Consider the following 144,179-nt stretch of genomic DNA (forward strand, 5'->3'; position numbering starts at 1 on the left):
GTGCAACGCCTCGACCACTCTTGTTTGTAATCTTCGTACTCTTGACAAATGACCTGTCCAGCCGCGTTATACCACGCGAATCCTCTGCCTTGATTGTTTTCTCCAATTCCGTTCTGCCCGCCCGAGGCAGTCGGTAGCTGCTGGTATACCCTTCCACATATAGTCGAGCTGCAGGGATCCTCGGACAAAAGTGAGTCCGAAGGTGTATATGTACGCGGGTTATATCCGCGTATTTCTCGCCGGCATGCAACGTTCGCTTGCGAGCGTACCGGAGGGTGAAATAAGTACAACACACCCCCTGACATCTGAGTCCAAAATTTAATGCGTCAAACTTCGTTGACAAACAATGGAAAGTTTTAAATTACGCTAAAGTAAAGAGTGCGCAAAATGAGGCTAATGATAATAATAATCAAATTATAAAGAGAAAAACAATTCTAGTAGCTACCAGAGCATTCTGATGTATGTAGTTTACAAGGAAATTGGGATACCATAAATTGTGACAAAGAAGCTAGAAGATTCATTTATTTCGTCTAGAAAAAAAAAAACAAAAGTTTTTATTCAAGTGCTTTTACAAATTCGTAGAATAATAATGACTTTTTATTTTTATACAGGTACTTAATTAATAGAAAAACAAAAATCAATTGTAATAAGAGTGAAACTTTATTCGTGTAAAATCTGCATATTACGTCGATCGCTGGAGCTTATACGAAGTACAGTTGCGTGGCAACGAAAGCTATGTACAGCCGGATTAATCGAAAAGTTTTATAAAATGATTGCTCGGCGCAGTCGTCGAGTCAGCGATGCGCCAGGGTATAATCCATCCATGGGTGGGGAACCGTTCGCATTACACCACGTCATTCGGTTTCCTGAGTGGCCTCATTGCGTCATTCGCAATAATTTTTTATTCAATGCAGCTCTAAGTTTGCAACCGTACCCTCGTGTACATAGGATGTATCTACAATTATTTCCTACGCGAACGAAAGGGTTTTATCGTCCAACTTGGCTGTATACTCTAGAGCCACGAATTACCAGCAGAAAATTGCGAGTCCAGCGATCAGTTCACATTTACTTCGAAAGAACTTTTCCCTTTCCTGACATCGCATGGATAGTAAAGTTGGTTCATTCCATATAAATTATGACTTGTAGAAATACACATCTCTGCAAATTGAGCAAAGTTTAAAATTCCCTGAAATACGTCAATACTCCACGTACTCCTGAGGATGATGGATGTAATTCTACGGCATACAATTTATGATGAACTTCGGCCAATTGTTCAGTCATTACGAATTGCATTTTTCATTGCCGTTCCGATTGTGAATTCTAATTCTGAGAAAAGATCAACAGTTTGTTGATAGTATTTTAATTGCAAAATCTTATGGCAAAAGCAGATTCAGATTCTTGGTCACTGCTTATGACAATGAGTATAATTTTGAGTTTTTCCAAAACGTTACAAATTTTAAATATTAGGTCAGAATTTTGTACCGACTCATTGTAGAAATTTAAAAAGTTACGCTATAAACTTTACACAAATTTCATAACAATATACAAAAGACATATAGCACGAAATTAGAGATGTAGTAAAAACGAGGTTAACAAATTTCATTACTTCAATATTTCTTCCTGTAAAATATCATATCACTCGGTATGTGTAAACCATTTTCTTCATTTTTCCAATCAATAAATTGTATTGATATGAAAATTTTGGAGCTGCTTGTGAATATCGGGAGAAGAGCTTGAAAAAAAATTATTTCAAAGTTTGTAATGGTACCAGCTGATTCAGTTGTCCCGTTGTCTTCAGAAGTAAATTTGAAATGCATCGGTGCCTTGGATTCTGAGTACCTCGACTAATTCCCAATTTCGAGGATGAGTCCACAAGATGCTTCCCGACGATGATATAAATTCCCCAATTAACGTGTTTTGATTTTGAAGTGGAGTGTAAACTGAAGTTGATCCAACTAAATCGTTTCAAATTCAAAGTTCCGAGGCTCCTCTCCCCATCAGTTGGCAGTTTGATGAGCTTTGAGCTATGAACGTTGCGCTCCTGCAGGAGTGGTTTCATTTGTACGGGGTAAAGGGGGGACTGAAAGGATCAACTCTCACGAGGAATGTATGAGGAGAACTTTCTCGAGTGAAAGGAAAATTCTGCAGGAACTCAAAAAGCTGTCAAATGTTTTGTTATCATTCAAAGAAACATGTAAACTGTTATTCGCTGTTCACTATTAAACGTGCACTACGTTTCGTTGCTTCCGGAGTGTGATTTCACATTTAATCACTAATCAAACTTGATCCAGAATCGTTTGATTTACGAACGATAATCGTTATTCAAGGAATCATTGGTCGATGAAGCAGATCGGCGATTCTGGAATATAATGCGAGAGAGAAATAATAGGTAAAGGATCAGATTTTACTTGCGGTACGTCCACCTTCGCAATCGAATCAAGTTTTTCGGCATAAGAATGAATCTTACAAAGGTAAACAAGCCTTCGTTGTCATTGCGATGCATTGCGTCAACAGGACACTCCATCCTAAATCCTCCGCTGAGTTTATGGCTAGGTAAAGTTATAAGCGAAACTCCCAGCTGTGTAATAAAATTCATCGAGTCACGTGGCGCTATAAATATTTATCGGACTCAATACGATCTTCGGGACCCGGCTGCCGGTGATACGTGGATTTTTATTGATGCGGGAGATCAGCCAGACCGACGAGGAAAAAACCTTGGAATTCATGCCAAAGTCAAGTCTAGATCGGACGATCTCACAGTATCCGCAAGAATATTTCAAACCAAGAGTATTTCTTTTAGGGGCTGATTCTGAAAACTTAAGACTTTACTTCTGTTCAATAACTGGAAAGTTATTAGTTCTCTTCGTCTATGGAGTTATTGAGTCACCAAGATTAAGAATATATCTTCTTAATGCTATCGATATAAAAACAAATTGACGTGGAGAATGTCGGTGAGGTAATGTAAACATAAAGTGTTATGATTGGGTGACGATGTTCGTTAGAATGCTCGTGACGAGCCGTCAGTCTCTTGAAGATATCTGAACAGTCGAGACGGTTCTTCCTCGCGCACTAAAAGTAGAATAAAATCAAGTTAATGTCAATTCACTGTCTTTATATGCATAGTATTGATCTTTCTATACTCAACAACGTTGATTACGGATGTGTCTAGTTTTCTTCTGCATTGATTTGACGCACTTAATGCTCGTAATCACGAGAGAACATTAACTCTAGTTCTGTAACGAGGTATTGCCAATCATAATTCACGCAAAGACATTTTTCATCGACGATTGAACTTATATCTCTATCATCTAAAATTGCCTTCAGTAAAAATGATTACCAACAGTGATACTGTTTCAAATGAACTTCTGTAGGTATTGTTACTTTCTTGATTAGCCAAGTGGCGCGTTGATTACTGGGACTACTGTCAGTGCGAATAAGCGTTAAAGACTCGGCAGCCGAGTGTCGGGAAATGAATTCTGTAGAACGAGCAAACACTTGGTGCAGTAGATAAAGCCCCGGTCAAGTCAGCCGCGCAGTGCGGCACACCGAGTCTGCTGCAGTGGGTAAGTTCGAAAAGCTTCTTTGACGGTGGTGAACTCGTTAGTTACCAGCGGAAGTGTAAAGTAATGAGTTCTTTAAGTCAGGAATTGATAAAGTTCGTGACAAGATATAAACCGTTCTCCAAATACTCTGACCTCTCACACAATGTGTCAATTTGAAATGAAAACTTTTGCAAGGAGTAATTGTTCCCGCCTTCCAACTTAATCATCAGGATTTCGCGTGAAAATCTATCGGAATGCTTGTATGTGAAGGTATGAATGGTGTAAAGCACAATTAAGAGGCTGAAGCACCTCCAACGCAGAGCTGCGCTAATACTGGAATAATTATAAATCTGCCGGATCCTCTTTCTCTCTGGGTATTCAACTTGAGCTAATGATCGTTCGATCATGGCCATGGAAATTGGAGTTCATTTCAAGCAGCGTGCGATTATCTCACAAAGGGTTGTATTCAGCGGCTAAACCGTGGGATCAACTAATCGTTCATAAAATATTACAAATTATTCCTCGATGTTACCGTCGCGTGATCACAACGGTAACTCAAATCATTATCGACCTTGCGAAAACTGACAATACATTACCTGGGAGCAAGATCCCCAGTCTTAAAAAATCTATCATTACTCGCGTCTCAAAAATCTCACCCGCACTATCGTCTATTCGTCTGCTAATTGCATCAATGCTCCTCTTTTTCTGAGAGGACGTATTGATTTAAAACCTGATAATTCAAATCATAGTCAATACGTGACTGATTGTGAGAAGGCTCATTCTGAAACTGGCCGATAGCTGTAGTTTTGGCTGATTTTTTATTGCGATCGTTAATAGCAATGGCGTAGCAATGGCCGGCAATACTGGCTGGTTAACCGTAGGACATATTGGCACAGTGCTGATCAACAACACTGTTCCAGATCAAGACCCAAAGCGTAGGACCTGCCTGATTATGCCCGCTGATAACCAACAATGATCCATTACTGGGACTGAAGGCTGGACTGCAGTTGGTAACATTGGCAGTTCTACTGGTCCTGTACTGAGCCTGTGATAAAACTTTTGAACATAAAAATTTTGAGGTACGTACAAATGAAACGGGACGAATTTTAAAAAATTCATATTTTGAAAAAAAAAAAATAAATAAAAGAATTGGTAAAAATTATTGACCTTTCATCATATTTGGTTATACAAAAAAAGTATTGGTTTTGGTAAAAAATCACTTTTTCTAATTTCAACAAATCTTTCCTAACTTCTAAGTTAGAAGAAAAACCGACTCAATTTACATTTGCAGTTTGTAATTAGAAAAAAACATTCTAATTACATTTGAGATTCATAATTAAGGAAAAACTCGATTATAAGTCTGTACTAATGAGGATCATGTTAACATCCATTCAGTATTCACATATGACGTAGAATATGAGGTTTACGTACAATATAAGGTATTCTTATTAACACATGTTTAACTGCAGGTATATTCTTATTAATTGTAAGTATATTTTCGTAGTTCATATACGGGTATACGCAAAACTGAACAATACACTGCAGCCTAAGAACAAAGGCCCAAATGACGGTCTTCAAACCAAGTAGTACGTGGTTATGAACGTTCTTTTCTTTTTTTATCTCTAGTGTTTTAAAAAGCTCTATTAGCCGAATCAGGTAAGTTTTTGACAGTCTGTCTTCCCCCATGCAGACTATTTTCTGTAACAATTTGACTATCCGCATCACGACTATCGCTGGTAGATGAGCTGGTTGAGTATCCTTTCTAACTGCATCGTCTTCACAGTGATTGAGAATTTCTAAGGCTAGTTTGTATTATGCTGTTTGTATTTCATCGATTTCTGTTAAATAGCGTAGACCTCATACATCGACATCGCAAAAAAAAAAACACTTTCACTTTTACAAACGACAAAGATGATTTTTCGTTTCCTAGTTATTAGATTCAATGTTTCTGAGAATATTCAGGGTAGATTTAATTGCGATTTGAGCTAGGTTGCTCTTTTTCTTTACATCTACCGTAAAAAAAAACCGAGCTTGTTAATTTAACGCCAAAGTAGTCAATCTCTATGATCACTTCGATCACTTCATTTTTACACTTGAACAAATTGTTTGCTCGTGACATGCCTATATTAAAGATCATGATATTATATTCCTGATTCTTTGTGATGAGATGAGAATATTGTCACAATATCTCCAGTAGAAATTTTCATCAGGCTCAGATAAGGCCATGATCAGGTTTACCTCACAGCCTGATGAGGTACACACATCAGGTTACCTCATCAAGGCCTCACCAGAAATGTAACGTACCATTCTGGAATGCTCTGATGAGGCTGTATTCACGCACGATGGTCAGACGACCTTGATCGGGCGTTGATCAGAACTTGATCAGCGCCTCGTCCGGCGTTTATTAAGTTAGGTTGAGGCACCACCTGATCAGGTTCCGGAACGGATTGTTCAGATTTACTGATTTTTTAAATAACGTTACGAATTATTTAGCTTCTAATAGATGCAAAGCGAAGCTTACCAAAATGTATGTTTGGTGAAATAGAAGTAGAACTTGAATCTGCGAGCAAATCAGTGGGGGTCGGGGTAAAACCTTATTCGCGAGTATTTGGACTACTCATACGTAAATATATTAATCTTAAGAATATTTTGGTAAGAGCTTTTTTCTTCTTCTGTAAGGCCATTTGCAATAGCTAGGGATTGCGATTCAATCTCCGTAGCTTTCCCGTAAAAAGTTTTCTTCCACCTCGGAACGAGCAAGCTTGATCAATATATAAGTCTGTTTTGATCAGCTTTTTTTCTACTCATTTGGTAAGACGTTATAATACAGTCATTGATGTTGATACTTACTAGGCGGCAGCTCTCCAGTACTGTTTGCATGAGATCTTTTTTCGCATCGTCGTTATCTCTTACTTAATGTAAAATCAGGTTTGCCGTACGGGAGTTATTGCTTTGATTGACATCGCTCGATGAATGATGAAGTGAGATCATAGTTGGTGGATTATGTTTTTATCACACGTGGGAATGAACTGTGTACACTTATTACAGATACGTTTGCTACAGAGTTAGCCGTACTTCACCACAAAACTGTTTTAATTTCAAAACCCGTTTCAAACGGTGACATGTCGTCCTTCTATCAAGTAACTTTTACCTTGAAGGTCCATCTTCCATCGATAGCTTAGGTAATTCCATCATGTCGAACGCATATTATCAATGAGCTAACAGTGTGTGCAAGTTTGACGTGGAGCTCCATGGTACTGATACACATAATTCTCGGAAAAAAATAGTCGCAACAACCAAGATATAAAATGTATGAACTACAATTGTAACCCTTGCATATCTGAAGGGGCTCTTACTTGTCATTGGCTGACCACAGCTTGCCTCTCTTATCCCCACACAGTTTTTATTCCATACGTTCTAAGATCCATTGGCCAGTCGCGGACGAACCTCAACGGCAAAAGAAGCATTGCCTTTTGGTCGACCAAGTTTTAATAAGTGACATAACAAAGCAAAAAAGTTATGTCGAACAGCCGTACGGTGGAGATGATAGAGGGCAGCGATAAGTTCAACGAACAGTTCGTCACTGCAATTCGCACCTTACGTCGCATTGCGATTTACATGGGAATTTGGCCAGAAAAAAAACATGAGAAATTGTGCAATTTATTGTGGTACTATAATTCGACAAATTTGGTATTTATGAACTTCGGTTTAATGTGTAACGCCATCAGAGTAAGAGACGACATGAATAAAGTTATTTCTACCATAAGCGTAGCAAGTGGGGTAATGTATATAATGGTGAAGTGGTTTACATTTTCTTCGCACAAGGTACTTATCAGGAAACTGGTATATATGATGAACGAAGATTGGACCAGCTTGGAAAACAACACTTTGATTCCTGAAAGCGTACCAGATTCGAAACGATTAATGTTAAAATACTACCGAGTGTTAAATATATACGTCTACACCGTCTTGACTGTAATGGTTTGTGGAAATGCAAATTTCGTCATCACTTTTGTTGTAGCCACAAATCATCGCGACAATAATACAGATCTGGATAACCTCTTGCCGGTGATTCACAGCTGGTATCCTGGTGTCGATTACGATCGAGCTTACATCATTGGGGTGATTATGAAATGAATAACTTGACTGAAACTCAAATAAGATTGGATCGGATTTGTATTTCGAATAAACATGTCGCTTTGAATGCATGCTGAAGCTGTGATAGTAAGAATAAAGACCAAGAGTTGGATTATTCGAATCATTTGCGATTGTGCAGCTAGAGGCACTAAGTGATGGAAGCAGCGCACAATAGTTGTTTGTTAAATCATTCGTCTTAGAGCGATTTATTTACGAATTATAATTTTGACAAAATTCACTGAATTTTTTTAAATTCTCACAAGACTTAATAATCCACACTCAATCTGAGATCATTTGGGACACAATTGAAGGTGCAAACGAAATATATAGTGTATAGTTGAGCGGCAAGAAGCCCAGTATCTCGAAGGATGGAAAAAATTTCAATTCCAAAAGTTTCACAGCTGAAATTGGTATTGAGCGTGTCCGTTTTATCACGTGCACAGAAGTACGTTGACTGGAAATCGTATCATGGTGTTGATATCCACGATTTTTTCAGAACAATCGGTTTATACGATGCCTTATTATTTGAACCACGAACGATTACTAATGAATGCCGGTTTCAGACTAAATCTATAAATAGGTATAGAAACGGGACTGAGAAAATTTGAATCTGGTACCGTGTTCCGTTTGCTAAGCGGCGTGGTCAAAGAAATGAAATTCAGGTCACGGAAAACAGTTTTTAAGCTTTGCAATCACATCGAATCGAATTTGTGATTGATCAAGCTTGATCAAAGACTTATTATGTCATTCATATCGAGTTCCAATAATGAAAATATACGTCGTGAGGCTCAATTGTAGCGTTCAATGCTGTCTAGGTTTTGATGGTCCGTCAAAACCTGGTTATTAGAAAGCGATATCAGACCTTGGGTACATGCAACTATACTGAAGTCACTGTGAAAAATTAGTTACCGATCAATCATTCATATTGCTTGCACCGTAATTTATTACGCAAATGAAGAAAACTTGAGAAACAATATCCCGGTATAAGAAATGGACAACAGAAATACATGGAGCAAAAAAAACTAGGCTCATTTCTCTTTGAGTAACGAAATAAAATTTCTAATTTTCGTGTAAAATTTACGATCAAGATCCGTTAGATAAATAATATTTCAGTGAAAATTCATTCATGTTATAATATTATATGATTCAAGTTTTTGGCCGCTGCTCAAATAATGAGTATGATAGCAGTAATTGTCGGAAACACTGTAGTCGACGGTTTCTTCGTTATTACAGTTCTGAACACTACCGCTCAAATCGAGATTCTGGGGTACGCATAGATGTGCAAACATGTGGTAGGCGTTTACGTATTAGCAGGTTTTATACTCTACTAATAATATAATCTTACACCTTCAGAATCTTTATTGAACAAATGAAATATAATTCGCTGGATCCCGAATGCAACAAAACGAATATCCAAGAGGTGGTAAAGCGTCATCAGGTGTTATTGAGGTAGGTTCTTAATTTTATCGTTTTGAGAAGAATATTTTGAGGCATTCCATACTATCGGCTCTTTGTAAAATGAACTAATTTTCAATTATAGCGTGGCAAACAACATACAAGAATGTTTTGGTGCGATAGCCTTCCAGCGCGTGTCTATTTCTTTAGTCGGTATCTGTTTCAGTGCACACGTATTTCTTAGGGTATGTAAAACAACTGCTTTTTTGGGGGCTGAGCAAAAAAAAAAAAAAACCTTATTTATAAGTACACACGACCTTTTGCTCTTAATCAAACTGTTATTGAATATTTTTTTGACCATAATTTCATGTCTTAAGTCTAGGTACAATTACAAAAGTTTACCACTAGAAATACAATACAAAGGTTTGAAAGTTGAAACAAAGAAAAAAGTTGGTGTTGGGCTTGATGGCAATTTTTCAAATTGAAACTGGACATCCCACAATCTGTGGAGCATGATTCCTCTTCTTTATGTTTGTGGTTGCGAATAATCACTCTATTCCGATGTTCGGAATTCGTTATACTCGAGCAATATTGTTGGGAATCTTGACAACCATTTTTCCTAAACTGTTTGTTATTTCGTTTCATCTGAATCCAACCGATGAAAAATTTCTCACGCATCTCTACAAAATCGCAGTTTGTGAGTGATGCGTGAGTCTACACAGTAATGGATGTAGATTTTGAAACTATAGTATTATCTGTTACAGGAATTACAAAACGTTGGAGAAGGTAACGCGGCTGCACTGAAGTACGGGTTCACTTTTCTCGCGGCGCTCGGAAATGTCTTCGCCTACTGTTCGGTTAGCGATACTTTGGCCACTGAAGTAAGTATAACAAAGTCTGCAGAATCAAAGCCTTAGGAACCGAATTTCTTAATCCTTATTTATGTTCATAATTTATTATTTGGAATAGATTTGCCACCTTTGGCAAAATCGATTATCTAATTACACGCTATTACATAAAGACAAGCTTACTGACCGGAAATTTAGTGACAGCGTAGTTGAGTTGAAATGGTTTGGCAGTGATTTCTGCTATCCACTATCCTTTCAAACTTAAGTCCTGTGTACTTTTACACGCTCGATTCCAACAATATCACAGCTATGTATGGGAAATCGAACTCACGGAATTTGTACAAAAATTACATCAATTGCAAGTACTCCGTGCTTTTAACCAACGTGAGCTTTTTTGTTCAAGAGTCTTGCTATCGGAACGCATGTCTACAATTCGGAATGGTATAATGCTACGTCTTCTGCCAAACTTTCATTATCAATATTAATGATTAAAGCATCGCGACCGATGATAATTACTGCAGCCAAAATCTTTCCCCTCACGATGGAAAATTTCACAGTGGTGAGTATTTTACTTTTAAAGTTCTGCGCGCGTTCGAATCATTATGTGCTACGTATAGACGACAATATGTTCGAATCTGTTTTCTCGGTAGCTCGTTATCTTAGATAATATAATTATTACGGACACCTACCTACATGCTTACAGATCATCAAATCGATCGCATCATATATTTCCGCACTACGAGCATTCAGCGTGTCTCACGTCTAAAGATATTCGAGCAAACCGATACAGACATACCTACGTGACACGAGGTAAGCGATGAAAACACACATTTGTTGGGTGAGTTCTAAGATACAGTTATAAATGAAAAATGCAGTGCGCAGTCCATGTGAACCTGATACATATTGTTGAAATCCTTCGTGGATATTTAGTGACTTGCAAAACGATTTCTCTCTACGAAAATAATTTATCGCTTCATTGTTCATTTCATTGATGAAATAATGAAAATATTCAAATTCTTCTTTGCACTCGAACCTGTGTAGAAAACACCTTCATCGTATTCCAAGCTTTTGTATTATGACAGGTAATTTCTTTAATTTCCAAAGTAGAATCAGTAAATAACACCACACAGTTCTCGCTCTCACATATTCATCGGCGTTTATTCTCATTAAACATGTATTTCATATTTCGGCAGAAATAATCAAGAACATTTAGCGCAAGCTCCGTTGGTGATAGAAGAAAATCGTGTCATTCACTGCGATATGCACGTCTTCGACAATGTTTCAAATTGACTGACCAAGCGATGAAAATACGTGGATACGACTTCGGCTAATGAGTATAAATGTTTGTTGTTAATAGTCAGGATTCACAATCCGCCATGTTATGCACACTGAATTTGCATTTGTGTATTTATGTGAGGATTAATAAACCTTCGTTCGCATCCAAGATCCTAACTTCGTTGAAAGTCTAATTTTTTGCTCAACTCACTTTGTTTTTCCCAGCTGATCATTCTCTTTCTCAATTCGATTCGTATGCATCACTGATGGTATATAATGTTATGTAAGTGATATGCAGTTAAGTAGTAGATTCTGTCTCGTAGGTTAAAGTTATAATGGAATCCACAGTTTTTTTTTTTAATTCGGAGGTCCACGTACGGTTTGCTGGAAAACAAACACGCAGCCTGTTTTTAAAAAAACTAGGTATTGGACGGAGAAAATATAAAATTTTGAAATTATTGCGACAAAATAAGAGGATTCAATTATTCACGTACCGTTAACATGCACCAGTTATTTTTGCCATAGTAAAGTGAAGAGACACAGGGTTTCACGTTCGCAGAATTTTCGTTCCACATTCATTTCGAGCTGATCTAAAGATCAAATTTCGTTCAAGTCTTGTTAAGGGTCACCTAAGTGTAATCCTCCAGAACCGTCTTAAAGCCAACATTATTTTAGAGTAAGTACTTGGGGAGAAAAGTAATCTATCTATACCAATATTGCAAAGGGTAAGATTTGTTTCTATGTTTGTATGTAAGAGGTAATCTCTGAACCTATTAAACCGATTTAAACAATTCTTTCAAGGGTTCAAAACAATACGTTTTTGAATTTTATCATAACGTTTACACTTTCCCCAGCTGTGGCCGCAGACTCGGAGAAGTGTGGGAATTGTGAAAAAATTCAGAAATGTATTGTTTTTAACCCTTGATACAGCCGTACAAGTTTTATGAGGTAACGCGGAGTTTTACGCCTGAAAGAAAATGATAAACCCTCTCGAGGCGATAAAAAGTTGAATTTTTCAAGTTCCGTGCCGCAGCTGACGTCTCCAAAAAGTATGAAAAATTTGGTACGCACTGGTATAACTTTGACGAGGAAACGTAATAATCGAAGAATGAAAAAACAAAAAATCGACTAATAACAAATGATTCCTTGGCTCTGATGTGTGTTTTCGATGTTTGACTCTTTTCCTTGACTTTCAAGTTTCCCTGAATTTTTCGGTCAAGTTGGAAAATAGGTCGAGCAGCGAGCAGGGGTCTCAGTCGTGTTAACACTGGTGTATGGTATATTACTCTTACTTGAATGGTTCTTGTAAAAAAAACTAGAAGCAAAAATCGTAGAGGTGGCTGAATAGGAGAAACAGAAGCCAATTTTCTTGAAAGTCGTGAATGAACCTTCTTCACTTTGATTTGAAGCCGTTCGTGCACACAAATATGCGATGCGACTACTTTTCCATCTGCACATGATTCGTAGTATTAGGTATGCACAGAGTTGCAAGTTTGGTATGACGAAAAGAAATGGCCCTTATGGACAGTAGTTTGTTAACAATAATTACTGTCAACTAATAATTTCGCAGCACATGTGCAAAAATCCGCTAAATATCAGTCACGCAGCGTCAAAGTAAGATAGCACTGACCTGAAATACGAATGACAAATGATGAGATTATCATCGATATCAGCAATTCCGTTCAGTACACCACAAGCTACGGAATCCATAATAAAAGTTCGTGTTAAAATATTCACTACAAAATGAAACTAACTTTTTTGTAAAACGCATGAAGAACGCTTTATTTCTCGAAATGTATAACGAACAACCCGTATATACTGGAAGACGTTTCATACAGTGACGTGGTCAAACCTCTATCACGTCGTTCTATTAAACTTTGCGGGTAAATTTTGTATTCAATAGCTCAGATGATTTCAGAATTGGAAATGTACGTTCCCAATTAGTTGAACAGAGTGTGCAATTCTTGGGTCCATATAACTTTACCCTACCGATACCTGCAATTTTCAGATAACTGGTCGCATGATTCAAGATATAAAATTTATGAAACGCAACCCTAACCCTTGCTTCACTCGTCCCCACCCAATTTTTATTCCACACGCTCTGAGTTCCCTCGGTCAGTCGCTGAAGAACCTCAGCCAGAAAAAGATCATAGCCTTTCAGTCCGTCGGATTTTTAAATAGGGAAATAAGCGAAATAAGAAATGTCGAACAGCAGTAGCGTGGTAATAATGCGGGACAATAATAAGTTCAGCGATCAGTTCGTCACTGCGATTCGTGCTTTACGTTGCCTTATGATTTACGTGGGAATTTGGCCAGAAAAAAAATATGAGAAATTGTACAATTTATTGTGGTACTTCCATACGACAAGTTTATTATTCCTAATCTGCGGTTTAGTGTGTGGCCTCATCAAAATTAGAGATGATATGGACAAAGTTATTTCCAATTTAAGCGTTACAACTGGAATGATATATGTAATTGGAAAGTGGTTTGCATTTTCTTGGCACAAAGAACTGATAAAGAAACTGACGAATTCGATGGATGAAGATTGGATCAGCTTGACGAATAAGAGTTTGATTCATGGGAGCGTACCAGATTCGAAACAAATAATGCTAAAACGCTACGAAGTCTTGAATATTTACGTTTACACCATCTTCTTTGTGATATTAATTGCTGATATGAATTTCGTCGTCGATTATGTTGCTGCCACAAATGATTACGGCAATCATACAGATTTGGATAACCTCTTGCCAGTATCTTACAGCTGGTATCCTCTCGATTATAACCAAGGTTATATCATTCAGGTAATTGCGAAATGAATATTGTAAATAATCAACTGAGATGAGATTAAATTGAATACGTATGATCATAAAAATCTGGGTCTTGGAAAAACATCTCAAACTTTTGCATTCACTGCGGTCACTGCAAGAAGTCAGTTAACCATTTACTCAATCGACAACCAAATTATGATTTGATAAACCACATCTTGATATAAGGAACAGACCTCCAAACTACATCGAGTAAGAGAAAATGAAGACGCTAACTGTTAATTTTCATACTGTATTCAAGAGAAAATCCATTCGCATGATTATGTTATTTTTAATCGAACTTTGGATGATTTAAGTTCTTGGCTGTTGCACAAGTAAGCAGTCTGCTATCCGGATTGGTAGCAAACACTGTGGTCGACGGTTTTTTCTTCATTGCGGTCTTACATACCACAGGTCAACTTGAAATTCTCGGGTAGGCACAGATGCGCAACAATGTAGTAGGCGTTTACGGATTAGAAAATACTTTACTCTATTAATAATTCACTATGTTTCAGAAATTTCATTCACAAAACGGAATATAATTTATTGGACTCCGAATGCGTTAAGAAAAATGTCAGAGAAATGGCGAAGCGTCACCAGCTGTTATTGAGGTGGGTTTTTGCTTTTGTCAATTGATAAACAAAATTCATCAGCAAGGCACGTTGGAAAAACTCTTCTTTAATTCCAGCGTGGCAGCTGACATACAAGAATGTTACGGTATGATTACGTTTCTGCACGTGACCGTCTCTGTAATCTGTCTGTGTTTTTCTCAGTACACATTTCTTCTGGTAAGTAAGGAACTTTTATCCCACGGATACTTTGTAGTAACCAAAGTAAGGAGGCGATCCTGGGCCAAAATTCTGATTCTGATATTATTCGGAAATATCATAGGGTCTACAAAAATCTCAATATTTCCCAAATTTGAAACCCATAAGCTTAACCGTTTACGAAAAACACGCGGATTCAGTTCTCAATTTATTTTTATCTTCGATTTTTGAAAAAAGTATGACTGAAAGTATATATTTTTCCTGAATAAAAAATCTTCATTGTCCCCTCTTTAAAATTCGATAATAGGTTCTTATAGATTCAAGTGGGAACAGATATATTACTGTTTAAAAGTCATAGTAGTTTAATGTGCGAATTTTCAAAAACCTGATGTATTATGCATCAAGCAAAAATGGCTGAACGTATGGAACAACACGTCAAAAGTTTTATATGTCGAGTCAAGAAAACACCCGTAGAAATTATGAGATCTGCCCTAGTGGCTCCGATTTTGGGGATACCATAATATCTTCGTGCATCTTCCGATACATTAAAACAGCAGTCAAGTTGACAGTTTGAGACCACATCGTCGGCTTACAATTGGCGGAATAGGGTTTATGCATTAACTTGCGCTGCAATAAGTAGTCTCGGATTTGTACTTGGTCTGAAATCAACATTGGAATAGAAAAAAGTTTGGCTTAGGCTTGTTCGCAGTTTGACCAATTCAAAATTGACGTTTCAGTACAGATAGTTTCTCTTCTTCACATTTGTCGTTGTGCATGAATGGCAACAAGTTTGTGAATTTACATTTTTGCAATACAACTCAAGCTCCCTGTAAATGGTAGCCCATCGAAAGCCAATCGATCGACAATTCCTTACACATCGTTGTAAAATTTTTATTTGCAGACTAGGTTTCCAATTTATGCGAATGTTTATGTATTTTTAGAAAGGAAGTGTTAAATGTAACATCAAAAATATTTTATGAAAGACGACACTGTTTTAGCAATGATTTTAACGTCATTTGGTGTTGATGAAATCACAATTTACACTGATAGTGCTGAATTTTATACTAATTGTAAACGATGTGGACTCTGATCGATGTTGCAAATATTTTAAGAATGTACAGCAACGCATGTACATTTCAAAACTGTAATTCTGTCTGTTGAAGGAATTACAAAAAACGGAAGGAGGTCGAATGCTTGCGCTGAAGTACGGAATCACCAGTATTGCAGGGCTGGAGAATATTTTCATCTATTGTTTTGTTGGCGATACTTTGACTAGTGAAGTGAGTATAATAAACTTTGAGGAATCAAAGACTTGATCGAAATCATCGTTCATTTAATACTGCGCCAAAAAGAAAAGTTTTCCAACCGAAGATTCAGTAAAAACATGGCTGCGTTAAAAAATTTTGATACTTATGTTTAATGAGTAGAACTATATCCTACGGAAATATCATCACTTTCACATGTTCGATTCCGACAAAAACTATGCAAAAGTATACAAGCCTACGGAATTGGTACAAAATTACGTACCTCCTAAGTCATTCCGCGTTTTTAATTGGTGTATGCTTATCATTTTCTAGGGTCTTGCTATCGGAATGAGTATCTACAAATCAGAATGGTACAACGCTGGATCATCTACAAATCTCTCGCTGTCAATAATGACGGCTAAAGCATGGAAACCGATAGTTCTCAGCGCCGCCAAAATCTTTCCCCTTACAATGCAAAGTTTTACAGTGGTGAGTATGAATATGATTCTCAAATTTTCCGCGATCGAGTTCGTATCAATGTGTGATATGTGCGGAGAGACCAAAGTGATCGATTTTGTTTTTTCCTTACCAATAAATGATGTGGTGAAATTTATCGTTACCTACAGATAATTAAAGCAATCGTATCATATCTTTCTGCACTACGAGCATTGGGCGTAGCTGACGTCTAAGGATATTCGAGGCAACTCGTGAATAGATGACCAAAGTAACGCGATGAGAACATACATTTGTTAGGTAAGTCGTGAAATGCGATACTGAAAATATGCAGTGCACTGTGATTGTGAATCGCAAAAATGTTGTGTAACGCAGGTGCGGCTTAAGAGCACTTTTACATTCTAGTACTTAATAATGCACTTTTGTAACTTGTGATGACAAAAAATTGTAAACCGTACTTTTGTTGTATCAAGTATAATGTATTATACTTTTACACATGAATAAATGTATGATGGCTTCCAAGGTTCGCGCAAGGTTTTTTTTCTGTGAAGATAAATTAACTTTTGATACTCAATTTCATGGGTGAAATCAGACACACATCCAAATTTTTTACAGAAAGATGGTTGACTCTACAGAAATCAGTTCTACGGGACAAATATTCCACAGAATATGTTCTACAAACTCGTTGCTACAGTAATATTTTCATACAGAATATATTTCTCTCTTCCAACTCATTACCCGTTCGATACAACATACACTCAACATCTTTGAAAAAACACAAACAATTTCAATTAAATTAGGTTGAACTGAATTAAATTTAATCAAAATATACGATGATTAAGTCTTTGGTTTTATGATTCGATGATTGCTCTGACTGTGTGTTGGATCCAACACAATTTGGAGAAAAACATTGTAAAGAAAATATTCTTTGGATAAATGTTCTGCAAAAAAATATTTGCATGGAAACGAGTCTGTCTCAGAACTGATTTCTATAAAATTGAACCGCATTCGTCGTCACCAATAGAGACAGTAATTCATATCACACATTTTTCCCGTTTAAAAATTTTATCATGTTGATTCTTATTTAACATTTATCATCCGCTCTAGCACAGATGATTGAAAATGTCTGATACGACACCCGTCGTCAATAGAACACATTCGTGAGCTGTCGTCGATCACAAGCCTTGAGATGCTTGTATTTAAAAATTTTTCGAATTATTAGTGTAAGCGCCCACATATAGTATCTAGAAATGCTTACTGTTAGTGTTAGTATTCAAGTATTAGAATTTATTGTACTATATAATTGTACACACTCAATTAGAGAATAAACATTTGCTCAAAGATGTATAAGCATTCGTCCAAATTCAAAGTTATTACTTCGTTGTAAGTCAATTTTTTTATTAGCTGATGTTTTGATTATTCAAATGCTGGATATGCAGGAAAAGTAGTAAATCGTGTCTTCCAATGGGTTGTTAAGGTCACGAGAAGCTATGTACAATGAACCTTAATTTTTTCCACAGGCACGTGATGTCACTGTCGATTTTGAATGACGGGATGAACAGTAATATCTGATATTAGTCCGTGTCTAAAAAAAATCGAGCTTAATTCTGGAGTTGCTTCAACAATTAAACCTATATTCTCATATATATTTATTTTAGGAGGAAATTGTCAGTAAAAAGAGTTGTACCAACAAGGAAGATCAGTTTGGTATCCCTCTCTGATTTCGTTGGAACTCATGTGTGTTATAGAATATTGAAAACTAAGAGACACGTATTTTTTTTATCTGCGGAAAAACGATTTAAAAGGGTGAAAACGAACCCTAAAGACGGGCACCCAACGAGGTGATTCCTTGAATGAATTTGGCAAAATTATTTATTTAACAGCGCACTATAACAGGATACCCGTCAAAGTTATCTGGTGTGTACTTTTACCAACTCGATCCCGACAATAATTAAGCATAAGTATACAAACTCATAGAATTGGTACAAAGATTACATTTCTCCTAAGTCATTACGCTCTTCCAATTGATGTGGGTTTATCTTCTTCAAGGATTTGGCTATCGGGACGGCTGTCTACAATTCTGAATGGTGCAACTTTATGTCATCTCTAAATCGCTCACTGTCGATAATAACGGCCAATGCATGGTAATTGTTCACAGTCAAAATCTTCGTCAGGAGTAAATAAGTAAGTTTATTGTTTTATTCAGACTGACAGTCCGTAGAAATGAGTGTCGAATTGACATGGATATAGAAAAATCTATTCTACACTGGAGGAGTTTTTTACTCTACGGCTGCACTTAATCTTGATTTATTGTTTTTCATTTTCTTGTAAGATATAAATTCGTCTGCTTTTGTATTCGCAACGTTACAAATATTCGAGCGATCTGTCTCAAGATCGGTAGGTTGGGAAATCTATCTATAAGTTGTAAAGTCAGACGTATGAACTCGTGTAGAAATTTAACAATGTTTAATCGCGGTTCAAGGTAGAAAAAGCACGATTATGAGGTCATCTTGAGTAAATGTTAATTTCACCTTAGAAAATTTTCTTTTCATATCCTAGACAGCACAAGACTTGAAGTTAGCAAAAAGATGCTCAAAGAATGCACGTCTAAAATAGTAATAGCGTTTTTGCGGAACACGGAACCCGTTTAACACTCAGTGTCCGACATTCGTTGACTTTCTTTGGTGTTAATCTCCCAATTCATTTTCTGTCATAGAGCTAGCCCCACTCACTCTCCCTCTTTGAAGCCGCGTTGCAGTCTTCAGCAGAAGCATAAACTCCGTTATCGTTTACTCGGAGAGGGCGCTCGCACTTCCGGGATGGAGTATATAATAGAGCGCTCATTTCAATTCAGGTCAGTTGTTAATCCGCTTTCAGCGGACTCGCTACGGATATACGTTCAGCTATCTATCGCTTGTTACAATATCTCGTAGAGAATTACATTAGCAATCTCTTATCGACACACTATCTTGTTCCATTCTCTCAAGACGGGCGGCTAAACGAGCCACAACTAATCATTAGAAACTAAAGAGTCTAAAATCACTGTAGGATGAAGAGTCTAAATCTACTAGAAGCTGACCAGTCTACACTTACTCAAAACAGAACATTGGGTTTCACCACGCATTGATAAACTATCACTAATCGAATACCATCGCTTTGTGTATCTTTCAGGCTAAACCGTCAACTTCGCAGACTCTCAATTGATTCTTTGCTTGCTATTTATAACACAGGCACACAAAAAAAAAAAAAGGTCAAGACCCAGAGGGTAGAACCCCCTACCCCCCCGTTTTTGGGTGCGCTGAAACCGAATATGACCATAAAAAAAAAATTCAACTAGCGGTTTTCCCGCTACCACCCCCTTATGGTGGTTGAAATGTATTTTCTCATACAAAATCGAGTGGGGTGTGTATTCCTATGTTTTCTGGGTCACTGAGAAGGAAGGAGGCTATCTCACATGATCTCTATTAAAGTGTAGACCCATAGCGCAACTTTGTCACCCCCATACGCCCCCTTATGGGGGTTGAAATATATTTTCTCATACAAAATCGAGTGGGGTGTGTATTCCTATGTTTTTTGGGTCACTGAGAACGAAGGAGGCTACTTCACATGATCTCGAATAATGGAGACAAGAAATGAAGACAACCCTCATTAGGGTTGATGCTGAGGGTAAACGAGGGGATCAGATTCATTTTCGGTGGTCTTCTTCGTTCTCAGTGACCCAGAAAACATAGGAATACACACCCCACTCGATTTTGTATGAGAAAATATATTTCAACCCCCATAAGGGGGCGTATGGGGGTGACAAAGTTGCGCTATGGGTCTACACTTTAATAGAGATCATGTGAGATAGCCTCCTTCCTTCTCAGTGACCCAGAAAACATAGGAATACACACCCCACTCGATTTTGTATGAGAAAATACATTTCAACCCCCATAAGGGGGCGTATGGGGGTGACAAAGTTGCGCTATGGGTCTACACTTTAATAGAGATCATGTGAAATAGCCTCCTTCGTTCTCAGTGACCCAAAAAACATAGGAATACACACCCCACTCGATTTTGTATGAGAAAATACATTTCAACCACCATAAGGGGGTGGTAGCGGGAAAACCGCTAGTTGAATTTTTTTTTTATGGTCATATTCGGTTTCAGCGCACCCAAAAACGGGGGGGTAGGGGGTTCTACCCTCTGGGTCTTGACCTTTTTTTTTTTTTGTGTGCCTGTGTAATTAGTTTCTCCTTGTACTACGGGCTACTCTTCCGAGTTTCTAGAAGCTTCGTAACTATTGATCTAATCAACAATGATCACCCACTTTGCCACCTCGCAGATAGACTATCCTTTTAAGAACTATTTGCTTTTTCTGGATTCTACGTTGTGCTCGATAAACCTTCTTCTTAACAGTTTCTGCATCGAGTCCTGACTTGAATCACCGAATCAGATATTCTTACGCATTTTAAACAATGCATTTGCCATTTTTTGACACCAAAAAATATCTTAACGTTCAAAAGACATGAACGTTCCAAAAAAATATTCTGATATTTGTGTGGATGTTATTTCCGGAAAAATTTTTGTTACATGAATTTTCGTTTAGTCGCTATTTCAGTATTTTCGTGTAACTTTTTGTACGCCGTGATGTTAGAATTAGATAATTCTCACGGAATTTTAAGTCTGAGAATAAATCCAGGTTTGCTTTTAATTTTTTTTCCTTTCTGTTTGACAGTTTTTGATGATTTTATCAGGTACGCCCTCTTACCTGGCGAGTTAGTAGGGGTAGCGAGGGTGTTTTCATTGACATTCCCTCCGAAGATGAATTGTCGTTTGATGGTTAGGTCAAATGCATTATTCACTGTACGGACATCACGGGCTTTATCAAAGTTAGCCACGATATGGATAAAGGCATTTCTAATTTGATCGTTACAAGTGGGCTAATACATATATGTCATTGAAAAGTGGTCTAAATTTTCTTGGCACAAATTAATATTAAGGAAAACGAATAATCCTAAAACACTACCAAGCCTTGAATATTTACGTTTAGACCATATTGTTTGTGTTAAATATTGCCAATGTGAATTTTTTTGTCAATTTTGTTGCAGTCACAAATCAACACAGCAATCATACAGATTTGGATAACCTCCTAGCAATGTCTTCCAGCTGGTATCCTCCTGATTATAACCAAGGTTACATCAATCAGGTATTTGTGAAATAAACATTGTAGATAATCAACTGAGATGAAGTCAAATCAATTACGTACGGTCATGAAAACCCAGGCTTCGGAAAAATAACTCCAAGTTTTTCCTTAACTATGTTCACTATGAGAGGTTTATTACCGTTTAATCAATCAGCGGACTTTCACCGTTAATTATTACGCAGAGAAGGACAGTTTGAGAAACAATATCGTGATATAAGAAACAGACTTCGAAAATATATCGAGTCAAAGAAAATGAAGACGTGAACTGTTAATCTTCATACTGTATTGAAGAGAAAATCCATTCGCATGATGATGTTATTGTTGATTGATCGTTTCTGGAATTTTGGATGATCTTAGTTCTTGGCTACCGTTCAAGTAAGCAATATAGTATCCGGATTTGTAGCAAATACTGTGGTTGACGGTTTTATCTTCATTATGGTTCTACACACCGCTAATCATCTCGAAATTGTGGGATAGGCACAGATCAGAGTATTAATAAATGCCTTGTAAAGAGCTGAAAAGTATTTTTATTGTAGGATTGAAGATTCAAATTTATCTCGCCTTGGAAGTTTTTCATTACCTTATATTTCTGATCTTTTGCTACTCTTAACTTTTTTATCATCAACCTTCCTCCGCAAAATCACGGATCACAGTTATAGATAATTGTATGAACTACAAGAATGCTCTTTAGACATTTTTTTTAAACATACAATTACGGACATTAATAAAACAATTATTACACCCTTAATTTCAAGATGGCGGCAGAATGACAACACCCCTCCCAGTCACGGAGACTGCACAAATTTTGCACGAACACGTGGTTTCATTGTCGATTCTGAATGGCATTGAACAGCAAAATCTCAAATTCATCCGTGATTGAAGAAAGTCGAGATTATTTTAAAGTTGCTTCAACGATTAAACGAATATTCTTAACATAGTTATTTTACGAGAAAAGTGTCAGTGAGAAAAGTTATTTAGAATTCGTCAATCTGATCTCGTTTGCACGAAGGATGAAATCATACCCTTGATTCGTATGTCTACATGTGGTTTCATGTAGTGACGTGGTCATTTTTTCATCAAATAATGTTTACTTTGCGAGTCCAGTTTTTTATTTAGTAGCTTATGTAGCCTCAAGCTTGAAACTCTTGAATGCACATTCCCGATTAGTTGAACAAAGAGTACAATTCAGGCATAAAACTTCACCCTTCTTTTAAACACAATTTCACCACAAAACCACCACCATTGCATCAATCCAGGTAAAAAATTTATGAAATGCAACCCTAACCCTTCCATCTTTGGAGGGGCTGCGACTCGCCGCTTGCTGACCACGACTGGACTCACTCATACCCATGTAACCTGTATTTCACACGCTCTGACTTACGTTGGCCAGTCGCAGACGAAACTCCGGGAGAGAAGGATCACTGCCTTTCGGTCAATCGGGTTTTCAAGAGTGATATTAGAGAAATTCGCAATGGTGGACGAGAATCAGGTGATAACATTACAGAGGAGTGATGAGTTCTGCGGTCAGTTTATCACTGCGTTTCGTACGTTACGTTACCTCATGATTTATATGGGAATTTGGCCAGAAAGGAAATATGAGAAATTGTACAATTTATTCTGGTATTTTCATTTGGCAAGTTTATCATTCCTAATCTACGGTTTAGTATGTGGCCTCGCCGACGTTAGTCACGACATGGATAAATCCATTTCTAACTTGGGTATGACAAGCGCAGTAATATGTGTTATTTGCAAGTGGTTGACGTTTTCTTGGAACAGAGTACTCATCAGAAAGCTGATGCATTTTATGAATGAAGATTGGATTAACTTGGAAAACAATACTTTGATTTATAAAAGCGTACGAAATCCAAGAAGATTAATGATGAAATACTACCGAGCCTTGAATATTTTCATCTGCACCATATTATTTATGGCTCTTATCGCTGTTATGAATTTGGTGGCCGATTCTGTTGTAGCCATGAATCACCATGGCAATGTTACAGATCAGAGTTACACTTTGCTTGTACCCTCTAGCTGGTATCGTCACAATCACAACCGAAGTTACACCAATCAGGTAATTAACAAACGAATACTTTCAGTAGAAATTGTAATAAAATCAAATCTGATACCTCCTCGAAAGAACCTTGTGACGATAAGGACCAGGATTTTGAATACGCAAAACATTTGATTTTGTTTCACTAGAAGCACCACGTAGTGAAAACTATGTCAGAATGATTATTTGTCAAATGATTCTTTCACGATCATTTATTTGGAAGGTGGTGTTTTTAAAAATTTGATGAATGATTCACCGAAGTTTCAAAATTCTCAAAAGATTAAATATTGACACGGAACCACTGAGATCTGCCATGGTAAATTTAACGATGCGATCAAGACAGAGTATAGTTCAAACATGTAAATAACTAATATTTGAACGTATCGAAAAACTTTGACTTGAACAAAAATTATCGTTAAGCATGCACACTTTGGCTCATGCAAAGAAGTATGTTCAATGAAAATGTTAGCATTGTGTTCGTGTACCCGATTAATCATTGAATTAATCCAAATATTATTGACAATGGGAAAGCAACCGGTTTATTAGAATTTTACTATAATTGGAAGTTAAGATAATTACCGGCGGCTGATAATTCCGAGCTGTAACTACAATCAGTGTAGAAACGATATATAGTAAAAAAATCTTATTCTGATACTATTTATTACGCACAAAGGAGCGCTTGACGAGCAATATCGCGGTATGGGAAACAAACCCTGAAATTTTTCGAGTAAAATAAGGACACCAAGCTGATTTGTCGACGAGTTAGAAGAAAATTCATATCATTCATGCGATACTTGCCATTAAAATTTGAACAATTATGTGACTGTTAATCGAACTTTCAATAATTCAAGATTCTGATTACCGCGCAAATGACGAGTATGGTATCAGGATTGCTCGGCAACACTTTGGTTGACGGTTTCTTCTTCATTACGGTCCTGCACACTACCGGTCAATTCGAGATCTTGAGGTACGTATAACTGCTCAAGTACGTGGTTGGCGTTTACAGATCGGCAAGTGTTTTAACTCACTAACATTTCGACATTTTCTCAGTGATTTCATTGGAAGAACGAAATATGATTCATTGGATCCCGAACATGACAAAACAAAAGTCAAGGAGATGATAAGGCGTCACCAGATGTTATTGAAGTAATTTGTTGACTCTATAGTTTCAAAAAAGAATATGATTTACGAGGTTCGATGAAAACAACTTTCTTTCAATTCCAGTGTGACAGCCGACATACAAGAGTGTTACGGTATGATTACCTTCCAGCAGCTGGCTATCTCTACACTCTATCTGTGTTTCTTCGAGTACGCATTTATTATGGTACGTATCAAACTTTTTGAATGTCAACGTGTCGCATTACCAAAACTATGAGGGCAGTGCCAACAATTATAAGCAACCGATGAAGTACCCTATAGTTCAATTCTGTTAGGATTTCTGATTAAGATCACGTGTACGAAGATCACGAGACTCAGTTGAGTCTCGAGCCAAGTTTCTTTCCCTCAAAAGAGAGTCGAGTTTGATCTACGGTATTGAAAATTTGTTTTCTTATAACTGTGGAAATGAAAATAAGGAAGTATACCGGTCTAGCTTCAATTATGTGCTAGTGCGGTACATGACATTATTTCGTAGATACCTAATTCAATCATATAAGTATCCTTGAAATTGTTTACTTCCAGGCTTAACCACTTTTGCACTTTCTACTGTAGAGAAAAAATTTAAAATTTACAGTGACTTTTGCATAAGGACTGATATAAATGTCCCACAAATATACGGAAAATTAGATAATACGCAATCCCATAACCATCCCATTCTGAAAATCTGAGCTATGACAAAAGACATCTTAATTTTCCGACGGTGTGGACAAAAGTTATTTCTTCTATGGAAGCCCCAAAAAGCTATTTTTCCGTGACGGAAATGTTTTTTGGCTGTTACTGGATATCCATAGAAAAATGAAGCACCGATTACAAAAAATTCGTACTTTTTCCAAACAAATATCACCATGCGTTAGACACTTTTTCTAACAGCAATAAAGGCGAAAAATGAATGAAATAGTTGTGAGGCGATTTGGGGATACTTGTATCATAGTACGCCTGATAAAACATCAGCATAGCGATCAAATGAAAATTTTGGCGCCTGCATAACTTACTCAAAATTGGCGGAATTTCCTACGTGCGCTCTAGACTGTCATCTCAGAATCCATACTTTCATTTTCAAGGATCTTGTTTTGGAGCAGATACGAAAACAGAAAAGAGTTTGTTCTGGGCTCAGTCGCAATTGATCAAATTTAAACTTCGCGTCTCCGTAAAGCTAGTTTCACTTCCGTTCTTTTATAATCATTATTTATTTCGAGGTTTGAAACGTATTATATGTGCTTCGGTGACGATGTAAGTTCCTTCAAGACTGTAATCCTTTGTGCGATAGGAACTACAAAAGGGCGGAGAAGGTCGAATGGTTGCGCTGAAGTACGCACTCACTAGTCTCACAGGATTGGAGAATATTTTCGTCTATTGTTTTCTTGGCGATAATTTGACTGATCAAGTAAGTATAATGAAGACTGGGGAATCAAAATCTTAAGTACAAAAAATGTTGATATTTCTTTTTTTCTCGTGTGACTGATGAATTTTCATATAATCATTATTTGAGGCGAAACCGTCTACCTGATAACGCGCGGAGAAGATAAATTTTTCGAACAATGATTCGGTGAAAACACGGCTTTGTAGAAACGGCTTGCAAGTAATTTTTTATAATTACCAGGATACCTTACAGAGATTATTATTATTATAATTAGATGTTCGATTCCAACTGGAATTATGTAAACAAGGTTTTTCTATGCTTCTCAACTAATGCAGGTTTTTTCAATCTAGGGTTTGGCTCTCCGTATGGCTGTCTACAATTCAGAATGGTATAACACTACGCCATCTGTAAATCTCTCACTATCAATAGTAATGACAAAAGCATTGCAGCCGATAGTTCTCAGTGCTGCCAAAATCTTTCCTCTTACGTTGCAAAACTTCACAGTCGTAAGTATTATTATGATTACAAAATTCTCCGCACGTTCATATCAACGTGTTTTCTGTATGGATGCCAAAGTCTTCTGTTGTACGTTGTCGGTACCAAATGATCTCATATAATATCATCAGTACGTATATATTCTTGCAGATAATTAAATCGTCCGTATCATATCTTTCTGTACTACGGGCACTCAGCGTGTCTGAGGTCTGAACAAATATGAATCATCGATTAAATAGACGAAATACGGTAGATAGAATTCGTTACCAAGATTCGTGTAAGGATGATGGATTTTACTCTACTTAATGAGTATTCGATCGCTCACGACGTGTTGAAACCGATTTTATTTCCATAAGGATAAATTATAGTTTTATGTTATATTCTATGAATTAAGAGAAGAAAATAGAGACACCACATTATATGACACAGTTTTTGCGCCGCTAAATTCTCTGATATTTATTCTTACTCAACATGTGTCGTACAGGGTGAGTCACTTGATGTGCCTAAAAGTTTAGTTAACGCGACGTTAGTCCCTTCAGCCAAACAGAGAAGCTTTGATATCTTAGCTTCGATTATGGTCCTACAAACTGTGTGCGTGATTTCGCGTCAACTAAGCTCCTTCCATTCCTGCCACATCCAGTGACTCACCCTGTATACTCTTGCACAGATGATTGAAACTGTCCTATACGATGCATCGGCGACTGAAAAAACTCGTCATCCGTTGTTTGTCATAAACCATGGCACGCACGTAGTCAACAATGCGTTGAGTTTAGTTGAGAATTAGAATTCACTATATTGTACACACTGAATTGACGAAAATCCATAAATGTGAAAATAAATTAACGTTCATTCGAATTCAATAACGTTACTTCTTTGTGAGTCAATATTTTTGCTCAACCTGCATTCCTCTTTACTGGGTTATGATCTAAACTTATGGTCTAATCTACAGTGAAAGTAGTTACTCGCGATTTCTAGGATTGTTGAGTTTACAAGTTGTAATGACATTTCGAGTGTCCTGAACAATTACTGGATATATGGTTTCTTACTAAATTTCCACGTCAATCGAGGTAGACGGTTGCGAAAAATCCTGCATCCATTAAAATATTGTTTTTTTCTTCAATATGGAGTTGAAACATGTTTTAGAATGGCGAAGTCTCCTATTCTTGGATGCAGAAGACTGCGGTTCTAACAGTCAATGATCTTAGAATACCACACCATTTTTTCGCTATCGAATTTCAGAGTGGTAATAGCTCATGTACTTCTTAGGATGGCTCTTATATTAAGGATTTGAACAAATTTTTCTACAAATAATTATCTGAAAAACATTTTGGTAGCGTAATTTTGTGTCGCAATTCACAATGGTGCATACAGCATCATTTTGTTTCTCGTTTGAATAACTGCTATTCCAGGATATTGAAAGGTTATTTATTTTTTCAGCATTAGATGAATGTTTAAAAATCCAAAAACATTGTGAATCCGAGGCATGTCGGCAGCGCAAGATGAAAAAAAGTTGAAGGTCTTTTATACGACATTTTATACGGAAAAACAAGCGTCTTCAGGCCGACCATGAGCCAGTCCTCGAACTTCCCGTTTTCACACTGCAGGTTCCAAGTTCACGGAACAACGAAATAATAATATTCAATCCGAATCTCGAACTACAAATTCAGACTCGTGATTGACGTTTTAAAATCCCTTGGATTCGTATTAGCATTGAAGAAAATTATCAACACTTGCTGGGTTCTACTGTCACCATGTACTGTCGGACACAGTTCGGTTTGAATTCAATTTTCTTGCAACATTTGAATATGTATCCAGGTTTGTATTATTTTCTGGGCAAATCATCAGCTAGAGAAGTTGTAAGTATGTACAAGTAAATCAACGCCATTCGTTCGTACAAAGTTGGGTGAACGTAGGATCGTAACACGTGACAGAATCGAACGTATTCAGTTTCACCCAGCAGAGGCAAGTTTTTCCACCCCACGATCAAACCCTCCGTCCGTAGAATCATTCCCTCCGTCAAAGCCCACTTTTTATTCAACGCTTCGCGTGGTTTCCAACTTTTCAATACTCATCGGCAATTATTTGAACCGAGTGTGCGATTCTGACGTTCAACTTCGCCGTGATACTTCCAATTCCGTGTGCGCCAGACACATCGCAGAATATCCAAAATTCATGAACTTCGCCCACAGCGCATGCATCTCTGCGGGGAACATCCTTTGCCATCGCCTGATCGCCGAGTGCTTTGTCTGTATTGACAGTATTTCTAATCCCCACTCTGACTGCTTTGGTCAGTCGTGAACAAAACTCCGCAGCAATTGCTTCAATTTCAGTCTTTTACCAACGAAATATTCAATTGTAACACAGTGTAGAACGCAATGTCGGAAGATGCTAAGGTCAGGATTATACAACGCAACCATATTTTGAGCAATCAATTCACCGGAGCGATTCGTAGTCTGCGTTACGTTATGATTTATTTAGGTATTTGGCTAGGAGAAAGATATCAGAATTGGTATCTTTTCGTGTGGTTTTTTCATTCGGCAAGTTTAATATATTTAACCGCCGGTTCAGTAGGCGGTCTCATCGTTCTTAGACATGACGTGAACAAAATCATTAACAACTTGGGTATGTCAAGTCCAACGATACTCATTGTCTGTAAATGGCTTACATTCGCTTGGCGTAAAAAACTGTGCAAGAGGCTTATGCATTACATGAACGCCGATTGGGTCAACTTGGAAAAAGATACTCTTATCAATAAAAGTGTGCCGGATTCCAAACGAATAATCGTAAACTACTACCGAACATCGAATTTTTTTGTCTGCACTTTCATAATCTTGGCTTCTGTTGCCACCGTGAATTTCCTTGGTCAATCTCTTTTTTCTCTCAACCAACGCGATAATAATCTGGATAAGGATAAAATCTTCCCGATGCCTTACAGTTGGTATCCTGTGAATTACAACGGATCAAGTTATATTATTCAGGTAAATATGGAATGTGAATTTCCATCAAACACTAGGGTGAAAGTAGATTTGACAGTAATACGAAATAACTTTGCGTGGTTCATTGAATTTTGAATAATTCAAGTTCCTAGTGTTCGCTCAAATAAGTAGTATGCTATCAACGTTTCTGGCGACAACCGCAATCGACGGCTTCCTCGTTGCTGCGATTCTACACCTCAGTAGTCAACTCAAGATTCTGAGGTACGAAGAGCATGTGTGAAGAATGAACATAGATAAAATCTGTCGATTTGAAAGAATTCGATCCCACAAATCGTCTCGTTCTCTTCCAGACATTTCATAGAAGGAATTACTTACGAACCGTGGCATCCTCAAAATTACAAGAAAAAAGTGAGAGAAATAGTGAAACGCCATCAAGTGCTGTTGAGGTAAGTCATATTGTATCGGCTACTGTTTTGAAAAAGTACTTTCTTCACTTACCTCTCAAACAATATCTCTTCAATTTTAGCGTAGCAGCCACGTTGCAAGAATGTTACAGCATCATTGCCCTGCAACATGTAATGGCGTGTGTGCTTGCGCTCTGCTTTCTTGAGTGTTCATTTCTCATGGTATGTACGCAGTAGATTTTTTCAATTCTGATAGCACTCTACAGAAGTGATATTTTTTGATGGTTTGAATCTTCATGGCATAATTTGATTGAAAATCATCAAATTGCAAATTAGATAGCAATTTTCATTTTTGATGCTGAATAATGGTGTCATTATTTCAAACTTTCGTTAGAAAAATTTTGGCTTATGGATCTTTTTAAACAACACGAATTTATGACGTTAGAATATTTCAACAAATATCGTAAATATCTATGCACCTGTAAATAACAACCATGGCTACTCAATGGAATAATTTCAAACAAGTGGGAAAATACTCTGTCGTGAAACATTGTTGACAATGAAAATTTTATGTTATGCGAAAAAGCTTCAAGAGTTTCACTAACGGTTATTCAACGTCTGAATGTGGTTTAGGAATTACAAGAAAACGAAGCTAGCAGAACGAGTCTCTTAACCTTCGGACTTTTCGCTATAGGATCGCTGGAGACTGCCTTTATCTACTGTTTTGCCGGCGATTCGTTAACTAATGAAGTAAGAAAGATTAATTAAATCATCATGATTTATTGCAGTTTTATGATTTGCAAAAAAATTCCACTCCCGTTAGGTGCACGAATATCGCGGGAAAATCAAAAAACTGAGAACGATTATAGAGCAAACTGAGGATTCATTGAAATCAGAGCCTCATCAAAATATGATACAATAGAATTTTGTTTACCCGAACGTCCGTCATCCGAACCCCTTCGTTATCTAATCTACGCTTTGTTTCATTAGAACGTTCTATTACCCGAACAAAGATCTAAAATTTTGGAGAATGAGCCGCTGAAAGAAAAAAAATGAATAATTATAAATCGTTGCATATCCATGAACATTTTTTCGTTGAAATCAACAACATTTTTATGAACTCTACACGCAAATGGAGTATAAACATAATTCGACGTGTGAAAGCAACACAGTATGTGTGTAACATGAACTCAAAAATATATTCACTACCCCACTACGGTCCTAATGGTCGTTGTCGTGTAACATCATTTTATCTATCATATTATTGTTTCGCCATCCAATTTCTGACTAACCTAAATTAGACCCAGCCTCAATTGAGAGGTTACACCACCAAGTAATCTAGTAAAACCCCATTTTGAAAATTTTTACCAATGGTGGAATTTTTTCTCCATCAGGTATGGTCTAAAAAATGAAATTCTTCAACAAAAGGTACTAGCTATAGCATAGCATAAAGAAAAAAATGTTAAGTTTCGAAAATCAATAAAAAATTTAGGCGGTATCCGAACGTATCTTCGAACTGATAATGTATTCGTCTCAAATTAATGCACCTCATCATTTTTAAGGGGATGGCTATCGGATTGGCTATCTACAGATGTGAATGGTACAGTTTCTCAAGATCGACTAATCTCTCATTATCGATAGTAATGATCAGAGCACAGAAGCCGATAGAGATTAGCGCAGCCCAGATTTTCCCCCTCACGTTAGAAAATTTTACAGTAGTGAGTACTTTGATTTAAAAATTAGTTCGGCCTTTATGTCTGTGTATACTCTGTATCAATGCCAATTAGATGTTCTGCCCTGTCTCCTAAACGGTAAATAACTCTATAACTGGTATTTGCATTCGTTTGCAGATAGTCAAAGCCGCTGCATCGTATCTCTCTACTTTACGAGCTTACAGCATGATGGAAGCCTGAAGAAAATTAAGTCAGTCAATCGGCGACGGGCAAAAAAAAACTTTTGTGGGGACATTCATCGAACAGTTTTCAAAACACATTAAGTAGAATATGAAATCCGAAAAATTATGTTCATCTGTCGAGACTCCTTCGCATAGTAATGATTTGAATCTCATGCTATTTGTGCGTGATGATATCTTTATGGAATCAAATCGGTTTTTTATTTGTCGACTTGAGCAAAAAATGCGTGATTAAGGTAAAGCCTACATTTTAACCGAAAATATACGAATATAAACGTAGTAGATAAAATTTTATCGATTTTGTAATTCCATTATTGTGTTACCTGAAATAGTTTCTGCAAATAATATACCTATTAAACGTCAATTCAATTATATAATTTGCATTTATTCGACAATAATTGGACCTTACGAATATTCCAATCGTTGCTTATAATATAAAACTGAAACATTCGGCGGAACAGTTATCCATAACCTTATTCGAATTGCAAGTATAAGGTACACAATCCAATTTACTTCACGAAAACACGTAGAATGTTGGTCAGCCACCGATAATTTCACTCCAGTCTTCCGAAGTATCTACCCATCTACTAATTCATCGCCGGATTATTCGCTTGATTGATTGCATCAAATTAGCAACGAAAAGGTCATTCGCCGAAATGTAGTGTTTTGACTAGAGTTATGCGTACTCCGCACACCCTCGGAACATATTTTCCAAAATTGACCCGACTCTTCATGAATACGTACTAGCTGCTGATCATGTGGTGTAAGTACCGTGACTTTTAGAGTGACGTACGGCGTTGTTGGAATGGGTGGAAGCATCTGCAGTCGTATAGTAGATCTAATCAGATCCTTCGAAGTAGTTTTATTGCACATACAACGTTAACAAGGAGCTCGATCACCCACCTCGGAATCACCACAAATTGAAAAAGCCAAATAGCTAGCTACTGAATAGGCACTGGATTTGTAGCAACCTTCGGGATCCTGTAGCAGGTAACGACAGTCAATGCGGCATTAAATGGGACTGAACTTCAACACAAGCTCCATGTACCATGATGGATGGTTTGCAAACGCTTTTCACAGTTGCAAATATCGCAAAATCACGCAGTAACTGGACATTGATTTAATCCCAAGGTGTTCATCAACATTTTACGAATACATTTTGATATATGAATGCATTCTATAGCTTTCGTCATTGCTGGTATCAGGTTTCGCATCCAACGTAACGTTTACTGGCAACATTAACTTGCACCCGCTAAAATATTCTTACCGTTTACAGATGCGCAGCAGTCTTTAGAGGCATCCTGAACCACTGGTGCCATTCACATCTCATCGAAACGGGATCCTGATACCCTGTGAACGCAGCTTAATCCACACACCGGGCCATCATGGCGGTTGTTGACACTCACGTGATGAATCCTGGCACGGATTTAGCTATCATAAACTCAGGGTGATTGGTTACGGCACTGACTAACTCGAAGAACACTACTTGAACTAATTCGAAACCAACCACTCGCCAAACAACTCGTTGAATATTTCGGACACACCGGGCACGAGCTTTTCGCCATGACAACGATACCGCGTACAGCTTGCGATCAGCTGCTTTTTCAGGCAATGGGTGGCTGGATGGTATGCGGTGCTTCCATCTCTGAAACAGTGGTTGAAATCTGCAGGACCGTCGAGGGTGCGCTATCCAGTATTATCCTGAGGATGGCGTCGGGGGTTGACGGAAGGTAAGGAACCCGCGAATCTCTTTATCCCAGTTGATGGTACGCCGTAGAAATCGATGCCTGCTATCGGCTGCTGAACGAAATATGCCGTCAGGGTTTGGAAAATTCTCGGTAGAGAGCATGGACGGATATTTTCATTTCTTACTTTTCGAGTGACAAGTAGGAAGATTCTAATCGCGGGACTTTTCGCTATTTATTACTACCAGACAAGATATTTGACAATCATCATTTGTCTGGCATTTTTCTCTATAAATGTGAACTCTACAGCAGATTAGACTAATATTAGATTCGAATAAAAAAATTATCTGTTCCTCGCGTGTGTAAATTGATATGTATTTTCGTACTTCTGTGGAAAAACTTTTGACCATGGTCTTCAATGGAGGAACAATGCGCATGGTTTACGAGATTTGAATAATACTCCAGGAAAAACTATCGAGATTGAAATAAAAATTCCACTTTATCAATTATGTCATTGCATTCGACACAACGTACGGCAATTTTTAGAATAATAATTTGTCATTTTGGAGTACATACGTCCACAATCTAATTTCATCGCTCCGAACTCATGTATAACTAATATCGTGGAAAGTGTTATATTCAATTAATAGAGATAGAATGGAAAATATTCAGTTTCATTATTTTTGTTGTCATGGAAATTTAGGGTTTCAGTAATTCGTTCATTTAAACTCGTATTCAGAAGAGTCTTTTTCACAGGCAGGCGATCATCATGCGATAACGTATGACTGCGCATGTATCGATTCATCCAATCCTTTTGTGAGAAAGTTTCCTCAGGTAAAAAACACATAGGGCGACGAAATCAACCCTGAATCCAGACAGGGGGAGGGTATCCGCTGGATATTGCGACTCCGCCATATGCACAGTCCATTTTTTATTCAACGGTCTATCAAGTTTGGAACTTTTCATCCTGCATTTGCAATTAGTTCTATCGAGTCCGCGCTTCCATTGTAAAAGTTTGTCGTGATACCTTCAAGTTGGGGGACAAGATATCCTGCAGGATTTAGAATGCATGAACTTTTTACACGGTAAAAGAAAACAAAATTTACTATCGACTACATCGATCTGCATGGACTATATCGATAGAATTTTTAATTCACTTTGAGCTCGGCAGGTTAGTCGAGACTGAAGTTTCACAGTGAGAAGATCATCCTTCCCAGTCGCCGAAAGTTTGCCTATCCCGAGCTTGCGAAATAGAGCTCGAGTCTTTTATTAATCGCTTCGTGACTCTCTAGAAAAGAATAATGCTGAAAAACACCAAAACCATAAAACTTATCGAGAATGATAAGATCCACGATGAGCCGAACTTTTCATTTTATACCTTGCGATTCTTTATAAAGTTTTTGGAGATGTGGCCACGAATTAACTCGAGTGGTTGGCTCGATAACATGGCATACTTAAAGTCGATTGATCTAATTTGTCGATTACTCTGTCCAGTGACTAGTCTTCACTTGCAGAGATCCGATATGGTCAAAATCGTTGATGACCTAGACTTAGTCATACCGATGACCTATGTCTTTCTAAAATTTGTTTCGTTGATTAACCGTAAAAATAAGACGGGGAAGCTTGCTTGTACCATGGAAAAGGATTCGAATGACGTAGAAAAAATTTCATCCATAAATCAAAGTTTGTCGGATAGCAAAGATGTAAGGGAATCGCACTTTCATATTGCAAAAGTTTTCTTTTATGCCTGTTTGGCCATTGAAGGAGCCTCTATCGGCAATTTTACCGGTAACGCGATTACAACTCAAGACTCTACTAGTAACGGAACAGGATGCAATCAACTCTTGTCTCTACCGAATATCTGGAATTCTCTGGATAAGAACTCGAGCTCTAATATTCAGGTAGTTATTTTCCGAATACTTAATCTCCAAAGATAAGAAATCGTTTTTGTCTTTAACGTAATTTATGTTATAATGAAATTCTTAACATATTTTCATGGTCTGGTATCGGACATTAATGCAATTTCACTATTTAAAAAATACACAGAATAATTGTTTCTTGCATAATTCAAGTTTTTAGCAGTGATAATGAGTCAATCGATAATTTCGACGATAGCAGTACTGTCGAACGGATCAATCGACAGGAACTTTATAATCGACGTTTTGCACTTGTGAGGTCGACTTGAAATTTTGAGGTACTAATTTCAGTGAGTTTGAAAGACGTTAATGAAAGTTGTCAATCGTAATTCCATATTTTTTACAATTGTCTTTTGCTCCTCAGACGTTTTATCGAACACAACTCTTACGATCCTCCGAGTTATGGAAGAAGAATGTCGAATATATTTTCGGAGGAAAATGAAGGAACAAAATTTAAAAGTGCCAGTGACTCGGGGTTCACTAGTGTTGTAAGATTGAAAGCACGAATTTTGATTAACAAGTGCAGGTAATCATTCTTTCTACGAATCGCAAACGTCGATAGAAACGTACAACTGTAATAAAATGGCAAGTAAATTATACTGCTATAAAATACAATTGGAACAATGAATTAAAAAAAGAAATATTGCGCAGTTTACTTCGAGAATAACAATCTAATAATCGCTACTTATATGATTGGATTCTCAGTCATGTAAGATCCCACCCGTATTTTTACATTTAAATTATGCGCGATTCGTCAGGGACCAGATACTTGGAGAAAATTAGTGTCCATTATTCACCTGTTATTTGTCATCGTTTATAGTCACGCAACCTCGTTTATCTAATCAAATTTAATCGCATCGGTATACTTATGACTCGACTCATGTTAGTGAGCGTCACAAGCCGGAATTTTCGCGACAGAGATGTGGTCTCATACTGAAAATGAAAGTACGAGCTGCAGTCCAAAATCTGGGACCAAAATACTCAAAGGAAAAGAAAATTTCCAATCGAATTTTCTAGCTCATTTTAGAGAGATAAAAAATCTCCGGCAGATACCCGAGATACCATGGACCAAAGAAACAAGTTTTAACACGGCAATGGGGGGCGTAAGGCATGGATTGAGTTTGATCGCATCTTGGCCACTGATGCTAGAAACTTGGAGAATAACGGTGATTTGGTTGTTTTACGCTGTGGGATTTTTGGTGTGCGTATGCGGTACTTTAGGCGGAGCGATTAATGCTCGGAAGGACTTCCAGCGTTTGGTCGCGGTGCTTGGTCAAGCCATCCCAGTCACGGTGATAGCCATCAAGTACGGGTTATTCAGGGCGCAAGTGAAGCCGCTGAACCAGATCCTGAAAAGCATGGAATCGGACTGGGAAAGTGAGAACTTGAATTCACGAAGGGACGATCCGGGGGCGCTACGACGTCGTCAGATAATGACGAATCATGCCCGAGTACCAAGGATTTTTTTCAACGTTTACACGACGGTCGTGATGGTTTGTTGGATATTGTTCACCATCGGACCAGTAACCAAGAGAATATCGTCACGTGATCAATCTCCACCGACTGCCAACAAACTTCCTCTCAATTCCTGGTACCTTTTTCCCTTCAGTCACAGCTCCATTTATCAGGTGTGTTTTTGAATCGAGAATGACTTAACGTTTCTTTATCATGGTTTATTTTAATGCCAGATTATGTACGTGTTCGAGGTATTCTTCGGGACTGCAATGGTCATCGCACACACTGGCATAGACAGTTTGCTAGTCACCGTAATTTTTCACCTTTGCGGACAGCTGGAGATACTGCGGTAAGTATGGAATTTAATAACATCATAGCTTCGGTGAGAATTCATCCGAGGAATTCTGCGATTCACTGTCACGAATCTCAGTTTATAGACTAGCAACGAGTTGATCAAATGCTTGCTATTCGATGGGAATTTTTTTGCGAAATAAACTTTGGGATTTTCAGTACAAAGTCGTCTTTATTTGATTATTCGTACAGACTAATGAGTTGCGCACAAATATCGAATTCTCTTGAAATATTATGACGCAATGAGATCTACTCGTATTTAATCTTCACCTTTTTGTTTATCCTATTACAAGGAGCTGCATTGAGGAGTTTCGGACTGAGGAACGAAGCATTAAAAGCATGTGGGCCGACGTGAAGTTCATAGTCGAACGACACGAGGCGATAACAAAGTGAGTTACATTCGATAAAGCAGGTCAGAGGTAACGATTTACTATTTTTTACCTGAAACATTCTCTAGTTCAGCTCGTAGTCTGGAGAAATCCTTTAATGGAATTTTATTGAGCCAGCTACTCGCAGGCACACTACATATTTGCTTGGCAGGATTCAGTGTTCTACAGGTACGCTAAAATTTGAAATCGCCTACTTAAAAAGTTCAATCCTAATTCTACCCTCACTACAATCTGAAAACCATAATTTGTAGGCAATGGAATCGAACAACACTTCGGTTCTCGTGAAGTTCGGCCTTTTGCTTACAATGGTTCTGCAGCAACTATTCATTTACAGTTTGGCTGGAGATTACTTAACGTCCCAGGTAAATAATTCTTCTGTGATGCCCAGGATCGAGCCAAAATTCAATTAATTCGAATGCAATTTCTGGCCCGAGTTGAAGAGTACTTTTTTAGAGATCATTTGTTTGATGTAGGGTATTCTGATACGAGTAGCTGCCTATAAAGCCACTTGGTACAAACTACCGCCATCGGTGAGTAGATCATTTTTATTGATCATGATCAGAGCAACGAAACCGATTACGCTTACTGCTGGAAAATTCTCTGTCATGTCATTACCCAATTTTACCTCGGTGAGTTTTTGTTCTAAATATTTGGTGGAACAAAGTCTAGAATGGAAGGACTATTAACGACATTTTACATTTCATACAATTTCTAGCTAATCAAATCAGCGGTATCGTATCTCTCGGTTCTGAGGGCGATGAATACGGACAAGACTAACTAAGTAGTTAGAACTGTTGAAGCAGGTTAAAATACTTGAATTGTAGTTGCATCGTGTGGATAATTTTGTGTTATAGATAAACATTAGGAAATTTACTAAAGGACTATAGTTTACTGTGTTTTTCTCACAAACAATGTTTCGCTCTCATTATTTTACTGATCACTTCATTCACCCTTATTCAATTTTCTGAATACAAACTGCAAAGTACCGCATTCAAATAACAGTGGTATAAATATTTGGTGGTAACCAACAACATTTAAACTTTTTCCCTAATCCATAACCAATGATCGATAGAACAACCACTGCTTATTGACGTTGTTTAGACAGATTTATATTCAAGTGTAGCTGCAAAGACAGTGCACGTTTTATAAATTTAGCACCATTCAATAAAACAAATAAAGAAAGGCAAAAATACTTCGAAAACCCAACGCATTTTAATAGTTTTATATCACGAATGAGTTTATGAAAAAAAGGTAGTCAGAATTTGCTACGATTAGATTTTTCTGCAACAATTGAATTCGTATTTCAATATCTACTTTTTTGCAAGCACATTATCGTCTAGAAAAGTTAAAGTCAAGTACAAGTAAGTCAGCTCTATCCATTGTTACCAGGTTAGTCGAACGTGAAAACCACACTTTGCAACCTGAATCGAACGTATACAAGACGGAGTCTCCCCTCCATAAAAATATTCCCTCCACCGCAGTCCGCTTTTTATTCAAAGCTTTGCGTATAGTTTCCAACTTTTCAATACCCATCGGCAATTATTTGATCCGAGTGTGCGATTCCATCGTCCAACTTCTCCTTGATACTTTGAATTCTGTGTCCGCCAGACATATCGTCCAATATTTAAGATTCATGAACTTCGCTCACAGCGCATGCATCTCTGCGTGGAATGTTCCTTGCCACTGCATGATTGCAGAGTGCTTTGTCTGTATCGACAGAATTTCTAATCCCGAGCCTGACTGCGTGGGTCAATCGTGAACGAATCTCCGCGGCGAGTAGATCAGTATCTTCTTCGGCCGATGAAATTTTCTATAGTGAAAAGTGCAAGACACAATGTCGGAAGAGTCTGAAGACATGATTACACAGGGCAACCATAATTTCAGCAATCAATTCACCAAAGCGATTTATGGACTGCGTTACGTTATGATTTATTTGGGAGTTTGGCCAGGACAAAAATATCAAAACTGGTACCGTTTCATCTGGTTTTTTCATTCGGCGAGTTTGATATTTCTAGCTACTGGTTCAGTAGGTGGTCTCGTCATGCTCAGACACGACGTGAATAAACTCATCAACAACTTAAGTATGTCAAGTCCAATGATACTCATTTTCTGTAAGTGGCTTACATTTTCTTCGCGTAAGAAACTGTGCGAAAAGCTTATGCGATCCATGGACGAAGATTGGGTCAAGTTGAGAAAAGGTACTTTGATTTATAAAAGTGTGCCGGAGTCTCAACGAATAATCACCAATCATTATCAAGCTTCGAATGCTTTCGTCTACACCTTTTTGATCGTAGCTACGATTGCAACCATTAATTTTGCGACTGATTCCCTTCTTTCTCTAAACCATCGCGGCAACAATACTGATCAGTATAACCTCTTGCCAATGCCATACAGCTGGTATCCTGTCGATTACAACCGATCAGTTTATATTATTCAGGTGATTATGAAATGTTAATATTCTGATCAAACTCTAATGCAAAAGTATATGTGACACGTAATGTTCGAAGCAGTAAAAACAGCCCTCAATCAATCACTGAACCTTGAATAATTCAAGTTCTTGGTCGTCGCTCAAATAATTAGTATGGTAGCAACATTTCTGGCAACAACTGCAATAGATGGCTTCTTCGTTACTGCGATTCTCCACGTGAGCAGTCAACTCAAGATTCTGAAGTACGCTATGCATGCATGAATAGAAAATAACATGTGGCAAATAAAAAGAGCTCGATGATAATTTTTTTTTTCGTTATTTTCCAGACATTTCGTTAAAGGAATCACTTATGAACCGTCACACCCTGAACATCACAAGACGCAGATTAGAGAAATGGTAAAACGTCATCAGGTGCTGTTGAAGTAAATTTCATTGCCTCGTTTCCTGATTATTACCAAAAAGCATTTCACTCGCTAATCTCGCAAATATAATTCTACTTCTAGCGTAGCTGCCACGCTGCAAGACTGTTACAGTCTCATTGCTCTGCAGCATGTAATGGCATGTATGTTTGCTCTTTGCTTCCTTGAGTATTCATTTCTCATGGTAGGTAGGCAGAAATATTTTCAACTCTGAAAGTACTTTATAGTGGCACCATAAGTATTTTGCAGTGCATGCAGAAACATAATTTGATAGGCATTCCGATGGTGAATCAGGCGAAACTTTTTGTTGTTTATGCTATTAAAATAACTGTGAAATCATTTGCAATTTTTATAAGAAAAATCATAACCCATGGTGCGTTTGAAGATCTTGAATCTTAAAGCCCACCAATGTATTCTTTTAATATCAAAATGATGTTTAGGAACTACAAGAAAACGGACCGAGCAAAACAGTTCTCTTAAAGTTTGGACTTTTCGTTATCGGATCACTGGAGACTGCCTTTATCTATTGTTTTGCCGGTGATTCGTTGACCAATCAAGTAAGCAAGAATAACTGTACGATAATGTATTTCCAGTTTTACAAATCACAGGAAAATCCTGTGCTCATTTACGAGTGTAGTTAAATGATTGAGTATTCACACTCAGGATATATCAAAATCAGTGCCTTGTCAAATATAATTTACGTTTTAATTTCTTTTCCACAATACCGCACTGTATAGGAAATAATACTTATCAACTTGACTTACTGAACCCCTTTTATTTTTGCAAAAAAACTAACATAAATCGGCAGACTAGCTACAAAAAGTTAACATTAATTCAACGCATGCTGCTCATTAATGGCTGTAGCATTCGCATTCAATCAATGCACGTTTTCTTATTCAAGGGTTTTGCTCTCGGATTGGCGATCTACAGTTGTAAATGGTACAATTTCGAAAGATCCATAAATCTCTCATTGTCAATAATAATTATGAGAGCACAGAAGCCGATTGAGATTAGCGCTGTCCAGTTTTTTCCACTGACGTTAGAAAATTTCACAGTCGTAAGTAATCTCATTACATTATCAATTTGTCATTTATATCTGTGCATTCTTCGGCCGACTATCAATCCGGTATTGTTTTTTGTTTCCTAGACGTTAAACCATTTTATAATCTTTATTTGCTCATGCTTATAGATAGTCAAGGTAGCTGCATCATATCTTTCTACTCTACGAGCTTACAGTATGGCGGATGCTTAGAGAAATCTCAGCCATTCAATGAATGCAGGACAAAAGAAAACTAATGGGAACACCGATTGAGCAAGCTGCAGAATAAATTAAGTAGAATATGGAATGCAGAAAACACGTGCATCTATTGAGACTTGTTGATATTGTAATTATTCAAATTTAATGCGCTGCGTGGGTGGCGATTTCTTCTTTTATGTACTTCAATTGTTATTTAGTTTGTCGATTTACGTAAAAATTTAGTCGAGGAAGCTTATTTTTCATTTCGATCAATGGTACGAGAACATGAACGCATGAACTAGAAAAAATGTTTCGCAATTTCGTTATTGTGACATCCGAAAAAGACTTTGCAGATGTTATTGTAACAAATACAGATATTAAACGCGAACTCTATATAGTATCAAAAATTGGTGAAACCTGCATTTTCTCATACCCTTGTTCATAGCAACAAATAAATAGGATTTTTTAATGTTTTTTGATCTTTATATGTGATCTGACTTATGAAATGATTTACATAACTAATGAATTCAATAAAATCTTTGTTTTTTGGATCGTGCCTATGAAATTTATATAATAGTGTTGCCCATTCAGCTTTGTATCATATACCTATAGGTATATCTATTTTCATCACACTTTTTTATCCAGTTTATTTAAACTCATTATTTGTATCGCGGTTTGAGAACGGATAGAGAACTTTCGTTACAATCTGAGAACTCGTTTGATTGATTTTGATAAGCAACGAAGCATTATGTCCGCTTGCAAAAAAAAATTTTTAAATATGTCTGCTAGTTGATTTCTTTGAAAAGGCAAACAGTTTATCTGAGAGCTTAAAAAATATGTTTCATTCTAAAGTGACCTTTGTTTATTCATACGCCATGCTTTCAAATTTCGTAGTTCGTTTCAAGTTTCAACAAAAAACAATACTTCTTACCTGATAACTTCGAATACCTAATGATGTAGTTATTGGAGATCAGAATTTAATTGAAAATGGTCAAAAACTAAGAAAAGGATCATTTTTGAGTTATTCCTACAATCTGATTCCTATCGTTGCAATTCTTTATGACTATTACCTGGGAAAGTCTCAAAACCGATGAATAAAAAAAGTATGGAAAATATTTTGCTCCACGAGCATTATCCTCAATTAAAATCTTAGTCGCGAAATGGCTGAAGTTTCAATAACTCGTTGTTCCCTTAGACCTGCATCTAGAACAATCCGTTTGGTCAGAAGACTGCATAAAGCAAAAACCAGACCGTACTATGAAATTATAACCATTTGCCTAGCTATAAGAAGGCTATTTTATGGACATTGCGACTCCACCATATACATGATAAATTTTTTATTATTCAATGCTCTATCAAGTTTCAAAGTTTTCATCGTACACCTGGCATTAGTTGTATCAACTGTGCACTTTCGTCGTTCGAGTTTGTCGTGATTCCTTCAAGTTGGGTGGACAGGACACATTGCGGAATTTAAAATGCATGAACTTTTTACTCGGCATTCATACAGTGTGTCTGCACGGGAATCGCCACTTACTGTCGATTGAAATCGATTTGCGTCGACTGCATTGATTGAATTTATGATTCACTTTGGCGTGAGCTGGGCGGGTTAGTCAAGACCGAAGCTTCGCAGTGAGAGGATTATTCTTTCCAATAACTAAAAGTTGCATATTTTTCCTGTCGCAGAAACAGAACCAAAGCTTATTATTCGTCACACAATGACTGTCGAAAACAGAAATATGCTCCAAACCATTGAAACTACAAAGCACACACGGTCAGTGGCGGTGAATAGACGAAAACTGAGACAAGAATAAAGTGAAAGGTAAGAGCAGATAAAATCAGTAGTGACGTAATTAGAAGAATGTAAAATATTTTTTGGGGTGAAAATAAGAAGGAAGAACGCAGAACTGCTGGTTCTTTAAATACGTTAAGTATCTATAAATTAAAAATACTACTTTTTATCAATTTACCCCAACAATTGTTTTTCATGCGAATTCTAAAAATTGAGAGCGACACACCAGAGCGATGCGATAAACTCGTACTACTATAAGGTGCTATTGAATTTGATGTCTAAGAGAATATTACACAGTTTAGTTAAATAATAATTAAGCTATCATTCAGCGTCACTGAATTTTTAGTCTCGTAGCGAACCGGCTGTATTTCTACAGTTAAATTATGCGCCAGCCGTTCGAGACCAGAAGCTCATATACATATAGCATCCATTATTCGCCTATACTTCGTCATTATTTTCGGTCACGCAAATTGTTTATCTGCTCAAATTTAAGCACAAAAGTATCCCCGTCGGTGCATTTATTGTTACTGTTAGTCACGAACTCGAAACTTCCGAGCAAGTAATTTTTCCCAATTGAAAATTTATATGGAAGTTACAGGCAAAAATCCAGGACGAAATATTCAAAGGATAAGAAAATTGCAATTCAACTTGCGCAGTCATTTTTGAGGAATGAAAAATCTTCGACAGATCCAATCGGACTGGGAAAGTGGGAATCTAAATTCATCGACGAATCATGCTTAAGTACCCGGGATTTTTTTCAACGTTTATTAACGGTCGTGATGATTTATTGGATATTGTTCACGATGACATCAGCAACCAGGGCGATATCATCACGTGATCAATCTCCTGGTACGCTTTTCCCTTCAGTCATAGCCCCATTTATCGGGTGAGTTTTTGAGTCGAGAATGTCTTAAAGTTTTTTTATCATGGTTTATTTCGATGCCAGATTAGGTACGTGTTCGAGGTAACCTTGGGAACTGCAATGGTCATCGCACACACCGGCATAGACAGTTTGCGAGTAACCGTAATTCTTCACCTCTGCGGACAGCTGGAGATACTGCGGTAAATATGGAATTTAATTCACATCGCAGCTTTAATGCGAATTCTCCCAACGAATTTTGCAATTCGCTTTCAAGAATCTCAATTTGCAGACCAGCAACGAGTTTATCAAATGCACGGGGATGACCCGTTCACTCACAATGGCACTGCAGTAACCGTTTACTTTTTCTGGCTGTGGTCTATCTTAGTCACAGCTGAATACTTTTGTCATAATACCCTGAATTGGAGGAAAAATGAATTACCCTTGATGTAATTTTCGGGTTAATTTCGAGAGTACTTTTTAGTAGAACGCCAAAAAACCACGTGTAAATCCATTTGGTAAAAGTTACAGTCACTGATAAGCAGGTAATTTCTTTTGGTTCTTTTTAGAACAACTAAATCGATTACACTAACTGGTGGAAAATTTTCTGTCATGTCGTTATTCTATTTTACCTAAGATGTGAGTTTTAAATTTGAATATTTGATGTAGCAAAATCTAGAATATGAATAACAATCGACGACATTTTACATTTGATAATATTATCAGCTGATGAAATCAAATGATAAAAATAAAGTCAACTTCTATTTCCATAATCCTTACACGTAACACATTCTCAAGTTAGTCATAGTATGCATATTACATAATTATTTCTCAGATAATGAATATACGCTACAAAGTATGTAATTTGAATAACCGTGGTACAAAAATTTTGTGGTAACCAACAACATTCAATCTCTGCCCCCACTCCAAAACCAGTAATCGAACTGGCAGCTAGTGCTTGTTGACATTTTTTGCCAAAATCAAAGCCAGGCGTAGCAGTGCGGGAGGGGGGGTAGCATCTGTTTACAAGATTGGCACCGCTTAGTCAGAATTCGACTTCGAACCGCGTCGGATGTCAAAATTCGCTTTGCACTTAGTATTTACTTTCGAGACGGTCGCTAATCGAACATAATAGCAAAGTTGTTGTGCTTGGTGGAAAACTGTTTATAAAGTGCTTAGTTTATAGAGTGAGAGACAATTGAGTTTCGAATTTTGGTACAGAATTCGATTTTCTAAAATGTTCGTCAAAGTCGGATACTGTGTGAATCTCGTTAACCGCTTTCTCGCCAATATACGCCAAAACGAAGAATGGGCGATTCAGTGCGCGATTCAATGCTCGCCTGTGTGAATACGCCTAAGCAACACAAGCACAGGCACTTTCACATGTTTGCAAAACGCGAAAACAGATTCAAGAAACAGTATAGAATAGAAACATGCTTCCGGATGCATTAGCGTCCGACAAAGCTGCAGCCATCTACGGATATACTCGATTCAATGTAATGTGGAGGGCAAGAAGCCTCCCATGATATAACGTTTGCTCCATAAGTGTATTCTCTCATAATTTATCACCACCGGTACATAAATGCGACTCGGTTTCTCGACTTTGGTCCACACGTGCGTACGTTTTTATTCTTCTTGCTCACCACAGTGAAAAGCTTGTATCAATTCAGTGAAGTGAATGTGGTGATGATGCATCGTTGGCGAATTCGATGGGATTTAGTGGAACGAGAGGAAGCATGAATCAACGGCTAGAGGTGAGTGTATACAATGTGTATTCATGTATTTTATTGCGTACTTCCATTATTATATTAATAATCAGATTATACAGTCGTATTCTAAACGTTAGTTTTGATGGATAGAGAAAGAGAAAAAAATGGTGAAAAAAAAAAAAGTTGCACCTCTACAAAAAGGTAACGCTACGATTAATAGGTAATTAATAGATATGCTATAAGTAAGAATGTACAAAATAGTACCTACGCATTTAACTATATGCAAACGCGTCTCAAAATAAGTCCTACCTTACCGTAGCATTTCTTTCGTAAAGAATTATAGTTCAATTTTTTTATTCAAAAATGTTTAATCTTCGCGTTACAATTATGGTCGCCGAGTTCACACTCAGTCGCATTATGTGTCTCAGGGATGAACGGTGTTCAGTATCCACAATGGTTTCCTACATCCGTAATGGACTTCGGCATGAACGCGATATAAGACTGGTCACACTCCAAAGTCTTTGCCCGCAAGCATGCGTTTGAATATCGCTTCGATGTGTGATCAGGCTCATGGATGATTAGGTCAATATTTACTACAGTTTTGGCACTTACTTGGATATATAAGATTTTCGATTGCACTATAAGTCGGTATGTAACTCTATACCTACGTAACGCGTTATCATCGGCGATAAGCCCTTGATTGGACCGCTGCAGATCAAAACACCGACGAGGGTAGCCCCCCAGGCACCAATCATTTTTCGCAATTAAAAAGTGAATTTTGTAGTTCCGGAAAATGATTTTCTTTCACTGTAATATTCGTATTTCAATGCAAGGTAATTATCTCGCAAGTGATAGAAATCAAAAGGTAAAAAAAAAATAAGAAAAATGAAAGTGGATTAATGCTACATTTTTCAAAAGTTGAGAAACGGTAACTTCGCATTTGTTCGGGAATTTCAAATTTGTCCGGGGTTTCGTTTTCATTCGTTCAATGTTCTGCGTTTGACAAAAGGGTAAACGACTATTTTCATGTTCTGCTTCATTCTGATGCTTTGACAGACCACTTTCACCGGGAAAGCGGTGCAAAACTGCGTGGGCAGCATGGCAAGGAACTATTGATTCAGAGTCGGTTGATAAAATATGCGTATGTCTTGATTGTCGATCCGGTTACTGTAGTTGCGATTCAAGTTCTGTTGCATTGTATAGAAAATTAAACAGCAGGACTGACGGAATACCTGATGGATATGAAACGATAGTACAATTAACTTAGAAGTATGAAACTTAACTGAATAGCTTAACGATATAGTGAACTAAACTTAATCATATGGATGACGATGGATATGGTGTGGTTTTGCCGCCCTCCACGAGCGTGTGAATAATTGTGCTGCGCTTATGACGATAATGCTAATTTTCGTTTCTTGTATTCTGTTTTTATATATATAGTACATTTGAGAAAATGGGGTTTTCCGATCTGGTCGAACACTAGATGTATGTCACAGGCAACTAGGATTAGACTAAACGAGCGTTGGAATGGCTGGTTACAGGGATAAATCTAGCGGGAATTTTGTGCTCTTATTTCGATTGAAAGGATAATGAAGTTTACTGGATCGATAAAAGCAAATCTGTCGGACAGCGCGATCGAACACTTGAACAACAGTTTTGAGTATATGTAATATATATCATACAACATGTATATACTAATGAATATAATACGGCAAAATTCCATGTCAACTTTGATTGTTTCGTAAATTTTCAAATAACCGTTAACATAAAGCTTGTATTGATGAAAAACAAAAGTATTTACATAATTTTTACTCAAACGCCATTCCAATTTCATACGACAAGAAAGTTATAAAACATTCCTCACCCGTTGTTGCAAGTATATAGTATCAAAACAAAAACAAAAGGGAGAAGAAACTAGTTCCTCGGCTATAAAACCTGGCCGGCGTCTTTACACTAAACCAAAATCCGTGTGAATCGGTAGATCGCAGTTGTTTGGCTTCTCCGCAGCCGCCATGTTCACCTCGACCAAGGTGTCGACGCTGTTGATTGAGCAACCCTTGAGAATTTTCTGGGCAGCTAAACTGGTGAACTGTACCTGCAGGTCGCTCAAGCTCGGATACGGATAAAGGTCACCGCGACTTGGTGATTTCTTTAAATTGGGTTCAGAACCTTGTGGTACGCGCTGTTTGGAAGACTCCAAATTTTCGATGTAAACGTTGTTGAACGAACCGCCGAAGCCGTCGAAGGACTTTGTGGGTGACGGAGGGTTCGAGGCCAAGTTGCTCTTGGAGCCTGGTCGCAGTAAATTTCTGTAGCTGAGTGCGTCCTTCGACAGAGAGAGACTCAATTTCCTAGAGTTGTTCATCGCGTCGTTCGTGTTCTTAGAAGTCGGTATTGTGGAGGGCGGGTTTTCGTTTGGGTGAACCAGTGAGATTTTTTCAATATGAGATGAACCGTCGATTAAATGAGCCTGGCTGTTGTTAAGATGATTCGTTAGTTTCAGTTTGTTTGGTGGATCCTCATCGACTTTCGGCTTGTTTTCCTTGTCGGATTCAGACACTAACCTGACCTCCTTACCGCCATAAAGGGAGGTTGGTCTCTCCAGTTTGACCGGCTTGAACTGCAAGTCCTCGGCGATCTTGGTTTTGTATAACTTTTCCTCTCCCATTTTCACGATTGTCGGCTTGTAGAACTTCTCGCCAACCATTTCCTTCTCCTGCTTATCCTTCGCTGAGGTTGACTCTTTGCCAGCGTTACTCTTTTTCAGTCCGTTCTCAAAAGTGATGACCGACCTCATTGGCGAGTTGTTTTGATGCACGTAAATCTTGGTGCCTGGTGCCCCAGATATCGTTGTCGTCGTAGTAGCATTCGAAGCCAACGTGACGCTGCTCTGGACCCGTTCCTGGGGTGGACTTGTTGGACTCAGATTTGTCGATACCTGAAGTGTAATCGAATTCTGCGCCTCTTGCAACGGTGTGAGAGCTCCCTGCTGAATGATCTTGAGAGGTGACGACTTTGCCGGGAGTGTCGAACTCTTCATTGGCGAAGATGAAAGCTTACCGCTTGATGTTGACTTTCCACTAGAGTGCGTCGAGTGACTCGACGAAGTCTTTTGGAGCACCTGAAACCATCACGCATGGCATGATCAATCGCTGAACGTGCAATCATCGCATCAACGTATGTCCTCGTCAGAGATTGCGCGTATTCCTTACCTTATGCTGTGGAGAACTATTTAACGACTTCGTGCCACTTCCAGTTGAGTCGTGGCTGGGTCGTCGGGAGCTGTGACGAGTGCTCGATCTACCAAGAGTACCAGTTTTCCCAGGGCTTCCATTTGAGGCTCTGACTGAACCGGAACTTCCGCCACTTCTGCTTGGCGATGAGTTCGCCGAATGTTTTCCCGTCTGCGTTTGGCCTCGGTTCTGGTAAATGTCCTGCGCCCCACTCGGTGGTAGGACCGACGCTCTCGACGTGCATCGACTCAGGCTGGAACACTTCGATCTTGGCAAAGTCGAACAAGGTGATCGATGACGCCTCGAACTTCTGGGTGTCGAGTTTGCGAGCAGGCTGGACGAGTCACCGCTAGCTTGGCGCCGATGGCGCCTTGGAAGCGTCGCTGATCTGGCAGAGCTGGAGTCATCCCAGACTTGAAAACTGGCCTGAGACTGGTCCAAACCTTCCAGCATCTGTGAATACAAATTAAATCTTTGCGTAAGGAAACAATACCGTATAAATCCACGACCAGTTAACTGCCCTGGATCTGATATTTACCGAAGGACTAGCTGCCCTAGTTTGGGTAGCGACGCTGTGCAGATGAACAACACGAGGGTTAAACCACTCCGTCGGTGGATACTGGGCACTGAAGGTTCCCATAAGCGGACTGCCCTTCCTGCGTGAGCTGCGTCGAAAGAGTCTCGACAGTAGTCCAATTTTCTCTGAAAATATGTTTGAGAAGCCTTAAAAAGAGAGCGGATCGTGTAGGAAAGTTAAGCGCGAAGGATACTGGGAAGGGTTTGCTATCAGCTAAGGTGACTAGAAGCTCCGCGTCCAACCAAGGTGTCGTAGAGGTTCAAAGATAACTATAAACAGGGCAACCTAATATAGAAAACTGCAAAGCCAGTTTGAAAAAAAAAAAAATTCCACAACCTCCACGATCTCACTACATCGTATACGTTCAAAAATTCCAGAGTTTCACCCCCCGTCACCAGATCAAACCCTTCCCGATGGGACTCACTCGTAGGACTGTGAGGGGTGCTGTCTGTACTGGCATATTCAGCACTCGAGGAGGTGTCGCTTCTGTCTGGTCTTCGCGGCAAGGATCGAGAACTGCCACTCCTGTGAAGGCGTCTGGCGGACCCCCAGAGACGCAGAGAATGCCTTCGCTCCAAGCGTCCAGGAACAGATCGACATCTGGCGAAGAGGACCTTGTCGTTAGGATTTCCTGAAAAAAAGAAGAGGTGTCAAGATCACTCGACACTACGGACACCGAATTTTTGATTCACGCATTCGGAGTGCAGCTATAAGAGGCTACGTTTTCACGTTAGTAAGTACCAATGCATTATCTGTAAATACCAATGCATTGACATGTATTTCAAAGTTAATTTACGCAAGCTTAAGTGAGTCTACGTAACTGCTTGACTTCGTGCAAATTTTCACCAAGTGTACACTTGGCTTCCATTATGATTAATACGTGAATAGTTATTCGGGAAGGTGGGTATCATCCGCGGATATCAGCCTCTGGTAACTAACGGTAGAAGATGTCGTGACCAATAGCTAATGTATATCGTTGTGCTAAACGCTTTCCAAGCACATACTGGCATCAAAGACTCGGGCTCAGGTATCGAGCGAGACACACGTGAGATCAAGAGAGCACGAAGCAATTGTGTCAGCGAACATGAGCTCGGCACTGCCGAGACAAACGTAGAAGCGGGAAAATCATGGAAATCTAAGGCCTTCCGTACGGAGTGTCGTGATGTCTAACCTCGCTTTGTTCAATTTGCCGCCTCTTAGTCAGTTCCGGCTTGTACCTACCACTACTAAATTCGTTGCAACCAAGGCACGACCCAGACGTCACGTTGTTTCTTTGTAGGAACAAAAACCATGGTGAACGTAACGAAGTTTAATTTTTGTGATTTAGGAATCATACAAGCAATGCAGTGTAAATACGGAATTGACATCATGCTGTGATAAAATTATATTTAAAAAACGGGACACAGATCTTAAACAAACGGTGCTGGTTTTTTTTTTTTCAATTAAGCGCACGCTCTTGTTAGCTGGAATCGAGCAAGTCACGGAGGACAGTTTTAGTTAATGCTTTTCTACTTTTTTTCATACGATTACATCAAAATTTACGACACTGGTTATGTTGCCAAAATGTTGCGACTAGGGCAATCATCCTTGAACTTCTGAGCTTTGTGAAAACAAAATTTATTAAAATTATTATTTCGTCGACAGACTGTATATTTTGATGACGTACTTGATAAGATATTTCGATAAAGTTTGAGATTTCGTTAATATTTTCCTCGCCAGAACAATATTCTAACTACACTGCGAAGCTGCTATACGTGGTATGCGTTCCGATTCCATCGAGTTTGAAAAGTTTCTCCAAAATTGTTGATCCGTTTTTACTCCGTACGAATTGATCGCGATTCTACTTTGCCTTTCAACTAAAGCAGCCGGTTCATAGTATACAATAACGCAAACGGGATCGTTCTGGTTTGTAAAAAACAGCAACAATTCGAAGAACTAATCTATGAATCTCCTGTAACTCCCAGTTTGAGCCGAGGAGAAAAAAACAACTTCTCATCATAATGGACAAATCTCGTCATTGTACATTGCTATTAAAAGCACGACCAATTCAGACCTTGACTGGACGGAGGTATAATCTCAGTCTTTTGCTTGTGTGGCAACAACCGCGTATTACGAACAAGTTCCACGCTCTGTGTACGTGCCCGTGAACAAGCGTATGTCCTATCCTATCCTATCCATGCATAAGAAGCTGTCCGCATTGCGGGACGAAGATAGGCGTTCGAACCGTGTGGCGCTACGGGCGTTTTCTCGAGTAAAGTGGATACTGTAGAATATGCATGAGTGCATAAGCCGGGGCAAGGTTTCAGCGTTACTTGGGTAAGAGATTTTTCGTCGTCCACAAATTGGTTATTTTCGCTTTCTTGTGTTTAATGTGTATTACAACGCCCAGAAGAGAGTAAATACAACAATAAATGGGAATGGAAATAAGAATCCGATTGGTGAAGGTACGCTAACAGGGAGTCGTCATGGACGTGCATACTCGTGGGAAAATACAAATATGGTTTTATTGTTTAAGATACATTTCAAATTTAGAAACAATTTGTTCTATTTGTTTCTACCAAGCTGGATTTTCATTTCCTTGAAATCACAGGTAGAATGCAACGGTTTTTAGCCAACTTATAACCGCCTACGTAACCCGGATGCCACTACAAGTGCTGACTAACATTTCTACGTACTTGGAGTAAAGTTATTCTGTGTTATTTCTGAAAAATTATCGCGACAACATTGCGGCTCTGCAATTTTAGGCGCAGCATTGCAAGGTTCAAATACTTGCCAAAAACACCACGTTATATTCCTTCGTGTCCGGGTATAGATATAAACTGTCTAAGGCCGTAATATCTTGTTTGTTCGGCTGATTGTGGCCAAACAACTGACTGCAGTCCCATTCGCAGGATATTTCGCAATTTTGCCGCATTTATCTTCTACCGTACGTGTCTTTTGTGCCCGACCATTTATAACGATTTTCGTATATTGACCTTACCGTACAGAACCTTCATATCATCGTCAGATCCTTGAACAACGGTCATTTCCTATGTGGCTATTGAATGATAAGTAATGCCGGGTTTGCAAATTCTCCTCACCGGCCGTGAGGAATTTTTCTTTTTAAAGAAGTAACGACATGCCGTTTCATATGGCAAGTAAAAATGCCACGAACCGGTTATGCCGTTTAAAATAGCCAATGTTTCAGCGCTTTGCCACAACGGAAGCCTGACTTGGGTTACATGTACCATGATCAACTAGCATTGTATTGTAGTAGAAATTCTCATTCATTTGTGTGGAACGAAAATTCGACAACAATCAGACTAAAGTAGGTAGATGTATATTTATACATTTATATAGCTTTATAACTGCACGCAAAAGGAGAACCTGGCAGAAGAGGCTAAATTGCGTAATTTTAGAAAGTCCGCATACCTCCACAGATTACGTCTGCCAAATTCGTCTGCACGGCCTGGTGGGTGACGTCACCGTCTCTCAAGGTCAGCATCTCGCCGTGAACCAGCGCCATAGCTTCGTCGTTGCTCATTAGCATCCCGCCTTGTCCTCTGGAACCGTGAACTTCCCTGGAGTTCCTTCTGGAACTCCCGGAGTCCCGCCTGAGCCGCCTGGTCTCGGGGGTGACGACAAAGTAGCCCTGAGAAGTGTGATAGATTTTCCTCTCCTGCATCAGCTTGGCCAGCGCGTCGTAGACGAGATCGCGTCCTGGCCGCTGCATCGCCGGGAACGCGTTTCTTAGGGCTGCCCTAAGGGTGTCCAGGGTAGCCGCCTGCCGCTGGGACGTCAGCTCGAGGATAGCCCAGCAGAGGGCTTCGGGAAGGGGCGTGAATTGGCCCTGCGACACGGGCGCGACTAGGCAGTCCTCGATATCACCTGGAACAAAAGGTGAGAAGAACGTTTCATTATTAATGCGGAACCTGGGGTTGAGATTTTTCCTCCGTCGGTTTCCACGGCACGTTTCACCGGTCTGCAGAAACTTGGCCTCATCCCTTCTGGAGCACGTTCCAGGGCTCCCGGGTTTCCCTGCCAACTCCTGATGACATTACAGAGCCGCACGAGGAGAGTCCGCAGACTCAGCTAGGAAGTCTGAACACGTTCGAAACTCCGAGCGAATCAATACGAAGCGGAAACTCTGCGGTGTGCAGGATGTACGAAACACGATGTAGGTATTCAGCCAACAAAGCTGTATCGGCTGCGGGTCGAATTCTGAATGTTTCTGATCAATGAAAAACAAGTTTGCTCCGGAAATCAGCTGGATAATTAGTTCAGTTGTCTTCCGACGTCTGTACTTTATACCCTTCGAGCCACTGCATACTGACTGATGCGTAGGTATATAGTTACTGGATTATTAATGGCTCGCACACAATGAGACACTTGCGTTTTGGCATTGACATTTGTTTTTCTCATGTCTCTTAGGATTATGTTGTATACATGTTGCATACGCATGTCAGATACGTAGGAGAGCAGAAGCTCGACTCTCGGTCTGACAAACCGCGCTGCAACAAGACGGTGTGTGGCTGGATATAAGCCGGGCAGCGAAATCGTTAGATAAAACAAGACTACAAGCGCGCAATTACCGGGCCACAAGAGTTCCTACCAGGGCTCGCCTTCTTCCTAGCTCCTTAACATACGTGGTGAGTTGAAACGCAGCTTCTGGGAACACCGCGTTGCAGCATGGACTTGTGCCTGCAGTCGACAGGCGCCAGTAGAACGCGGCTGTTGCAGCGTATGCGCGCTACGGGGACGTCTTAATTAATTATTACAGATCACGATTTATGGTGTGCGAATTGTTTCTGGGGTATAAGCCTGCCTGCGCATGCCACCGTTACGTTTTATACTTTCTAAGGACGCGACGTGCTAACAAGATCTCTGGGAACTTGTTACACCGCGTTGGCAACTCTGCTGAGCCTCGGCAATATCGCGAACCCATTAGATCTGACAAATGGTGCACCGCCGCAAGTGCAATAATTGGTTAGCTCCTGTCGTCGCGTCGCATGGCGAGGCGGCCATTTGCATTCCCGAAAGAACTCGAGCCCTCCGAATACCAGCGTGACTGTCAGCTCAGCAAATGTTCGCCGCGTGCCGGAAAACGCTCGAGTGACAGTCAGCAAGAATTTGCTACGTGCTAACGTTGAGATTATGCACATGGTGAGAGAGAGAGAGAGGAGAGAAGAGAAGAGAAGGACACCACGATCGTAGTTTTAAATTGTCCGCGAGAGTTCGTTCAAAGACCGATCGTTCCTATTGGCGAACATCAACTGCAGTGAAATTTTTCTCCGCGAACGAGGTTTCCGCGGTTCGTTCATTTCACCAACCGCCGCCCGACTCGCCTTCGGAATCGATAGTCGCTCTTTGGACGCATATCAAACGGTGAATTGGGGTGCGACTCACATCATGGCAACTGCGTGGCGCGTCACCACCACGAAAAATACGTCCTCCTAACGGAGACCATCAACCCCCCAAAGCTGAAATTGTTAAAATTCAGAACGTCGGCCACCCTTCGCAGTCTCGCCCTCAACTACGAACAGGTTTTAACTCCGATAATCCTGCGACCGTAGAATTTCCAAAGCTTTAGGCTTAAACGTGCCTCTCATTAATAGGTGCACTTAAGTCACGTCAGGATCACTTTATTCCGCGGAGAACACGAGCCACGAAATATTGATTTCGTCATCCATCACCACAAAATTTTTAAAAGTGCAATATATTTGATGAGATTTTTTTTGGGGGAGGGGGATGTTCGTGAGTTTCACCCTCTCGATCGAACTCTTCGCGTTCATTGTGTTCGCTGTGCTATAAAGGACCTGCTACATAGTGCATATATCAGTCTGATCCACCCTTTAATTCTGTTCCTTTCACCCCTCGGGGCCGGTCGCGTTAACAAAGCCCGTCCAACAATCAGGTGGTCGATTCGTGTCCAGGAACGAAGCGCAGGGATCGACCCCTGGTATTTGCTCGGCAGTATTACGACTAGACAAGTAATAAGTTCAGGGTGGAATCCAGAAATTGGATTCACTTGGGAGTATTTTTTATACCTATCGCATATCGTACAGCCAAGGGTCCTTGCACCCTTGCAACAAGAAAATTAATGCAAAAAATCTCATATCGGTGGAACATAAATATACCCTGTGCCCGCAAAATAGAAGGAATTGCGATTATAATAAAGCGGTGTGGCGTGTCCCTCTGCACGCATCGCTCGCTGACGTGTCTTGAATTCTTATGCACTTTGCTCCGAGTTAACTAGACGCTGGGAACTGTGGAGACTGGATCTTTCCAAGCACCAATATTGAAGAGAAGAAATTATGAAATAAAACAAATTATAATACGTCTATATAAATTCTTTGCTGGTACTCGAATTGCAATTAGTTTCTTCAAAGGTTTCGAACTCAGGATGGATGATGGGCAGGATGACGTCCGCAAAGTCGAGCCTTGTTGAGCCGGGATTTCGTAAGATTGGATATGGAATGTATGTAATTGATTTCCGACCTACTCCTGCTCAGGCATCCGAAGAGAAATATTGGAACGATATCCAAATTGACCCTGTCGAGACCCTCGGCTTTGTCATTTCTTCTCAGTAAATGGTATTCGGCAGCGACACCTTGCCGCCGTTCAAGGTCGTCGGAATAATCGTGGCGCCAGCGGTGAAAGAGGCGGATCAGTGGCGGTTAACCAGAGAAACGAATGGAAGGAAATACTGCAGGGAAGCGAACGAGCTAACGAACGAACAAACATAGGGAGAGACGGACGCAGTTCTTTCCCACGAGAATCGGTACGGTGCACGGTATGCATGCATGCATATACGTGCAGGCACAGGTAGGCATCGTGGCACCAAGGGAGTGGCTCGCCCACGCAGGCCGTTAGACAGCGTAAAAATAAGGAAAGTAAAACAGGTGCCTTGTGCCTTCGCCTCCGAGTGTATCGCGCATGTATAACTCCTCGAGAGATTTTCTCAACCGAACAAACAAATCGAACCGAACCACGCGTGGTATCGCTTGTCGGGTCGTAGAGCCTGGCGATATATTCGTGGTAAGTTATGACGTCAAAGGAGTGATAAGCCTGCCGAATAAAATCGACGAAGTAGTAAAGACGGGCGAAGAGGTGTGGACCGAGGGCATGAATTGCGGAAAAAATGGAGCGCAGGTTGGGCACATTTTCATGGCTAGAACGTTGCTCGAGTTGGTATGAATTACGACTTCCAGTGGTGCAACTCTCTTCGATTATACCCTCAACCACGTTATACATTGCTAGATCACGTCGGCCGTTCTTTTGTTCATCCCCATGTGCAGCTGTTTACCGTCTGAACTAACTTGATTTATCACCCTCAAGTTCAACCTTTGGGTGCCAGGCTCTTGGGATCATTTCGTAACCATCTCGCCGTCCATTCGTTGGTTGGTCAAATCAATTGTTACGCGTTGGCGTAATTGCTACCACGCTCTTACACTTCTATCCGTCCACCTCGTGTCTTGGTAAATTATCCTTGACACGGTGTCACAGATTTATTACATACAATATTTACTCAATTTTTGCGTGTACTAATCATCCCACGTATTACCTCTTCATCGTTTGCTTCTGTGTCCCCGGACATTCGTAAATTCATCATTTCCGGGTGCTAATCTAAATTAAGAATGGTAAAGACTCAGATTAACAATGTGCAGTGTTTCGAGTATTATTGATTTGGAGAATCAAAACTACAAATGCCCGACATTCGAAATGGTCCTTATTCACGTAAAAGTGATTCGAAACAATGGTTGACTTGAATTTAATGTATTAGGAAATTGCAGCATCTCGTGGTACTTGACCAGACATACAAAAAAACTACGGCAAAAGCTATAATAGACCCAATGGAATTTCGCTCGAAAGCCTTCCCACCATCAGAAATTGACTCGGTACCTATATAGTTACAGATGAGAAAAATGGTGCCCGGCTAATGCAGGAGTACGTCTGCAGGTCCGCTGCGGACGGCTCCAGACTCAGTCGTGACTGTAAATCACTTTTCCTTTCGTAGTTCCGACGCCGTATAACTGACAACAACCGGCCTTCGACATAGTTTTATGGATGCCACAACAGTACCGACCCACCTAATAGTACGTAATGCGGTGCCCGTTGCAGCGGGGTACGGCTGACGTGAAATCACGAAGAACTCGCGCTCGCCGAGAGCAACTGTCCGTCAGATTGTTCTGGTGCCTTATAACGTGCAGAGCTGGCGTTCCGACGTTGCAAAACAGTCTATATACAACTCGTGGATCTGGCGTGTCGATCCAAATTCGCGCTAAAATCGTTTTCTAATCCTGCGGTGACGCGCCGATCGTAATCGTCGTTGTACAGATCGGGTTGACCGTATCTATGGAGACACTTTACTGTCACGATTAAGGCCGACAGCCACCGATTGATAATGTCACTACTTTGTACTGCAAATTTAGCTACTTTTCAGGGGCTAATATCCCGGAAACTTTCCGTCTTAGGTCCTACAAACTCAATCTTCTGCGGCAGTGGAAACGTTCGAGTAGACACGTAAGGAATACCAAAGGCTCTATGGTGGGTGTCATTCATAGTAGCAAGGAACGTAACTTTTTGGATTGAAAGTTCCTGCAGGTAAACCATGCGGGGTTAGATTTATGCTTACAACTGAATAGATAAATATAAGCACAGCGAGTTACGCCAGCGTCGATTCCGGAACGACGACACATACACGCAGACTTCGGTGGGAGGAGACCGTGTAACGTTTCAATCTAGCCTAGATCTCCTACTTTCGTTGGACTGCTGCTTCCATCAAAGCAAAAAGCCTGCTCAATGCGGCAACGATAAAAGACAACCATGATCCTTAGATCGTAAGCCGCATGCACTAACGAACTAGTCTCAAATCGAAACTAGGAACAATATTGTTGCAGATTCCCACCGGATTCCCCGTTTTTCCTCTCTCGTACTTTCTCGCGTACTTTACTTATGTTATACGAAAACTTTTCAGAGATTTGTGTTCACACGGGCTCAAGCTCTCGGGCAATGAATTATTCAGGGAGAAGTTTATTCGTGTCGTGAAGACACCTTTTCCTCGCCATTCTTACGAATAATTATCCAACTCAACCATTACCAAGTCTACAACAAGTATTTCACTAGATTACAATTTGAATCCTACCATGAAAAAATTTCTTCGCCGAGAAAATTTTGGATCAGACGTGTTCTTATTTCCGAGATTCGATCCCACTCTACAAGCGTTGACTGCGGCGGTGGGCATCAAAATCCTTGGCACACCTGCGCCACATGCGATACGAACGATAAAATAACACGTTCAGCAAGTAGTCAGTCATTTTCCGAGATAGAAGCGCAAACCTGAAGTCGAGAGATGAATATTTTTCTTAAACGAGTATAAATTCCATACGATTAGCGACGCTAGCTTTGCACTCCGCAGCGTTTATCAGATAACTCATTACACGCTCTAATCATATATATTGCATGATAGTTATACCTAGCTCGTCTTACGAGATGAAGTTTTGAGTGTGCATATCCAGTTTTCCTCTTGCGGAGAATATGAAAGTGCGCAATCAAAATCATGTTGCAACTGTTCACGCGAACGAACGTGAGAAGTCAAAAGTTCAGATTAAAATACCCTTACAGAAGTCAACCGACCTGCGATGATTTTAACCAACTACGACGCGCGCTAGGCTGTTCTCCACATACTGCTTAACTTTTCTCTGCATATCCGAACCACGATGCATGCGCAGTCTGCGGACAAAATCGTGCAGACAAATATCTACTTCGTAGAAATGTACGCTGCAGTAGTTATGAGGCCCTGCTAATAGTAAAGAGGAAAGGAAAAATGCGCGTAAGAGTTGGCCGACTATGGCGCACATGTGATGACGGGAAAGTTGGGTCGAGAAACAGGACGACCGAGAGGTTGACATTTTTTCATCCTTTCGTTACGCGATCATCGATATGGAAACAATGGAAGGACAGAGTGCCACGGTATAACTGAGCGATGAATAACTGCACAGTGCAGAGTGAATCTTAGGATCAACTTCCTGCGACCGACGCGACGGCTGCACGGTGCGACCTTTCGATCTGCAGAGAGTCTGCTACAGTCGGTGTGGTTTTATGCAAATCCGAGACGTGCTCTCGGATGTAAAGCAGCGTCTGTCATCTTGGCGAACGCCAATGCTGCAGCACCCTTCCCTGCAGTTCCTGTTACATGACGATATTGGCGCAGCTGAGCGCGCGCCAATCAGTTCTGCACACCGGACGTTCGTCATTGTTATTCACTTTTTCTACCATTCTCGGAATCGAGAGAAAAATGAAGATGTAAGAATTTCCGGAGAAATTTATAACGTGCCGCGCGATTTTGTTCTCATTCGCTGGGATGATTTTTTGCTCGGAAAGACTGTTTCTCCATTGACTGACATTTCGTGACTGTGCAAGAACCCCGGGACGACGGAGCTTCGGATGACTGAACGGATTACGAAAATCGTACAATCATCGCGAGTTAAATGTTCATTCTCAATTCCAACATGACGTAAAAGACAACCGAGAGGAGGATCCAAACTCCCACGAGACTCTTGATCGCCAATCGGCCGACCTCGGATATGAGAGAAAGAGAGAGAGAGACGGGAATTTGTCACAGAATCTTCGCTTTGTTACTCTACGTGGGCGAATCAACCAGATCCCTCTCACCTTTCCCTTTGCTTCCACGTTTACATCTACCGCATGCTTATACGCGTTTTCCGTAGGCGGAACGAGCCGTTCGGGCAAAGGTTTCAACTGATAGAAAGGTTGTTTCTAATAATAGTTTACTGCCACTTGTCCGAGCAGGTGTCACCGTCGGTTAGAAACCGATTTATACGCCACGCGTCAGGATATTTGTTATGTGATAATAACAATAACGCTGCAGTCGCTTGAAAGTAAAGCTCGGTTGATTTTCCATAAATTGGTGTGAAAAATGATGGAATGATTGAGAAATAATTCTCGATATAAATCATCATTTAGCGAATATCGTAATTTTCACTTCGCGCACAGACTTATTCGGTTCGTTGCATGGATGTAATCGGAGTCTAAAAAAGAAAAAGACTGCGAGTAAATTATTTCGACGAATAGGAAATTAAATTATAACGTCCGAATTTGCTCTCCAAGTATCCTGCAGTCTAGCAGTTTCGTTACACTCCTAAATCCAGGGACGTTTGTTCGTTGAGTAGATCTGCTTACGCGGTTGACGCAGAATCGTATGGTTAAGCTTCGATACCGTTATACACGGTGCGTGCGTGCGTGTATAATTGGCAGGGGATCGTGTTTCTTACATAAGCTATTTGCATTTGATTTGGTATATCAGTAGTAGTAACAAAATGCCTTGAAGTTAGCACGGACAAGTAGGAATGGCCGTTATATAGTATTGATTGCGGACGGTATACCGGCACGCATAAATCCCATCGTGAGATTGCACTGTATTACATGGTATATACATTTCTGTATTACATATAATCTGTGTCGAGTAAACAGGCAGAGATAGATTATATTGTGCAGGGCAACAAGGTGTACTTAAGACCCGCGCGCGGTTAAACAGTAAATGGTGAAATCCATATATCGGTCCAGGACAGGTGATATAGGTGGCGGATAACCACACCTTATTCGTGAGCCGGTACATCTGATTTCAGTAAGACAATCGTAAAAATAATAAGCGACGAATGGTGTCTGCAGACCGTTTCGCGCGCCGTGCAACGCGGTCGTAATGTAGGAACTGGAAATTATTGCGCAATTTAATATCGAAACTGTGAAATCCCATCGCTAAATATCGCCGCAGAGGTACTTTGCATTCTTCGTTTGTTTAAGAGCATGCACCGATCTGTTATGTTGCAGATTTTCATGCACTCGCAGATTTCTAATTCTTCGTTACACGCGATCCACTCGACAAGTGACAGCAAATAGTCAACTGCTAACGGCGAGCAAATTCATTTGAATATCTCTATGGGTAGTCCGATGCTGTAGGGTTAGAGGCTTGGAAGGTAACTCGAAACTCATCTCGTGTACAGTGCACATGTACACACATTGTCCACGTTATATATCGACAAGCAAAATAGAGAGAATGATTTATTGCGGATGAATGAGTTGAAAGTAATGAGCACAGTTTTTGCTGCTCGTTGTCCTTTGTTTTTGTCGGTAACAGGTATCGAGAGCATGAAATCTTTGTCGTCACAGGTGAAACTTATTCGCATAGATGCTCCGCAGCTACTGCAGCACTCTGATCTCAAATTTTTACCAAAAATTGTTAATCTTTTCTCGGTCAAGTTGTCGGTTAGTTATTTTTCGCACAATAATTTTATAGCATCGTATATATTGAAATGCAGCGGTGAAGAGATGTTCGTTTTACTCGTAGGATAGCAAGTGCAGTCGGTGAGTGAAAGAAATAAGGAAAATGGAGAAATCGAGACGGAAATGAGGACATCGAGTCTTCAAGCTTTCCACTTGAATTTGCATCCTGAAAAAGGACGAGGGACGTACGGGAATTCGGTAACTGAAGAGAAGGAAAAAAACAGATTGAGGGTGATCGATCAGCAGGTGAAACGATGTTCGTATTATGCACAATTCCTAGAGTACGCTTTCGTAATTGGCGAGCTGTTGGGTTCAATGAACGAATCTCTGTGCAAACAGGTGATACACCGAGCATCGGATGAGCGCAGAATTCATTTGCGATAATTCCGTGAGATGTTACATCGCGAATCATGATCGATGTTCAGCGATATGAATGCATTAATTTTCCGCCTCCGCGTAATAAATTACACCAGTAGCGTTCGCTTCGTGGATGATACATACTTACGTCCGCGAGTCACTGTCGAATGCAAATTTGATGTAAATCACTGTCTAAGTCAATCCTGGAGTGTATGGTATAACCTTTGAGTAATCGTGACGAATGTTTACCGCCGAGCGTAGTCGTGTCGTGACCACCGGTTCAAATTACAATTCCAACTTTAATCCCGTTTCTAATCGCGAGATCGGATCCGGTTCGTCTTAAGAAAAATTTCCCGTATAAACCACCCAAAGAAACGCTCGCACCCAATCGGCACGGTTTCTAATGTAAAATATTTAGGGAGTACGGAATGATCTTGAAATTTTCGTTCCACAATTTTACACATTTTGTGAACACCACAATGGATTGATCGGAACGTTAGTTGATGCAAATTCAGGTTCAACAATCCTCAACAACTTTGTTATCATGAGTAATTCATCGCGACCATGTTATAATTACAAAAAGATTACCGATGATCCGTTTTTTAACGTATGTACATATTCATTTGTCACTATTAAAATCGTCATATACTGTGAGAATCATGAGTTGTTTTCAGACGTGTTACTCATAACGCGAAATATCTTTACACACCGAATGACGAGAGATGTTGAATAAAAGAGAACTGAAATGCTTCTTAGCTTTCCGACTTGAGTAGCGATGTATTTTCAAATCATATCTTTCGGCACGTAGGCTGCAGTACAATTAATAAAACAGTTGTCAATTCATTTCGTGCAACATTGTGCGATTAATCATAGTTTCTAAAATTCGTTCCACGACAACAGAATAGTAGTATACTAAGATAATAATCACGTCTCTGACGGTTTTAAATTCGAGCCTGTATTCGCGCGGAAATGATTACGATGAGATAGACGAGGTAGAAAAAAAAGAAATATGCAAAAAACGACAGTTTTTGTTGCGGATGAAGCGAGCCAGACTTACGTAAAATAACAGTTTTCGGTCGCAAAGGTCGTTTTTAACTGTCGTCGTCGAAGCGGCTAAATGCGAAGAAAAAACACACACATGCGGTATGCGGATAAAAAAATTTGCAAAACAAGAAACCCCTAATTGCACGCGATAGAGCGTTTGTTATGTCAAGGATAGGCGTGTGTTCTTATTATTATTATGATTATTGTTATATATTTTTTCGCTGCGAAAGGTGTGTTTTCCCCGAGAGTTCTCGCTCTCGGAGGTGCGATTATGCCAATCCCTGTATGCGTGGAATTATTTATGAGGCGGCATCGCGTGGGCTGAACAAGTAAAGAGAAGTGTAACATTACTCTGTCTCACAGTATCGAAGTAGTCGAGAGAGTTAGGAGGTATAAATGTATAAAGAGTTAGAAACAAGCGGACACCGGCTACCTACACAGTGTCCATTCACACCTGGGCCGCATTCGTAAAGTCCATTGATATTTTCCGTTAAAAATTTCCCGTCACCCCCGAGCGTAAGGCAACACGTATATTTCCTCTATCCGTGTATGCTGAAGTTGTCGCTAAGCGAGAGAGCTTGGAATTCTTATACATTTATTCCGAAACTGGTTTCAGCGATAAATCGAGGACCGGACACGTCACCTAGCAACGATACTTCTGCACCATCTCACGCTGCAGACGCGTATTGCTTGCGTAAAAGTCATTTTACAGTTACAAACTCCTCCAGAGGAACAGACGATGTGGTATAACATGCTCCTAGAGCCTTTCGAACGCGATCTAGCATAATGGCGAATTGTTAAGCCTTTTCGGTTAAACCTCTCCCGTGTTGCTTTACCGATCATAGAATCCACAGCATACGTTAGGTATATGCTGTAACGTTTGCCATTTAACTTTTACTATGACGAATCATTGCCAATGTTTGCCACTTTCGAGATTCTAATTTTGCAACTTGAATGGAGTGAACAAGTAAAAGTGACTCAGAGACCGCATTAGATGGTCGGCCGATACTCCTGAAAGAAATTGTATCGTTATGAAAGGTGGGCTTTGACAGTCCTCCGTGGACTGAAAATAATAGGTACTTATATTCTAATTATTCGTAATTATACAGTTGTATGTAGAGCCCAACATATTATAAGGAAGCAATTTCTTCTCAAAATATAAAGTCTCAATTGCGTATAACGTTATTCTATTTATTTTTGATAATGAAAGTAGGCACAAGCGTGCCGCTCTGTAAGGCGCAATTAGGTATACCGGTCGAAAAATGAAAGTCTCATGTATATTTGCGGAGAGGCGCATCGCGTTAGCAACGGTGCTTTAACATTAGCTACGTGTAATTGAATTCATACTAGAATTAGTAACAGACTGGCTCATTCTGCGCCTTGACGAGGATTTGATCTGCAGACTCTTGGCCTAATCATATTCGTGTGGAAACAGATAAGTCAGTGATAGCAAATAATGGAGCACAAGAAGCGTGGTTGTGAACGTGCAATTGTGTCAATTTGTAGTTTCAAGTCAAATTTTCGAATGTATCATTGCCAAAGTCGACTAGCAAAAGACGTTGTCAATTAATAATTGAGTGGAAAAATTAGAGGAGAAAGAAGTGGTGGAAGAGCCGAGCTACAAAGTCCAAACTCCATCGTCATTCCTACGTTTTGGCATGAAAAATCGAGACAAGTTGCATAGCTGACAATGAGTATCAACCACAGAGCAGCGATCTTGAAGGTTGAGTCCGAAACGAGATTGCGGTACGTGACCGTAGGCACGTTCATTTTCATTTCATTAAACCGCAGTCAGCGAGATAATTGGCCACCCGTACGTTTTGACCAATAAAACCGAAGAATTAACCCTGTGCCGAAAATAGAACCGTGGAACTGCGATACTCTTATATCCACGGTACTTGCTGACCGAAAAATGTTTATTAGTAAATTCAATCGCAAGGTATATATACGCAAGGCACCGATTTGACTCATTGGAGGATGAAATGAGTTTGTGAGCATATATAGCGTTATTATCTCACTCCGTATTACAAGACCTTGCATCGGTTGAACTTCAGCTCATATTTTCCAGCCAGTTTTTACGATAATCGTCATCCACCATGGCCGCTGGATGACAACAATACACCGTTTTCTCTGTCTCTCCAAAGAGCAATTTTTCCGATAACACTTTCTGAGCTGAACGTGTAATGACTTTGGCCGGATCGAAAAGCAATCCCGGTTACGGATAGTACAAGGCGTACATTTACATGTTATCTTGAAGCAAGTAATCATACGGCTATTCATCAATCACACTACGCGCCACCGCCTCCTTGTCATACTTTCCTGAGGTATTAGCCTACATACGATGCGCGATGTACGCTTGCAGAGCGGTGTAAAATGGTGCGTTTTAATTGTGGAAATCTAGAACTAAGCTGCTCGGGTCGTATATTAGCGGCGCTATAAATCGGATATCGAGCAAGAACTCGCTTGCCGGTATGCATACTTACAGCCGCAGATTTTTCACAAGAGATAAAACATTAAACTTTCTTGTCATGTCTTAGATGCGTACGCGCTTGTGTGTACATATTATAAATATATATATATATATATGTTATAGCGTTAATGACCTAGACGGTGTGAGCTTTCAATTAGGAAACCGCGGTAATTGGCCAACGTCAATTCTCTCACCTGCGACCGACGATAATCTCACCTATCACGCAATCCGTTCACATTGTGCAGTGCACTCCAAGAAAGTAATAAATTTTATCCGTGATTCAGCAAGTTGCCGACAGTGAAGCGAACCATTACTTATATACATACCACCGGGACGAGGGAACAAACCTGTTAATGGCGCTTGCAGCAGCAACAAGGATCGAAAAAGAATAAATAAACAAATAAATAAAATAAGTGTCAAACTGTACCCACAATTGAAATTTATTCGATTCAATTGTCCTCTACCGCTGATAACAGTTTGTTTTTTTTTTGTGTGTTTTCTCATTTTTTTCTTTTACGAAGAAAAGAAACTTCGATCCATTACAGGGATTATTTTGATTAAACCGAGGTAATATTTCATCGAAAAAAATTTATTTGTCCTTATTATAACAAATTGCCGTGAGATCATAACCCGCGATGCGGAAGCGTTTCAATTCAAGACTGTATGGTTATTCATCCATCTCATTTCTTATTGTTCATTGTAGATTGAATAGTATAACACGAATAGAAGTGTGAAAAATAAAAACAAAAATTGAAAATGTCTGGTAAGAAGGGGAAAAAGAGAGAGAGAAAAATAAAAAATAAATAACGCGGTACACGTCGAGTTCGGGCCATGTGAAATAATAATCCAACGTCGGAGATGAGGTAATAGTTTTCTTAATGCCCTGACATAACAATGAGATCACAGCCCACGCAAGAAATTAGCAAATACGCACGGAAACGGTCGAGAGAAGGTGTGCCCAACAGGCAAGGTACATACGCTAAATTATATTTATCACCTGCAAGGAGAAGGCAGGTAGGCCGGTTGGTTTGTACATTTGTTCACGTCGTCTTGCGACCGGTCCCAGTTGTCAAACGAGCCAACGACGCGTAGGTATGTGTTTTTTTTTTTTTTTTTTTCATTACTCTCCACCGAAGAGTGGTCCAGTATCTTCTATATACGCTCGGCTCTGATCTCAGAAGATTACGGGGCGCTGATATCCCCCTGAAATTTATGCAAGTGCGAAATTTAATCCTTGACGTAGGTAAGCTGCAGACAGACCGTGTACGAGTCTTTTGTTTCATGTTTATCGTTACAAATTCTGTTCTCGTATTTTTTTGTCAGTTGGGAAAAGCATCTTGAAGGAAATACTTTCAGACGAACTTGAACCCGGTAATTTTTTTCAAATGTTTTCGAGCGGGCAATTTCTCGAGGAATAAATCGGCGGTTACAACCGACATAAAAGTATTATAGGCCTCAGCTATAGATAGAAATCCTGAAAACAGGTGTGTGGACGTATTTTTTTCATTTCACGAGTCTGATTATGAAACTGATTTTATGGGTCACTGTCGGAATTACGATTGCGCCCGCTAAAGAGAAATTCTTGATAAGTTAGTGACCAAAATGACGGGCTTTAATCAAACAACATGAAAAAGATATGAAGTATCTATAGATTTTTTGATCGAGCGTGTTCCAGATCCTTGATCACGTCGTTGAATCATGGACGTAAAGGCCAGGCCTGAACCATCGAATTCGTAACCGGTGAAAATTACGTAAGAGCTGAGCCATCGGAATCACTGACCTCAATGCCGTGATCGGGAACAGGGTCCGCGCGTACTGAATAACAAGAAGAGTGAAGAACGAAACGAGGCAGTTTGTAACAATACGAGATAGAAGCATGTTCCGAGTTTGATTGATGAGAATATCGTGAGATACTGGCTCGAGGGGGCATCCACCTTAATTCACTTCGCTGCACTTCAGTTAACTTCAATTTGGACAGTGAAAGGCATGAAAAGCTCAACGACGAGCATATCGTCCTGCAGGTTCACGTATATCGAACCAAACCCTCTACCAACCCGTTGCTGAAACGGTGAGTCCAGTCGAGGTGAATAGGCTACACTTCCTTTTTATCCCCGACACGGCTACACCGCGAAAGAAATAAAAATACCTTAGTGTATTCTCAGCGTGCGACTCCCAGAGATAACAGATAATGTAATCTACACGGAGGCAGAGATTATGCATCCTCGAGATTCACGACAGAGATTCCGCGGTGATCTATGGACATCGGGAACGACGTAGCGAAGCTCCGGAGAGGAAAAGAAACAACAATACCATCGCCTAGGCGTCACGGGGAAGGACTGCGTTCACACCAAGTGCCGGTCTTCACCCACGTTGAGGAATTGCTTCGGCGATTTCCTGTGAGCATTGTGGCTCTGCATTCGGCTCGAAGCTTTGAGCAGTCGTATGGGTGCTGTTACGACCGACGAAATACATTCCAATTGAACAATTGTCGTCACATGAGAGTCGAGGGCACGAAGATGAATAGGAGTGATGGATCCATGACGTCAGACTTTCGCCGGATATTTTCGTGGGAGAGAATTAATACCGCGGAGTGACTCAGTTGAACTGGACCGCAGCTTCCGCCATCACTGTAATACGTTGAAGACGGACAGAAGGAAATTCCCTTTGATTTACGTAAGCAGTGGATGTGGAGATACGATCCGACTCTCTGAGGAATATTGTAATCCTCGGGGCGAAGAAAGATAACGTGCCCACATAATGTATACCTTATGTACAGCTACTCTCGAGTAGGTATCGCGTTTTTACCAACGGCAAATGTCATTAGCAAACCTAATTGGCTGGTTGGGTGCAGCACTGCTTCTCCGATGTTTTATATCGTTGAAAAGGAAAAACACGCAAACCGCGCGAAATTCACCCGCCTTCACTCACTTTCGGCCAAGTCACGCACTCTTGCACTGAGGAGAGGCTCCACAACCTTCCGGCGTTGAATTAAATCTTGGAAAGTTTTCCCACACAAACTCAATCTCTGCACATTTATACTGTATTCCAATTGATCCAGGGTACATCAGAGAGATCTTCTCACTTATGATCGCGATCATCAAGAATTGAATACTCTGTTCTCATTCCCAGAAACCTCTGATAATACTCGAAAGTTTTCCAGTTTTTTTCAACGAATATTCTTTGATTCTGTAGAGAGAAGTGGAATTGCATGGTATCGATAACGATGCAGTCGAAACTGGACTATGAATCGACGCTCATGTCACTCCAACGTTATCTGGTCCAATCTACATCCATCCTCAGTTCGCAGGAGGGACTGATCCAACTCTGCATGACTCTGCCTTCTATTCAGACCAGGCATGGTTAGTCATAATCCGTTGGATACAACCCAATGGTCGTCAAATCGATTTGGTGATTGGGACCCTGGTCTTTCAACCAGCTTAGAGCTGTTTCACATCAGAATTGGTGGCAGAGAGCGCAGGTAAACGTCATGTTAAAGTCGCACGTATGTATAATTATCTGGACAGATCTGCGATATCTCAACTGTTATCTTTGGATCCCGATACTTCCTAGTTGTCACATCGAATTAAATTTTCACTATTCGCCGATCCGAGATCTGCCGTCCCCGTCTTGTGAAAGGATAAAAAGTCCTCGACGTGCGGACCGTCGATTCGAGGCATGTTAATTACGGACCGTGGACAGATCAGCATTGTTTCTTCTGAAAAGGTTGTCCTCTGACTTCATCCCGTTCGTACAGGACTAGCGAATCAAAGGTCAGAGGTGTCACGCTGTCGGTTAATCGTGATTCGGCAAAACTACGATGATGCAAAGCGACTGCCATTATCTATTCGCGTGGAGGCAGGCTCAGCCATAAGAATGCTCGCCTATCTTATATGATCTAAGAAATCACGTCAAACTACTGTGAAGCCCACACGCGTGTCGCGCATGACTTGAAGAGTGCATAAGGCAGCAGCAAACCAAATTCCGAGGCTGATAGGAGTGTCTCGATTCGGTTTCATAAGTTTAATTCATGAGCTCACCAACGACCTCTGTCTTGCTATTATGATCACGAGCTTACCCAAGAAGACGTGTGCGTGTGCGTTTAAAACGTGAGTATTTCGCTCGGACTCAGGCTGCCACCGCCTACCGAGGTGCTCGACTATAACTGCAGCGCGGTTTAATGATCGGTCTTTAGAAAGGCGTGTATGGCCTACTGGTCTTAAATAATCATTGATTTAGTTAATAATTTCATTCGACTCGGTAGACCGCCTCGACTTGTTTAATCAATGGGTTTAGCACGATTCAGTAACACAATTAGCGCCGCTGCCTTAACGTGCGAAGGCATCAATGGAATTCAAACCCGGCTTTTATCCCGTTTACAAATGTACTCAATCTACAGTCGACTCTCTCAATAGGGCCGGTCATGGCGGTGTAGAAGAGGATGTTTTTAAGAATTATCATACCTTCACCAACGAGTTCGACGTGAATTTACAGCGCTTTGAACCGAGACTCTCGCAATAGGGTCACCAAAAGTCCAAAAAGCTATGCTATTTTCTTTCAACATTTCACTTTTGTTGCCGGCCCTATTGAGAGAGTATCTGGCACAATTGCGGCTACGCTGTGTTCAACTGGCGTCATGGGGGAAGCTGCTAAGCTCTTATGAGGGGTAGCGGCTGTACTCCAATATTTTTCCTCGATGAATTGAGAATCATTTCCAACAGGTACTTTAAATTAGTGAATCAAGATGCAGACCGTTGATCCCTGAAAATTGTGCCCGTTCATGGATCGAGTAAAATTCAAGGAACTATCCGTTGAACTGAGGTCGAGAAGAATACATATATCTACACTTTCTTCGACCTTTTTCTTTTTATCATCCCCACACAGACGAAGTTCTCTATTTTATACAAACAGCCGGAATACTCGAGTTTGACGTTGAAGTATTCACATCGTAACCAACTCCAGATACAATCGCCGAGGAACTAGGCGAAGAATGGTGGCTGTTCAAGCACCCTCCAGTAGCATAGGCACTCGAGTAAGATCCTCCCAACCCCGATCCCCGACTGTTTTTATCCGCGAAGGTCCTGTCCTCCTTATCCCGGTATATCGAGTGAATGCAAAAATTGCGAAAGGTATGTTTAGCTCGCGTTTTATCAATCCGCTTTGCTTATTTTAATACAGAAATTGCAGAATTGTCAAGCATCCGCAGAGTGTCGTGAGAGAGTGACCTTATGCTTGGCTACACCGCGTGGATTGCCTTAGGCCCCGCTCACAGTGTCCCACTCAGAGGCCTCACCGCACATTTGATAGAGGATCTCAGATCTGACCCAGGTAATTATTATTTGCTGGCTGAATGCACGCGTTCGCCTATGTAACGAGGGCAGGACACTTTCAAGCGCGAGATGGTGTGCTGAAGGAGAGTCCGTATTTCCACAACGTCGCTTCTAAGTCGTGAACAACGTCTGCGAGCCGGGCTCAAAGGTCAGTGTCAGAACTCGTGTTGAACAATGCAAAGTGGATTTACACTTGGTGCGGACAAATGCACGTTGGTATACCTATTTCCATACGACACTCACCTTTCCTGCCCAAGTCGTCGAGAGAACACGACCCCATGACTTGACTGGTATAAACATTAGTTGTGGGTCAACTGTCGATGTGGTAGTAAGAAATGTTTGGAAGCCTTGAACCTTCGCTCAAGCATTTTAAGTTTTTTGGCATTTGGGTTGACGGTGAAGCCTCTTGAATTGAGCGTTGATACTGTGAGTTTAAAACTGATGAGCGTTGATCTTTGCTGATATACTGACTGAAATCTAGATGGCAATGTATTTTATGGCGTCCGGTGATGTGCGCGGATTCTTTTGCTCCCAACATTAAAGTTCGTGTAATCTTTCCAGGCAATCATCTCGGTGGCCGAGCTTTAACGTTTCGTAGTGAAATCACGCTGGGTACCTACCTACCACGATGGAAAAAGAATAGATCGTTGCGAGATCGATCGAAACACGATATCCGTTCCGAAAGAGAATTACACTCATTGATCACATACACGGGTGTAGTACGAAGTCTGCATGTACGCAGGTACATTGTACATACGTGCCATATTAATATCTTGGGAATTCATCAATTTCCGAGTCAGCGAAGCGGATAGAAAGTATAAAACGGCATTTCTGGTCACACTCGAACTCCTCTCGCTGGCCAATAAGATACCAGGTGTACCTACGTGATACGTCAAATACAGGCAAAGAGATTATTCCGAAGCGTGTCTCCGTTTGGCACGCGCCAGTCCTAGCCGCGTCTCTCAATATAGACGTTGCATAATACAGACACCCTTGGAATGCCGCTACTGTCCTGTCGCGATTGATTCATTGCCTGCCTAGTAAAACAGATTAAATTCCTACCGGCTTTGGTCCTGCTACCGATGCGAAATGTGTGAAAGGTGCGTCCATTGGTCTGTGGATATACCGACGGATGGACATTTCGCAGACGCGTTGTCGCGAAATTAAAAGAGACGGATTTCAGCGAAAACATCGTTCTTTTCGTTAATCGGCATTAAAATTTCTTTAGTATTTTCTCAGCTATTGTAAGCAGATGGCAAACTCGAGCCTCCGCTGGAACGAAAAAGGAAGAGAGTGTTAGTGAAAAAAAAAAAAAAAAAAAAACGACGAGCAGGCCAACGGATAAACGCAGAATATACGCTCTATGCAATTGTGCGAATACCTTAGCCAACGGCGGTGATGCTACAAATCCGTTGTCGATATAAATGCAAATTATCTCAACCAACAAGACGGCAGCGGTTGGCCTCGCCTCTTCGGCGATTGAACCTTAAGCTCGTTTTAAACCTGCCTGCTTTTGTCACGCCGTTCTTGTTTCACTGCTGCAAATGTATTGCCAATGGTGTTTTGGAAAATATCTATAAAGCACTATTCACGTTTTTTCAAAGACTGTCAATGACACTGATTTGCAAAGTTTTTCATTTCCATGAAATATCTACGTTAGTTTTTTTGTAAAAATTATCACATCTCTGGCTCTGTTAGCGATAAAAATTTTCATCGTAAATGAAATGTATCCTACACGGATATATTTCTCTACACCAAGATAAAAGTAATGTTTACATAAATCGTTTCGAGTAGAAGAAGTTTTCAACTCTCGATTACTTATCCCAAGCTACGATTAGAAAAAGAAAAAGAAAACTGAATATTGCAAAAAAAATGACTTTTAGAATACCGGTAAATATAGATTTTTTTTTTCTGACACTGTCACAGCTGTATAAACTAAAGTATAAATTGCGCACGTGCAGGTACAGGACTTTACATTCTTCCAAATAGAGATTCCAAGAAATTAGCATACAGAGTCGGTATTTCTACAAGCCGTTGGCCGTTGGGTATTCACGTTTCGCGACTAAGGATTCGCACATAAAGCCCCAACTGACGCCCAGGAATTTCAGTCGCGTTTCTCTGAGCTCTCCGATAAGAAGTAGGTAGGTACCCGGTTAACATTGTGTCAGCATCTCCTGGGCCTTATCGGTGCCGAGGTGAGGTGATAATACGCAAGCTAAGCGGTGCGCTGGATGGCCACCAGCGATAACTTCACGAGCCAGATGCAGCTTCTCGTCCAGAAGAAGATGTATATGTGCGTGTTTATATATATACACACACCAACGCGTTAAGTATAAAACTGGAGGCGGCATTGCGTTGAGAAACGAATCCGATTGCCGATCGCCTTTATGCTCATCATTCAAAGCAGTGATTTCGATCCCTGCAATCAGCGTATAACCGCAAAGAGAAAAGAGGCGCAGATTCACACGGAGTTGTAACGCGACTGTGCCTACCTGCACGAATTGGCTATAAAATATGAACACTCGTAATGCCAGCAGGTCTTGCCACTGCAACAAAGTATACTTTAAGTGTTGTTGCGAGGTTGAGGGCGGGGCTTTGGTGTCATACAAATTTCAGGAGTCAAGTTACGGCTATTACGGCTTGTACTTCGACCCCGAGTGATTCAGTAAGCAGAACAATTTATCGTTGATTATGCCACTCTGTTCTTCGTTTCTTCTTCTCCCTGTTTCTCTCGAAGATTTTTATGTTTGTGAAAATATTGAGTAGGTTTCTCATGGGTACCGTAAAGCAAGACAAGTATTAATGAGAACGGACTTAAACATTAGATAATATCTTTTGTAGGCCTTGTTAATAAATAGAGTTGTTACATTATTCTTATCAGTGAGCTGAACGTATTCAACCTATCTTTGAATTGAAATTGATATTATCAAAAAAAAAATCTTGAAACTTTTGTTATGTTGTATTTATTGCACACGACTTATAGTATTTATGCCTACAGAAGCATATAATAATAAATTACCGAAGGGTTTTGTAGATCGATGTAGTAAAAAAAAAAAAAGACTAGAAAAATTCCAACAATCCTTCCAGAATAATATTGTCGCAAGTTTTCAGTTTCCTAGGAATACGAAAACAGTTAAAAAGAATCCCTGCAAGTACGTCGTTCCCACCGCGACGTGCTTCGCCTGCTGAATGCACGTGCATTCTCATAAACATCAGGTAGATTTGATCGACCAGAATGAAATGAACTTACCAAGGCAAGTTATAGCGTGATCAGCGGGCGGCCGTAGAACGTTGCGAGCCCAAGCAGCCCGGAGTACTTCGAGAGCGCAGGGAGGCCCTCCCACGACGAGCACCCCCGGGGATACGTGGCCCTTATACCGAAGCTGACGCGCTGCGTCGACCAGGGCTGCGTTCCACCAGCACTTGGAGTTCGCTTCCAAGAAGCTCTGCAATGCACAAAAAAGGAAAATAGTTTTACATCAAAACTAGCAGGACACTTTACATTCACGGAATCATTTCTTTTATTGATTACACTGGTTAACAGTGCTTTTGTTACCCTTGATGTTTAGGTGATCTTAGTAAGACCTGATGTCGTCGACCATAGGAGTAAGCGTAGTTTTTTGATATTAGCTCTAGTCATTTATTTTATCGACATTTTCATGTGCGAATTGAAAAAGCAATATTTATATGAAAACAGCTATTTTTTTTTATCAGAAATATTTTGCAAAGGTTGAGAAGAAAGAAAATGTTCTTTGTTCCCCTGATTTTTCTCCTGAATTTTGGTGTTTGAGAATGTAGAATTTAACAACAGAATCATGATTATATTTAGAAACCATTCACCCTTCTTACAATACTGCAATAACATGAAAATTAGAGACAATCTACTATAATGATGATTTTATTCGTAAGTTCTACGTTCTCAAACACTAAAATTCACGGAAAAAATAGGGCTATAAAAAATTCTGTTTTGTTGAGCTGTGTTATTCATCCGGAAATTCCATTGCACGTAAGTCACCATTCTGAGGACAATTCAGTCTGCCAAGCTGCTTGTATGAATATTACATTTACAAGCTTGAAAAATAACGTGTGTTCGCTGCTGGAGATGATTGCTGAAAATGATTTTGCTTACTTACTATGAATGAACGAAGTATTTTGCCAAACGGTGTTTCAAGATCTTGTATTTCGTACTAGTTTTGAATACCTGTGCATCGGAAACTATGTCAGACATTGCAATCAAGCACGTATTCAAGTTAAAACCACAATCTTGAAGAATGAGATCGACAACTGCTTGAATTTTAGATCCTTCGATCTCAGACTACAAAATTAAAAGAAATTCAATCAAACGTACATTAAATACGTTTGGAGCGATATTGCAAAGCTGGTCACAGCTCTCGAATCCCTTTCGAAAAAAATATTTAAGCCTTCGAATCGCGACGACTAGTGACGCACAGTATTTTTCGCCGAAATTCTACAGACAGATACTTTTGCATTAATTTGATTTATTACATTAATCGTCTTTTGTGAAAGAATAAAAGTTAAAATATCTTAAGAAATTATTCCATCATATATTTGTTAAAATATTCTATTCTCGTTTAGGAAAGTAATTCACATCTTGAAAAATATCGAGAGACAAAATACGCCATGAAAATCAAATTACGTGTTCTAAAGCGCCGATGCAGCAGGTTTTAGCCAAAATTGAGAGCCATGAATCACGTTTATATTATTCCAGGCACCGAAACAAATTCTCTAGTTTTTTTTTATTTTGTTCCTTTTTTTCTTCTCTTCTTCTTCGAAATGTCGAAGATATTTTCGCCACACGCCTCGAGGCGGTTACAAAAAGAGACTCAATGAGACGGCCAAGAAGTCTAGCCTGAGTTATCGAATGAAATATGTCGGCGCCAGTAAGTGTTTAGTGCCCGAGGGCGAGGGAGCTTACTTAGCTTCATGAGCCATTCGACTTTCCCTGCGAGATTTTCATCCCCTCGATGTGGGGTGAAGCTCGGCCAGACAATAGACCATAAACGAACGCCCTTCCGTGCAGCCCAGCCTCGATAAAAGTTGTCGATCCCTTGGGCGGGTGGTTCGCTCAAGTAGGCAGTGAATTAGCGAGAATTTCCTATTGATTGCCAGATTTATCGCTATTCTCCGCAACGCGAGCTACCAGTTTTTCACACTCTTCTTTCCATGTTCGCTGGGGAATTATCCAAATTTTTCTCGCACTTGTTAATTCGGAGTCCAGATGTGAGAGCAAATTGCCCAAGATAATTGGAAGGAAATTAGAAGAAATTAGTTTGCAATTCTTGCTGTCTGATTTCCACGGATCTATCACGGTCATTTGAAATTGGCGGAATTTATCGGGAATCGTACCGCCCTGCACGCGTCTGATTAACGACGATGTTGTCGCCTGATCATTCGTCGATGTGCACCATCGATAGGGGATTTGCTACGAGGTGGAATGATCGGGAGAATAGTTAATTGATTTATGGCGGTGTTGTTGCAGAGACAGAGTGCTCGGATTAATTTTCAACTTGTTGATTAAACCTTTGTTTAATTAGCGCGTACACGAGTAACGCGTGACTACGTCACGATCCTGATCAATACGCGACAGCAAGAATTTACCGCGGATTATATCTCACCGACTTTATACGATCCTGGTCAGACATTTCTTATTCCATGGCTCGCACTGAGCGTGGTGGTGGAGAATAAGAAAAAAAATAGGAAATAATAAACACGTGGCTGACTTTTAGCAGCACAGCTGATGAGGTAATCAATATTTTTGATATTTCCGTTAGCAAGCGAGGAATGTTTGCGGTTACTTTTTTTATTTGTATTGTATATTGTTTTAAGTCTTCAGACTCTTCGGTCGAGTTTTAAAAAACTGAAAACATTATATAACGAAGTTGAAACCGTTCCAAAGAAGAGCATTAAAAATATATTCACAGCTGGAATGAAAGATGGAAAAATGAAAAAACCCGGTACCATCAGTAAAGAATTGTTTGAACGGAATTTTTTCTTAAGAAAACAGTCAGCACTTAGAGAATCCTATAAGTCGAGGTCTAAAATGAGTGAATGGAAGTGAGAAGAAAATAATCGAGTGCCTCCTTTAACGTCGGATATGTGCTTTGGAAGAATGTCTGCATATTTTTAACGATTTTGGCTGCCTTTCAAAAATTTCTTTCGAAAAAGTCGTCTTACCAACAGTTCTGCTAGCTCGAATAGACCCTGTGCCTGAATGTGCCTGAACTTCCCTTCTTCTCGCATTCGTTCAAGGCATTTTCAATTCAACGGGCACTTACGTCGCACCGCGGTGGCTCCAGTCAGGCTGTAATTTCGCGTCGGCTGCTATGGACGGGACATTTTTCACCCTAACTCCGAGTGCAAAGTGGGGTTTCCACCTTGCGTGCTTATCGATAAAATGTCTTCGCCGTGGAGCTATTCATACGGCATAAGAGCTACCAAAGCAAATAACTTCTCCAGTGAAAAGCAAATCCTTCGCCGTTTCGGTGGCCTAGAATTAACGAAATCCGTCGAGCTACAGCAGGGAGATGCATTCTAGATCATGCATTCCGAGTCACCTACTCGGATCAGTGACCCGAACCGAAGTAGGAATCTCCGGCTCTGTTCACAGGCACAACACTAAACTCATCGGCATTCTGGTCACGTCGCGTTCGTCTGTTCTAAAATTAAAGCGAGAAAAATATGTACCGATTTCCAAGCAATGAATACTGCAGTGGAGGCATTTTGGTAATACGAAAATATCGGAAGTCGATCTTGCGAGTCGGAATACTCTCTCGGTGGACGATTGAATACGGATTAGCGATTAAACAGCCTTCGAAACTGTGTTAAACTAGACGTTTGGTACGCGGTTAACACTCGTTCTAAGTGTATCGTCTCAGTTGCGGACGGACACGATCACGAGTACAACAAACAGCTTGTAGTAGAATTTCTTTCTGGGCAAATGATCACCGATAATTACTTCAATCTAATTTATTATTGTAAATTGAACGCTTTTGTCCGTTGTTAGTACGTGTAGAAGTTGAATGCAGACGGGCGATTCAAAGGACTAGAGGATAATTATTCCGATCAGCACTTGCTGGTTGAAAAAAAATAAACACCGCGATTTCCAATCGAGATAATATCGCTGCGGTTGTATCCTTTAGTCGCTCGTCTTCTTTGGAAATAATGCGCAGCATTCAGATGGTGAACATCTAAACTCCACGAAGAGACGAAGCTGAAAGCTTTCGGGTTTATTCTTAATAAGAAATACCTACTCACGCGTGCCGTGAATCTATTTCAGTGTATTTTTTATCCACCTCTTTTTTCCTCTACTTTTCGTTTTTCTCACTCGGCGACAGGCGACAGACGCCACGATAGAATAACATGAATATAAAACCGCTTTCATCTGCGTTTTTGCATCCGCGAAGGCTACCCGCACGTTCGGATAACAAGAACGAACCTTTGTTCCGTCACGTGCCAGACGTGAACAGCTTAGCCTGGAAGATCCTCAACGGTAAACACATTGGATTATGGTTGCATTTCAAAATTTATTGCCAACATTTTTCGCAGACTGCAGAAGTACAGCCATTCGTTCATGTCCGAAGAATACCATGCACAAAAGTGTGAAAACCAAACTCTAATTCAACGAACATCATCTCACACGTGAAAAGTAATGCTGTGTCGTTGAAGTAATTGTAAAATTTCAAACTGCCTCACAGATGTATATATACAAGTGAAGTGAAAAGAGACAAAGTGGTCCTTGTGGAACGGCCGTGATATACAACCCAGCATCAATTTCTTTCCGCCTAATTTCACCAAGCATTGATGCTAATCATCTATCACGAAAACTTCCGTATCTCTATCGACCATCCAAACAATTGGACATCAATTAAGGACCACCACGTGAGTGAATTTAGGAAGAATGAACCGCTGTAGTCCCGTGCTTCATGCTCACTGGAGCGTCGTCACTGCACACCATGGAAAGGCTATTAAAGGCTATTTAACTGGAATACCTGCTCGAGCACTCCACGTCACTTTGCCTTCTCCCAATCAGGCCGAGCATCCCCCTTAACATTTTCAGTTTTTCTCGAGCCTGCTTATGACATAGGGGAGTGGGAACTCCGACCCAAGTTGAACCGCAGGAGGCGATTTCACTTTCCGTTGCGCCTCGCTCAATTTGGCTTGTAACGTTACGAGTGCGCTGTCGAGTCTGCAATTGTACTGCAGCACTGCGTCACGAATGTGTCTTGATGAACCCCGGCTTGCACAGCGATATGAAATATCCTGACTTTCGATCTATCGTCCCGAGGAGATGAGTCTAATTACGAGTAGTTTATACGCATTGTACTGTGGCTTTGCGAGGTCCTGCAGCTCTCGCAACTCCGGTTAGATCTTCTCCTAGGTGCGAAGCAAGTAAATCCTAGAGCTTTATATACGCGGGTTACTTTCCCGAGTGCTTATGGCTAATTTATACAATTAGACGTCCAGTTTAATCGACGCTCGAGGACGTTCTGTGAGTGTTGTTTCATTCGATGAAACATCGGCTGGAGACACGACAATCGGATATTGGCGCCACGGCTGAAGGAAGTTTCCTCTTAAGGAAGACCATGGCCAACGAGTAGGAGACGCGTATGGGAGTAATAATGACCTCTCTAACGGATCCTCTAGAACCGTGAGTAAAACTCGGAGGGACTTTCGGGTCAGGGATGCAGCAACTCTTTCGACTGTCCGCAAAATTGGAAATTCACGAAGTCAAACTCTGTGACATTAGAGTAACTAGTTATGGAAGAGAAGAACTATTTCGCAGATTTTAAATCAGTTTATACAGGTCGCAGTTGTGAAAAAATTTGCATCGCTTTGTCATGAAAATTTCAAGCTTGAGGGTGAGTCAAATACATTTTTGTGAACAGGATGAAGCAAGAACTTCAGAAACATTTCAGTAGTTTTCACTGTTTTTTTTTAGAATTTAAACATTAGCGATAAAAAATGTACGTGAAATAGTCAAATTTCTGTATCTTCTTTTTGCAATTAATCGTGACACCAATCTCAGGCGTTAAAATTTATGGGGGACTGAAATTCAGGTTTCATTTAGAGTGAAATGAAAAAAGAAACTTCTACTATCCCTGCAGTTTGAAGTATCCATTGTCTTCCGCACCTACAACCTAGACTTGGGTTATACTGGTTTAAACAACCTGATATATTTTGTTTTCCACTCTATCCGTGTCAAGAAAATGAGAAAGTTTAAGGAACGGGTTTATCAGGTGTGTCTGAAAAAATGGGAGCATTCATGTCGTGAGACAGTGAAATTAGCCAGAGATTGGACTTTCCTGGCCTCTTCATTGGGTGATCCTCAAAACTCGTTGCGATGGCACTTTTGGAAAGTGAATTCGAGCTTACGCATAAAGATCTGAAATCGCGCAGTGAATCTGGATCGTCGTTATCACATTGGTGAATATTTTCAAAGGTCCGCTTTCCCATGGGATTTGTGTCGTAGGAGTACAAAACGACCCCCGAGTCTAAAAGTAATTATCGAATGTGACACAACAAAATGGCGTGCAGGGAAGTGAGTAAGCCACGCTTAATCTGGCGCTAGCAAGTGAGGATAGTTGTTTCGAAAAAATTTGCATACAAGATCTCGTTCGAGATATTATTATAAGACAGTCAGCGTCCACGTTAACGGTGTGTAATATACGCTTTCACGTAGAAATTGTAACCTAGCCACTTGATTTACTGACGAAGCGGCGAACGGTCATTTCCTTGCCGCGAAGTGATTGATATCGCACAGATATCTGTGACGTCGTAGAGTTCTGTTGCAATTTCCGCAGCTGACGGTTTTCTTTCATTTTCAGTTTTCTCATCCACGCACTATTTATTTTTTTAAAGAATCTATCAGGCGTACAGTCCGGTTGAAAAATTGATAAAACATGAAATTGATTGATTCGAACTGGATTGAAAGACATGATCATAAATTTGAATAGACAAATTAATAAATAAACAATCCCTTCATGAATGAAGCGCCAGTATAGAGATCCATACACGTATGGGGAAATTATTATGAGCTATATTGTTTTTGCATGCAACGTTTTTCGGTCCTGAGCGAAAAGTTCGTCTTAGATGATTTGTGGCACAGAATTTCCCATTTTATGATTAGCATAACTATTTTCATGGCATAACTGCACTATACTTATATATTCTTGTACAATATTTTTCTCTCGTTGCATGGAAAATTATTAACGAACCGTGTGTTTTATGCGCTACTATCGTGATAAAATAAAATAATTGTTTGAAAATTAATGGTAATCATGTTTTTGACTTAAGGCTCGTGGATTACAAATTTTCTTTATCTTACGGAGATAGTGTCGTAATAATATTTACTTTACTCGTTTCAATCCCTATTTTCGAACGCCTTCTTTGCATATTTTTTCTTTTTTATCGTGGCAACACTAAGTGATTTACGCCCCCATTCAAAATTCATTTCGCATTACGTGCTCTATGTCATATTATTCAAACTTTGGATTACCCGGCAATTTTTTAATTTTGATCCGACAATCCAGTTTGTGAAATTACTCCGAGCACCTTGTAAAATATTCAAAGACCTCGAAGGAAAAAATGAAACTGAGAAAAGAAATTCGGAACTGCTACTGTCAACGGTTACCTAAAAATCCACCCCTTAATAAACATTCGCCAGATATGTTTCCGCCCTTATTATACCGAACGTATGGAAGGCTTCGCCCACCGTTCGCCTAGCGTATTGTGAGCATAAATCATGATAACATAATTTATATGCTAATGCGCAAATGGTACCATCGGCACCATCGGTACGTACGGTCGACCCTCTGATGGGGGAGGCGGTTGTAACGCGGCGTTCTATGAGATCGTAAAAGGCAACTTTTCACAGTCTCGTGGAACGCGCAAGCGTGGTTAAGCGTAAGTTATAGGAAATCTTGAAGGGTTATTTTTTCCCTCAAATAAAGGATAAAAAGCAAAGAGGCACACCGTGTATCTGTTAAGCGGATTATGGTCGTAAAACAAGAAGGAAATTTAAGTACGTACACTTGGGAGCTTGGCTCCTCGACTGCACCTGCGTTGAACGGTAGTGATTATATACCCGTCAATTTTCTACGGACGAGTATCGTACACGTCTTGTGTATTCTTTGCCACGAGGATAGAATTTTTGGTGGATTTAATCGGGCGACGCTGATTAATGAAACTTATCACGACCGTAGCTCTTCACACTCTACGTTTTAATCTCCAGTTTCATCTCTGTTTATTAGAACTTCAAAGACCGGCTTTGAGGTACTCGCTGGTTAATATACTAACACCATAGATGGTTAACAGACAATAAAACTAAACTAGCGCCAAGTGAAAGCGCTCTACGCTAGGGACTTAGCAGCGCCTGAGTAGCGGATAAATGGTTCGCGACGCCCAGCGTATCTCGCTATATTCATATATTTTTCCCCGGCTTCTTCGTTGACTCGGATTCACGATTACACCGGAATAAAGAAACAGCTCGATAATCCACTTCAACACTGACGGAGAGTGAGAGAATAATTCAAGATAATCGCTAACTGCGGCAAGCGTTTGCAACCTCCGACGTTGCCCAATCGATTCAGAGAACAATGGACCGTAGATTAATGAAGATTATTAGGCTGATCATGGCGCCGATTTCTACTCGTAAGATTATTCTCTTCTCGGATAAAAATTTTATCCGAATTAGGTAATGAAAAAAGACTGCATTGTGAGTAATTTTTCAATCGTGTTACAGAAGAATTTTCTCTTCATTCTTTTTCCGGATAAAAGTCAAAATGAACATGAAAAATCAAACACACGTTTATTTATGTTTACTGCGTTATTATTTTCTCCTGAGTCCTGCAAGTAATTTGGTGTTTTAAATGAAATTAGAAAATGAAGTTTTATTTTAGTTAGCATGGTGTGTCGTTTTGCATATCCTACGTAAAGAAAACTTGAGCAAGCTGCTTGGGTTGGTGGTGAACAAATCCACAGATCCGGCGGTTGAACCTTCCCACTGATACTTTTCTCACCTCAGCAGAGTTGATTTACGATCTTTTTTAATTCGTGGTAATCAGCAAAAAACTGCAGCAAACGTCCCGACAATGATAAATAATTGCATGTACATTTTTTATACGCCTACGCAAACTCGACCACAGATATCGATCTTACAATAATAGCGCTGCGTGAAAGTGGAACGTCGATAAAATTACTGCGTGGCTGGACTCGGAAAGTTTTTCAAAATCACGGATGATAAAGAATTCAGAACTTGGTATATGAATCGTAATAACGTCGAGCGAGAAACTACATATTCGTTGAAGAGAATTTCTTACTCTTTTTATCATTGCAAAATCAGTTCCGGCTATGCCGAAAGAATCGTGCAAAAATATGGAAATTTAATCAAATGCGCAGCTCCAGTAAGGGCGAGATCTGTATCCCTGTTCAAATCGAGAATATCTCGTCTTGTATCCCCGGAGAAAACGGTAGGGGATGTGCTTTATTCGAGGGTGTGAAATGCAAAGCACGCAAGGATTTTTGCCTTCGTATAAGTAAAATAAGTAAATCATTTACCGCGAGACGTGCCGCAACGCATGGATATAAAAATATTTTCGAATCAAAAGAGATTCGTTACATCGCTGCGATGCGTGTAATATCTTCTCTCAACTCGACTGCATTACACGTCAGACTTATATCACGCGTCGTTTAAATTAGTTTCATTTGTATAGTTTTCAAACGATCCCATTTACCGCGTTACATGCTGTACGCGAATCGCCGTAGCGATTAGTTCCCATGATAACGTTCAATATATAAGGGACAGAAGTAAGTACGCTTTGTCTTTGGAATGGAAGCGATGACACAGTCATTTCCGGTCAATTAACCCTTCGCTAATTAACGTAACGCCGCCGCCGTTACCATTTGTCGTTTCAGCACCCAGCGCGAAAAATTATTAACTGCCCGAATTTCTCTGAATAACACGCCGAGTGCAGTTTTGGCATTGCATATATGTATACCTACTCAACGATAATAATGCGCAATGGAGAATTATCGACAATTCTGATGAATTATTTATTTCTAGACTGGATAAAGCCGAGATGAAATATTTCAGCTACTGGACCGAAACTCGATCCGTGACGCTGCGAGAAAAGTTTTTCCCGGTGAGATCTAACGTCTGGATATGTAGTAATTTGATTTGGCAGACGGTCCCTTGTAGACAGGAAGAGGCTGATGGGCGGAAGGACAGATCGCGGATTGGGAAAAGCCGGGTTATTCTGGAAGATGCGTAGGCGATAGCGTCCTTCTCGTTAGCGCGATATCGATTCGCCGGATATCTGATTGCAGTTCAGCGAAGCAAACCGCACACCCCATGCAATGCGCCATGGGAAAAGCCCCTCTTTCTTCCTTCCTCATACTCTCATGCGTCGAACTGCAGGCTCACTCCCCTTGAACAAACTTTGCTCTCTTGCCTCGAGGCCCGAAGGGGGAATCAACCGTCTGATAACGTTTTATTACATTTGCACAACGTAGCAAGCCGCCCCATCTATTCCGTATTTCGCATCGCCGACCTGGCGAAAGACGGGAATATCATCCCGCGTGACCACCGGAATTCGAGTAGTAGCTGGATCGAAGCTTTTTCGAGGATCCTGAAAGGCAGTGCCGAGCTACAGATCTTCCGTCAAAAGAATCGGAACTTTCTAACTATACACCTTCGATGCCGAGTGATCAACCTGTCGCGAAATTACTCTGGCTCAATTTGAAATGCAAATTTTCCCGCAGACTGGTAATCTCGATCAAGATTAGAGTCAGCCGCAGACGCACTCGCGTGTATCGCCTGTATCGCCTATAACCGAGAAAAAAAAAAAAAAAAATTCTTACCCAGACAAGACTATATGTAGAAACGCGATCTGTGTGTGCGCAGAAAGCTGCGGAGGCAGGTAATTGCTGTCTTTATTGGAGGAAAACATTATCAAGAGATCCTTTCTTACGGCAGAAATAGGTACGCGATACCACAAAGCCACGTAACAAATAACCAAGGAACATAAGCCTAGGTTACGTAACTGAGGGCAGGTGACGGGAATTGGTTTGTGGAATTGAATACAGACGAACCGCTTCAAGGTCGACAAGAGAAGTCGGTTCAGGAATAGGCAATGTAATGATATTGATTGCTCGTCGCTTTTTGTTACTTAATACAGCCAACTTTCATACGAAACAAGTATACGGTTTTAGCCGATGATTTATCTCAGAAATATGTTCACTAGGTCACCAGGTCGAAGACGATAAGGCTTTGTTAAATATTCAGATGCTTAGCCTCGACTTCAAGAGGGGTTGTACTCTCTTCAATCCCGCTCTCGCCTCGAGAGAACTTAAAGATTTTTAACATTGTGCTTCTCTTGCATAGGGGTCAGAATCCAAAGACTGCTCCTCGAGTAAAAGGCACTTGTGAAATTTATCAGTAAAGTCTACAAGCTGAAAATTCAACATGACGCACAAGGATGAGTAGTTTCAGGCGCTCTAAGCAAGGTTAAATCGAAGGGGAATTCATCGCTTCCTAGAGTCACTGTTTCCTGCTCGCATAACCTACGTGGAAATACCACGTCGACGTTATCGAAAGACGTTATCCTCTGTCTATCTCTCGTGTACTTGACCGTCTCACTGCACTCACTGCAATTACCTATAATTTACTACAGATTTGAACCCGTAACTGCGAGTTGGACTTGGACTGACCTGGAACAGATTGTACCCCTTGTCGTACATCCACATTTCGTCGGCCGGATGGTCATTGTGCCTGTCTCTGTGACTCTCGTGATGTGCCGCATTGAGAACTGGAGGTGGTGGTCCCCTGGACAACTGGATTGCAAGACTCCTCTGGAGGAGCAGGAGACACCGCGCCGGTCCTGGACCACCATGAGTCGAACCATCCCCCAGCATCGAGGCCATCCTAGCGCCTCGAGCTAGCGGGTCCAAGGATTAGGTGGCGGCATAATGGGTCCTGGAACAAAAGTCAAATCGGAAATTATAATCGGGAATAGTTGTCGGGACACCGACAAGCCTCTCTAGCAAATCGATTTTCCATCACGAGCCACTCCGACGAGGAGAAAGCTTTCTCGGAAAACTCTGGTAAATCTCTTTATCTTTGGGGAGTGAAGTGAAGTGAAGTCGGTTCCTGCGAGCCATCAGGCGGTGACAGGTTCCACGTTATATTCCATCAAGGCCGTCGCAGCCCCGCCTTGTTCATCATCTAATCGAGTTATCCGCCTGCAGACGGCGGAGTTTCCCTTCCTTGAAGTAAGCGCAAGGATAACCCCGCTAATGGATTCTTTGTCGGGATTATAACCCGCGCGTCACCTCGAGAGCCGCGTTATTTCGATTCGGGACAATCGAGGCATTTCACGAAGACCATTCCGCAATCGACAAACCTTGTGCCTGATCTGTACGACCGGAAGTGTCGCTCTGTCAGCGTGCGGAAAAACGCTTTCCTGTCGACTGACTCACTCGACGACTGGCCGGTGGCGACGGTCAGTGTCCGTGACACTGTGCCGATCGAATTACTCTCCGCAACCTTTTCAAGGCTGCACGCGAATAGCTTAAACATGGCACCTGGACCACGTCGGGTAGTTCGGTTCATGCAACGATAACCAAGCAGCATTTGCGCGAAGCCGATGTACAATTACCGGCATATCCATCATGCAGTCCCGATGGAATACAAGTTCCTTCTCCCTGCTGGGAATGAGGCAATTTCAATGCATTGCGTGCAACTGTTTCATTCCCCGTGACGCGAAACCGAAACCCAGAAATTCGTTTTCACCTCGAAGTGCGACTGGTATCTGGCTCAGTTTCGACTTCAACGAGAAGTTGTACCGACGGTGTAATGATAACATGGACAATGCTGAGTGAGTGCGTGAAGACTTACGCGGGATCGATTATCTCGACGAAACTATGCGGAATGATCGAATTCACTCGCACGATGAGAAGGACGAGCTTCTCCTCGGTCGTCAACCGTCAGGATTATCGCCGGGCACCGCTACGCGTGCCAAATTATGCGAGAACGATCAAAAGAGGGAACAACGCCGCGCCGAAGAACAAGTGGCGAGATAAGAGCTGCATGCACAGGTGAAAAAGTAGGACACCGAACACCCGGAGCGGTGATAAACAGCTCGGCGTGTGTATATCTTGGGAAAGGTGGAGTTCGGTCCACGTTCACACCACGGAGCGAGAACACGGGTCGTATTTTTTCCTCTCCTCGTTAGCTGCTAGTCGTATATAGTGGTTCAGAGATAGAGATAGAGCAGGTTATGCACCTCAGTTTACACCGATTCACGTGTATCTTTAGCAGCACCAGCTACGGCAGAGGAATTACCCGCTTTGGAGACTGACAGATTCGAGTTTGAACCGTATACACAGAAAACCAAACGGAATGACGTGAGTATAATCTCTGATCGTCGATGATGTAATCAGACCGTACAGTTTGGAATTAAATATTCGTTTTTTATACTTACACTGATTCGCGGCCATGGCGTCAGGCAGGCGCTGCCTAATGAGAAGAAAGATGCGTACTTGCCTGACAGCCACGTCAATTAAGTTGTCGAGGCTAGAGATAGCTGGAAGCCGCTAAATGGGATGTGTGAGTTCGCTCGCCGGCCAAAGGTACACACAAGTTCGTACCAGCGAGGGGCATACCGGCCGTAATAAGGTCCCAGGAAAGCAGGAGGAAGGCGAATAGGAAGAAGAAAAGGAAGAAGAAGAAGATTTCCAAATCACTACAACCTCGGTGTGGCTCTTATATTTGGTACGTGTCAATATGACCAGAGTAAATAATAACTCAACTCATAAGCGTCCCTTATAATACATTCTGGTTATTTGTTATCTAGTTTTTCAATACCTTATGTACACAACTGCCATGAGAAAACGGTCTTGACCATGAGACCCTTGTGACGAAACGCAGATCACGGAAAATCGTATCGCTTATTGAACTCGTTTCAACTGCGAATTCATGCAGCGGGTGGGTCAATAAACGGCTGCACAGGTGGTACAATGGATTCAGTGACGTTTTTTTGCCTCTTCCGATACACCCCCCCCCCCCCCCCCCCCCAGACCCCTCAGCTAGCACCCATTTATTAGTGATCGCTAGATGATACCAGACAAAAGCAAGGAGTATAGTTTACGCGTTGCTCGTGGTGTGACGGAAAATTGCGGCGTTGACAATGAATATCTCAATCAAATTGAAACAGAGGAACGTGACGAGTGGACAGTCGTTACTTCTCCGTAGATGGAAGCATGGTGGGTATGCCGGGAGTCGATTGACGATTGTCCTGTCAAATTGGTAGCTGAATATAGGTACATCGGGTTGACGGAAAAAGGAAAAGAAAGAAGAACCGAGTGATTTATAAGCCCCGTGTCTACACGTGGGCACACCATTGTTATTAGCGTAATCTACCATCCTTTACGGCAATCTCGAAAATGACTGGTAGGATTGACCGCGAGCCTTCTAACCCGGTGGGCGTCTTCTAATGCTGAAGGAGTGATTTTTACACGGAGGAAATTCGCTCTGGAGATAAATCAAGCACCTTGCCTCGTAAAACGAACCACAGTGGACTTTTCGAACCAACAGTAAAGCAAACCACAGTTACCTGCGACGTCTCAGATAGGAGATGATAAGCTCTGCGGTGTGTACATTGAGAAATTTCATTTTCCTGGGAAAATCAAAAAGCGACAGAGCAGAGGGTAACGAATGACACATCGTTAGAAGTGACGCTGAGCTTTCAACTAGGAACCATGAGACACAAAGAACGAGTATGCTTGATGTACATGCGGGATGATTTATCGAAAAGTGCGATCTGGGAAGCTGTAATAAGTGACTTGGTCATAGCGGACGCAAGCCAACAGCCTTGTAATGAAAGTCAGAGAGATGCCTGGGTGGTCTCGTACCCTGCACTCCGAGCATCGTTTGTTACCTATGCTTATTTCGCCAGCAGCAAACCATACCTATGTGTACATGTAACGCATCTTAGGGGAAAAATAACGTTGATAATAGTTACAGTCTGGCTGAAGCGACAGCGTGAAACGACGTGGGTTGTCGTTGGAAAGTTAAGTAATGCCTATAGGAGTCCAACGACGAAGATGAACAGGGTAGCATCAACGTTTCAACGCGAGGTAGGCACTGCTGTCAATCGTAAATTCCCTGTTACCTTAGACGATTTTAATCGCTGATGAGAAACGGTTTATAATTAAATGATTTTTAACGGAGACTGTACGCGATTCCTTTCGTTCGTTCCGTCTTGAGATAATATTTTATTGTATGAAGTCAAATTAACTCTATCGTCTCTTTTTTTTTAAACCTTTTTTGACAGAATGTACTTTGGAACATTCTTATAGATTGTATGCAAAACGTGCATAATTTTATAATCGCATAGCTGTGTATTCAACGCACGAATTCAACGGTTAGTGCGATAAACTGCAGTCAATAAAACGTTATACGGGAATAAATATATCCACGGTAAACGTTTTCCATTGCAAGTGATAACTCAACACTTAAATGTATAAATAATAGCCGCAATTTCAAGCCAAGTGCAGCAGCGCTGTGAGAAAGGCTAAACTGCGTGCACTTTGCTTTCAAGGGTGAATTAACCTATCGTTAGCATAACGACGTTCAAGTTATTCTCGTTGAAGTCTCGCGATGGGAATTGAGGGGGAAAAAGGAACGGAAAGAAAATCGTGGTCTGACCATAGATCAGAATATTATCCGCGATCAAGTTTCCCCCACGAGTTTGGTTGAAAATTAATTATCTCAAAGAGAAGACAATTTCTGTGCCACGTTGCACGGACAAGTGCCTTCCTGTGATCATTCCCTGGTTACGACTTCCTCATCGATCAAATAGGTGCATAGACTCGTTGATAAAAATTTCCTTGGGATTCATATAATTTATCTATAATTATAAGCCTTGCTCGGGTATGCTTACAGGTTGTCATTAAACCGTGTTTAATAGTCGATGCGCTGATCTACGTGCGGTGAGACACACGTGAATCCTCTTCATATAGGATGATCCAAAATTTGATGAATCGCAGATTTAGTCCATTATTTAGAATTCTTGGCTCAGATGCATCCGCTGCAATAACGTGATCGAATCTGTTGTTGAAAATTCGTATAAAACTTCTTGATGTTCTCAACGAAAAACTAACAACAAAGCTGTGTCTACAGTTATCGATCAAATTTGAACGGCCTTGTATACCGATATTCACGCGTTGATGATTGTCTCATGCGCACTTAAGGTGCGCATAAGAAGGGGGATAAAATCCTCGTGATTCACGTACAATTTAATATAATACTTGTGCAAGGCGGACACGAAAGAAAAGCGAAATTGCCAATTTATTTTCACTTTCATTATACTGCTAAATTTCCTTGCGTTATTACTCGCGCTTACAAATCGAATTGAAAGTGAATTTTATACGTTAGCAATATGCGACTCGGAAGTTTCTCTTCATAGGGTCACCCTCCAGGCTTCTACGTGTCCGCTGCAACAAACACAAACCTAGAAGTACTTTTTCCTCAAATACCTTTTTCTAATTTCTCAAAACTTTCCGATCATACACAGCGGAATGATGCCAGACGGGAATGCTGATCTTAATTTGATCTCAAACTTTCATGATAGAAACAGACATTCAGAGACCATTTATGACAGACGCAGGCCAGAATCTTTGCACAAAGTCAGAGCACAAGTACGCTTTCCAGTAGTTGACTTGGTCGACACACGATTGCCCCATGGGCCAAGCCACCTCGTCCCCTTTGTCCGGATGCTGCACTGCACCGAGGTGAAAATCTCTCCGACTGTCAGCGAGGTGATTTGTGGCGATCGGTCCAGCACGTTGCACGCCACGTACCTACGACCCTCTACTCGATTCGATGCACAGAGCGAACTGCTCTCAGCAGCTCATATATTATGCGGTTCGAACAATGATCATGGCGACTTGAAATCGTAGATTAGAATTAACAGTACTTTTTGTTCAGACGAGAGTAGGTAGGTACCCAACGACTTGTGAGTCATAACCACGACGTGTCAAAATTATCAACGCGAGATACGCCGACAAGAGAATGGTTCTAGTGGATGCCTACTTTCCAGGAATCATTTTACCCACGTTTAGCATCGCGTTGCTGGAAATAATAATAGAGCAAATCTTACGGTACATTCATCCTCGCCGATCATTCTATAAAACGAGATCCAACTATCCTGTTACCGAAAACTTAGGTGTGTACGTGCCGCGTTACGGATCACGGGTGATCGTCACATGTGCGAAATTAGCGAAGCAGACGATACGTATAATGCCCGGGAAAAAATTCATCGTGGGATGAGCTTGCACCGAGGATGTACAGCGGTGCTCCGTGACTCTGCAGGTGTGGCCTAAAGTCACTTTGTGCGGGTATGCTGCTCGAGAAACTAGCTACAAGATCATCGCCTCGGGCAAATTTATGCTGCATGGATGTAAGGCCGTCCAGGCAGCTTCTCCAGACCAGCGCCCAGGAATCTTGATGGGTACCAACATAGGATGCCGCACCGTCCTGACGACGCTCGTTTGCTTCGTATTATCGTGCGCTGTGGGATCGATTCGTAAGATTTGATTTGCAAAAATCTAATGCAATGTCATTTTTACGGAACCATATTTCAGGTACAAAAAACCATCAATTATGGTTGAAGACAGGCAAAACTCGTGCGCTAGCTGGTGAAGGTACAGTGTTTTTAGCTCAATTGGACGGTCAGGTGTTGTCGAAATCTAAAGTATCTGCATCTGGGAAGCAGGAATCCGTAAATTTTCGAAAATTTATAGTTGATTTAAAACTTCTTTGAGCGGTATTAAAATTTTAAACAGCTTAAAGTCACCTACAGCATTATCAATGATCGTCATATTTGAGAAGCGGTGTAAAAACATAGTCGCTATAAATATTTCCTTTTTATATAAATATCTCAAAATTTTCAATTATTAACGACAAAATCGACCACGGGAACAAAGGTTAAAACTTCCTAAACTGATTTCAATCAATGATACCTATGAAGAAATCAACAGAACGATGGTTAGGTTTCAAGTTGAGAATTAGTTATTTTTCTAATTAAAATGAACGTTAATTACTCAAAAACGAAACTGACGAGATGCAGTATTCTTGACACTAGAAATTTTCACATTGAACTTGAAATGAGTTGAAATAGTTTAATTCTAACATATATTTTCTTTCAAGTATTTTCTGGTCTGGTATGATCGGTGAAGTTGTATTCCTGAGATTTTGAGATCGCAGCAGTTGAAATCAGACCAATATATCAACTTTAAACTTTGAGACGATCGAATAAATTTCTGAAAAAATAAATCATAATTTCTTATTTTTCATCGTGAATTGCTGCTGACAAAAAAGCTAAACTGTAAATCAGAAAGCCTCGAAAACTCCAGTCTTTTGAACACTAGCTACAGGGTGACTATAAATCCTATCGTTTCGACATTCGATACGAAATAAGCTGATATTAATCCCAACGAAGATCACTTTCGGGAAGAGCTTCTTCAAAGATATTATCCTCGGCAGTTAGTTATGCCTGACAATTTCTTCTCTCGTACTCATCACGAAACTCATTAAAAGAAATCATATCATCGGTAACACAGAGAGAAAGAGAGAGAGAGAGAGAGAGCCCGGGGGGGTTTCGCATCATTTACAGATGTATGTACACAGAGTTCGGTGTTCTATTAGCCCAGAATCCTTCTGTGTTGGCCAGCTGCTCCAGAATCCCAATCCTTTGTCAAGATAACCGATGGACACGTAGGTCGGTCGATGTTATTACGAATTAATGCCGAGCCAAGTGTGCGCAATTACACGAGTGTGTGAACATACTTCATACACAGCAGCGTCCGGAGTGCCGGAGATACAATCACGGACCAGGACGACTCTCTTCCTCACTTCGTTTCACTCTCACGCATATGAGTTTCGTTGGCGTTCCACAGCCTGATATCTCTCTACCTTAGACCCACTTAACCATTCGTTTGGCCGGTCCTTCTCCCCTCGATTAGCCTCTGAGATCACTCTCGTGTGTAAAGGGGTCGCATGAAATGGTGAGCAGAAAATGTCGTGATTTAAGCGACCGCAGTCACTGAGCAAATAAATATCCCCGGTGGCTTCTGCGTTTAAAAATCCTCCAAACCGATCGGACATTGGTGACGTGGTCGCCGGTGAGAAGAAATTCTTTATTCACTGTCGGGTCTTTCACCCGGTAAATTCAATCGGATTCAATTTATTTCGAGTGGGGAATTGATTCGCTCACTGACAATTAATAGAAAGGTTGTGAATTCTTCGTTAGAATGGATGGAACCTGACGTACCGTTGCGTCTTGGCTTTTGCTGATGGACATTGTCCACTCTAAACCCGCCTTCCTTGTGTTCCCGAGAGAAAGAGAGAAGGAATTATAATTCGAATTTAAAATTTAAATAAAGATAGAGAGAGAAAGAGAGAGATTGAGCTGTGATCGTTAAAAATTCTAACGCTTCTAAATTTCGACCGGATATGAACGATTCGCGGTCAATAGTCTAAATAACACAACTTAGTACACGCGTCAATTAGGGTACTCATGTGGCTGCAGGAGCAGATGAGTGTGCGCTATACGCACTAGTGAGTATTAGTGCACATGTGATTGAACAACAACGGAATAGAAAGTAAACACAAATTTAACATCGTTGATTGCTGCCTCGTGCAAACGTGCCGGTGTATAACATTGCGGCTTATTCTTTTTTATTTTCACTCACAGTACGTTGTGGTTTTGTGTGCCACCCGCTGTTTGTTTCAAACTGATAATCTCTTGATGGTCTCTGGTAGACAAGAAGCACTGAGAGATTATGTTTGTTGAAATTTAAAACAAGAAACAAATTGAAAAAAAAAAAAAAAAAGTAGATACGCGAGCTGATAGGAAAAAATGAAAAATAATCGTAGAAAGCGTGCAAGACACGCAGTGTTAATATTCGTACTTCTATTATGGCTGTCTTATTAATTACCTACAAATTTCTTGATATTTTCTTCTCCTGTTTTGAAAACGCTTCTCCATTCACACGGTCTTCGTATCGTTGAAACGTTTTATAAGTTGATGATTGCGAAAAACTAGTAAAATGGTATAATCACGTCGTCCCTATTCCACCAAGAATAAAAGAAACTTCAAGCAACTAGGTGACCATGTGATCAATTATAGTTGAGAGACAAAAAACTAACCCGTGAAAAATTCCGTTTTAAACGACCCATACGTGCTTGCTGTTTATCCACGTATCACTTTTTTAGGGCTACTGTAGCAGGTATGCGTTCATGGATTTGTGATATATTCAATAGGTGGATTGATTCGTATGGATTCGATACGTTGATGGTGAATCGAGATATTCAAATCATCTGCAAATCTGTTACATTCTCGAATTTTCGATAAACCTTTTCTGACTCATGAATTCGATATTCGCAATTCTGAAATCAAATTCGTAATCGATTGAAGTGACAAATTCTATAACAGATATCATGTCGGCAACTATTCACTAACTTTCCCCCTTTTATAAACAGTCTGAGAAAATTTTGACACCATATTTTACCCTCGGAAAAGAGTTAAAGTTGAAAGAACTTGTTAATGAACTTGAAAGTATTATACGCTGGAGGAAACTCCAAGTCCATTCGAAAACCACGTAGTAACAATAACGTAACAAAAAACTTTTTCACTAAAATATTGATTTCAAGCGTTCATCGTCAGTTTCACTCATAATAATTTATAAGAAAAAATCTATGCTTTTTTTCAGCATTATATAACGGCGATTAAAAGTGATCGATACACTTGCTCTGAGTTCAATCAACGTACTGTTTAATAGTTTTACCGCACACACACTCAGTTTGATCGTAAGTAAAATATTCAATCTATAATCGTTAAAATTGAATTAAGCTTTTTATGAAACCGAAGGTACAGCGACCATTTTATTCCTCCGAAGTGTAATTTATCGTTGAACGAGAGCGCCCCCTTCGTTTTTCCCCGCATTTCTTGGACTCTAGGTATAAATCTGCAGCCTGCAACCAACATTGAACCTGCACCGGAGAAGATCTGTAGCATCCGGCGAGCGGTTGTTCCGTCGATTATTCACGGCTGGCTCTTTGTGTGAATAGTAAATAAGCCGGATACAGGCGGGGGTCGTCTGCGCCCATTTGAACCGGGGAAAGTGTAATCAACCGTCTTCTGTCACCTGCAGGCTTCACTCTCCGCGGGTTGTCATATCCCGGAGAGAGAACCGCCTTTTTGTCTAATTGTCTCCGATCCATCACGTCCCGCGACCCCGAGAAGCTTTCGGCTGCACGCGAAATCGGCCCGCACGCTTTGCATTCAAATTTAAAAAGAGAATCGAATCGCCACGCACGAACACCGTCGGTCTTGTCGGCACTTTTTACAGAGAAATAAGAAAATCTCACTAATATATGGGACGATCCACCAACTTTCATTCGGTATGTATATAGCTGTAGAAGGCTGAGTTGTAAAAATTCTACAATTGTTTTACTTACCACTTACTCACTTACTTATTTAAGAGATTTGAGAGAAGCACTTTTTTCAAATTTGTATCACCATTTCGAATTGAACCTTCATCTTCGAATTTTCGGCACTAATAACTGTCGTCAGAAAAAAATTATCCATCGCGTTTTTTGCTGCAAAACGTTGTTTTTAAACTTGCTACAGATCTACATGTTGAAGTAGATTGGTTACAAAGTTGGTGGATCACTCCATGTATGTACTAAAAGGCTCGAGACACGAAACGCACTTTTCCTCGACTCTCTTTCCGACTTTCATCATATTTCACGGGCCAGTGATTGGATATTTTCGAACAGCGATTCACATTCACATTCATCGTAAATCAGGAGACTTCTGTGCGTCAATTTTTCAGTCGCATAATATATTGGAATCGGGTTGTGCAAAAAAGCCCAGTAAGAAAACTTTCTCGCTTCTTCCGGTGTTTCGCGGTTCGTAAAAGGAATAATTACAGGCCAAGCGGATATTGGGACGGCATTGTCTAAGACGAAAGGCCGAGGCCACGGTATTTAATTGTAATTTAATTAGGCTTTGTTACCCGCTGTGTCGGCCCAAGAGGCGTGCAGCTTTTGAACGTATACTACATCTGGAATGTGGACCAATCCGTGCGGATATTCAACGGAACGAAATCAAGAGGAAGACGGAATTAAGCACAAGGGGAAGATGGAGAGGCGAGGAAGACAGAGTCTGAGGAAAGGTTACCGCGATGCATCCGTGTAGGAAGATGCATCAATTGCTGCACGCATTGTTTCCGTTTCTGCAGGTAAGTCGCTTTCTAACTGTCGAGATACACGCGAGTGACAGAGCGAACCGCGCACGCACGACTCGCCTAAATGCAGGAAGGAAAGTTGCGATGCAGTTGAAAATTCTCAATTCAAATAGCCTTCGGAAGGTCAAGCTGTGCCACCTCGGACAATGAAGCCAATTTAATGGCTCGATCGTCGGATACACTGTACCTAATTGCGACCTTATTGACAGCGGCTTAACCCTCAGTGCAAACTGCCGCATTCCAATGTTACAACTGTTGCTAATCATCCGCCTGCTTCCTGTATTCGAGAGATGAGAAGAAACAAGAATTTTTACGCTGCATAGTGTGTTGAGAAAATTTATGACAAAAGTTATACTGAATTACCACCGTTTTATTTGAAGTCTCTTTTACAAGAAAAAAAAGAAGAAACTGCAATTATTGCGGTACTACAATTAAACAGGAATTCATTAGAATTTTTCTTGAAATGATTACTAGAATTGGATTACTTGAATTCGGTTTTGTATTTGTTCCTTTAATTTTCACTCAATTTTACGCAGAAATAGGGATGGATCAGGCTAATATGTTTCGTGTCATTAGGCGGATAATTATTTCAGTTACACATCAATGGTGCCTGCGTTAATTGCATGGCTTCACTTCTAACGTGGTTAATATCTTCAAATGATTGGCATTAAAAATTTCTGTGTACGATTTTCTTTTTTTCTTAACTTACATACTACTGTTGCAAAAAAAAATTTTAATTCCCACATCAACTCAGATGTGATCAGATATTGAATCCGATCAGTGCAATAGTTCTTGAGCTATACGAATACCAGAACTAAAACCAAATTGAAAATTTCACTTTGTAAATGTTTTATATGATCGAATTATCGCATTTGAACTGAAAGTTCTTAGGCTAGCCCATCAAGGTCAGTCAAGTTGATCACTTATTCTTTTTAAGATCATTATTTGAAATTAGTAGCCACGGATACGTGAAGCCCAGAGACCTGGTCCAATTCCTCCGATAATTCTGACGACAGAGCGCATCGACTGCCGACACAGAAGAACTTGTATGGCGATTCGCGTTCGCGTTATTAAGTTTCACTTTTATTTGGTGAATATGGTAGATGCGCGAGCGAAATTTATTCGTCGCGGTCGATAACCGTGAAGTTATAATATCCGTACATGAGGGTACAGCCGTAGCGCTGCAAACGAAGATCGTACTAAATTGGCTGAAGAATTTTCCAAAATGGCTACCGAGGGATACAAAAGCACGCGTGTGGCACGTACGTATAAGCCAGGTATAAACGCATATATCTACCTATAACTGCACGGTGTACCTGCGATTTGTAGATCATAATTTAATATGGATTATATAGTTGGGAGGTAGAAAAGGATCACCGCTCGGCTTGTAATTTCACAGATGTTATCGCAGCGTGCAAGTACCAGAGAGCATCGGCATTGGACCTCTCCAGTACACATGCCATGCAATTATTTCGTTGAAATAATTATCCCACGTACCACTCTTTACGTACAAATCCAATTTATTCTCGCTCGTGTGTACCTACACACCGTTAAACTTTCTGCAAGACTGCGACTAATTAGATTAGGAAGTTCTGTATCCGGCCTTCGGTTTCCGCGACCCGTTCAACGTGTGCAAATTTCACCCGCTATTAATGGCCTGAAAACAACTATGTACAGCAAGGTCGAATAGTTTGCATTCTCGACAAAAATATTCATCAAATCATACCTGCGGCACGGGAAAACTGGTATACTGCAAGTGACTCTGGTTGTATACGTCTCGAGGTGATATTCAAGCACTCAGTCACCGTGTCGCGGAAATTCTCACTGTGGATAATGCAAATTGCTTCCATGAACTACGGGAATATCAACTTCACCGCCAGGAATTTAACGCGATTGGCTTGTCGGGTGCAAAACATCGCTGTCCCCGTTAAAGAGAACTGAAAGGAGGCTATCATTGCTCATCGGCAGGTGAAAAACGATAACCAAGACGCGCACATCTTCACGCCTAAAGCAACATCATCCGTGACAGGAAAGAGACCTTTTCACACGCGAAACTAATTTAACAAAAAAACATTATATAGGTCTACAAGCAGCCTCGGAGGGATAACGTCGTCAGAAATTTACTCGTGGGTTTTAATTCTAAGGCAAAACAACGTTTGGCGTCTTCTTGTTACCGCTCAACTATGCTGGACTTTGATCCTTCTGACGAGCAAGATTTCTCTGTATGCTAAAGTTGAGTGTTTTTCACTATATGGTATCCAAAACGAAATCTGATGGTGAAAAAATTGGTACTTTTTTGGTTCTTGGTTACTTGAAATTGTGAAAGTCTCAGTTCTGGAGTGCACAAAAAAAGTTCCTGGGAAGTGCCTTCAAGTTCACTACCCATTTCCATGTGTCGGAGATGAAGATTAGGTACACTAAAACCATGAAAACATGTTACTTAAGTCAGTTTACAACGTCACATTTAAAGCTTGGATTAAATACGAGCGTGGATTGTTCGGACTTTCTTATATGAAACCGAAATATCGAGTCTTCAAAAAATCCCAAGACCGATTAGTGGGGGTCGAAAGAAGAACGATCTGCCTTATTCCAAAAGAAAAAGGAATAGAACAACCACAGTACATCCCGTGAAGAAGAAACTAGTACAAAATGCTAAATTAAGGATCTAACAAACTATTTTGCGATGTCAAAAAAAATTTGATTTTAAATAATAGGATTCAGGATTCAAAGCCGAAATGATCTCGAATTGACACCGTTTAACACCGTCACAAAGAAGCGACCATGGGGAGCAGGAATACCTAAGTGGTGAATGAAACGGTCGGAGATCTCGAGTGGAGGATGGCGGCGTTTCGTCGTTGGTTGAGAACCTTCAGGATTCAGGTTCTACCTGGCCACCGGCGTCTCGGGACCAGAATCCTTCGGTGAGTTCCTCTCGGCGAGTTCCTCGCGAGTGAGACGGTGTCAAGACTCTTGGGTGGCATGCATGTGGTGTGGTCACGCCCTGCGCCAACCCTAACCCAACCTAACTTTACCTAACCCCAGTGAAACCTCATCTGCACCGCTGATCGTGGAAGCCAAGAAGTTCTCCCATGCATGCATGCATCGGGTGCAACACGGAAAGAAAGACCAAACCGCAGCTAGACCAGTTTCTATATCTTTTTCAACTTGTTGCTCAGAAGGAGAAGCCTTCGGTTTTAGCCTTCGGGAGTCACCATCGACGATTGGCTTCAACCATTACCCTAGACATCGTCAATTTGTTCATTCTTAGCACGGAAAGACCATCGTACTCGATCCCATTTAATCACGCACTGCTTTTTATAGAATGCGTAAGTTCTCCATTCGTGAGGTCGGATAATCCGTACTAGTAAGGTATCTAACAATAAGTTGAAGAATTTGATATTTGAACTGTTATTGAAACACTTTGATAAGATAGCTACTCTAGTTTTGCAAAATATTCATTGCGGTCGCAAATAATTACTGTCAAATGTTTAGACTGCGTTTTTCATTACAATTGACAAACGTGCTTGTGATGCTTGTGACAAGCCTTGTAAACTTTGAAAGAAAACAATACTTTAGATTTTCGGTGATGAGAAAAAAATACTAATATTGTACCGAGATGTGTACCAATAATCACTTGCACACTTATACTGTTTACTGTGAACTATTCCAAGTCAGTCATCCATCTCGTTTTAAATGTACCCCCAATGATAAAGTTTTACCATTTGATAATGCGTTCCTTTGAAAAACCATAAGTGAATATTTCTACGACAACATTGATAAAACATTCTTGGGCCTTTCAAAGTACATGCGTGGCAATTAGATAGTTCAATCCGATTTCACTAGACGATTCTTTATAGAAATGGATGAGAAGAAATCACGTGTACGATGAATGCTCGATGTATCCGCAGAGTGCTCGATAGTGTTATTGAAAAAGCTTCTCACACTCCGTAAACGCTTTTAAATTTTATCTGTCAAACATTTTTCAACGTCCCTTTAACTAGCTTTTGACCCAGATACATGGTCCAGCCGAAAGATTGTCAACGATACACGGCGACCCGGGGTCAGCGATGTCGTTTCAAGATTCCAGATTTTCTGAAAAAACGTTCCGAAGTGAAACGCTGCCGTCGATTGCGAGAGGCTTGGATTCACCTGCCACAACTCGTGGGAAGAGTTCGATGACCCGAGGGGCGAGACTAATATGCCGGCATCGTAATAGCGTGTGATTTTGAGTCATTCAGAACAACGACCGAGTGACAACGAAGCTGCGATCTTCCATCACAGCGCGGTGTCTCTGAACCTTGTACGTACAATGTACATGAAATTATTCCTCCATCCTGCACGGATCTCACGAGTTGCTTTCTGCGCTAACTTGCGTGCAACACATGCGCCTCTATACGGTCCTCCCAACGTCTCAATCTCCCGGCAATGTCCTGCACGGCGAAGAGAATTCGGTCCTCGTCGACCACGCGAGCATCCAGTATATCGAGAAATCGGCACCGCTCGAGATCACGAAGAGCGAAATCCCACGCGTGGTATTTTCGACTGCTGAAAAGGGTCTGCGAGGATATCGACGAGGTGGGCGTCGCGTTTGGCCCCCGGACCAGAACCCTGGGATGTGTCATCATGTCGACGCCAGTGTTCCACAAGGACTCGAACAGGTCCTGATGCTGGACTGCGTGGGCTTCCTTCGGTCGAGACACCAGGAATGCGATAAGGTTTTACTTCTTATTTTCTTACGAGGATCGAACCTCGAATGGTTCTGATATAGTCGAACGATTCTGATCGTGAGTTGAGTGAGCATCTGTTTTTCACAAATTTTCATAAACTATTTTTACACCGATCAATCGGAAGTCTGATAAAAGAATCTGAATTTTGACCGGCAAACTTATTTTTCGGATAATAATAACGATTTTCAAAGACAGCTGTTTCTTTCGTCACCTGCGTCGGTTGGCAATCCTGAACACTGCGCAATGAGCGTGGATAAGTGACTTTGCAATGAAATCTACCGCGAGCTTGTTAACTCGAGTTCAAACTCCGCGATAGATTTCATTGAACTTGTTTTTTCGGTACTTCAAGGTCCAAGGCATTGGCGAGAAGTAGAAGTGCAAATGTGGGAACCAATTTTATCCACTTAAAGGGCAGGCGATAACTCGGTTCGAATAATAATTATGTGTCCATTCTCGACTGGCTGAAGTGAATTACTAGCAAACTGATTGCCACTTAGTCGAAGTTGAAATTTCGTGCTAACTAAATTGCCGGCATCCTGGAACTGTAGTGGATCACGTGTTGCGAATTTATGTACTCATACTCGTGTGTTTTGTTCATAGACAAGTGACTAATTTGGATACGAAAATTTGAAAACAATATGCGTACATAATTGTCGAGGGAATGGAAATTAATCGCAACAACGATCAAAACTTGGGACACAATCAACGTGTCGTGATGTACTGCTCGTTTTAGTTTGATATTTAGATCTTACGATGTTATTATAAGTATGTCCGTGGAAGACGGGTAGAATAATATGTTAATAAAAAAGAATATGAATAGATAGATAATCATGGAACAAGTATGGTAAAATTATACACCGTGTCCTAATACCACAAAACAAATCATTTCAATTGTTTAGAAAGAGGTCCGACCGTTTCACCAAAATGCTCAGAAAATTTGAAGTATATATGTAAGATGTCTTCATACCCACGGAACAATGGGCGTATCGTGAAATAATAGAAACAGACGCATTGTATTAACCCCATCGTGAATAACGTCCGTGAGAAAATGCTGCGTAGATGATGAATGTATTGGGATTACCGGAGATCGGTGTACCACGTGTACCCTCGGGAGGTATGGAGCACTTTGCCAGGTCCGTTACGAGGCTTCAAGGATATCCCGTGTCGTGTGCAATATTATAGCCGCAAAGACCAGTGTGAATTACTACGGGCAGGTAGAGACACCAAGGATTACCGCGGATCACCGTTTGGTCGGTAAAGTGCTCGACAAAAAGTCCCGACGATCTCGCAAGTGCATTGCACCACATCTCTGCGTTGATTTAGTTTCGCAGGATTTTGTAACCGCAAGGATAAGAGGAACGATGGTGTCTCAACTTCGTTCCACTTATTTTTCAACTTCACTTAGTCCACTTCGCCGTTTCCCATTCAACGATTCGTTGATTTTTCGTAGTATTTTATCACTTGTAGAATCAAACATATTTGACTGCGTTATATACTAAATGCAGCGGTATATTAGCTGCACTGCCGGGATATAGTTAGGCGGTGTAACGGTGACCATGTGTGTAAGACTGGTTATGGTTAATCCTCTCTGGCAGACAATATTGAAGATCATTTCAAACCACATGTCCAAGGATGAACAGCCATGAACGCGGCAGTGGCAGCCAGCCTAGCCAATTAGTTAATCTTTGTTCATCCATCGATGCAGCTCGTTCGAAGCTGCTGCGGCAGAAGCAGCAGTAGCAGCAGTAGCAGCAGCAACATCAGAAGCAGTCCTACGATGAGCAATAAATTCTCATTCCCCGGTAATTAATGGTATTCAGAAACTAGCGGCGTGGGTTCAGTTTGCGTCAACGCAGTTGTATACATACACATATACGTAGTTTGTTAATTACATATCTAATTGAATTTCCCAATTATTCAATTATCGTAATTAACGAACTCGAACCGATCCAAGAGGACAAATGAAACGACATTGTAACACAAAACGTGGAAACCTATTAGATCGTCTCTGTTATAGTCTCTCTTGAGTTTTCGAAAAGAAAAGCAGGAGAATCGCGCTTGCACAACTCGTATCGCAAAATCGCTAACGCCGTCACATTTTTCATGACCTTCGAAATTTAGTTACATAACATTTTGGGTGCATCCTGCTGTTCTGTAAAAGCTGCGGTACGTTACGCCACGACCAATTTTTAGTTCACACTCGCCTTTGATTATCGTCGACATGCCATTATCATATTCATGATTCTGCCCTGTGGGCAAGAATCTCCAGCTGATACAGCGTTTATCTTAAATATGGCTGGTCGAAACCCTCGGTGATCTTATAACTTATGCTGCTCAGAGTTCGAGTCGCTTTATCGCTTAGTCGCCGTCTAAATATATGTACAGTTCAGGCCTGTAGAGCTTGGGCCGTACTGGGGTTATTTTTACGCCGGAAGTCGAAGGATAAAAAGATGTTTAGGTTATCTGTCTGTTTAGCCAGGCTCAGGCTTAATTACAAAATTATACAACTAATCCTTATACCATATGCAGCGGCTCTTTGCCCATTGATTACACAAGATGTGATTATTATACTTTTTGGACACCCTGGGTCTGACATAATGCATCGTTGTCCAATTACCAGAATTAACACATCGGTGTTGAACGGAAAAATTGAAAGAATGGGTGAAAATGTTGTGAATCGAATAATTTACGACATCTCACACCTTCCACGTGAAAGTGATATAAATCCATATGTATCAGAAAAAATCTAAACTTGATTGAAAAAATATAAACACACACTTGACTCAATGAATTAACACTTTAACCTGAAGAAATTGATGAGAGTAAACAAAAATCAGAAGAAGGAAAACGAAAAGTACGCAAAGATGTGGAAGCGAGCTCGAGATCGATCCTGAGAAACCTGTTTTCAAACCGAATATCGGTAGGTACGTCAAAGCTATCATTAAGGACCGGAGCCCAAAAACTGCCTGATGCATAAATGGACCGCAGCTGCCTTTGTCGGTGAACGTGTGTAAAAAATGCTACAGTATACTTTTACTTTTGAACAAGCAATTTTTCGACACACAATATCATTTTGCTTCCATGCATTATTCTGTGCAGTACCCACTTACGGTTTGAGCTAGTGAGAATTTATACACGTATCTTAGACTTGTGATGAAATAATTATACAGCCAATCATACCGATAACTTATACAAATGATGGATAAACTCGATATCGATGAAAAGAAAACCTGTTCCGAATTCTAATCAGGGTATAAATAATCATTCTTATTTCTTTTTCAATAGTTTAAATAAGAAAACTTCCGTTATAGCCGGCGGTATACACACATGATCATATAAATGTCGATCTGCACACATGTGTTTCGTAAATTTATTCACCCCCTCCAAAATGAAATGTCTTTTCTGTTACGGAATACCTATTAATTCGAGATTCCTGGCATACGAGACCAACCTGAGTGTAATAATTATTGGCCAATAGTACCTGCGGCTAAGCGGAAAAATATAACTCTCAATGAAGAACATTCATCCAGTGCATTCAAAGTATGAAAGATTCCCCATCGTTTGGAGGGCAAAGAAAATGAGTCAACGTTAAAAAATGTATTTCTCACTGTAATTTATTGAGGCTTTGAACTCTATTCCTTTTTAGAACGCGGTAGATATATCTCCAAACACAGGCGCCTAAGATCTTAATCTCGACGTCGCGTCGGCCCCTTAACTATTTCTGAGGTACCTGTAATAAGGAATTCTGGACATACATGTATATAAAATGTATAAATATAGGATCAGAAAAGATTTTTCAGATTTGTGGATATTTTCACGAGCTTCATTTACTTGGAAGATCCTAGGTCAGCAACAATTTACACAATATTCATCATACAGTATCTCAACAATAAATTTATTTAAAAATTTGTTTGAGGTTTGGAAATATGATTTTGGATACGTCGGCTGGGAGCATCTTCAACCGTTGGAAAATTTTACAGTCAAATTGTACGTAAACAGGTGAAGAAAACAAACTTCGGTAATATTCGTTCTCGATTCCTCCTTCGTCTTTTAGACAATTGAAAATGGTTCCGACCTCGAAGAGTCAAGACCACCATGTTTCCGGCTAGCTAATCTAAACTGGTTAGGCCGTCACTGAGGTCGAGTAGATCGCTCACGACGATTAGTTTTGGCATCAAACCGAGTATTATCCGCGCACAGAAAGAAGTACACAAAAAGAGCAGCTAAGTCCGGAAGAAATACAGGTAGATACCAGAAGCGTGAAATTAGACTAAGAACACGACGTCAACAAGGTTGGCGGTCAGGGATCGGCAACGTGTAGCATCAAAAGTTGTGATTTCAAATTTTCTTATTGCCCGACACTCTTTGCGCTCATCTCCATTCAACCCAATTTAGAATTCAGGACGTGATCGATTCCGGAGAAACTGCGAGGGTGCTGCAGACGTAGTGTCGCCTCGTGTTCACGTGGAACACATGGACCAAATGGTTAACCGGTCAGTGTGAGTGACGTGGCCTATCTGCCATTTTAATTGAAACTTTCAAATACTCGAAATAATGGTAGCTCGTTGCAGCCGATCAACTTCCGATCGGATTGAAACTGGGTGAGTGCATCGATATTGCCGTCTGCTTGTTACGCACCGGCTCAAATTGACCACGTATATGGATCACACCACGTTTACTGTGAGCTTTTTCATGACTGACTACACAATTATTTATAATTATTTAGAAAATCCCGTATATATAGGTAGATAACTACGTACGTAGACGATCGCTGCGACACTTGGTCTCGTTTCCATCAGGTTTCTTCAGCGGTTCAGGTCTGCCTTGACCGTATAGAGGCAATAACGCGTTATATCGAGGTACCGCTGCGGGTTACGTAGGACGCGTCTGCAATTGCTGGCTTGTCACATCGTGAGACGATTGCTTGACGTTTTATAAACTCGCGATACAGAACTATATGTACATAAATACTTGCGCCGATAGGTGGGAGAAATCGGATGTAGATATGTGATTTGGGAAGCGGTGATCATTTTTAACGGTTTTCTGAGTATACAACGTATGCTGTACGCGCCCATATGGACACCAAATCAATTGCCAAGGTAACCAGCTGATTGATTCCACCTTAACTTTCTGGCACGCCTCGGTTTCGCCTATTCATGATTATTACCTCCCCGCCTACGCAATTACTCGTGACACTAGATTTGGAAAATATGTAGTTTGTTTACTTTAGGTTATAGACATGGATTAGTCGCTGGGTCTAGTGCCGTTCAGATTTAGCTGCTTCACTGAATATTCAATGAAACATGTTTGCTTCTATCCATCAGAATGAAATTTCGTTTCTTTGGACCTTCACAGACTGCAACGACGTCTTCCGCAGTTACTAGACTGAAGTCTTACTTTTTCTTAGCTTTGCAACGGTTAGATCACTTTCTTGAAACCCAGCCAACTTCCCCATGTTTTTATAAACCCAGGAGATATCTGGATCGATGAGTTCCCTCCCCTCGAGCAGCACCGTGAAAGTCCAGGACAAAGTTGTTATATTTTTCCAGCTTCACGGCGCCGGTGGATCCGTGGCTAATGAATCAAATGAAATTACGAGCTAATTGCGAGGCGCACAGTAGGACTAGACCGAGCCATTGCTCCCCTACTATAGACGATCATCTCGAGATAGGATGTCCAGCGTCTCACGGACCGCAGCTTCAGGGATTGCCTATCTTGATGTAGGACAAATTAGTCGACTGAACTGAGCACTAACTATCACATATACCCGCAATTATCCCATATTTATTCACACTGGACTATATGGACGTACTTTAGGACCAGCTGTAAGCGTTTCGTAAATATCACTAAACGAATTACTCATCCTTTTGCGATGTTTATGAGATGCGGATCTCTATCTGGTCGGACAAGATTTTAAAACCAACCCTATCGATCTTAGTACTGCGTACTGCCTGCATTTTCTTTTTCGGTTATGCGCATGCGATTCAACGCATAGATATTTCTACATGGCTATTACCGTATCCGAATTCCTGGTCAATTAAATCACTTGAAATTCGTCCTATCAACGGTGTAAGAGGTAGCGGTAAATTACCTGATAGCAAAAAAAAAATAATATCGTTTGATAGGTCGCATGAATACTCAACAAATTTGGTTAAAATAATTTTATTCTTAATGACTTGAAAAATTACTTTGTCGTTGCAACGAAACGTTCCAACAGTTCAGTATTTAAAAAAAATCATTTTTTCCATTGAAAGACATCGATGGTTTATTTTTAAATAACCTCGACTATAATCGTGAATCGCAGAGTCATTTCTCTCTAATAACATGTATATCTATATTTTCGAAATAGTGTCGATTATCGCAGTCCCATTAGTGCTCGCAGAGCAGTCTAAAAAGCCAGGAACAGCTCGGAGCAGCACTAGACTCCACGCATCTTACTATTGGAAGTCACAGCTGATGACGTAGAGTACATTCTGGATTCACGGCCGACGTCTCCGGTTTTTGCGTGGCCCTTTCATCGGCTTCTTTTATCCAGGTATTCTCAGGTGCCGTCGTCTACATTCAGGCGACATCACGATAGTAATTTATTTTCAATTTTCAATTGATAATCATTTGAGTTGAAAAGAAATTACGGCGGATCTTTCACTGCGAAGCCCATTTAACATCCTCAAGCGAGAATAAAATCGCGCTATGCGAATTCGTGTCGATTGCGATAAGAAGTGCAGTTAATGACTGAGTTATAACAACGCCGTTACCTCAATAATTTTATTGCTCTAGTGACTAGTGCAGCAAAGTTATGTCCTTGCCGCACGATGAATTGAGATTAATCGTTTTATTCCTTTGCCTGTCAGAAGCTATAGGTATATAAAACAGTTCGACGAAGCGGTTAGATCCGAACGGTTGTATCATTGCACAATTACACCTCAAACTGTTAATTGAAAGGATCGACTCCGGCTTACGTAACATTTTACGACACTTGAATTTGCTGAATGAGAAAGGGAAAATCAGCTCTACGATCACCCAACTTCGCTTACTATATTCAGTATTCACCCACGAGTGGCTTACAAAAAAAATACTATTCTAGGAGGAACAAGACACACTCAATTTGCGTTTCTTGAATACGAATAAAAATTTCACATTATTTTTGGTAATAGAAAATAGAGTTTTATAGTCCCCGAAAAACGTAGCGTCGACTAATTGTATTCGATTCGTTAAAGACTCACCAGTCAAAGTGTTTAATATCCAAGCTGGTAAAGCGACATGTCGCTGCACTCTTCGACAGTGATAAACTCTTCTTACAATAAACGGTCATATAAATTTGCCAAAGTTTCGTACTTCTACTTGTACGTATGTATGTATATTAATGTATTGAATCTAAAACTTTATCACTGTATAAGCACACGTGAAATTCACTTGTAACTGGGAATGCGAAAATGCACACCGAAAATTTCCGTCCGATTGGTATTTTCCCAAAAGTAAGTGTACCTCAAGCCACCCGGAATTCCGACTCGGTCTCGATTGAAATCCAGGAATAAAACTGGATCCTGGGAAAATCGAAGAAACGACACCAGCCAGCGATGGACAGAATAATCCACGACTCGTTCCTGAATGTGGTTTTTCCGCGAGGAGACAGCGCGACAGGTGCAGGCGGTCCGATTGTCGGCGTCATACTAAACGCATGGAAGGCCGGAGGAACTGCGAACGGCGGCGACAGAGCGGCATTCGAGAGTCGGAGGACTTCGGCTTCGGCGACGGGAACAGCCGCTCAGCGGAGGGAGCCAACAAACTGGCGGCATTGGCTGCCCGCCGGCCCCAACTCGAGTCTCGACTGTCTCAGAGGACGCCCGGATCCCGACGACTCTCCCTCCTGCGATCGTGTCCGCGGTCCACCAGACGTACGCTGGATGCTGGATGCTGGCCATGCCGTGCACTTCATGGCTTCTCCCGAAGGACTCCGCGTTCCAATCGCCTGAATCTCCTAACTACTAACTGCAATTAGGAAGGTACCTGAGATGTACCTTACCGATTTTATTTTTCTTGTTGACTTGTTGTTGTACGTCGTATAATTCTGGACACGTATGTTTTTTCAGATGCCAATTCGGTCCGTTAAAGGGGCAAAATCACCCCACAGTACATCCAGAACATAATGAATGTGATTTTCGAGTGGGAAATATTGTACTGCTCATACCGTTGTCTGTCATGATGGTGAAAAATCTGTGATTGGTTTCACGAACAAATATTCACATCATCCAAGCCTTAGGGGTAGTTTTGACACCTTGGAATTAACGAACTAACGTGTTTAACGTTTTATGATGCACTTTTGCTGAATCCTTAGGGATAGTTGACGGATGATCATCGGTTTTCAAAAAAATCGAATCTTAAGCTCTGAAGACGAGGCAAATTGCAGTAGTACTCTCTCGTTATAAATCCGCTTCTCTACTTGGAGTTAAAAACCCAGCGAAAGATGCGAAGAAGAAATCCCATCTTCAAGAGCCCCGAGACCAGTCTAATAACGCGAGAGGAGTGTAATCAGAGTGTTGAGAACCGGTTGGTCAGCTAGTCTCAACGTTGGTGGACCGCGCGTTACAAACGCGGTATAGCGAAGGGCGGAAGAGAGAGGGAGAGGCAGAGAGAGAGGTGAAGACGTGAAAAGAAAGAGAAGAATAAAGGACGACAGCTGTTTGAATGGAAAAGAGATGCAGGCGGTTCACATGCGTGTGTCGTACGTCGGTGTGCAGGGTGAGATTTGGATAGGGGGTGTCGATTTGGGGGTTGCCTGGCACTTTAGGGTTGCCCCAACGCAGCAGAGCCGCATGGGAATTTGAAGGGGCTTGAAATAGCGATCGAAGGGATGGCTTCACTCTTGTTTCAAGCATCACGAATTAGGGGAATAGCTCGAACGGATTATACCGGAGAGGTAAAATAAATCTCATGGCTATCAGACGGGAGACATAAAACACGATTCAAGTGAAAATGCTATTTTCGACAGGCTATTCGTACCTGATTCTGCTACCTGGCCCAAACCAATCCCACGGGACGATGGGTTCCCGGGAAAAAGGACTTATCGGCTACTTTTAACCTCGGCACGAAACTGCTCAACGCTTCCTTTGAAGCCCTAACGGCAGGACGTGAGTCGACGAGTGTCCTGGCCACGCCTCATGGATAATCGTTGCCGGTCGGCGATGTTCGAGTTCTCCAAATTTTATCCCTCGATCCGAACTGGATCGTTGAAAAGAAAATATCTGTATAGTTGGATACGCGTTTAATTCGCAATTTGAAAGCGATGAGTCAGTTCCGAAGCCATTTCCTGACGAGGAAAATAAGGTGAGGCAAAAGGATCCCTGGTTTCTGTCACGGGTTGTGAAATTCGAGGGAGACTACCACCTAATTTAAAAAAATATCTGAATTATGAGCATTCCAACTTGGAAATTTTATATTTATTAATGTTTTATTCGTGTCATTTTATCGACGCATTGATAAGGGAGTTTTGAATTTCCGTATTCATGGCTTACATTCTATAACATAATTATGACGATTAATGATTAAGCTCGCAAGTGGAAACAATTTTGAGATATTATTTATATATATATTATTATTTGGTATCCATCAATTGTGAATATTCTAATGATAAAGGATAGCGCAATTTTGTTATTGAATAACCAAACATTTGAATTTGATAGTCAAAAAATAAGAAAAGTAATTAGAAGCTAGAATTATTATTCAAATTGCTGTTAGAATTATACCCGGTGCTAGATGAAAAGAAAACTAGGTGCCTTATTGAACAGTTTTCATGCTATAGAAACAATTTCCTTAATTAAAAAATGAAGGTCGGCATCAGTTAGTGACATAAAATCAACGGTAAAGTCAAGATCTTCCGGTTTGAATTTTTTTTTTTGTTTCATACCTTAACATGCTTCATTTCCCACTTATCGAGCATGACTTCATACACTCGAGTGCAGGGGTTCGATTACTAAAACAAACCGAGTACCTACTTCGAGCACCACCCGCTAAGACCGGGGATTCCTTTAAGGTTGGTCACGAATAAGGATACCTTAACTTTGATAAACTCTCCTGATGGTTATGTGAACCGGAGCTCCGCGAGTGAATTTCACTATTTCCTTATACGCAACTGCACTTCCCATGCAATCAGTTGTAGGTATGGACCGTGGTGTGCAACTACTGTTTATGCAAAACATTTCAACAATTTCTCGTAGCTGCCTTGACGCATTATCCTCGGCTATCCCGCGTCCAGATCTGGATTACCTTCCCAAGACAACGTGGGATAGACCGGCAGACTTGCGCTGGATGCTGCTTAGGAATCTTACCTCCAAATAGTCGAACGACTCTCAAGTCTCGAGACGTACTTATGCAAATCGGGAACGAGAGAGTCTCTCCTTTCGAACCAGGCAAATAATAAGAGTATTACAGACGACTTGACTTACGCCCAGGCAAAGTGCGGCCAGCGATATGGGTGCGGGTGTTCCGATATGGAAAGAAAACGGCCGAGGAATCTCAGGGAAATTGCTCAGTGAACCTGCAAGGCTGATGTGTGGCAGGTCTAGCTCGTTAAAGGGGAAATCTGCATTTCCCTCCTCCTAGAACTTTGCTTTTTTACTCCCCTCTTCTCGGTCTAATTTATTCACCCGGTGCCCACAGCTGAACGCCTCGTTGCCACGATCATCGCACGACTACGAAAAGTAAGACAACTACGATTGCCCAAAAGTGGGCCACCTCTTCCTGTTCTACGACTCAATTTATGCGGAGGGGAACCACGGAGTGAATTAATACTCAGCCTTATTAGAGGAAAACCTGAAAATTTGTTGAGGTGCCACTACTCCTCATCTAGATTCTTACTTGTAACAAACGTCAGAGCAGTACACAAGCCTGTAAACAAATTGCAGCGTTGACTTGATAGAATGGATTGGCATACATATGTAGAAGGGCCTGCTTGAGGACCAATGCAACTAAGGATGACATCAGCGGCGCCCACGTATCTACGACTTTATTGATGTGGTAAGCCATTAATAGCGACAATTCTGTTTGGCGCAAGCAAGGTGAACCTTACTAGGTAACTGTCCTGTGGAAATGCACAACTTCGTATCTGAAAATATCCGTTGCGTTTCCTTATCAATAAATGATTTAAAAATACTATGTCACTAAGGATTGACGTGAGTGCAGTAAAGTCGATTCTTTCATTGATGAGTACTACAACCACCTTAGAAATTTCGATCAAAAATGAAAGTGTCTACGTTTTCAACACTCCTCTTTAGTTGTATAATGTTTACTGAATGTTACGTATCATTTTGGAACTAAACGCGTAGCGCTGATGAGGCGCTAATCGGTTACATCAAACCAAATACTTTCTGAACTCTGTGCGATAAGTGTTCTTTGCAACAAGGCTACTCAGTACTGCGACTCAACGAAAATATGGTTAAGTACGCACTTGAGGTGACTCGACCGTAGCTTCCAATCCTGTGCTAATACACATGGGAGATAGATGCAATCACCATAGGCAAAGATATCAGCCGTGCATCACGCAGTATTTAAGTATGTGTATTTTGTACCCTCCTAGGACAGATCAAATGTCTTGTCTGCCTTGGTATCTTCCGAATCGCAGGTACAACTTCGGTAATCCACGAACACGTGATACAGAGGATGAATTGACATGCTCATTCCACATAACCAGACTTCATTTGTCTGATACCAGCCCAGTTCTCCAGCGCACCACGAATCCGCGCCAAGGAATTAAAAAACGACTTTGTCCGGTACTTGGAAAACAGAGAGAGTGGCTCACCGGAACAGTGAAATTGGCAACTGACCCATCTTGTTACGAACGGCAGTCTAACCGCTGAACATTCGAGAGCTGATAGCCGATTTGGCGAGCCAGTAATCGGCTGGAGTGCGTCGACTATTCCAGAGGGTCCAGTGGCTGCCTGCGTCGCACACGCTCTCGGTTTACTGGAATCTTCTAACAGGATGAAGCTCTAGGTTACAGTGTTATGTCTTTTAATCTAAAATATCTAGGCTAGCATTATTCCTGATCTCAATACGGCGACGCGACGCCTCTGTCTCTTTAATTATGCGACTCGTTATCCGGCGTCTTCGGCTGACTGGGGATACCTTACCTCAGAATGGTTCAGAATGTCCCCGACCCGGTCCAACCGCTCCTTTTTTGGTCCTCCGTTCAGCCCCCCGGATCGGCGCTTCAGGTCCCGCGATCTTCTCATCGACTCCGGTCCAACGTGCCTCGACAGCGATCCTCCTCTTCGGTTGGCTCCTCGGCCATCCTCCTGCACGCGCCAACAGCTGATCGACGAGCCTCTGGACGACCCGTTCACCGACCATCCTACGTACTCAGCACTTACCTACGCGCACGCGTTCCGTTTTACCAGTATAGTTCTTCCCGAGACCTTAGATTTGTCCATGTAGTGGACCGCGCGTAATACTTATGGTTCATGTACTTATAGTGTTTTTTTCTATTCAAAATAGACGTTTTGACTCATCAGCTACCTTGTCGCTCGTCACTGGGTGGATAACTTTGGTGTTGAGGGTCATTTGAAGAAAGTGTACTGTGTTTTTTACTGAACTGTAATGAATTCATATCTGCAATATCTTCAAGGTGTTCTACGACTATGGGATGCCACTGAGGGAAGTCTGAATCACAAATCTATCCACAGGATTAATTTGTAGAATGGAAGTCCAAAATGGCCACTTTTTGTACACGTCGTTGGTGGAAATGAATATAGTTAAACAAATCGAGCACTGTATGAATGAAATCCAAAATGGATCAGTTTGAGGAACGAGAAAATTCCGGCTGTCTAATACGTCATTGAGAGACCCAGAGGAGAGAGAAACTATAAGAGTTTATTCAAAACCGGTAACGGCTCACAATTCGAAAGATGGAAGGTGAGACGAAGGTACAATGACACGCACACAAGTGGCGAATCCAGTTGATTGTACCGTTTAAAGCCGATATGAATGAGAAGACGTTCTCTAGCTCATCGCGTGTCACGACTTAAGAGAGGATTTTAAGTAATGGTTCATTGACCGATCTGACTAATCCCGTGTAAGGCGGGATGATTCTAGGGTAGACTTTCAAACGTTTTTGCTCAGTTACGCTTCGAGCAAAGTATAAGAGAGAGAGAAAAAGAAAGGAAAGATCAAAAAAACTTTCAAGCCTGTCTGACAATAATTACTGCAAAGGCAGCGAGTCTCCATCAAATAAATGTAAAGTCAGAAAGAAGCACTGAGTCAACAGCCATGTGTCTTACAATTATACGGAAGAGAGCCGAGGCGATCTACTCGGTAAAGGACCTGCGGGCAGCAGATGGCGCTCAAAAACTTTTCCGCAGAATAGCAATAGCATTTCTGGATCAATTGGAACCAGGAGTTGGTTGATTGCCCGGTTATCATTCGACTATTATTCGACTCTGGATGTACATTCAGTCACTGACTAACCCGATATTAAAGCTCTTTACCATTTTGCCACTCCTTGTCAGTAGTAAAAGCCGAAGAAACAACGGATCACAAAACTCAATGGAGGATGACTTTGACAGAAGTTAGGCCCGTGGCTCTTCGTCGACATGTTGTACAGAATATTACTATTCATTATGTCAGAGTATTTGCTCTCTGGCGCAAGTGCTACAAATAGTAAATCGATAATTCAACTTGCTTATGAAGTTATACAATCCAGCCTGTCCAAAGTGATTGTATCAATCCACTCGATAGAGCCTTGCTTATAAATCATCGCCGTCGTCTCATGGTGTTTGTTTAATGCAAATGTTCGATGCCTAGATCCGATAACGTGTTCAGGTGTATATTTACCGTTCTCCCACGAGCCGTATGGCTTGCCAAAAACTGACAGCCTGCCAAGAATAGGATCAAAAAAAGAAAACAAATTGAATTTACTTATAGAAGATAGAAATCAATACCAACCTGCTTCGGACGAAGCCCACGAAGCCAGTTTGTAGTACTGAGCAAACATTACGAAGTTACCAAACTCTACCACCAGCTATTCTGATCCCAAAAAGACTGTGACACACAAGTTTGTAGTCGTGTACAGAAGAACATGGGTGAACACAGTGATGTTTGCTCAATTGTTCTCAAAGTTTCGGCAGGTGCCTCCTCTTCCCATTATGCAACCAGTCCACACTTATCGCTATTCATGTTTCGTAATCGGACGTAATCGAGTTTCGAATTATTCGCAACTACGACGTTGACCACCACATTACACTCCAAGAGAAACTTGGAAAAATTACGTAAAAAATACAACAATCTTTGAGTCAAGGTCCGCTGGCGGTATTCTTACAACCAGTCGGGAATCCACAAGCGACAATGCCAAGCCCCTGCTGAGGTAGATGTAATAGCTTATTTGCTAATTTACAGAGCTAATGGACTGAACTTGTTGGTAACGACAGTGGCGGTTTGTTTGACCAAGAACTTATTTTTCGCTCTTTAAACCACGCTTCAACAGTCCGCCGGTAATTCTCGAGGCATCGGTAAAGTGAATGCAAAAAATTGCGTAAAACATTTCTGCATGTTTGATGCGTTCCTACCGCACTAGCCAAACGTTTGCAGGGCTGAATACCGCACCTTTGACCAGGCAAACACTCAGCGTTGTTTAAAAGTCGGGATTTCCATGCAGAATGGAAGGCGCAGATCACAGGCTTCGCTTTTCTAAGTGGTGTGCTCGGTGTATCTGGAGTGCCAATTTATCACCGGTAGATGATGCAGAGTTACGTAGCGGTAGGTCCGCGCAGGTAAGAATTAGCGATTTCTCAAGCCGCATACACGCTGTGCGACCATCCAGAGTTTCGTGCAATCCGGTAGATAAACAGAGTTATTTAGCCGGTATATTCTTGGCGGTTGGGTTCCGGAACCGAGTTCACGGTTTCCGGATTGCCGCGCGAATGCCTGTAACTCTCTTACGCTGGGATATTTTCACTCAGTATTGTTGTTTTCCCTCGTTATGCCACGACGCGTCATATATACAATAATTTGCAATTAATCCAACGTAACTTCACGCCACTTCAGTGAAAGTCACGCAAGTGATGTTTATATGCATTTCGGCTTTCCATTTTCTTCCTTAGTAAGTATGTACTAGACCATTCTAAATTTTATGAGAATAACTAGTGTCTCGAAGCAGTTCTAGATATTTTGGCAATCTTGCACCAAAAAAACGAACGTACCGAAACGGTTTCTATGTGGAAGGTACATGTTAATTAATATTCTCTGGTATACCTGAACCACGAAGATTTTGACTGTAGATAATTGCTACAGCAAAATTAGTGCTTTTTGTGAACTTCGATCTGACTGTTTATGGTAAGATATATATAAAACTCGACATTGTATCACTGATGCCTTACGCTGAGAGATATTTGTTTAAATTAATCAGAGTAGATTGTTCTTAATCTTAAATAGTCAATACCAAGTTGATTTTTCTCCAAGTGTAAATGACTATAAGAGTGTGCAGAATCACTTCCTTGAACTAAGAATTATACTTAGCTACTTTTTCCTTCTATTGCAGATGTAAAAGTGACTTTGAATTCACCCGTTAACTGTCGAATCTGCGAAATGGAAAATGTCGCAAGAAAAAATAAGGGTAGCTCCTAAAACGTTGAAATGTCAACTTGAGAAATCCCGATTCAGCGAATTCAAAGGCGATTTAAATCAAGTAGTGCTGCCTTCGCATAAAAGTCTTTAATTTCACTATTCGGTATTCACTAATTTCCTGCATAGAGGAAGAGAATTGATTATAAAAGCGAGGTCACCACCGAGTCCGTGACTGGAGTAAAGGCAAGTTGGCCAGTGTTACGGAAGGAACGGGGTGCGGGAGCACGAACACCCATTCTACGGACATGTTGAAGATTTTTCAATACGTCTCTACGCCTGCAGCGAGCACCTACGAGACGATGTGGACAGGAGACGAAAATGTAGTCCAGGAATCCAGGAGTTTCCAGGTACGGTAGCCGGGGCTGGCAAACGATTAGTAGCTACAACGTGTGTACAAGTAACAGTATCTCATTGAGCAACTCCTAAGTCGGTGTTAGCCGGGAACCTGGCAGCCCCGGTTAAGTCAAACTGGCAATTTTGACGCGACGGATGGATTAATGCAATTCCAGGCCGGCGGTATTATCGATTAAGGCACGCGGCCTTATTCAACTTATTTGGAAACGGGATATATAGGGTATGGAACGGAGAGAAAAGACCCCGAGGTGCCTGGTTTCAAGGACAAAGACGGAAGAGTCTGACATTGTGACTCACGTTCATGAGGACGATTTCTATTCTAATGCATCAGACACGTCGGACTGTCCAACTGACCGTCTATCAAACCATCGTCGAAACTTTTCCCTGCTCTTAAAAAGGGACAAGAGTGAATCAACTTTTACAAATCGGAAAAATACGGATTTGGTTACGTTGTATTTGGTATCCCAAAGCCGCCATTTTCTTTCCTCGATTAAAATCAGTTGCGATGCGATGAAATTTTCGATTGGAAACACTAATTTCTTTATTTCTAAGAACCTGTAGTTTCATGGTTTGACGAAGGTAATTGAGAGGCTGTTTTCCTTGAACCAAAGAAATTGAAATCCGAGAAGGTGAGGACATTTCCTCGTTTCGATGAAATGGTGTCAGCATTATCCATCTGTGAAGTGCAAACGAATTGGGGGAATAAAGAGTGGCAGACTGAGTTATCCAAGGTACCAGATGTAAAAGTTTGATGTAACGCGTAACGACGGCTGGGCCGTTAATTAACAGAGGTCACCCAGGTATATCGCGAACAGAGATCGTTGCACGGATCAGCTTTTCACTTGTTTAGCCTCAAGCAGTCCTTAAAATCAACGATCTAATGACTCGAGCCAAGTAGCAAGAATTGCTATTGGGTAACCGGCTGCACTCCAGGCAGCAGGCCAGACGTCGGCGTTGACTTTTGCTCATAGAAAACGTCGTGGTAAGCGGAAGACTCCACTGTCATTACACATGTACAAGGATTTGCATCACATTATGCAGCGCACGTAAGTGCAGTACGCATGCAGTTATGACTCGCACGCAGGAGGTAACTTGAAATTATTTTCACAAACGGTTTTACAATAGTTTCAATCTGTAGTAAAGTACATGATGGCTGGTTAAACCGCAGATCGTCAACCGGTGGAACTTCACTGTTGAGCTTTAATCGGCATGCCTTCGGGCATGATTAATTTATTCAAGCACTTATGATGCAGTTGATACCTTTCTACGCGTGGCTGAGTTCACTCTTGATCTAGCTGCTACTGCTGCGGACTTATGCTCATAAACCTTTGCCAATGCAATAAAACTTGAGCAATTTTATGATTCACAAGTTCACGAAAGATTCTTACTACTTTACAGTCAACCATATTGTTTTTCACCTGGTATCCGTGCGTGGTTTTATTCGCAAGTATTAATTAACTCCGATATAGATTTGACCACATTATCAGACGAATTGCATTTCTCTATCGCATACAAATCGCAATTCAAGCAGAAGTTTTATTGCTTTTTCTGCGATTCAGAGTTATGTCGCGGCAGAAACCAAGGTATGAAATCGGAGCTCACGCTGACTCAACGTGAAGTGAGAAGTCGTTCGCCTCGAATCTAACAATGTGCAGAATTGACTGATAAAAAAGCTTAACGCTGCAATTTAATGACCAATTTACTAATACCGAGGTTGAAATAATGGAAATGAGTGAAGGTATTCAAAGTACATCCATACCTCGTTTTCCGGCCTTGATTTTTCACATAAATTCAATTGGATAATTCTGATTTTTCATAAAATAATTTACTTTTTAGTTCATAAAGCATTTTATTCTTCAATTCCATTTATTACCTATAAAATACTTACGTAAGAATAATTTTTTGACCGTATAACGAAACATTGTGGGCCGTAAATCAAAAAAGTACCAAAATTAAAAACGGGAGTTATGCTGAAATGGCGTTCAAAGAGCGGCCACATAGAAAGGTATAGGTGTATTTAAAATTCTAAAATGAGAAGTTAATTCAACTCTGTTATTTTTTTCTGTCTGATAAAATACCTCGCACAATATTGCATTGTATATTGAATTTGAAATTAATTTCCGTGGAAAAAGCATATTAGGCCATTTTTTATTTGAATTTTCTGACTTCGCTTGGGGAAAAGAAACAATGTAAAACAGAGATCAGTTCACACCCCTTGCATGCAATTATCTTGGTAACGGAAGAAATGGAAAATATGACTTCCAGACGAGGAGCTGCGGTACGATTGGACGGTCACGGGTTATGATCAAGCCGCCGTACGTACGTACTTACGTACATGTCAGTGGTATCTCTCCCTCGGGAACGATGGCCTCGGTAGATAAAAGCTGCATGTAAGTACGGGAGATGAATACAAGCTGATTCCTTCGGTCGCGTGTTTCCTACAAGTTGTGTTATACGCCTGTGTACAATTGGGGGGGACATTTCGTGGGCGCTTTTACTATTCACTTCGGTGATGTAACAGTCATAACCAAGAGCACGAGTGCCCTACGTACACAAAAAAGGGGAAAACGTTGAATCAACAACACGAATCACGCCGTCGCATATCGTGCGACGTGAGCCGAAAACAATGCCTCGTTGCTCAAAAGAAGAAAAATCTTGAATTCCTCTTTGAAAACGTAAGAAACATTCAGAAGTTCTACAAACCGTGTCTGCACATCCCACACTTAAAAAGCTCAGGTCTGTTTTTCATTAAATAAAATTTTCCGACATGTAGGAAACTGAAAAAGCTGCTTAGATGTATTTTAGATATAACGTGGAACGCGAGTTATGTGCGCATGTGTTCACACGAACACCAATATCTCGGATATACTTATGTCTTCCGACTTCCTGTCGGGAACATCTGAGGGAGACTCGAGAGCTACCGAAGAATACACAGCGGATTACGAGGGCATGTCATCGACCCGAGGGAACTTCGCACTTTATTGATTTGCTGAACCATTATTGCACGTGTAACGTATTGTCCTCAATATGCGGCGAAAGTTGCTCTCAGATCTCGACCTGCCGCCATGTGCTTCTGCCACATGCGATTAGTCCACACTCTGATCGTCACCGTGGCAATTCGAAACTTGTGCAATATTATATCAACCTTTGACATCGCGCTCACTTCCCCGTCCAATCTATGTGCAAAATAGTATAGCCTCGCGTTGAATGAAACGTGTGCTTGAATTCGTAAGACTTATCGAATGTCTCATCGTTGTTTGCTGACCTCATTTCGATGCAAATACTTGAAAGATTCTACGAAAGATTCTCACAAAACTGTCTAGCATTGAATGAGAGGGAAAAAATAGATACAAAAATAGCACTCCGCATCTCGGTTGAAAAAGTTAACGAAGTCAGAAAAGAATAGTTGGAGCTGTCACGAAGACTGTATTTGATGGTAATTGGATATAGCTGGCTCGACCTTTCCTGAACTCGGTAAGAAGCGCGTTTGCGATGTCAATTCTTCACGTTTTCCACGAAAACCTGGCCGTTTTACAGTTAGAAGAAACACATCACCGCTAGACTGGCAGGATGTTTGTGTCCGTCTAATGGACCGCATGGACAGTGACTTCTAAGTTTGCGCATAAAACGTGGCTGGTGTTCTTCGTGAGTGTTTTGGTGCTTCAAGGTGGAGACTTGAAACTTACCGATCAGACCTTCTCGTTGAATATGAAGAAAATTCCTTCATTGACCAAACGAAGGCGCAAAGTTTTGTACCATTTTGTGCAACGATTAACGAAAATTGTGATAAAAGTTTTGAAGGAAGTTGTTTCTAATAATGAGAAACGTGAAATTGGATGTGAATCGGTGTGGATTGATATGGCAGATTCCTCTTGGATACAACGTGCAACACGAGAGAAACCTCGACGGTCAACTATGTACCTAAAACAATTCAGCAATGGGAAGAAAACATTCTAACCATGGTCACGGAGCATCGAGGAAGGCAAAACCTAAACAGTTGTATGTATGTATAGCTGGTAACTGTCGTAGATCAGAGAACACTCAATAAAGATCTGTGTATGTGTGGTTTTACCTCTGTACCTCCTGCCGCCGCCAGCATCCTCAGACGTAGTTTTTGTGCCTTCAACACGCCTCATTAACTCCTGGCAATCAGTTGAACTCCGCGCCATTATAGTTCTCGGTACTTCTGCGAGACACGGAGGTACTGTGCCGGTGTTGAAGACGCCCCGCCGAAATATTGCATGCATCTCGATCTTCACAAAACCACGTGGACACCATGGTGAAAGCAGGTTGTACATTGAACCATAACTTTTTGCATAAATTGTGCTTAAGTCTGAAGATGTCGTTCGCTCTTCAGTAACCACGTGTGCCGATACACAAGTCGTTGAACATTTTGTGAATGATGGCGGTAAATATCGTATTTTTCTTCAATGATCTGTACAAATGGAATGCTTCGGGATTGACAGATTGAGTGTGATCCATGATGTACCCTCTTTTGTCCTGTTCAATGTCTCAAGAATCTGCGAACTGGCTTCTCTCGCATGATTTGTGCCAATGATGGTACGGGATGTAATTGCAGAGGGAAAGCTCGTCGGTGCGAGAGATTGATCGGCGTTTTTCTAACGCGAAGACTGTGTGACTTGGCGGGTATAAAGTACGGAGTAAAAAGTGCGTGAAAATATACGTATACAAAACCGCAAGATTACGGTTCACCGCGATTCGGAAGTCTTCGAAATCTGTTTCGAATCATTCTACGAGAGTGTGTGAACCTCGCTTTGGTTCGTGCAGTGTCTCATCGCACGTGATCAGAGATGAGCAACTCTGTTTCCAGATATTTTTTGTCGTTACATGAACCGTGAGGAGGATGAGGAAGAGTGAAGAAACCCGGAGTGGCGACACGTGACCCAAAACTTTAAAATCCAGAGTTCGTTGGTGTTGGGAGGGCGGCGGAACACCGGGTAGCTGTCTATAATTATCGTGCGTAATGAGATCGTGACTTGTATCCGAGTCAAGTAGTCACTTTAATTAGCTTACAACATCATTTCCATAAAAAGACCGCCCGCCGCATAACACCTTCCCATACCGGAGTACGATCAACATTGTCTGTCATGGTACAAAGTGGAGCATGCAATCAGCCGATCGAGTGCTAACTGGGAGTCCCGACCAACAAGACGCGTCAACATGCAATCTGCGCAATCTTCGATGAAACGAAGCTGTGGTTTAAGAGTATCGGCCGATTGCGACGTTTGATCGACCAAATGACGTGATAACGTATAATAAATTCAATAAGTGAAATGTTATACCGGCTGGTTGAAAAATTCTGGTGTTGCTGTTCCTTCGACAACACTTAATTTTCACTTATTCAAGTGGCATATAACGTTTAAGAACTAAATTAATATGCATAAAGTAACTCAATGTTGATATATATGAGGATTTAAGAAAAAGAAACAAATTTATCAGAAACAATCAAAAAGTCCTTTGGCACATTCCTCACTTGGAAATAATAGCCAACAGGAACAAAAAGAAGAAGAAGAAGAAGAAGCCGCGATCCTCACCTCGGCTTAAACACGCGTTATACGTAACAGCCTTCCGTGTTGCATGAGCGTCGAAAACGCTCACCTTCGTACCTATTCACTGGAATTATTAACTTTCAATTATCGAGCGCATGTTCTATGCATCAGGTACCGACCATCAGCTGCTAAGAATCACCCGACGAGCTACCTGCATGGCGATACTACTTGTTCCCTGATGAAAACGGCAAGATATAAAAGAAAGGAATATACGTCGCGCTGCACCAAAAGAGAGATCTAAATGTAACAATCTTGTAACCGTGTTACATATGCACTCGTATAAAAATGTGCATAATACTGCAACGCTTACGCAATGTGTGTGCAGTCTGAACGTGAGCCCATTACACTACCCGAATCGGACAATCTCTTCGGTTAAGGCACAGAATTTGCTTGGGCGAAAGGTAAGTACCACTTCATTTCGAAGGCACGAATGTGGTTCAGGCAAGAAAGATTTAACAAGTGATATTTTCAGTTGCATATTACACCTTCTCGAAATGCACGACATTTCTAGATTTTGACATGCATTATATGGACAAGTTGATGCTACAAGTGAAAGGCTTAATGTATTGCACGTATAAGTTCTTGGAAATATTTCTATAATGGATATTGATTACCCATTTCAATTCCCTAAGTCACCGTAATGAATTAACTAATCGAAAAAAATTAGTTCAACATTTGATTTGCTGATTAATTTTATGCTACAAACATTGTTAAAATTTCCTGCAGACAATGCCACGTAAACTATTGCTGGATGCGTACGAGTGAAAATATTTCTTTGGCTCAATTTTCTAAAATATTTAGTCTTTTGATCCACTAACCATCGAGATGTACGGTGTTTTAGTCTACGGGTTTAGGTTTCTTCTAACTAGAAACGGGTATTACCGGCATAATTAACATTAGCACGCAGTTTATTGTCATACTGGTTTTTATTGGGCGTAACGAGAACACCATTAGTTGCGGCGGATCAGCCGAGATTATTGGTTATCTTCTATCAACGATCGAGGTTGCCTGTCTTTTTTGGCAGCGGTCCAGATATTGGTAATTCGCGGTAACATCGGCATGAATCGTACTTGAGCAATCTTGTTTGACGTCTCGTTTAACTGACCTGCAATTTAATGTCCCCTATTTTCGATTTACTGTACCTAATCAACGAGACATAACGCAACAATCAGGACACTAATTCATGCCTAATTAGCCGGGTTTAGCAACCGTTGATAAATTTTCGGACCCACGTATAAGATAGAAAAATAAACAAAGGCGGGTATTGTTTAAGAAGTTTTTTAGTACATTTATGCAGTCGCTGTTGCTGGCATGTTTAATAACGAGAATGTCATTCCTCAACCTCTAATCGTTCACAAGTTACCGACGTGACTCTGTAACAGCATGCAGCAGTTAGCTCCACCGTGAATTCTAGCAACATTTATTTCTCATTAGTGCAGAACGCATACCGCGCCTCCATATGGCGTCTGCATATAATTCATAATCACGTTGTTGCCAATTTCAGTGCGTACGAATAGCAATGCACATTGTGTTCAGCACTGCAATTGGTATAGCGACTTTTACGAGCTATAGTCGTAATAGGTTCTTTGGGGAAAGTACAGAAATAGTCACTTACCTGTTATAGCTCAGACCAAACGGCCTTTCAATTAGTTTTAATAACACCTATTATGTTCACGTTTAGCCAACCAATACCGCTAACTTTCATATAAAGGATTGTTATTAGCCTAACGATTCAATCATGCAACCAACAAATGTAGGCACACGTTCTTCACGGATGTTCACGAAAATCTAACCCTGTAAGCTATTAATTATCCCGAAGATCGCATATGTCTCCTCAATTTTTACGTTCGGCAAATAGAGAAAATACACAATCTCACTTCTGAATTGTTCAAAGTGGAGCTTTAATTGAAAACCAAATTGTTACCTCATCACGGACACTTTGATTGGTATGCGTAATAAATTAGTAAAAAAGACTCAGACTATCTGAATTGAGAGTGACTAAAAGACTTTTTATCCTGTCCAAAGGATTCATCATCATCTTAATCTTAGAAGTTGATATTGATTAACACCATGCTTCGCTAAAGCTGGATGGGAATCTCGTAGCCGAGTGATCATTGCGAATTGATTTGAGAATAAAGTCCCACGGTTAGGTGTATGCAGGGCCGGTAACCTAAATCGCGAGTTAATGACCCAGATGGCGTACACGTATAAGGTCAATTATCTAACCAATTTGGCAAATAAGATTAGACTTTCTCCGTTATTGAATATGCGTGATTCAAATCACGCGATCAAACCACTCGTTTTATTCCTTTTACCATGTTTTACTGTGCAGAAATCCACCGCGCATTACAGAAAGATATTAGGTGAGGAGGTACCTAATATAATAATCAAAAGATTTGGGTACATGTGAACATTTTTTTGCGTCACTAAGAAAGCAGATCGCAAGTGCGATGATTGCATGCGATTAGCATCGCTGTGGTCGCTTGTGGCTCTCTTTACCCACGAGATAAACATGCTTCTAAGAATCGGCATGGCGTATTTTCGCCAAACACAATAGTTACTCTTGATCCGTTTGTGCAGGTGCTTACGAAATTCGAACTGTGAGAATCTCGGTGAGAATAAAATTTTCTCGTGCTCAATGATGATGACTTATTTAGTTTTGATCGACTGATCGCCGATTTAAATAGACTTCACGGCTCCAAGATGGTCGTGTCTAAGGAATAATTCTACGTACAGGAGGACGAATAACGACGCCGAGACAAAGAGAAAAAACAGCACACGTTAGATTAGATTATTAGATGAGAGAGTTGTAGACGGTAGAGATTTCGCGAGGTTTCACTGTATCGGAGGTTGTGGTCGAAAATAATTTTCGCTCGAGTATATACGAGCAGACTTAAACCGATTCGATTGTTTCTCGGTGTTCCATTTTATCTCCGATAGTATTATAACGCAGTTTTCTATTTTACCACAAGGTGTTGCGTAATCTTATAGACCGTTCGAATTAGCGTTTGAATAAGCTGGAGTCAAATCAACTGGCTACATCAGGCGGATAATGCGATGGAAATAGAAGCTGCCAGGTCCTGCAGGCGGCTTTTCTCCGGGGACACAGGCAGACAGGCACGAGTACCTGACGGGGGAAGCCAGTACACGGTACATTGAATTCACCACTTCCTGCACAACGCATTTTCCCACAACGTCTTACATCTGCCTAACTTCATTCTTACTTAGTTCCAGACGAACTTTCATCAACGATGTAGTTCCGAGTCGTACCCCATACCTTGGTGTATCTATTATACGCAACGGAAAGTTTTGTAATTAAGATACTATTGTCACGGAGTCATATGGCCATCAATTAACCGTGAACTCGTTAACTAGATTAGATCGTTGAGCTGATTTGTTCATTAATTTCATCCTTTCCGATTGTCATTCTGATACCTTGTGGAACATATTTTGCTCAATTCCTATCCGTTTGATTGTAGGAAAAAAACTGAAAACACCGCATCACGAGGAAACTTAAAATAAAGAATCGGATTCGTCGGATCGAGCATAAACGGACGTGATTTCGCACCTGCCAAATCGCACAAGAGGCTTTCGTGACTGGCCAACCACCGGCTGGCCGTTTGATACTTTCATTTCTATACTATCTGGCATCTCTATTCTGCCGCGAGAGGTCGAGGACATTTCAAGAGAGCCATGCAGTATGCGAGAGAGATAAATGGACAAGGAGAGAAGGATGGGTAAGAGCAGAGTGAAAGAGTGAAGGAGAAAGAGGAAATTCATAGAGTCATTACGCTAACAGCTGACAAAAGGTTCCATACCATCTGCGAGATCCTCATGGTATCAAAGGTCGGCGCTTAAACTGAAAGTATCAATTGTTTAGCGTAGTGCTGTTTTCAAATTCCGCATTCATTCCCCACCATAAACTCTGATCCATCTTATACGTTGCCACAGCTCCTTTATCAGATTAATTCCTGTAGCATATTTATATCGAAGCAATAATTTGCAGCTTAACGTCTCGTAATGCAGACATATACTAGCAGCAGTTTATGGAAAAATCGTGATTGGGTAATAAGTGTAAAACTATTTTGAATTGTTGACAATAGACCTTTATTCATAACATTACAGATTCTTTCATTTTTTAAGACAAATTATATTCCACGAAGTACCGTTGCATCAGATGATTTGGTGGACACCAAACAAACTGACATTTGACTATTTGCATGATTAATCCTTATAAAATTGGGAAACAAAAAAATCTTTGAACAACGTCTGATGACGACAATGACACTTAAGCTCCATCCTGGGATTCGCAGTCGGCGAAACCTAATAAGATAGATTTATTGAAATAATCTGGCTGAACGAAAGAGAGAAACTGGAACAGTAGCGTTCTCCAATTGAGGTAAGGGACGACCTCCGCTCGCCAGGTACTTAGCGAGTCATAATTCTGGTGATTTAAGGTTGGGGTAGCAACGGATTACAACGAAGTCGTGTCCCCGGGTTCACGGGGTCAGCGGGACACGTCGAGCGGATAACCCCGACAAAAATACATAGAAGGTGCTACGAGAAGGTCAGAAGTTGAGAGCTGGTATTCCCGCCGGTATGACAGGGCCTCGGAAATCGGTCATACCTTGGAAACCCCAGAGAATCCATTCTCTCGATATACATGCCTTCGTCTATTAACGTTCACTTGGTCTCTGCAATTCTACAATATACCGCTCTTTGAACTTGACCAATGACCAATATCGTTCTTCTATGCACTTCTATCTAATTTTAACGGCGTGACGTGGAACAAAAAGGATTCACTCCGATTCTTGCTTCGTGCAGACTTCAGGAAAAACCTAGTCAAGGCTGTCATTTTTTCATTCATCGATCGTTGGACACTGTGAATATCTTTCTTCTATAGAGTTCTGAAATTTTTACAGTTCTCAGAAACGTTGTCGCTGCCATTTTTATCGGCATATACCTATAATGTAACTTCAAATGCAATCAACATATTTCACTCATTGCAGCACTTTTTGGCGATAACTATTGCTGTAACAACACACAGTTCGGGATCCCACCTGCCTTGGTGTAAAATTTGAAAACTGTCATGTATTGTTTATGAGGTGAGAAGTGTGGTCGGTAGACCATACTGTACAGTGCATTCGGACCTCACGTACCTGAACTGTTCTCGACCAGGCAACCTCACGTATTTGAACTCCTGAGGAGCCCCCCATATTCTACTTCTGAAACACAGCCGCGTGAAATTACCTTGAGAGCATCTTAAATATGGAGATAGATGAGATCGAATCTGAAGCAGATCTCGTCTCCAGCATTTGTCAGCGTCATTGATTATCTCCGAGTTTCATACTTTTTCACCATGATTTTTGGCGACACTCCTTTGAGGGTTGCTTAAAATTTTGAGGCTGCAAAGTGATGCTTCTGAAAAAGCTCCGACGGCAAGTTTGGTCCTGGCTTCAGTCGGTCAATGGACAAAAATGAAATAACAGTTTCGATTCCTCTCTCTATGGCAACCTTGGCATTGAAAACTCAGCCAAGCTAACAATGACTGTGTTAAACTATGCGTAGATCCCGCAAGGTGTTCGAGCTGTTCAGCACACCATGGTGCATGGCTGAGGTCGCTAGTCCCTGGGGTGAGCGAGGGGGACACGCAAGAAGGAATCCGTCCATACAGGGCGAGAGGAAGTCCCACGACCCCCGTCGCGGTCGCTGAAGCTGATAGTGCAGCTTCGGTTGAGACGAGCTTCAGGGAACGTTAAGCAGTGAGCAGCCATTTCTAGTCGAAGGGCTAAAGTCTCGACTCGAAGAAGGCAAGGCTGGAGGTCGCGAGCTATGCGATTATTCTTTGAGTGTGAGGAAATCGGTGCGGTGCTTGGTACGTTCCAGGCCACCATGGACCTTCGGCGTTTCTTGTAAACGTCCTCACAATTTAGTATTCATATTTACGACCCGGTCAACGGGCGTGTAAGAAGAGGTCACCCAGAATCACCAGGGTTATGAGACTCCGTGAACCGTCAACAACCGTACTGTTATTTTGAGTAACGGACCTGCCGAATATCGACACTTCCCACGCCGCTTCGCCGCGTTCTGTTTCTGACACGTTGACCATTTCATTGGCTCATTCGCAAATCTTTCTCTGTACGGTGAACCTCAAGGAAATTGGCTTTAAGTGATATTCGGGTGTGATGTTCAATTAGAATTTCAAATCCATCTTCAAGGAAAGTTTCAAAAATTTGGTTAAACTTGAAAGTATGTATAAAACTTGAGCATTTTTAATTTTCTTTCTTGTATAACTTGTCCACAGCATAATTCTGTGGGATGTAATTAAGATAAAAATAAAACAAATATTGAAGAGACGTGTGTCGGTAAGTAGAGTAGGTATAGGTATAAGGCGCGTGATAAGACGAAGATTATGATACGCATTATGATTATTGCAGATTAATTTGCGCTTCGGGGTTACGAGCATTAATATAGCAGATAACGATGGAGTAAAGTAATGAATGTACATGCGAAACCGAGGCGTTTCCCACGTTCCAGATTATCTAAATCACCCGCGAAATAACCGGCCAATTTAAATGGTTAATCTCACCTACTCCGGCTGCAAGTACATGTTCGGTGACTCATTTCTGCACATCGTAGACCAAAGTGAGTAACTCGGCAACCGAGACTTCGTCCACGGTATGTTGTTCCATGGTGAACTCGGGCATATCTCTGCCCACACGAGTGTCTGTGTATGTCTGTCTTCGATGTTTCCCACAGTTGAGAAAGGGTGACGCTTTCCTGCCCACGTATGTGCAAAGCTAGACGCTTACAGTGATCGAGGTAGGTATAGGAAATAAATAATATTACGTCCGATATCCAGGCCATTGCCTGCAAGTAGCGCGGCTAGGTCAGTCGGTTGACCTTAACGATTGAATCATATATATATATATATATATTATATGTATAGGTATGTATTTCGGCGGATCTGACGTAGAACGTCGAGCGCGATACTCAGTGCAGGGATCAGGTTTGAACACACGTTTCGAGCTGTACACACCTCGCGTCTCTACCTACCTAAATTGGTTTTTACCGTAAACACCGGCACATGCAACGGCCTACATCTCCGGTTTAATAACCAACTTCGATTTCTCTCGCCGAGCAAAGCATTCCCGCCCCGACGAGATACTCGGACGCATTATAATATGCATAGAATAATGTGCATTACATATATGTATATATACGTGTGTAGATACTGCGCGGTGATTTTCAATGAACAATAACACGTGCCGGTTTATATGAGAATAATGAGACTTCAACCTTGACTTACAAATTACTCAATTAGCATTATGCCGCTTCCTTGTGTTGGAATTAACGATTTACTTAGATTTAGTCACAATAGTCATCACGATTAACGATTGTTTTGTGGGCAAATATAATACCGATACTGCAGTGTTGCAACAGTTTAATGTTTATTAAAAATCGTTTGGTATTAGGATTTTTTTTGATCTTCGGGATTAGGCTGATCACTGAAACTTGATTGAGAATCTTTTTGAATGAAATTTTTTGGATTCAGCCTTTTGTTTTTCGACTGGTACTGGCCGGATTAAGCCGTGAGGTTAAAATGCCCAAGACTTAACGTTAATTTATTTACAAGTAAAACATCGAAGAGCCTGAATATAATTACAACGTCTATTTATTGTACTACATACATCGTAGTTCCAACTAAAAAAAAAAGCGTTCGAGGTAAAATTAATTATTTACTGATCCGGTGAAAAATACAACATATATTTTAAATGTATAATCATCAGATTTCCGTTCCACAAAATTTACAATAAAATTATTACCTGAAAAGTCTTAATATCAGAAAAATAACTGAGAGATTCGAACATTTTTCGATTACGTATCGTATGATTGATTTTGAAGATTCGAAAGTACATCTCACAGAGCCAAGAAAAAAAAAAAAAAAAAAAACTTAACATAAATGATAATTCTAAAAATCTAATTTACACCTGACTGCGTATTGTGTCTATGATTGGAATCCCTCGCCGCCTCTTTGTATAACCGACCCCCCATAAAAATGCGGATAAGATGGAGATTTCGATTGATGTAACCCCAGTTAAGCCATCAACCGGACAATAGAATTTTAATACATTTTCATCAGGAAACCATTAACACGCTCACCGGACTTCGTTAACGAAACAAACAAGATGAAAAATATAAGTAGAAGAAGGAAAAATAGAGTGTAGGGATGACGGGCCATGATATTGATGACTAGACAACGTTCGCGTAGACCGACTGCCATAGACAGTCTTCGACTTGCTGATAGAACGACGATGTGTGACCGTTAAGACGGCAACTTTCACTGCTCAATCTCCGACGATATTGTACCGGTCTTACGCCGGTCAAAGTATCCGACCCCATCCCAGTAGTATCGGTGCGTTGTGGTATATATTTATTTTCCACTTGATTCCACAAACACGTGTTGATTATCGAAGAGAGCGCCTCAATCGCGTTTAACTACTGGAATCATGCCCGATCATGCACTTCGTTCTGCCCTTTTCTCAAAAAAATATTTTTCCCTCCGTCTTTCTTCGGACCGTTGCATGTTCGAAACGCGATAGGTCAAGTTTCACGTTGTACCTACGTATCGTTAAGCGTGAGAATCAATCGGTCGATACACTTTCGAGAATGTTAATAATTTCATTTGGAGAATTGCACGCGTTTGAAGTTGAAAGTGGTAACGTGTCTCTTTTCGTTGATAGAACGCTGTGTTACATTAATTAACTTACAGCGTGAGTAGAAAAATAATTACCATCATATTATTAATAGTTATACGCAAGCACTAAATTTCATTTACTTCAATTTTTGAGATTTACTTGTGTCAATATAAACATTATAGATCATTGATCTAAATTTATAAGCTAGAAATACTGGAAAATCTGCTAAGCTTATAGAATTTCATTAGTTATGGACAAGTAACAATTTGTCATCACTTTTTATACACGACGTCAAAAGTCATGCGTGCGGATTATAATCTCATTATCTGTTTCATCATCCATCCAGGATTTGTGAAATTTTAAAAATTCTTTTGTTTTTAAATAATCATCTAATAATCTAATTTTAAAAATTTTTTTAAATTTGACACTTTGTAATGATTAAAATTCAAGTTAATGACGAACAAAGTTCGCCAATAACAACGTGATCAATCAGTGTGTTAGTGTGTCAACAAGCAATGGGACCGTCCCAATCAAAATGGCACATCAAACAACGCGGATCCATTTCTGCTAGTCATCGATCCTGCCGGCAATTCCACTAATCGTGGCCTGTGTAATTGCACGCAACAACGGTTTCCGTTCAAGGATTGACGCGAGGGACAAAAAATTTCTCCTAATCGTACAATGTCGGTAATATCTTTTCGCCTCATGAGAACGATATCAAAAACAAAGAAAAAAATTCACGCGCAGATTCTATCCAGTTTCAAGATTGCGGTACAAATTGTTGTGGTTGTTGAAGAATAAAAAAAAGAAATAAATAAAATGAAGAAAAAAAAAAAAAGAAACAGCCTGCGAATATTACCGATCGAACACATTTTTCTTCCTTCTTATCTTTTTTCCTCTCAATCTCGCGGGACCCCGATTAATATTTTTTCTTCTACCATTAATCTTTTTTCTCTTCATTTGACAGCAAATTAGTTTCACTACGAATGCGAAAATAACTCAGTATGAACCGGGTCTCAGCTCCCTTCGCACCGCCGCAGTCAGCTGTATTAACTTCGTATTGTATAGAGCGTCGTAATTGTATGGTGCCAATCTCTTCTGGGATACGCGTGTATAAGTAATACTGTGGGATATGTCGAGCCATTATCTATGCATCATTTCCGATTAACTCTAACCTGCATTATTCACAATGCCCGTACATACAAATCTTATTTATCATGTTTATCAGAAAGGTTCCCAGATCTGCGAAGTTCTTTCTCGAAAACGAGATACCTATACTCAACATACTTTAACGTGGTTTCGTGAAATTTTATTTTAGTCTTCATTCGACAAGAACGTTGGATTGCGGGTTTTATCCTGGATTCGGCGGCTATTTCATCGTAAATAGAAACTTATATACTTATTGTTAGTATATCGTGCTCAGAAACTGATGACAAATATTTATTATATCTACTTAAAATGTATTCTCGTCGACTGATCGATAAAATCCCATTAACTAAACTAAAATCTAAGGGAATATTTTTTGGGATTCGATGTTATAAGTAAATTCTTAGTCAAAATGATAGACTGAAATAACACTTTTCTTATTGAAGTATAAAGAATTGACCAAAAATATTGGAAGATTGATAAAAATCTCGAAACGATAAACCTGACCAAAAATCGTTAGAGAGTAATATCCTCATAATACGAAGAAAGATGAAAATGCAGATAAGAAAATTGTTGCAATGTTTCTATTGTCAAAAATTTCTACACCTAATATGAACATTATTTGAAAAAGATTATGTGTATCACGTATGCTATACCTACAAGTATAGTATATATAATTTATTATTATTCATTAGATTCACTTTCACCGAAATTCAAATCCCAATCACTAAATCGAAACGAAATTGAAACTTTTTTAATCACATGGCTATCAAGTCGATGAAAGTCGTTTACAAATAAAAATATCATCCTCGTAAAATTGATATTAAAAAAAAACGGGAATTCAACGCACGTCATAAATTTGAATTAGTATAATGCCGGAAAAAAAATTGTTTAACGGTGAATGAACCTATTGCAAAAGGTTTTCGAAAGACAAAACTCTCTTTCCATTTGAGAATCCCATAAATATAAAACGCACGATGTCATCGATGCCCAGGATTAGTTGGGCAACGACAATCGCACGATCGTTGCGTGCACGCAATACCGAAGTTAAATATTGTATTTTGCAATTGACAATAAATTTGTTTTATTACAGAAACTAAATCTTATGCTTAGTTGAGCTTGCCTCTATTTATACATATACAATAATTAAATAAGCACCACGCATGGATAAGGCGAGGCGAAATATCAAGGATTTCTTTTCCCTTTCCTGTTTTCTTTCGGTATCTGTTATACATCGAACAATTTATATCCGCCGTGCAGCCTCGACCCGATACTAATAATCAACTCTCGCCACGCCGCTAATAATCAACAAAACTACTTTTCATTGACCTGTTACTCGACACTATTAAAATCCCAGGCCTCATACCATAAAGAATTGGGTCACCGGGATGAGATTGACTAATTAACTTTTAATCACTGAAGCCTGCTGCTACTAATTAACCGCTTGTGTACTCACGGCTGGAACATACATTTGTTTCTCATAGCAGCCGGAACTCCCGGCTCGTGTAAATAAGGCGTACAAGATGCAAACAAATGCGCAAGAAATTTCATGCCACGATATGATCTGTACCACTGAATTCAGAGATTTTGCTTTTTTCATTATTCCTATTCTTGTAGCGGGATTTTGAGAAGAACCAAAGGTACCGTGTATATATTCGGGCTCTTTCATAATTCTATAATGAATCACGTGACTGAACACATTAATATTCATTCCAAGGTAAAGACCGTCTAACGAATCTTTGAACTGAAAATAATGTCGGAGCAAATGCAACAGATGTTCAAACACTATCGCAATACAGTCTTGCCAGATCATTTATTCTGAACAGTTGAAAAAAACTAAACGTTTGCGTCGTCATTGAAATTTTTTCGTATTCACCTTGATTGCAATGTTTCGTTAGACACGTCCGTTCATCTTCATCCATTTCATTCAGGCTCAGTGGAATAACTTGGCTAAATGTGTTTAGAAAATTCTAATGGGCTGTTAACTCTTTAACATTTACTGACCGACTAATCTCTCTTCATCTTTCTATCTCCAGTCACGTTTCGATCACTTCCTGTCGTATCTCTAATTCCTCCTAAAATCGCTGTTTATAGGTCGAATCTCTTTTCTGCAATCGATATGCGGGTGATATCGTGTGTTTAGAAAATAATTTCTCACGCTGTACTAACGATCAATTATAACTCCTACAAAGCTTAATTATCATACCAACGTCGACTATCAGCATAAGATATAAAATATGGAGCAGCGGATTAATTCGCGATAACATATACGCGCAAAAAAAGATCAAACAGAGAGAAAATGGTCAACAGAACGTTTCGCAACGCAGGAATTCGAACCTATAGCCATGTTTCTGTTTCGTTGATAAAACGTTTAGCTCCGGAGTGTTTTAACACTCGTTCTTGAAATGGGACGTGAAACATCACGTTCAAAGGTGCGAACAAAGGGTCGAGCTGTTCGCTGTGCGGCGTTCGCCATTCGCTGCCAGGCATGCAGCCATCGTCCACCCGACACCAACTCGCACCTGTTTTCATATTGGTAATTGCCATGGCACGAGATTGTGGGCGGGAAAGTTGTTCGGTTTACTTGTCTCCAGGTACACCGTGCACCATGCAGCCACGAGAAAGGCGAGGCTATTTTTCCAAACTCATGAAGCCGTACACCGCAAGCCACAGTCTGCAGACTGATGCAGCGAATATACTGATATTCCGCATCCCTTGCCAAAATCCGTCTAATAAACTGTGTCAATTTATTATGATTTTTCTGCAATCTAACGTCTGAACGGCATGTCCTGCGCGAATCTCTTGGCATTGATGTCTCCGTGGTTCCTCGCAGTTCTTGCTATTAGCGCGGATTTTGCTCAATTTTTCTCTTTGGCAGGAAAGAATTCAGCTACGCGTACTCAAGTGGAAAGCTTCTGTATCTTTGTCTTCGTTGAATTGATAAACGAAGATTTCCTCATCACGATGCAAAACTGAAAATATATGATTTGAATATTTATTCAACTGGAAAGTGATCTGAAACACGGCATCAACATTTTATTTTCTGATAGTTAGTAAATATGTATATTGATAAAATTTCAGAGTAACAATCGTATATCCAGAGTACTAATTTATCTTGCAAAAGAAAAAAAAATACAACAGTGAGGAATTTTTATAACTTCGACATTGAAAGAGGCGTAATAAATTCCGTCAATGTTGTAGACAAATCATTCAAATTTCACGTCGCTTTTCAATATTGCAGGTTATGCATAAAATGCAAATAGTCCGTACGCTCTTAACAACTTCGGCAGAGACTCGTCTCATAAAGTCCTCCATAATTGAAACGGTGATTAGAGGGTACGTCATAAATCTGGTCCTCGGTGCTTTCAACTAAAAATGATTCATCGTTAAATCGTTCGTTAGAAGGCAAAAGGGCCGGTCTTGCGGACATAGAATCATCCGTGTAAATCCTTCTACAACGCGGGAGGAACTACAGCGTGAGTTTGTTTCTCTTCGGTTTCTTCCGTTTACACACACATCGATATCCATTCGTTCGTTGTTCCGTTTTTGCCGACTGCAATTGTGAAATATGTCCTTATGCCCGAGACGCAAGTCCCGGCCTCGTTAACTTACCACTTATAAACAAGCCTTGGTACATAAAGATTTTATTTCAAGATTGTCAGCTCCTCCGGAGAATTCCTTCGCAGAATCCAACTAGAAATACACCGGGATAAAGACTCGGGGAATTCTCTTTCCTGGGTCTGTATTATACACGTATCGGGGATCTTGCTAGCTTCTCACCTGACGTAAATTCAAACAAACGAGAATTGATACGCGGTCGTAATAAAGCTCGTGATCCAAGAATTCAGGACGCCGTATCATATCAGAGGTGAACTTTCACTCCGGGATATCGCCCATTGTCCCCTCGGCATAAAGTCACCCTAAAAGTTCTCACGCACCGGTTGACCTCTTGACCATTTGAAACCGGCGCGTGCTTCAAAACCTTAGATCGCACTTAGCGATAGCCTCCCAGCTCAAACGTTACTCGCTTCGCCACGTTTATCTCATTGTTAATGAATACCAAGCAAGCTCTTACACGCTTACCTGCTGCTACTGAAATTTCCTTCCAGGATGCGTACTATTGAATAGAAATTTTCGCGGTGGTTATTATTTTCAGAAAATCAAATTCAAAAGACATCGAACAACTTTGCGATCAATTTAAGATTGAGTAATTCTTCGTTCGTTAATTCAGTACGACCACCACTCTGAATTGTTCATGATCAATAAATTAAACGAGCTTTGTAAAACCGGAATATTAAATCAAATCTAGAAAATAATAATATCGCGAATCGGTTCCTACAACTCTCCGTAATTTGTCAAGCTAGCTGATAGCGGACTCATTGAGCCGAGTAGCGAATGCAGTTCTGTAAGAAAAAGTTGAAGAAAAGTAGACTTATAACATGCCTACTGGAGAAGATTATCCGCCGGTTTGCTCGTTAAGTTTCACCTCCCGTTGACGTGCGGTCACGATCGGTGACAATTCGATTGGAAGACGTCAAGTGTAATTACTTTGAGCAAGAGACACACCCTCCTTCGAATTGTACCACCTGCAGCACGTTCTCGGAAATGATTTCTAATCTTACGTTTCTCTGGAGTTAGAATTATGTCAGACAAGGCGAGTTTCCGCGGCTTCGCGATCTTGGATTTCATCTCGGGCGTACATCAGCAGCTAATGTTACTCCTGAAATACGGTTCCGAGATCGTCAGGCCGAGATAAGCCGGCACAGACATCCGCCGATTTGACGTAGGTCAGCCGCCCAAAAGCAAATCAGTCAAAACGCAACCCACTATTACCGACGTTGAGTGATTAGGAGTGAAGTTCTCGGTCTTCTCTCTCCTCGACACTTTCTTATTGCCTACTTGTTACCGTCTTTTTCTTCTTGTTTCGCAGCTCTCTCGCTCTCGCACACCCTCGCCTGGTGGAATTTCTTTCATGGATGAATACGCCCATGATATGCAGGCAATAAGGTATAATAGTTGGACTAAAATTTTGCCCTGAACATGTTCCCACACTCTCCGGGAGAAAGTGTGAATTTTGAATACCCTCGGGAAATAATGGAAACTTAACGAGCCACGAAAGACCAGGTCCATATTTGTAAGAAAAAGTTTCAAATTACTAATGAAATTGGAAGGTTAAACTCTTGTATCTCTCTGCATGGACTCACTGTACGCGCATAAATAAGCCGCTCGATTTAAAAGCTGCACGCCTCACAAATCTTCGTCGTCTCGAGATAAGTATGTAGAGCATTGTGTGCAGTGCCGTTGAAAAATCGTATTAACGAGAAATCTCAAACGAAGCTTGGATCATTTGATCTACAGTTACAGGAAGATGCGAATAACCTATTTAGATGAGACATAATTTTAGCGTTAATTTTTATCTTCCTTCTTGGATTTCTGTATTCACCTTATCAGGGATTTGACGAAAAACGGTCTTTTTAATCTTCTTGCGAAGGCTAGATATTGAATCATGAAATTTTGTTCATTACTCGAGTGAATTTTTCTCTGCTACGTTTAGTAAATTTTGTACCTTGCATGGAATCCATTCTATTGAATATTTGAAAATTCATAAGGGTTTGCACGAATTCAAACTTCGATCTAAGGCTTAGAGATGATGGCAGAAAAACATCAATAATTCACAACTACTATCTTTATCAGAGCAAGCATGATGTTCTTTCAATGTACATAATCACTGAAAAATTATACCCTAAGATTCATGTATCAAGTTCTACATAAACCCGGGGAATTTTCATTTCTTCGGAACAGTAAATAAATTGGCTAAATTTGGAAATGCTAATGAAATTGTAAAGCGAATTGAGGACGATCACTCGGCGCATGCATGCCTCGCCCAAACAGACAAACACACAACGCGTTTCAAGATACCTTTCTCTGGTACCTACAGCTTACTGCATAATCTATAGAAATGAGTTTAGCCTCGATTCGATATACATCTCGGCCTTTCTCGGTGTGGACATAATGTTACAGTACGTCGTCGACTATTTCTCAAGGAGGATCGTTATTAACGTCCCGTTGTACGGGGATGACATCTTGCTCGGAAAGGTCACCTGTGACACTGACCCTGAGACGGGGGCCTCTCGATGGCTCGTTCCGACGTCCGGTCGGGATAATTCGCTTTATAACGAACCGCGACAAGACCGTTTTCTTCGGGGTCAACTATTGTCATCCGACGAGAGCTGGAAGGCTCGCCGATTGCTATGCTTGAGAGAGATGTTTATCTCCCGGTTGACTTCTCGGCTCGTTATAACCTCGGTATTTTGATCGGTGCCTCGTTTATCCCTCGATCCTTCGATCCTTCGATCCTCAGCTTATATCCAACCATTCCTCGACCGCTGAGGAGGTTAGGCAGATCCGTTCCCACAGACTATTATCCACGTCCCTGGAGGGTTATACGATACCTGGTCTAACACAGCGCAACGCAACCACCGCGGCAGGATATAAGTCATATTTATTTACGGACGTAAATTTTATTGTTGCCCATAAGTATGAGAGAATTTCACATGCATGTAGCGTTTAAATTCCCGTCCGTGCACGTACAGTGGACTCTCCGTAGCTTCCTGCAGGCCAACTTCTCCCGATTTATACAAGGGAAGCTCTGCGCTCACCTTCCCGAGGGCGGGAAGTTACGAAGAGTCTACTCTATCCATCCGTTTATTTATTTCTATTTGCATAATACACACCTGAATGTCAAGCGTTATAATGAGGCTAAATTCTCGTAGTGCCAGCTGTATCTTCACGGTCAATAAAAAACACCATTTTTCACCTATAACGTATGAAAAATTCTTCACGCACAGTGTAGTATTTATCACCTCACAGTTTGAAACGAACGTGCCATATTAATCAGTTGGATTTCATCACTGTTGTACTCGTAACCACCTACCGCGAAGCAGCTCATCTGCGGAAAGAATAAAACGCCTAAAAATTACAAAAATGATGACGATAATAATAATAATAATAACGGTATCTCCCTAATCTCCGTGCGAAACAAAAGTTTAAGCTAAGGCGAATCAAATAAGCAATAATCTAATCTTCAACTTTCGTCATCACATGCAGGTTCGATATGGTTTTTTCAGAGTATAAAGGTCACCCGTAATAACGATACCAATGAAATTGTGACCAATTATTTTGCAGGAATTGCAGCCGAAAAACTCGGTTCCTATACGTCGTTCAAGGTACAACCGTAGAAGGAAATAGAAACGATCTGTAGCTACAGATGAGAAGAAAAAAATGATAAAGAAAAACAACGAGGTCGAATCTCACTTCGGAAGGTATTTCGCACCGTTACACCATAAACCACTGCACAGTGTTATTGTCACGGTTATTTATATACTAATATTTATGCAACGGCACGTGTAGGCTACCACTTGTTGCGTTCAGATCGGCTATTGTGTTCTGCAACTGACTGACCGACTGCCTTCACCCATTTTAGTCACACCTACGTAATCCTGCCGAGTATATGTAGGCACTGCAGTCTTCAGGCTCAGCTAAACTCCTTCGATGGTTCTCGAGATGCAGTGAAGAAATTTATACAATTCGTCACTCGGCGCATGTAAAAGCGGTAAAACTGCATGCGTCTCACTAAACCAAGTGCCATTCATGTAAAATAATGTTAAACGAACTTTGTACCAGCTAACCCCACATCCAAATTTTCATTTTCAGAATGACTTCGATCGTGCTGATGAGAAGAAAGGTTCACTTTGCATTTCTTCACGGAAAGTATCGTTCCATTGCGGCGAGAAATGGTCAATGTTTCGAAGTCCAGAGTATAATAGGTAAGAGATGATTCCATGAGCTTGACTTTGGCCATTGCAAAGAGAGTCTGACAAGTAAAGATTTACCGAGAGCGACCGAGAACGGCAATGACAAGTGTGTTTTGTCTTCGGGAACGCAGGTAACCCAACCTAGCTCGGCCCTTAACAGGATGTAATATAAAGCTACTTATGTAATCGCGCATTTGAATAATACACTGACGCAGTTGTCAGAGGAGCGCATCGCTTACGCGACTCTCGAGACTTGTATTTCTCGTTTTCGCCAAGCATCTTACGTGTCGATGCACGTATTGTGCGCGTGTGCAAGACCTCTGGCATTGTCGGGGCAAGGCTGCTGGGTCAGCCTCACTGCACGCGAAGAAATGACTTTGCTGAAATCGCACGTCGGCGAACAAAAAAAAAAAAGCAAGAAAACGAGCAACGACAATTGTACGAGTAAAAGTCAGCTGTTCGGTAAACTTGAACTATGCGCTCAGGATCCTTGAATCTAGATTAAAAAAAAAACAAACAAACAAGATGTTCTTAACTCGAATCTCTTAGGATTCCCATCTTCGAGCCTCGCGGCCATTTTTGACCCCATTGGTGTTTGGTATTTGCCAAATTCATGCATCTGTAATTTCTGTGCTGTGCTCAATTCGAGATAAATTATACCGAGTATTTTTACTGTGCAATCTTCAGGTGCTTGTCGGTTATAAATTCGTGCGACTATCGAACGTGGAAAGAAAAGTGGAAATCATCTCATTCAACAAGTTGAACCGGTTTGTTTCTTCAAAGCAAATTGTGAAAAACTTGTCAATACATACCTACCTACGAGAATTTCAATCACCGTCGAGAAAACTTTATTGCATAAGCTAATGGCCACGAACTATGAACTGCGTGTGAATGTAAAAAAAATTCAGGCCGAATGTGCAAAAAAGTGAGTTAGCAATATTTCATTTTATACAATTCGTTTGGATTTAATTCTTGCGAAGTACCAGCCGTTTTGAAACCCTTATGACAATGATTCTTCAGTCCTTTCGCGAAGGTGTTCGAGGTATAACTAGTCGTTATTTCCGGTGGGTATTGACTTGACGATTAACGAAGGACATATAGTTCTCCGTATACAGGTTGCGTTATACCTACGCACTTTTCTTGCCGCACAAGGGTTCAACAGCCATGTTTCAGAGTCGGGTTTGAGTTCGTTGCACCTTGGCTCGTTCAGGGCGGCCTCCCAGGTCGTCTTGGCTTTTAGCTGGCGCCAAATCCTGCAAAAACCCGACGCCAGACCTGGCCGAAGTATTTTTAAGCCCCGGTCGACCAGTCGAACCTTCTTAGGGCTCTACGGATTTGGCTGGACACTCGGACACCGACTGAGCGGTGAAGTTGTGTAACGCCAATTCTTCCTGGAGCCAATAAATCCTTGCTAAAAATACGAACGAGTGCCTTCAACCCCTCGCGCTTTCAATACATGGATAATAAGAAGGTAGAAAATTAAGACAAACGTGTTATTTATACAAATTAAAGAGCAAGGTGTGTAGAAATACCAGGCGTCTGATGGTAATTGACAACAACAATCTCGTTTCAGAAGTGGTGCAGCATGCTGGAGCCGAGGGAATATCTTGTTGTCCCATACGGATAAGCGGAGATTTCATGCATGCGGAACTCGATAAGGACACGTTCTTACGATGTGATACGTGCCGGTGTTCAGGTTGTATTTCAATACTGATTTTTGCTTCATGCGTCGTTGAGTCGACTTAACATCCCGTAATAAATAAAGCGTCAAAGTTGTCTAATAAACGATAGGAGCGTGCCGAACCAGACTCTGGTTCACCTATGCAATGGCACTTTTATCTTCGCCGTTATTATGCAAGTGCAGTATCATGATTTTGCAATTTCTTAATTATGTCGAAGCGGTGGTTGCCGTATTGCAGTCGGTGCAAATATTGTATCCAGTAAAACGAACTGTAGCGTTGCCACAGTGTCGCATTCATTACCTCTACGAAACCGCGCATCATTACTTGGATATTTATGCGAAAAAATAAATTATTCATCGAGTCAATTACGCAATTATAACAAAAATATAATAGTAGCAACGAAGATCCTGTTTTAAAAACTCCACCAAAGGTCTAGACGATTTCGATTTACATATAGATACACGGTAAAAATAGTGAGTCACGAAAAAAAGTTCACAACGTGATTATTCGACGGTTTTCTAAGCATCCGAATTTTTATTTTTCTTATAATCATGTATACAAACAATAGGTCGAGTCTGGGATGCGTTGTCGGCACAAGACCCACTTAAATAAATCGAATAGCGCCGAGTCACCGGGCGAAGAATAAAAAAAAAAATTACATTTTTTGTCCAAATATTCGACTCCTCATTTTGTATCGATAATTAGCCTATCACATTCTGTAACGACCCTAGCATGTGCGCAATTTTAAATGATCACGTAACAGGATTCGCGCCAACGCGGTATTGCCGACGTGGCGATAATTATAAAAGCTGGCAGCAATTTTATGATCCTTAGCGCAATCAGACGAACCCGACAGACAAGACTCGTGCTAAATTTCGGCTCCTGCCTTCAGCTTCGCGGCACCCTGATTCGAGGCTAACGGGAGTAAAGAATCGCTCCTCGGATGCATTACTACTGCATTCTCAACGCTCCGGTGGTCTTATTACGCCGTGAACCTAGTCTCTCTCCCTCTCTCTCTCTCTCTCGACGCAAACGATCATCGAATTTAATGGTCTGTACCGCTTAAGAACGTTGAAAAAAGTAAATACGGAAAACGGCGAATTAGATACAGTCTACTTCTGTAGATTGCACGATGCAAAAAAAGGCTCGTGCAAGTTAGGATACATAGATGTTTCTTTGCTTGTTTGAAGGGATTTTTTTTTTTTTTTTTCTTTAATCATTCGATACGCCGGTGCCGCAATTTTATGGCAATCGGAAATGGATGAGCTTGAGGATACATGAAGTGAATGTTCTTAGAATCATTGAGAGTGAAATTAGAATCAAGTTTGTAAAATTTTAACAAGCTCCAAAATATCTAAAGCTTTCAAATTCAAATTAAAAATAAGATTGTCGATGTATAAGTCCCGAAAATCTAAAAAAAGGCCGAAGAAAACGGTTTCTTGCAATTTTTACCATGTCAAACCACTGTTTTCGACTTCTACTAAGACGTGGTCGAAAGATCCCATCAAAATTTATACCCCATACAAAATCCAGAGAGTCGCCTCATAATGCCATGGAGATATAGCACATTAGGAATCTTAAGAATCCTTTGAAATAGGTACTGACTTACTGAAATACTGAGTACTCTGTACTGCAGGTAAACGGGAGTACTGGACGTCCAAAAATTCAGTTTCGACAGTTTTTAGAGAGCTGCAGTGCTGAAATGCATTCAATCCGAATCGATAAAGAGTGAGTGCAAATTCTTTTATCTCCAC

The 144,179-nt window shown here is 40.7% G+C and overlaps 8 protein-coding genes across 12 annotated transcripts; 7 read left to right on the forward strand and 1 right to left on the reverse strand.

Moving 5' to 3' along the window:
• Positions 1-7,061: 7,061 nt before the first annotated feature.
• LOC124411528 (odorant receptor 49a-like) lies at positions 7,062-10,755 on the forward strand. Its single transcript, XM_046890689.1, has 7 exons — positions 7,062-7,664; positions 8,831-8,946; positions 9,033-9,128; positions 9,220-9,319; positions 9,839-9,955; positions 10,326-10,481; positions 10,626-10,755. Exons 1-7 carry the CDS (start codon positions 7,062-7,064, stop codon positions 10,686-10,688), a joined length of 1,251 nt encoding a protein of 416 aa, XP_046746645.1. The 3' UTR covers positions 10,689-10,755.
• Positions 10,756-13,392: 2,637 nt separating this feature from the next.
• LOC124411533 (odorant receptor 4-like) lies at positions 13,393-16,701 on the forward strand. The gene is made up of 7 exons (XM_046890702.1): positions 13,393-13,998; positions 14,319-14,434; positions 14,517-14,612; positions 14,690-14,789; positions 15,932-16,048; positions 16,346-16,501; positions 16,639-16,701. Exons 1-7 carry the CDS (start codon positions 13,399-13,401, stop codon positions 16,699-16,701), a joined length of 1,248 nt encoding a protein of 415 aa, XP_046746658.1. The 5' UTR covers positions 13,393-13,398.
• Positions 16,702-23,947: 7,246 nt separating this feature from the next.
• LOC124416240 (odorant receptor 4-like) lies at positions 23,948-26,926 on the forward strand. The gene is made up of 7 exons (XM_046897168.1): positions 23,948-24,016; positions 24,552-24,667; positions 24,751-24,846; positions 24,925-25,024; positions 26,126-26,242; positions 26,569-26,724; positions 26,864-26,926. Exons 1-7 carry the CDS (start codon positions 23,948-23,950, stop codon positions 26,924-26,926), a joined length of 717 nt encoding a protein of 238 aa, XP_046753124.1.
• Positions 26,927-28,659: 1,733 nt separating this feature from the next.
• Positions 28,660-32,071, forward strand: LOC124411514 (odorant receptor 22c-like). Of its 2 annotated transcripts, XM_046890668.1 has the most exons (7): positions 28,660-29,691; positions 29,795-29,910; positions 30,000-30,095; positions 30,176-30,275; positions 30,687-30,803; positions 31,616-31,771; positions 31,904-32,071. In XM_046890668.1, exons 1-7 carry the CDS (start codon positions 29,089-29,091, stop codon positions 31,964-31,966), a joined length of 1,251 nt encoding a protein of 416 aa, XP_046746624.1. In that variant the 5' UTR covers positions 28,660-29,088; the 3' UTR covers positions 31,967-32,071. The 2 variants fall into 2 exon arrangements, with proteins under 2 accessions (XP_046746624.1, XP_046746632.1); XM_046890676.1 differs by lacking the exon at positions 31,616-31,771.
• Positions 32,072-36,486: 4,415 nt separating this feature from the next.
• LOC124416241 (odorant receptor 4-like) lies at positions 36,487-38,627 on the forward strand. Its single transcript, XM_046897169.1, has 7 exons — positions 36,487-37,194; positions 37,255-37,370; positions 37,666-37,761; positions 37,830-37,929; positions 38,013-38,123; positions 38,235-38,390; positions 38,477-38,627. Exons 1-7 carry the CDS (start codon positions 36,487-36,489, stop codon positions 38,540-38,542), a joined length of 1,353 nt encoding a protein of 450 aa, XP_046753125.1. The 3' UTR covers positions 38,543-38,627.
• Positions 38,628-39,507: 880 nt separating this feature from the next.
• LOC124411501 (odorant receptor 22c-like) lies at positions 39,508-42,056 on the forward strand. Of its 2 annotated transcripts, XM_046890647.1 has the most exons (7): positions 39,508-40,198; positions 40,316-40,431; positions 40,516-40,611; positions 40,693-40,792; positions 41,049-41,165; positions 41,510-41,665; positions 41,798-41,980. In XM_046890647.1, the coding sequence occupies exons 1-7, from the start codon at positions 39,596-39,598 to the stop codon at positions 41,858-41,860; spliced, it is 1,251 nt and encodes a 416-aa protein (XP_046746603.1). In that variant the 5' UTR covers positions 39,508-39,595; the 3' UTR covers positions 41,861-41,980. The 2 variants fall into 2 exon arrangements, with proteins under 2 accessions (XP_046746603.1, XP_046746612.1); XM_046890656.1 differs by lacking the exon at positions 41,510-41,665 and having other exon boundaries at positions 41,798-42,056.
• Positions 42,057-48,018: 5,962 nt separating this feature from the next.
• On the reverse strand, positions 48,019-109,330 carry LOC124411484. 3 transcript variants are annotated; one of them, XM_046890626.1, is made up of 8 exons: positions 109,034-109,330; positions 86,220-86,484; positions 74,743-74,938; positions 53,424-53,879; positions 50,437-50,643; positions 49,974-50,158; positions 49,415-49,888; positions 48,019-49,323 (listed from the first exon to the last, which is right to left on the reverse strand). In XM_046890626.1, exons 2-8 carry the CDS (start codon positions 86,430-86,432, stop codon positions 48,151-48,153), a joined length of 2,904 nt encoding a protein of 967 aa, XP_046746582.1. In that variant the 5' UTR covers positions 86,433-86,484; positions 109,034-109,330; the 3' UTR covers positions 48,019-48,150. The 3 variants fall into 3 exon arrangements, with proteins under 3 accessions (XP_046746582.1, XP_046746572.1, XP_046746591.1); XM_046890616.1 differs by having other exon boundaries at positions 108,772-109,330; XM_046890635.1 differs by having other exon boundaries at positions 49,974-50,137; positions 108,772-109,329.
• Positions 105,475-107,272, forward strand: LOC124416242. The gene is made up of 3 exons (XM_046897171.1): positions 105,475-105,535; positions 105,715-105,865; positions 107,098-107,272. Exons 1-3 carry the CDS (start codon positions 105,475-105,477, stop codon positions 107,270-107,272), a joined length of 387 nt encoding a protein of 128 aa, XP_046753127.1.
• Positions 109,331-144,179: the final 34,849 nt, after the last annotated feature.

This window comes from Diprion similis, chromosome 2 (genome assembly GCF_021155765.1).
Source record: "Diprion similis isolate iyDipSimi1 chromosome 2, iyDipSimi1.1, whole genome shotgun sequence".
Classification (NCBI taxonomy): domain Eukaryota; kingdom Metazoa; phylum Arthropoda; class Insecta; order Hymenoptera; family Diprionidae; genus Diprion; species Diprion similis.

Excerpts from the sequence above, each read along its gene's own strand:
- LOC124416241 (XM_046897169.1), top strand. The coding sequence starts at position 36,487 with ATGTGGTCTCATACTGAAAATGAAAGTACGAGCTGCAGTCCAAAATCT. Across the intron at positions 37,195-37,254 it reads GTCACAGCTCCATTTATCAG|ATTATGTACGTGTTCGAGGT; the intron begins GTGTGTTTTTGA and ends TTTTAATGCCAG. Across the intron at positions 37,930-38,012 it reads CAGGATTCAGTGTTCTACAG|GCAATGGAATCGAACAACAC; the intron begins GTACGCTAAAAT and ends CATAATTTGTAG.
- LOC124411528 (XM_046890689.1), top strand. The coding sequence starts at position 7,062 with ATGTCGAACAGCCGTACGGTGGAGATGATAGAGGGCAGCGATAAGTTC. Across the intron at positions 7,665-8,830 it reads ATCGAGCTTACATCATTGGG|TTTTTGGCCGCTGCTCAAAT; the intron begins GTGATTATGAAA and ends ATATGATTCAAG. Across the intron at positions 9,956-10,325 it reads GCGATACTTTGGCCACTGAA|AGTCTTGCTATCGGAACGCA; the intron begins GTAAGTATAACA and ends TTTTTGTTCAAG.
- LOC124411533 (XM_046890702.1), top strand. The coding sequence starts at position 13,399 with ATGTCGAACAGCAGTAGCGTGGTAATAATGCGGGACAATAATAAGTTC. Across the intron at positions 13,999-14,318 it reads ACCAAGGTTATATCATTCAG|TTCTTGGCTGTTGCACAAGT; the intron begins GTAATTGCGAAA and ends GGATGATTTAAG. Across the intron at positions 14,613-14,689 it reads CGTCACCAGCTGTTATTGAG|CGTGGCAGCTGACATACAAG; the intron begins GTGGGTTTTTGC and ends CTTTAATTCCAG.
- LOC124411501 (XM_046890647.1), top strand. The coding sequence starts at position 39,596 with ATGTCGGAAGAGTCTGAAGACATGATTACACAGGGCAACCATAATTTC. Across the intron at positions 40,432-40,515 it reads AGTCAACTCAAGATTCTGAA|ACATTTCGTTAAAGGAATCA; the intron begins GTACGCTATGCA and ends GTTATTTTCCAG. Across the intron at positions 40,793-41,048 it reads TTGAGTATTCATTTCTCATG|GAACTACAAGAAAACGGACC; the intron begins GTAGGTAGGCAG and ends AATGATGTTTAG.
- LOC124411514 (XM_046890668.1), top strand. The coding sequence starts at position 29,089 with ATGTCGGAAGATGCTAAGGTCAGGATTATACAACGCAACCATATTTTG. Across the intron at positions 29,692-29,794 it reads GATCAAGTTATATTATTCAG|TTCCTAGTGTTCGCTCAAAT; the intron begins GTAAATATGGAA and ends GAATAATTCAAG. Across the intron at positions 30,804-31,615 it reads GCGATTCGTTAACTAATGAA|GGGATGGCTATCGGATTGGC; the intron begins GTAAGAAAGATT and ends ATCATTTTTAAG.
- LOC124416242 (XM_046897171.1), top strand. The coding sequence starts at position 105,475 with ATGATTTTGGATACGTCGGCTGGGAGCATCTTCAACCGTTGGAAAATT. Across the intron at positions 105,536-105,714 it reads GAAAATTTTACAGTCAAATT|TTTTGGCATCAAACCGAGTA; the intron begins GTACGTAAACAG and ends CACGACGATTAG. Across the intron at positions 105,866-107,097 it reads CGGTCAGGGATCGGCAACGT|CTTCACGGCGCCGGTGGATC; the intron begins GTAGCATCAAAA and ends ATATTTTTCCAG.
- LOC124416240 (XM_046897168.1), top strand. The coding sequence starts at position 23,948 with ATGATTCACCGAAGTTTCAAAATTCTCAAAAGATTAAATATTGACACG. Across the intron at positions 24,668-24,750 it reads GGTCAATTCGAGATCTTGAG|TGATTTCATTGGAAGAACGA; the intron begins GTACGTATAACT and ends ACATTTTCTCAG. Across the intron at positions 26,243-26,568 it reads GCGATAATTTGACTGATCAA|GGTTTGGCTCTCCGTATGGC; the intron begins GTAAGTATAATG and ends TTTTCAATCTAG.
- LOC124411484 (XM_046890626.1), bottom strand. The coding sequence starts at position 86,432 with ATGGCCTCGATGCTGGGGGATGGTTCGACTCATGGTGGTCCAGGACCG. Across the intron at positions 53,880-74,742 it reads TCACGCTATAACTTGCCTTG|GTGATATCGAGGACTGCCTA; the intron begins GTAAGTTCATTT and ends CTTTTGTTCCAG. Across the intron at positions 49,889-49,973 it reads CTAGGGCAGCTAGTCCTTCG|ATGCTGGAAGGTTTGGACCA; the intron begins GTAAATATCAGA and ends TTGTATTCACAG.